This window comes from Vulpes lagopus, chromosome 2 (genome assembly GCF_018345385.1).
Source record: "Vulpes lagopus strain Blue_001 chromosome 2, ASM1834538v1, whole genome shotgun sequence".
Lineage (NCBI taxonomy): Eukaryota > Metazoa > Chordata > Mammalia > Carnivora > Canidae > Vulpes > Vulpes lagopus.
In genome coordinates, this window is record NC_054825.1 from 116147146 (window position 1) to 116291324 (window position 144179).

A 144179-nucleotide genomic window follows, 5' to 3' on the forward strand; every position below is an offset into this window, starting at 1 on the left:
TCTATTTTTGTGCCAGTACCATACTGTTTTAAATGCTACAGCTTTGGGACGCCTGGGTGGCTCAGCAGTTGGGCATCTGCCTTCAGCCCGGGGTGTGATCCTGGAGACCTGGGATCAAGTCCCACTTCGGGCTTCCCGCAATGGAGCCTGCTTCTCCCTCTGCCTGTGTCTCTGCCTCTCTCTGTGTCTCTCATGAGTAAATAAATAAAATCTTTAAAAAATAAATAAATGCTACAGCTTTGTAATGTAACTTGAAATCTGGAATTGTGATACCCCAGCTTTATTTTTTTGTTTTGTTTTTGTTTTCAAGATTGCTTTGGCTATTTGGGGCCTTTTGCAATTCTATACAAATTGTAGGATTGTTCTAATTCTGTTAAGAATGCTGTTGGTATTGTTGATAGAAATTGCATTAAATCTGTAGATTGTTTTGGCTAGTATGGACATTTTAACAATACTCTACCAATCCATGAACATGGAATATATTTTTCCATGTTTGTGGCCCTCCCACCTTTTTAAAATAAAAGCCATCCTACTGGGTAGGGAGTGTTACTTCCTTGTGGTTTTGACTTTTCTTTTTTCTTTTCTTTTTTTTTTTTTTTAAGATTTCATTTATTCATGAGAGAGAGAGAGAGAGAGAGAGAGGCAGAGACACAGGCAGAGGGAGAAGCAGGCTCCATGCAGGGAGCCTCATGTGGGACTTGATCCCTGGTCTCCAGGATCACGCCCTGGGCCAAAGGCAGGCACTAAACTGCTGAGCCACCCAAGGATCCCTGACTTGACTTTCCTTTTTTTTTTTTTTTTAATTTATTTATGATAGTCACACAAAGAGAGAGAGGGGCAGAGACATAGGCAGAGGGAGAAGCAGGCTTCATGCACCGGGAGCCCGACGTGGGATTCGATCCCGGGTCTCCAGGATCGCGCCCTGGGCCAAAGGCAGGCGCCAAACCACTGTGCCACCCAGGGATCCCTGACTTGACTTTCCTAATGACTAATGATGTTGAACATCTTTTCATGTGCTTATTGGCCATTTGTATATATTGTTTAGAGAAATGTCTAAATCTTTTGCCCATTTTTGAATTGGTTTCTTGTTGTCTTAGTAGTTATTTATATGTTCTAGCTATTAATACCTTATCACAAACATTCTTTGTGAAATTTGTTTATGTCTTTTGATGCACAAAGGCTTTTAATATTGATGAAGCCCAATTTTTCTATTTGTGCTTTTGTTACCTCTGCTTTTGGTGTCATAGCAGTGATGCAGGAAAAGACATTAGAGTTTGAAGCCGATGACCAAGAAAGAATTCTCGAGACATCTTTGGTGCAAAAAAAGGTGGTTTTATTAAAGCACAAGGACAGTATTCATGGGCAGAAAAAGTTGCAGCAAGGTCATGAGAGTGGCCCATTATATACTTTCAAGTTGTGAGGGGATTAGGGAGAGCGTTAAGTCTCTAAGGAATTTTGGAAGCAAGGTTTCCAGGACCTTGAGGGAGTAGCTATTGTTAGGAAGAGGTCATTGATTACTGTCTAATAAAACCTGAGTCATGAAACCCTTCAGATATATATCGTTGGGTCACATATTTGGGGGATGATTGCCAACATGTATCCTGGGGAGTAGAGATAAGGAAGTTTCCAAAGTAGAGACTTACAGGGTCCTGGGTTTCGGGCTAAGATTGCCTTTTGCCCTTACCAAAGTATTAACATGGAGTTTCCCACATCAGCCAAGAAATCGTTGCCATATCTAATGTCATGAAGGTTTACCCTGTGTATTCTTCTAAGAGTTGTAGTTTTAGCTCTTATAATTAGGTCTTTGATCCACTTATTGTTAGTTTTTGTATGTGGTGTAAGGTAAGTATCCATCTTTATTTTTCTTGTTGGTGTCTGGTTTTCCTAGTGCCATTTGTTGAAAACACTGTCCTTTCTCCACTGAATAATCTTGGCACCCTTGTCAAAAAGTCATCTGACCATATGTGTGAAAGTTTATTTCTGGGCTGTTTTATTTCAAACAGTTTTTGACTACTAATAGAAGAAAAAGTGTATTGTTAAATATAACTACATTCAGAAAATTAGATATTACATTCCAGAGATAACCAGAAGTGGTTGATATGTAGTAATCTTCCAAACCAAAATTAATATAGTATAATCCATTGTCACAGTGGTATCACATAATAATGTTAGAAAGTTTATAAGAATGTGAAAGAAGTTATGCATATCATTATTTTCAAAGAATATGTCCATGGCAAAATATGCTGTTGATCTTGTTTTGTTAGGTAAAATATGTTCTCCATTTCATATATGAAAATAATACTTAAGAGACTTCTATGGATAATTTTTACTTGGGTCTAAAGCAAGATACTGCTCTCAATATTTTTATATGCTTTTATCTTAGTACATTTTTAGAATCTAGTTAACTCAGACACTTGTTTGTGATCTATCTCCAAATATCTATTTGTATTGTTTTTCTTACAAAGTTTTGCATATAGTTCCTGTGAACATAAATAAAGCCTTTCCAACCATGTTACATTATAAATTTTTCTTTCTTCATTCCCTCATCTTATATATGTTCTTTGTGATTCTCCCCTTAGGGCCTGTCTTTTCACTTCATATTTAAAATTAGAGTGTTAGTGAAAAACTAAGAGCTAGAAGCTTACTGTTTGATGATGAAAAGCTTTAAGTACATATGTGAAGATACAGTGTTAGGGACAAGAACACGAGTTTCAATCATACCTACATACACATTGGTTATGAAGGTGGTGACTGAATGAGATAAAAACTAAATATCTAAACCAATATGTAAAAATCAGCTTGACATTTTCCAGAGTAAGGGTGATACTGTGATTTATAATAAGAACTACGTATTGATCTTTGTCTTATTCCTGGCAGAGAGCTCCTACAACCATTGGAATTTACTCAGTGAGGAGAGTGCTAAAGGCATCTTTTGTTCTGTTAATCAGGTGATTTTCGGACCCCACCTAAGGATGGGTGCTCTGCCAAGGAGGGCCAACCCTGTGATTAGAGGGTTGGAACCCTAGGCCTCCAGGGAGGAAAGTGGGGCTAGAGATTGAGGTCAGGCGCTAATGGCCAATGAATTTAATCAATCATGCCTGTGTAATGATGCCTCCATAAAAATGCAAAAGAACAGGGTTAAGGGGTTGGGGAATCCGAACACTTCCATGTGCCACTGTGCCAGGCTCCCAACTCCAGAAGGATAGATGCTCCTTTGTTTGGGATCCTGCTCTGTGTCTTTTCATCTGGATGTTCATCTGTAGCCAGCAGTCTAAGATTTTCTGAGTTCGGTGAATGGCTCCAGCAGATTAGTTGAACCCAAGGAGAGGATTTCGGTAACTTCTGATTTATAGCCAGTTGGTCAGAAGCACAGTTAACAACCTAGGCTTGGAATTGGGGTGTAAAGTGGAGAACATTCTTGTAGAGTTTTGTACGTAGTCCATGGGATCTGATGCCATCTCCAGGTAGCGTCAGAATTGAGTTGAATTGTAGGACACACAGCTGGTGTTGGAAAACTGGTAGGATATGTGGGACAACCCTGCCCTCATCCCTGACACACCTTGGAAGCTGGTGATTAGAACCATGAGTAAGGTAATTGGTAGTATATGTCCACTATGGTTTTACTTCTATAATTCTAGCATAAAAATTGTAACTGTGTTAAAGATGATAAATAGCATTTTATCATTCTCATGTCTTGCCAACACTCAGTCCTCTGACTTCCATCCTTCTGTTGTGCTTACCTAACAAAATCCTAAACCTGGTGAAGTAGAACTACCTATTGATACAAACCTGCATCCAAGTAACTGAAGATGGTCAAAGAGCACAGTCACGCTGATAGGTTTCAATATAAAGATTTAGCCTCTTATCTCAATCACTGCCTGATAATTCTTTTATTCTTCTCTAGTGTATTTACTCTTCTACTTTCCATGACAACTATTTACTCACCTATAGTAATTTATATTTTTCCCAAACTATTTCATATTATCTGTGAAGGAAGGTAGGGTAGACGGTACCATTTTATTACACAGACTTGGAAATTCACAAGAGGTCGATATCTGTTTGTGTTAGAGCCAGTACTAGGGAGCCTCAGGAAGTGAGCTTCCTGTCACCGGAGTATCCAAGTTCAGTCAGGGATGTTACAGGGGAGATGCAAACATTCTGTGGGAGTTTAGAAGAGATGGCTTTTAAGGATTCTTCTAATGCCCAAGCTTCCTGGATTCCATGTTGCTTTTTCTATCAAAATAAATGTTTTGCTGAAGCTATTTTTCTTCAATTACAGTGTTAACCACTTATATATGACTACTTTGGTCATCTGTGGGTGTGGGAGAGAGACAGAGATTGAGAGAGATCAGGAGAGGAAGGTACAAAGGCTTTGGTCTCATCCTAGGATCCTGTCATCTGAGGCCCCAGAAAGGGAGGGCAAATCCAAACTGTGTAGGAGCTTTTTGGCAGAGCATCATGGTAGCATAGATGAAGGCTCCAGGTGTCCGGTCAGCAAGGACAACAGTCTCACTGCAGGAATCTCAGGCAGTTCAGCTGAGGTTTCCTAGAGCTGCCATCCTTTGAGATGCAGTTCTTTTTACTTTTTATTTTTATTGTTTTCCTTGGAAAGTATTTTCTATTTTTTGATGTATAGTTGACAGTGTTACATTAGTTTCAGGTGTCCAACATAGTGATTTGACAAATATTTCTGCTATGCTCACTACAAGCATAGCTGCCATCTGCCACCATACACTATTACAATACCATGGACTACATTCCCTATGCTGTGCCTTTCATCTCCATGACTTACTCTTTCTACAACCAGAAACCTTTACCATTTTTTGTCCATCCCACCCCCACTGCCCATATCTCCCCTCTGGCAGCAACCAGTACTCCGTATTTATGGGTCTGTTTGCCTTATGTTTGTTTACTCATTTTGTTAGATTCCACATATAAATGAAATCATGTATTTGTCTGACTTATTTCACTTGTACAATACCCTCTAGATCCATCCATGTTGTCGCAAATGGCAAGATCTCATTCTTTTTTATGGCTGAGGAGTATTCCATTATATATCCTGTGTATGTGTGTGTGTGTGTGTGTGTCACATCTACTTTATTCATCTATCCATGGACACTTGGGTTGCTCTCATATCTTGGCCATTGTAAACAATGCTGCATTAAACATAGGAGTGCACAAGTCTTTTTGAATTAGTGATTAGTGTTTTTGTTGTCTTTGGGTAAATACCCAATAGTGGAATTCCTGGATCACATAGTAGTTTGGGGTTTTTTTGTTTTTTGTTTTTGAGAATACTGTTTCCATTCCTATTTCCACCAGCAGTGCACAAGGGGGTCCCTTTTCCTCCACACTCTCACCAACACTTGTTTTGATACTAGCCATTCTGACTTGTGGGAGCTCCTTATGGTTTTGAGTTGCATGCTCTTGATGATTAGTGATATTGAGCATCTTTTTATATGTCTATTAGCCATCTGTGTGTCTTCTTTGGGAAACTGTCTACTCAGATTCTTTACTCATTTTTATTTTATTTTATTTTTTAAAGATTCTATTTATTTATTCATGAGAGGCAGAGAAAGAGGCAGAGACATAGGCAGAGGGAGAAGCAGGCTCCTTGCAGGGAGCCCGATGTGGGACTCGATCCCAGAACTCTGGGATCGCGACCTGAGCCGAAGGTAGACGCTCAACCACTGAGCCACTCAAGTGCCCTTTTTAACCCATTTTTAATCAGATTATTTGTGGGGATTTTGGTGTTAAGTTGTATAAGTTCTTTATATATTTTGGATGTTAACCTCTTATTGGATATGTCATTTGGAAATATCGTCTCCCATTTCAGTAGGTTGCCTCTTTGTTTCCTTTGCTGTGCAAAAGCTTTTTTTGTTTAATCCCAGTAGTTATGCTTTTCCTCTGTGCCTGAGGAGACCTATCTAGAAAAATGTTGCTATCCTTTGCTGTGTTAACGTCAAAGAAATTACCGTGTTTTCTTCTAGGAAATTTATGGCTTCAAGTCTTACATTAGGTTTTAAATGGATTTTGAGTTTTTGTATATGGTGTAAGAAAGTGGTCCAGTTTTTCTTTTGTATATATGTAGCTATCCAGTTCCCCAGCACCATTTATTGAAGAAGCTACCTTTAGCCATTGTATATTCTTGCCTCATTTGTCATAGATTAATTGACCATAGAGCATAGATTTATTTCTGAACCCTATTCTGTTCCATTGACCTCCATGTCTGGTTTTGTACTAGTACTGTACTGTTTTGATTACCACAGCTTTGTGATATATCTTGAATTCTGGGACTGTGATACCGCTACTTTTCTTGTTCAAGATTGCTTTGGCTATTTGAGGTCTTTTGTGATTGCATACAAATTTTTGTATTGTATGTTCTAGGTCTATGAAAAATGCTGTTGCTATTTTGATACGGTTTGCATTAAATCTGCAATTGCTTCTGGTAGTATGAACATTTAAACAATACTCTTCTAATTATCATGGAATATCTTTCCATTTCTTTGTGTTGTCTTCAATTTCTTTCATCAGTTACAGTTTTCAGAGTTCTTACACCTCTTTGGTTAAGTTTATTCCTAGGTATTCTGTTCTAAAGATTTAATTTAAGTAATCTCTACACCAAACATGGGGCTCCAACCCACAACCGAGATCAATAGTCACACACTCTACCAACTGAGCCAGCCAGCCACTCCTATTTTATTCTTTTTTGGTGTTATTATGAATGGGATTTGATTAAATTCTGTTTCTGCTACTTATAAGTGTGTGAAACACAACTAATTTCTTTGTATTGATTTTGTATCCTACAAGTTTGCTGAAGTCAATTATTCTAAAATTTTTGGTGGTCTTTAGGGTTTTTTATGTATAGCATCATGTCAGGTACAAATAGTGAATTTCATTTGTTAGGAATTTAGATGCCTTTTATTACTCGTTTGTTGTGGCTGTGATTTCCAATACTGCATTGAATAAAAGTGGACATCCTTGTCTTATATGATGAATATGATGTTAACTATGGGTTTTTCCTTATATGACCTTTTATGTTGAGGTATGTTCCCTCTAAACATACTTGTTGAGAGATTTTTGTCATGAATGGATGTTGTACTTTGTCAAATGCTTTTTCTGCATCTATTGATATGATAGGATCTTTATCCTTTGCTTTGTGTATCATGTTAATTGATTTGCTAATATTGAACTACTCTTGCATTCCTGGAATAAATCTCAATCATGGTGTATGATTTTTTAAAATGTATTGTTGAATTTGGTTTGCTCAAATTTTGTTGATGATTTTTGTGTCTATGTTCTTCAGAGATATTGGCCTGTAGTTTCATTTTTTTGTAGTGTCTTTGTCTAGTTTGGTATTAGGGTAATGTTGGCTTTGTAGGATGTATTTGGAAGCTTTTCTTACTTTTGTACTTTTTTGGAGTAGTTTGAGAAGAATAGGTGTTAAATCTTCTCTAAACATTTAGTTGAATTCACTTGTGAAGCTGTTTGATCCTGGACTTCTGTTTGTTGGGAGTTTTTTTATTACGGAGTCAATTTTGTTACTAGTAATAGGTCTGTTCAGATATACTGTTTATTCCTGGTTCAGTTTTGAAAGATATGTGTCTGGAAATTAATGCATTTCTTCTTAGTTGTCCAGTTTGTTGGTGTAGAATTTTTTTACATTATTTTCTTCCAACTCTTTGTATTTCTGTGGTGTCAATTCTTTCTCCTTTTTTTCTCTTAATGGATTTGTGTCCTCTTTATCTTGATTAATCTGGGTGAAGGTTTATCAATTTTGTTTTTTCGAGGAACCAGCTTTTGGTTTCACTGATCTTTTCTGTTTTGGGTGTGGGGGGGGGCTTGCATGTCTATTTCATTTATTTATGCTGTGGTTTTTATTTCCTTCCCTCTACCAACCTTGGACTTTTTCTTCTTTTTCTAGTTCTTTTAGGTACAAGGTTAGATTGTTTGAATTTTTTTCCCCCGTTTAAGCCTGTATTGCTCTAAATTTCCCTCTTAGAACTGCTTTTGCTACGTCCCAAAGATTTTGGATCATTGTATCTTTGTCTCTATGTTTGATTTCCTCTTTGGTTTCTTTGTTGATCCATTGGTGGATGCATGTTATTGCATTGGTAGTTGCATTATTGGTAGTTGCATGTTATTTAGCATCCATGTGTTTGTGGGAGGTTTTTTAGTGTTTTTTTTTTTTTCTTGTGATTTATAGTTCCATCCTGTTGTAGCCAGAAAAAATGCCTGATAGGATTCTGTTAAGCTTAGGTGATTTGTTTTTTGGCCTAATATGTGATCTGTCCTGGAGAATGTTGCATGTGCACTTGAAAAGAATGTATATTTGATGTTTTTAAATGGAATATTCTGTATGTATTTGTTAAGTCTATCTGATCTAATGTGTCATTCAAAGGGGCTGTTCTCTTATTGATTTTTCTGCCTAGATGATCTATCCATTGATGTAAGTGGGGTGCTAAATTCCCCTCTTATAATTGTATTACTGTCAATTTTTCCCTCTATGTCTGTTAATATTTGCTTTATGGTTTAGAGGCTCCAAAGTTGGATGCATAGATATTTACAAGTATTTATATTATGTTGGACAGATTATCATTAGGTAATGTCCCTTTTTATTATCTCTTGTCATAGTCTTTGTTTTAAAGTTTATTTTCTGATATATGTATTGCTACCCTGGTCTGTTTGTTGTTTTTGTTATTTCCATTAGTATGGAATATTTTTTTCCATCCTTTCATTTTCAATGTCTGTATGAGTCTTTAAATCTAAAGTGAGTCTCTTGTAGGCAGCATACATAAGTTTTTTTTTTTTTGCAGTCAGTATGGTGACTTAAAAAATTTAAATCTAATCATGCTTTAGGGTGTCTGGGTGGCTTAGTTGATTAAGTGTCAGCCTTTGGCTCAGGTCATGATTCTGGGACCCTGGGATTGAGCCCCACATAGGGCTCCCTGCTCAGCAGAGTCTGCTTCTCCCTCTGCCCCTCACTCACATATGCTCTCTCAGTTTTTTAAAAAAAATCTAATTCTGCCTCTGCAGAATCAAGTTGAATTCCTTACTAGGCATTTCAGGTCCTTTGAGCATAATGTAAAGAGTACAGCTTTTAACTTTTACTAGTTGTATGTTTAAAAGGCTAGGTGGTCAAGGAATGATTGTTCTCTTATGCCATGCATGTTCTCTAGCCCTACACATTGATCCCACAGGACTGCACTTACTTAATTCTCTGGAAGTAGTTGGCCTTCTTGATACTTGTTCCAGTTTGTGCCTGAAAGAGCCCTGTCCTGGGTAATTCCCACTCATCGTTCAAAATTATAATTGGGTACCATTTCCATGTCAAGCTCACCCTGCCACTACGTAGGTAGAATTAATCACTTCCTCCTGTCTTCCCTGTACACTCCATAAATCTTTTTTTTTTTTTTTCATTCATGAAAGACACGGGGCGGGGGGGAGGCAGAGACACAGGCAGAGGGAGAAGCAGGCTCCACGCAGGGAGCCTGACGTGGGACTCGATCTCGGGTCTCCAGGATCACGCCCTGGGCTGCAGGCGGCGCTAACCCGCTGAGCCACCTGGGCTGCCCTACACTCCATGAATCTTATATCCCTTCTGACATTGCTCTGATCTTGAAAAAGTTTAGTCCTTGACTATTTCAGCAAGTATGTGGTTAGCTCTTGAGGACAGGTGTTCATCATCTGTATGTCTGTGTCTAGGCATGTGTATTAATCATCAAATCCTTGGTAAATAATCTCCAAATTATTAGGTAAACTATAAATTAGGGATAAGAATATATGCTTATAACTAGATTTGTTTTCTAAAATAAGAATAACCACTTAGAAAGTTCAGTCTCAGCTGAAGAAAAATTCAGAGCGAGGATTTTATATAAAACTTTTTTTTTTCCAGGATAACTTAAAAGAATAGGTCAACCGTAAAAACTCATATGCAATGGTTTGCTTCTTGAAGATTTTGTGAGGATTAAATAATCTTTCTAGTGCCCCTGAGCACAGTGTCTGACACATAATAACCATTAGAAAACTTGGTCTTTATTGTTGTTACAATCATTCATAGATAAGGTATTTGTATTTATCTTGTTTACCCAAGATTCTTCTAAAATCTACATTGCTTTATCAATTCAATTTGGCACTCTCGTTGAATGTATCAGTAACAAACTTTAAAAAAAAAATTAACATTATAGCGTATTAGTTTCAGAGGTAGAGTTTAGTGATTCATCAATTGCATGTAACACCCAGTGCATTCCTGAATGCCTATCACCCACTAACTTTTAAGACAAATTACGATAGAACTGACTGTCTCTTTACCAAATAACTTTTGGCCATAACTCATCTTAATCATAGATACTAACTATATTAGACATTCCAGATCCTTAGAATATTAAAATATAAATAAGTCAGCAGTATTTTATGTAGTTGAAAGTCTATAATATCTATAAGTGTTTTCATAATAGTCTTGTACATTTAGAGGACACAGTTTATAGTCATATATAATAAATTAGTAGGTTATAATATATTTATAATATATTTATATTTATTCATGTTTACCTAGCCCGATTTAGTTATGATTATTGAGGTCAAATAATTTGATATTTTATGCATATTTTATTATTATGCAGTAAAACTTTTTTTTAGCAAATACCTTTTTTGTAAATCTTATCTAAAATTAAAAAATTTAAAGTCTAATAAGCTTACTAGAAAAAGATGAAAAGCACTGTTTGTTCTAACAAAATTTATTATGCAGTAATTATAAAGGTTAAAGACTCTTCCATCTCAAATAAAAATAACTGTTATAATTACACACATAATATAGTAGAGTGATTCCAATAAATAGCACAGGAAATAGTGTATTTTCAAATTAGACAAATACTTTCTCATTCACAGTGTCTGACATAGGAAAGCCTGTTCACATAATGGTTTGTATAAGGTCATGCTCTTAGTAATAGTCCACACAGAGCTGTTGCCAACACAGTTCTTTCAGAACGTGAAGTACCGGGCAAACCACTCCTGGCGCTGGGGATCTGGAGAAGCCACCGGGGAAGCTTCACTCTGAGGAGGACTGAATTCATAAAAAAGAGAGACATGTAACCCAGCATTAAGCTGTTTTGCAAAATGAAGGGAAAAACACAAAAAGCATCAGTATAGATGACCAGCACTGCTTCCCTGGGTTAGATGCGTTTTGTAGATCCCTCTACACTAGACTGGGTTCTCCACTCCATGAGAGCATGAGAGTGCATCAGCAGCTCAGATGAAGTCAGTGAAGGAGGAGCCACATCAAAATAATTACAAAAACAAAAACAAAAAAAACAAAAAAACAAAAAACAAAACCCAAAACCAGACAGCTGATAAAAATAACGTCACCTTCTTAGAATAAAAAAAAATCAGGAGGAACTGTCAGGAATAAGAACAAGATAACATTCCTCTTTTTCAGCACTTTTTCTCTTCTACCTAATTAAATTTCAGGATCTGACACAAGCATTTGATTCTGACAGATGTGTCCTCAAATATAACTTAGATAACTAAGCCATGGTATGGTATTTCTACTACATGTATATTTACATTAAACTTTCATAATTCCATAAGCAAATACTCCAGGGGGAAAGGAGTATGGTAAGCCACTTTCCCCTCCATCTTCATAGTTATATCATTTAAACTTAATTCTAACTAAATATTCTTTGGGCTAGTTGAGAAAATAAAAGAATCCCTACCGTCTTTGGGGGAAATTACAAGGCACGCAACAATGTGTAATGGAAATTCCAGTAGTCAAGTTCCTTGAGCTCATGCACATGCATCTTACTGATACCTGAACATACCCATGCACAAAGGAAATAAGCAACACAAAATATTTAGCAGGAGACACATTCAAAAGTATATTTGACTATTTTTATTCTTGCTATTTTTCTACTTAAAATGATTAGTCATTAACTATGTCATCACTTACCCTAGAAAAAGATAGTCTACCTGTAAGACTATTGTGACACTGCTGAAATTTAGTAGGAATAAGTTAAAAAAATTAAAGTAGCATAGAATCAGTAATAGTAAGGTAAACTTAAAACAACAATACTTTCTGATGTTATTTAATGGATAAACAATTTGGTTTCATTTAAATTCTTGTAAATACATTTAATCAAATCTGAGGTTTATTTAAAATTGGAATATCAATTGTAAAAATTTTTATATGTATATCATTAAATTCCCAGAGCTTACATATTTTTTATTTTGGCAGTTATCTATATATTTGTAAATAAGCCTGGTAAACAAGAAAGTGAAAAAAAATGTATGAAAAAATTCTGTAATAAAGGTGATTAGTGAAAAATTTGCTACAATATTCAAATGAAGCAACTATCCATAAATATTAAAATTCTAAGCATACGAATTACATCAGCACCTCTTTCAGCATCTAGAAAAACTGACAAGAAACTAGAAAAAAAATCTTAAGAGCCAAAAAGGAGTTCTCTAGAGAAGTGATAAATATATTTGGAAAATCTTTCACAGTAATAATTTTTCTAGGTTGTTCTTAAAGCAGTGAATTTCTGCAACGTAAGAAGGTAAATTTCTCAAGAAAGAAAAAAGATTGCTGGTGAGACGGCGCTCACCTCAAAAATGTCTTGGGCTCTTTGGGTGGCACTGGCTGTGGAAGTGGTTTGCTGCTGTTGAACTCAATAGCGTGGACTGGAGAATTAGGAATGGGGTCCAGGCGGTTAGGATGTCCATTGCCCACTCCACCAGATTCCAGAGCACTTAGATTGGGAACACTCACAAACCTGTTTGTTGGTGACTTATCATTCTTCTTCTTTTGCTGCATTAAAAATAACACATGTGAGGACAGTCCCTGTGTTATGACAAGTAAGAAAATAGGAATAGTAGAAGATATAAATTTGGCATGGAAAAATTTTGGAGGCTTTCTGTTAAATTGGGATGTTAATATGAACCAGTGTTACCCAAAGTGTGATCTGGGGATCCTTGGAGGTGTTCTTTATCTACATGGAATCCTCACGGACAGACATGCTGCTGGGCCAGAAAGAATGAGGAAGAAATACTTAGGAAGGGTGTTCGTGGGGAGGGGAGGAGATGGACAGAATGTCAAAGGGTAAGGAATACTGGGAGGAAATGGGGAAGGAGCAGGTCTTGCAGATACCACGACATTAAGTAGATTTGGGCTAAAATTAGGAGTAGAAGGTAATAAAGTTAAACAGTTTTAAAAAGGAAGTCCATGAACTTTTAACCTTCTGTCAAAGAGAGGCAGTCCTTGCCTGGAAAAAAAGGGAATGGAAAAATGCTTGGCAAAGTAGTTTGAAATATATCCCACATTCCTACTTAAGACCTAAAGTTGACTTAAATAGCTGGTTTTAAATTCACTGTACCATCTTTCTGAGGAGAGAAAATTAAATTTGCATAATTGTTTCATCTCCCAATTGGTGGTATCACTAATTGGCTCATAATCTTTTAGAAACATTTAAAGGTTATAAAACAAAAGTGATCCATATTAAAAAAATTTTTTTAGTTTGTCTTCAAAACTAACAGTAGCAAGAGGAATACAATCAGATTATCAAAACCTATCAGCTTACAAATCAAGTATTTTATTCAGACCTCTGGAATCAATGAGCATCATCTTGCTGTGCAGAATAAAATTTAACATGCTGCAAGATATCTTTAATACTGTCTTTTACTAGTTAAATGTGTGCTAATTAAACTTATATTTTCCTGCAAAATTATTCTTGAAAAATTGTTTAAAAAAACAGTACCCTAATCTAATTGGCTTTTTCCCTTTATTTACAAAGAAATGATCTCAGTACCTAGACATTGCCCTCTTTTTCTAGGTCATATTCTGTGAATCACAGTCTCTGACAAAGAGTCTATTTTACCATAACTGTAAAAAGAAAGAATAACGTTTTCTAGAATCACAACTATTAAAGCTGAGGTCATTCAAAAGTGAACAAAGATCATCTTTTGCATTATCTCGTTCTAGTCACCAGAGGGCATAAATAAACCTACTTTAGGTTTCTCTTTGGAGAAATCTACAATAATGGTTTTGTTGCTAAAAATGTTAATTCCAAAAAAATATATTAGAAATAGTTTCCTTTTATTATTTGTTTCAACAAGTCTTGTAATCTTGCTTTGTAATTAAAAGCTTATTTCAGGGACACCTGGGTGGTTCAGTGGTTAAGCGTTGGCCTTTGGCTCAGGTCATGATCCCAGGGTCCTGGGACCCAGTCCCACATCAGGCTCTCTGTAGGGAGCCTGCTTCTCCCTCTGCCTGTCTCTCATGAATAAATTAAATATGTACGTACATACATACATACTTATTTCACCCTAAGTTATGAACTCAAAAACTGTAACTATATTAATTCATTCACCAATTATGAGAGCCTTTGATGTGCCAGGCAGTATTTTAGGCTCCATGTCCCTACTTTAAGTCATTCTGTTTCATAAAATATTTAACTTGTGAAGTAAGGATAGAGTCCATGTTCTTAACAGGGAAGTTTTTAGGAGCACTGAAAGCAAAAATTTCTGGCTTAATGGCCTAATAGAAATTAGGCATGATGAGCAAATTAATTAAATTTGAATTAAAAAAATAGCTTTAGCAGTAGTACTTTAGTTTATTTCTACTACTGATTACTGCCCAAAAGAAATGTAATCCCTATGAAGCCAGTAATTATTTATTCTTCATTATTTGCTTTATTCACTTATTTGTGGTTGCTTATAGAAAATGTGATTTAAACGTGCAGCTGAATAACTCCTACACCCAAAGCACTATGAGGGGAGCCATGGGAAGCTGGAGTACAAGGCTGTATAAGACTTAGCCACGTCCGTTTTACTTGTCGACAAAGCTCTTCTATCTGTCCTAAGAGTAACAAAATATCAGGATAGGCCATCTTCAGTTTTAATTGTCAAGAAAGGTTCAAAGAAAGGTCCTAAGACTGAAAGAAGTAAAGCCCTTCTCCAAAGACTGGTGGGCAACAAGGTCCAGTAAGATGGCAGACCTTAGACTCTAAGTTAGGGAGACCTGTTGGGTATACAGGGCTGGAGTACCTTTCAGGACCCCATAGAGGGCAGTGAACACCAAGAAAATGATGTTAGTTTTCTTTGGAGATAGGAAAAACAAAATGATAGAAACTAAGGTTTTATATTAACGTCTTAAGGAGTTTTAATTCTTAACAAAAATATTAGTCTTATTCTTTGAAAATGTATATATAAAGATTTCACAGATTTTAAATCTACATATTAAATTTGAGAAAACACTGTTTGGAAGGTTTATCTAATGCTGCTCTATTAAAAATTTTAAGCAAGTTTTAAACTACATCCCTATTTTACAGTGTTTACAGCACATACCTTAGTCAATGGATTAATAACACCAACAGTAGGGCTTGAGTTAAACACTTTGTTGAAGTTAGTTTCTCGATTGACTAATTCCAGCTGATAAAATTTATTATCCTCCTATGCAAAAGAATTATAAACATCACTTAGACATTTTCTATTGAAAATTTAAAACTGTTTAACTGCCATTTCATTCAAAATTTAATATAAAAACTTTAGTGAAGATTTATCTACCTCGTTCATCAAAGATTTCTAGATCTGACTGCCAGTGTCGTAATGACTGTGGGTGGGAAGGTTTTCAAAACTTTTCAAAACCATATGCTTTGGGGCTCTTCTCCACCCTTTAATAACTTTTTCCTCTAAGACTGGATCTAAATGTTTTAATTGGTCTCATCTCTGTTCCAAAGGGGTAACTGTGCAGTTTGAGTAGCTTAACTTACATTTGTGGAGCTGAGCTGTGTGCATGTTTTTTTGTTGTTTCTATAAAGGTGACACTGACTCATCATTATTCTTCAGTACTGGAAATACATTTGATCTTCCCTTATCCCCTCTCTGAGACCTCAATGTTCAGTTGACTTCTGAACAACACAGGCTTGAACTGCACGGGTCCACTTAAATGCTGTTGTTTTTTTTTTTTTTTTTTTTTTTATAAATACAGTACAATATTATAAATGTATTTTCTAATACGATTCTTAGCATTTTTTCTCTAGCTTTATTATAAGAAAACATCATATAATACATATAATATACAAAATATGTGCTACTTGAGCTTGTTATCAGTAAGGCTTCTTCCAGTTAACAGCAGTTTATTAGTAATCCAGTTTTAGGGGAGTCAAATTATATGTGGATTTTCGACTACACAGGGAGTTGGTGCCCCATAACCCCTGCATTGTCCAAGGGTCCTCTGTATTATAGCAATAGTAATCACTAACCAGAGAAAAAGTGACCTACATATAGATAAATCCTTTGCCTTTCACTTCACCAACAACTTATGTTAATTGGACAACCAAACTGTAAGCACATGAGTGTGAAGTGTAGGATTAGTGCCCTAGAACTAGATTCTTCATCCCCTTCTTAGTTACTAGTATCATTTGCATCATCAATCTCAGCCCATGTGCGTCACAGTCCATAGAATTGGGGTGTAGTGAAAAGAGCATAGAACAGCCCTTAGCTGGATTCCTAGCCTGTCACCAGCTAACTGTGTTGCTTTGTGTTTGCTTTATTCTTTGATGTCTAATACTCATCCTATTGTCCAGGATAGAATACAACTATATCTGTGACATCTGTTCACTAAGAACTGGAAAAGCAATTTCTACCATAGACGAAATAAATATACTTAATACCTTTGCTAACTTCATGTGTGGACTACAAGGTAATCAGATGAATCTATGAGGTCTGTTTTCATGTTCACAATGCCTGGAAAATCTTCCCAATGTCTGCTCCTCGGTTCCATAATGAACCCCAATCTATAACCTGCTGTTTTTACCAGGACCTTGTAGTCCCAGCCAACAGGATGGCTTTCCTAAATGCCAATTAAGATAAATGAAAGAAAATGGACTTCAGAAATAAATGCTTCTAGGCTCTCTTTCTATGCTAACATCCATAGTTTTCAGTTGCAGAGCTCAATGAACCAACAGAGCGATTAGCATTCAACTTTAGTTTTACTCTGAAAGATTTTTCTATTTTTTTTTGGGACAATGAAAAACAGTATCTTAATTATTGATCAGGATACATAATTTTAGAAGACTCTAAAAATGTCTTATGAATTATAAGACATTTGTGTATTTCTTATTCTTGAAGAATAATATCTTTAATAAAGGCAGCTTATTTATTGTTAAATCTGTACTTCCTTTCCTGATGGACTGACTGCTCAGACACCTCAGTTTAGACCCAGACTCTCAAGAGAGTATGTACTTTTCTTAGTTAGAACCCTAAGAAAACAGAACCCTTTTCCCATGGAGTATATCTTTGGATCAGGGTAAATTAACAGGACTAACTGTAAGTACACGGTGCAGGCTAATGCATGCACGTGTTGACTCTTCTTTCCTATGCACTAATTCTATATGAACAATACACAGCTTCAAGAGCGTATTAACTAAACGTTGGCAAGGACATTATGAAACGTAAAATATGTACTAAAGACTCTTAAAAAAATACTGAAAAGAGGCACTATCTCCTTACCCTAATACCAAATTTAAAATTACTTTGTATTTCTTATCCTTATTCATGAACATTTTTAATAAATTTTCAATCATAACATACATATTTTATACCTTCAGTTTCCATTTAGCATTACTTAATACTTAACCAATGGACTGTTGATTGGCAAAACATAGTAAATACATGGTTACACCGGCCCACCCCAAATCTTACAATTAGTTTCTTTATGACTTGGTCTCTTTCGGTAAGCATGGCTTTTAATTCTGTAATCATCTGTATATCTTCTGGTTTTGATTCTCTCATTAGGTATTTTTCTTCCATTTCTTCTAGTCTGAAAACAAGAAATCTTTAGTTCATCGATAGGACTCACATTCTTCTGTAATACCTACATTTTCCAATTACTCCAGTTGAACACATACAAAATTTAAAACCTAACCTTTTTCCTTAAAACTTTTCAGTCTAATAACATGAGGCTGTTTCAATAGCTATAGTGTTATTAAAGGCTCGAATGGGGTAGATGATGTTATTAAAGACTTTACGGGTTACTTTCAGAAGAATTAACTCATTGTAAGTCATTCAACAGTGTGTGGGGATGAGGTGAGGTAAGCCCTGTAGAAGAAATGATATACTGAATAATACTAATCTTTAAATATCGATTTGATGCTGCAATGATTGTCTCATTATCAGGAGAATTTACCAAAATATACTCCTGTGTGATGACATAAGGCTTGATAACATACAAAAAAGGGACAAGATACAGAGGAAAGGGAAACAAAGGACACATACATGACATCAGTCTTCCCTGGTTTATGGGAAACACAATTTAAAAATTCTGTATTATCAGCTAATACACATACACTGTAAGAAATAAAAGGTTCATCAGATAAGATGGCAGGGCAGAATGAAGAGGCAAATGGAAACTGCTGGCTCAGGGGTGTAGGGGAGAAACAGTTTCCGTTTTAGAAAATTTAAATAATTATAGCCATTAAAAAACTTACTGTTTTCAAAGTCAAAGGACAGAACTTAAGCTCAGTAAAATCATGGGAATGAAGATGCACAGAAAAATTTATTCATCCAACAAACAGTAACTTCTGGACAATGTATCTTGTAGGAATCAGTGCACCCCCCAATTCTAGAGGAGTAGAAAAATCTCTGTGTATTTTAGGAATTTTAGTAAACTCCTCCACTAACTCAAGCCCAAGCTAAAGTTCTAGTCTGGAGGGTTTGGGGGAGATACGTGGGTAAAGAGAAGTGGTGGGGTTAGGAACTGACTGATTTAGGATTAGTGGGAACTTTGTCAATGTAGTCTGAGGCTAGTTTTACTATTCTTTATTCTTTTGTGACAATGCATATTGAATGAAAAATGTGCTTTACTAGGCTCACATAAAGGGACCTTGGATTTTATGATATGTCGTTTTATGGGGAAAAATTTTAAGAAGCTTGAGAAACAATGATCTAGTCAAGGAAAAAGGCATGGGTTTAATACCAGAGTAACCACAAGATGTCACTGTGGTACTTTATTGTTAAAAACAAAATACAAGATTTTTTAACTGCTTTCTGTAGCTGAACAAGAATACCTGGCAGTAAATGGTCACTAAAAGCCTAAATTTAATGCCTTATTTAAAACTATTATCAAGAAAAAAAAAACAATAAAAAAGAGAACTATAATGTCTGTCGTTTTGTTCTAGTAAAATGGGAAGTTAAGGTAACCACCTTAACTTTTTGCTCTGAGCCTCAAGTCCAGTGTATGTTTTCATTTGGTTTAAACATGCTTTACCTAAAAAATTATTATAAATTAATATCATAAAAAAACCTTAAAGAGATACCTTGATTTTAAAGGGAAAAAATAATTGATTAAATTGAAGAAACAATTTATATTAACACAAATGGGAAAGCATTAAAGGAGAGAACAAGTAATATGATCTGCAAATATATTTCCAAAATTATTAAGTCTTTCAAAATTCTAACAGGAAGGGATCCCTGGGTGGCGCAGTGGTTTGGCGCTTGCCTTTGGCCCAGGGCGCGATCCTGGAGACCCGGGATCGAATCCCACATCAGGCTCCCCGGTGCATGGAGCCTGCTTCTCCCTCTGCCTATGTCTCTGCCTCTCTCTCTCTCTCTCTCTCTCTCTGTGACTATCATAAATAAATAAAAATTAAAAAAAAAAATTCTAACAGGAAGAACATTGGTATTACTTTGATCCATTTCAAACCAACACTGCTCAACAATCTCCCTTTCTTCAGCTGTCCCAGTCAGCTCTCTAGGCCAGCACTGTTTCTCAAAGACTAGGTCTCAACAACTGGTGGTATAGGAAATTATCTTACTTTGTTCTCCTTTAATCTTTCTGGTCACAAGAAGGAAACAATCTTAGTGTAGAAACAATCTTTACAACTATGCCTGTTACTCTGTTTCACACAACTCAGGCTGCTCTGCAGCAGCAATAGTGAGCTAGAATGTAATAATACTGTTTATTTTCACAGAATTTACATTTATATAATTATAAATATAGCTTCTATTTAGAAAAATGGATACAATTTTTCAGTAGTGATAATAGTTTTATGTGGAAATAATCAAGTTTTCCTGTTAAGTTTTTAAGTTACAATGAGTCAATTAAAAATATGAAAACAGTATCAAAGGTAGCCAGAAATGACCAAATTCTGAAAGGCTAAAGCCTGGGAAATACTGCCATTAGAGAAACAAGTTTATATCATCTTTTACTCAAAATGTAGATTTCCATTAAAAGTAATACAGAAAGAAAACAAGTAAAACATAAACATATATTATTACTAACTAGGTCACTGCTGGATTCTCCCCAGGCATGAATGCTCTGATTTTTTTTTTTTTGGGGGGGGGAGGGTTCTGTCAATGTCTAGGGTTCATGGACAACACAAACCAAAAATATGAATACGTAAAAAAGTTGTATAAAATATATAAAAAATTTTTCAAGGTGGCAGTTCTCTTGTGTTTTAAAAAAATAATTGACAAAGTCAGTAAATTGAGATCTCAGGCCAAACAACAGTACGGCACACATCTATTTTAGAATCTCAATTGTATAAGGATAAACTCTATTATACCATCCACTCTATAGTTTAAGGAAAGAAATATATATATAATCGAAGAAGTTTAATGTTGAGCCTTTCTTTCCCCATCATTTATGGGCATGGACTCTGATGCACGACAATAGCAATACTTTTTCCTTACCTCACAAAGCTTATGAACCCAACCCAAATGGTAATTTAAAAATCAAACAACAACAAAAATGATTAGGGTATTCTAGATAAAGGAGCTCAAATAACTTTTAAAGGTCTGATATGGTGGAGTGCTTCTTTTCAATTAGGAACTGCAGACCTACTTAAAAGCCCCGTACAGAAACTCCATGCTTCCCCAAAGAAGAAACTATCTTTTTGTTTCAGTACAGTGAGAAGTTAATGTAAACTTGGACAATCAATAATAATCTCTTAACCCCTTTTTACATAATAAAGATCTGTCATGATCCCAAGTTCTACATGTTTAAAGTTCTCTCTCTCTCTCTCTCTCTCTCTCTCTCTTTCTTCCTAAGATTTTATTTATTTATGAGAGAGAGAGAGAGGCAGAGACACAGGCAGAGGGAGAAGCAGGCTCTATGCAGGGAGCCCGACGTGGGACTCGATCATGCCCTGAGACACCACGCTCAACTGCTGAGCCACTCAGGCATCCCTTAAAGTTCTTCAAAACAGCCCATTCTTTCATTTGTTTCTACAACAAAAACTGTGACATATTAGACACAAGGTTTTTACTACTATACCTCTCAGAAAAATAAGACAATTTCTATAGAATGTCCAAAACGCTAAGACTTTAGTATCCAGCACTAGAAAAGGGGTTTTCTACTAATCATTCCATAAGCTACAGAACGCATTACCATTTCTACAACGTTTAGACGGTACCTTCTGTTTTTTAAAATGTTATTCCCCTCTTCCCTGGAGTCCAAGCAGGATTTGGTGTGGGAACAGAAGCAAGAAGCTTCCCTTCCAGATGCTCCAGAGGCCCCTCCACTCCAGGATTCAGTCTGATCCCTGTTCCTCCAGGCCTTCCACTATCATCCACTTCTACGAACCCACAGGGCTTTTTTTAATGTCAAAGATTTAAAGCCACTGCATCTGTATCTTTGGGGTAAATCCCCAGCAGTGCAATTGCTGGGTTGTAGGGCAGATCTGTTTTTAACTCTTTGAGTAACCTCCACACAGTTTTCCAGAGTGGCTGCACCAGTTCACATTCCCACCAACAGTGCAAGAGCGTTCCCCTTTCTCCACATCCTCTCCAACATTTGTTGTTTTCTGTCTTGTTAATTTTCCTCATTCACCCCGATATTTATAGCAGCAGTATCCAAACTGTGGAAGGAGCCTCGGTGTCCATCGAAAGATGAATGTATAAAGAAGCTGTGGTCTATGTATACAATGGAATATTCCTCAGCCATTAGAAACGACAAATACCCACCATTTGCTTCGAAGTGGATGGATCTGGAGGGTATTATGCTGAGTGAAATAAGTCAATTGGAGAACGACAAACATTATATGGTCTGATTCACTTGGGGGAATATAAAAAATAGTGAAAGGGAATAAAGGGGTAAGGAGAAAAAAATGAGTGGGAAATATCAGAAAGGGAGACAGAACATGAGAGACTCCTAACTCTGGGAAATGAACTAGGGGTGGTAGAAAGGGAGGTGGGGGGGGGGGTGATTGGGTGACAGGCACTGAGGGGGGTACTTGATGGGATGAGCACTGGGTGTTATTCTATATGTTGGCAAATTGAACACCAATTAAAAATAAATAAATAACAAATAGATTTAAAGTCAGCAATGCAGTTTGCTAGGAACTTCAGTTCCTACCCTGAGGCTGCGAATATTCAAATATGGTTGTGATCCCTCCCTCACCCCCACCTCATTGCCCTGCAGCTCCTTAAGCAGGAGTGCACTCTCCCTGCACCACTTCTGACAAAATCTTAGCCATTTGACAGATCCAAGCAGGCTGCATTTAAGGATATGGGAAAAATCCAGGTGTCTAAAACTGTGCTTTCCAATACGGTAGCCACTAGTCCATACTTGGCTATTTACATTTGAGTTAATTAAAATTATATGAAAAATACAAGTCCTTGATTGCACTAGCCACAATTCAAATGCTCAACTGCTGTGTGTGGCTAGTAACAACTGTACTGGACAGGGCACATATAGGACATTTTCATTAGCACAGAAAATCTACTGGACAGCACTGGTCTAAATACATTTGTGTGTATGTTTGGTTTAACTAGAAGAATAAATACCTTAGCTAGAGACTAATTTTATGTTAGTGGTAGTTTTCTGGTGAAAAAAGAAATAGAGCTGGTTACCATGGACCTAGCTGAGGTATAAAACAAATGGTATATCTAGAAAAGCAGATAAAATATTTGACTCATAAGTAATACTAATTCTTTGATTGTTAAAAATTATCATGGGATGCCAGGGTGGCTCAGGAACCTGCCTTTGGGCTCAGGGTGTGATCTGGGTCTGGTGATCAAGTCCCACCCACACCGGGTTCCCTACATGGAGCCTGCTTCTCCCTTTGCCTAGGTCTCTGCCTCTCTCGTGAATAAATAAATAAAGTCTTAAAAAAATTATCATAACATAGAAAAACTAAGTTATTTACTATCTACTGAAAGTTCATAATGTGTAAAATCACATAAGAGAATAAAGTAGAAACAAACCTTTAATCTTTGTAAATTAACATGCCTAAGGAGATAGGACACACGGACAGACAGAGGTCATTCTTTTTGTGAACAGGTTTTTGCAGACAGTGAAGAGGGGGTGCCAGGATTTCAGCCTCTGTCCAATGAGTAACACAGCCCAGGAGAAGGGAAAAAGTAGGGTTTACTGTAACTAATTTTTGCAAAATGTCTAAGGTTATGAGCTCTTACTGTGGCTCAAAAGGATTTAAAAATTACCTCCCAAACAGCAAATACTTAAAATCACTGTGACTGGGAAAACGATCTCGTGATTTCAAGTGTAACTTCATGAAGTGGTAAATGTTATAGGGAAGCCTCAAAAAAATTCACTCAAGGAAACATTCGAGTGCCTACTAATGTGAAAATTCTGTGTGTATCCATTAGAGGGTACTTCACCTCAGGAGCCATTGAAGTAACTGCCAATCACTGGGGGGTCTGTTTTTTGTTTCAGCGTAAGTGAATGTGAGTATATATGTTACCCATATGTAACAGTATTTACTACAAAGCTTACTTAGTCTAATGGATAAGATGTGAGAAGATGATTTTTAGATTGGGGCAAGGTAATCCAGGTAGTTTAACATAGAAGAACCTTAGAAGGAAACTGAGGTCAGTGTGGCTGACATGGGAGGAAAAGGCACAGTGTCACAAGGAGTTTTAAATTTCACTTTGAGACTAGAGTTGATGTGATTAGTCACTATTTTGACTTTACTGAAGTATGTGGAGATATTTATATATTTTTATGCAGCTTTTAAAATGGATTAGAAGAAGAGAGACTAGAGGTGAATAAATAAACCATTTGGAGCAGCAGCTTAGAATAGATTAATTCTGAGAGCATTTAAGTTGGACCAGAGTTTACGCCTCACAGACAGGAGTGAATGCTATTTGCATATTCTGTAACAGTTTTTAAGTATGTGGGAAAGAGAAGGGCTATTAAATACTTTCTTAAAATAATAATTAGAAATCTTGGTTTTAACAATATTGGAGTTACTATATATGAATAGTAACTATTTCTGATGTTTTACTTTCATTAATTTTTTAAATTAAATGCTTGCTTGTAGGAATTCTAACAACATCTATATAGAGTATAAAACATAAAAAGGAAGATTTTGCTTTTCCCCACCTCCAATACCCTCTAATCCACTCCCTAGAGGGAAGTACTGTCATTAAAATTTTGTATTCGTTTTTTAAGATCTTTGGATATTTGTATATAAAATATGTATTATTAGTGTATGTATAGGATCATAATATTCCTTTAGGCCACAATATACTCTTTTTCCTTAACATTATATAATGGACATCTTTAGGGTTTTCACATGGCATTATATAGTTCATGATTCTGAGGGACAGGTCTTAGGCAGATTGTCCTAGTGGGACTGTGGCAGCAGCAGCTGAAAATCACTCAACTGTCTTATCCTTGTTAACGAAAATATCACACTGCAGTTACAATTGGTAATATAGCATTTACATTTTCTTTTTTAAGGATCAATTAGATTTAAAAGAGTAATCTGAGGTTAGACACAGTCTCCTCAGTTTATTTCCCATATATGAATTTTCTTTAATATAATATGACTTACGACACTTGTAAAGCTGCATTTATTTCCTTGAGTAGCTCGTTAGTCTTATTAAAATCTGCCCGCATGATATTTTTCTCTCTGAGGTGGTCTGCTGTCATGACATCCAGCTCTTTTTCAAGTCTCTTGTTTAAATCTTGTTCATGCAACCTGTTTAATTTATTTTTAGTTAAGAAAATGTTATTCTGAGGTCAAGCTTTCAAAACTTTCTATTTTCTACCAGATTTGAAATGATTTTAGGTATAATATATAGAAAATTAATGGAAACAGCCTAAAGTAAGTTACTTACTTTGCTCTAATCTTCTGGCTTGCTGAAGTTGTCTCCTTTAATGCTTTTTAAATTATATTTTATAAAGATTTTAGTTAATTATATAATTTCCAAAGTTAATGAATGCATACATATTACTCAAAATACAAACACTTCATCTATGTTCTAAATTATAGCAGTCAGCAAGTAAAGAAGCGGTCTTCAGTATCTACTAGAAGGCAGCCTAGCCAGAAAAATAGGCATGTACTGCTAACTACTATACAGCAGTCTTTCAGATAACACTGTATATTTCTTCCGTTGTAATTAATGACATACCTCATCTGTTGGTTAGATTCACTTCGTATTCTGAGAATTTCTTTCCCCTTAAATTCCAATTCTTTGGTTAGGGCACTTATATTTTCATGAAGGTGCTGTACCTCCTTATCCAAGTCTGAGATGTGATGTTCTCTGTGCCTTAATTCCTCTTGTAGATCTGTTATCCTACACATATGTTCCTTACTCTGCAAAACACAATTTTTTTTAAGTAAGCTTTGTGCAGGGCTTGAACTCATGGCCTTGAGATCAAGAGCCACATGCCTACTGATGGAGCAAGCCAGATGCCCCTACAAATAATTCTTAAAAGATTTTCTAATATTTGCTTTCTGCTTTTATCTAAGGGAAAGGAAATTACATACTAGCATGTCAAATGTAATGACATTGCTTCAAAAGCAAACCACTGAAATAAAACCTAAAGGCCTCTTCTTATCCCATATATAAGAAGTGTTTATACGGATACAGTTTATATGGATAATATCATGGTGTCAAGAGGTCCAAAAGACCATAAAAGCACATTTCCCTCACGTTTTACAGATGAGAAAACCAATGCCCAAGAGAGATCTGTCTAAGGATGATTTATAATGAATAGCAGAGCTGAGATTAGAATGCAGGGCTCCTACAATAAAATGCTGGCACCACTGTCCTTTCATTTAAAAAGGCCCTGTGTCGGGATCCCTGGGTGGTGCAGCGGTTTGGCACCTGCCTTTGGCCCAGGGCGCGATCCTGGAGACCCGGGATCGAATCCCACGTCGGGCTCCTGGTGCGTGGAGCCTGCTTCTCCCTCTGCCTGTGTCTCTGCCTCTCTCTCTCTCTCTCTCTCTTTCTCTGTGTGACTATCATAAATAAATAAAAATTCATAAAAAAAATAAATAAAAAGGCCCTGTGTCTAGTGGGGCCATCCCAACACACACACACACACACACACACACACACACACACACACACACACACACACTGTGGCTCAGAGAGCAGTCTGCTTAATACTGATGTAACAGTTATCCTGTCTGAAATATGATAAGCTCTCTTCCAATTTCCTAGAAGTTAGTTTCCTACAATGTCTAGCTAGACATTGTCAATTTCAGTGTCAGCCTAGTTAAAAGAAAATATAACTTCCCTCCATGATTATAAAGTGGCTTTTTTAAAACTTCATAGCAATGAAGAGAAAATTTGAGCTGATCATTTAACATAGCTAAAGACTAACAAAGTGAAAGTTTTAAGCCTAATGAATGATGGCCTTCATTGCACTATGCCTAAAAATCCATCCATCCATCCATCCATCCATCCATCCATCCATTTAAGATCATAAACTCTCTGATTCAAGTAAGTACACTTGGCCAAAGAGTAAAGTCTAAAAAGCATATGTAGTACCTGTGCTAGAGTGATACAGAAATATCAGTTATTCTTTTTCTTGAGGACCTGCTGCTCCCATAGTTATGCTATCCAGTACGACTATTAAAATTCAAGTTTAAATTTTTTAAAATTAAACAAAACCAGACACATAGTCACACTAGACATATTTGGCCCATGTGGCCAGTGACGACCATAGTGGATAGCACAGATATAACACAGGTCCACCATCTCAGTAAGTTCTATAGACAGTACTGTTTCATAGTATTCTGTTTTCACTTTGTATTATTTATATTTCATTGTTCTCAAGATGCAAGTAGAATTCAAAATGTGTAATTAAAAAGTCATAAAATAAAATGTAATTTTATGACCAATATACCAAAATCAAATTACCCATTTCCCTTTAAAAATAAGACTCTTCAGCATAGATGGTAAATTAATAACTAATGAAAATACTAGTTATTACAAAGTAATTTTCAAAAAATTTTGAACAATCTATCCACATTTAAGGAATCATCACATAGCAGAATGTTCTTCTTTACCTGTCTTCTGCTGATGTCTACACTTCGCTCTAATTCCATTTTAGCAGCTGCCAATTCTTGATGATGACTATGCCGTAACAAATCAATTGCAGCTGCATGTTGATGGTTTAGTTCTGAGCGTAAGGAGGCTGGGAAAAAAAAAAAGCTTTCGTGTATTTTAGAAATACTGATACTTTACATAAAAATTATAAAAATCACAGATATATTATTTTTTAAAATTAGGACACTTATATATGCCCATTAAAATATCCCAGACTGTCACAGAAATACCATGGATTTAGAGGCCATCTACCTTTGGTAAGGACAAGAAAATTTTCAACTGCTCAAATGGATCCATTTAAGCTTTTAGTTTGACAGTAAGGTGCTAATGGAAATGAATTGTTTTTAACTTTTCTCATTTGCTACTGGAATAACATTTTAGAACTGAACAGTACCATAACATATATTCACTTAGGAAGCAACTTCCCACTCAGGCAAAAATTCTTCCACAATAGTGCTGAAAGATGTTAAACACTAGCTGGTGAATGCTTTGATTTGTAAGGCATCATTTTTATTTGAATTTGAGATTATTTCATATGATCCACATTTACTGAAGGCCGGGTACTATACCAAGGAGGAACAAAATATCACCCTGTTCTAATAACTGCACAGGCTAGAGGGAATTACATGGGATAGTAGAGATCACTGAAGTTACAGCAATAACCAAGGTGAAAAATTATATGACCGTGAACTGAGTATGACAAAAGGACTAAAGAAGAGGGAACAGACATAGGGAATATTTAAGTGAAGGAACTAACAGGATGTGAAAGCAAAAGAAAAAAGTTAAATGCATCTTCTAGCTTCCTGGCTTGGGCAACTGGGTAAACAGTAATACTATAAAACAGTAATACAATAAAAACTATTAAGAGAATTTTGGGGAAAAAAAACAAACAGAAGGAAAATGAGATGGTAGGAATAAAAAGTTAATGAACAACACCAAAAAAAACCCTCCAAAAACTCTTTACATACACAGTTTTTCTTCAAATCTCAACGGATCTCCTTATAAAAAGGTCAGTGATTTGAATACTTCAAAGATTAAAATCCCATAAAAAAATACCTGAAAAATACCTTAACAAAAGTCAGACCTAAACATGAGTTTTCTCCTAAAAACAAAATCCTGATGTGCAAAAAACCCAAATGCCTATCAAGTATAAGGACATGTGGTCCCATGTCTATGTACTCCTTTTAGTCACTTGAGAGTGGAAAGTCTCAAGGTCCTGACTCTGTTTAGTTCCTTAATGGTAGGTGGAAGCACCAGTGACTGTTGCTTACATAGCCAGAATATGGAGAAAGGTGAGGGGACCTCACCCCACTGTTGCTATTCCATTCATACTTGGATATTCATTTTCAAAGTTAAAATTTGTGTTTCAAAAATTAAAAATAAAACTGTTGATTTCATGTTGAATTTTAAAGTAGAACATATAAATAAATATGACAAGATTATAATCCTTTCAAAATACCAAGCATAGGCCAGCCCAGGTAGTCCAGCGGTTTGGCACCAGGGTATGATCCTGGATCAAGTCCCACATCGGGCTCCCTGCATGGAGCCTGCTTCTCTCTCTGCCTGTGTCTCTGCCTCTCTCTCTGTCTGTCATGAATAAATAAATAAAAGCTTAAAAAAAAATACCAAGCATAGCCTTTCCTTCATCTTCTAATTCAAACCGAAGAGTCTGAAGTTCCTGTTCCATTTCTATCCGGAAGCCCTCCATTGACTCTCTGTGTGCATCTTTTAATGACTGAAGCTCTGCAGAATGTTTTTGTTGTAAATGATTTTCAAGAGCCTAAAATAGGAGAAACATACTCAAATTATTATTCTAGAATACAGGAAGGAAAATACAAACAAAATAAAAATTACTAAAACTCGTTTAAGAAAAACAAGGCATTTGTAATTCATTTTCAAGAAAATTAGATATAAGATAATGAACTTTAGAAAATAAATTAGTAGGGTCACTTCAGTAAAACAATCCTTATGAAACCAGTTTGATTCAATCTAGTGTGTTTGAAGTGGGATATGGGTGGGCCTTTTTCCTAAGGTGGTTTGCAAATAAAGTCATTGTCTGAAGTTGCAGACAGGGGTAAGCCACCAAAATTAATGCATAATTCCTCTGTGTGCACAAACTTAAGAGAGGAAAGAAAGGAGGGGGCATTAACAAGAAAAGATCTCCTTCTGATCAGAAAGAGATCTTTACGACTCCAACCTTATTAAATATTTTGTAGCAACTTTCTATAGGCATTTGCACACAGAAGCAAAGCTGTGAGAGTAGGTTAAAAAAAAAGAAGGTAAAACAAACATCTCATGTTAGTTCTAGAAGTCTAACCAGAGAAAATGGACATGTGGCTAAGATTAAGAGAAGATATATGGCCATAGGAAAAAAGATAGAGCTCAGGGTACTTCAAATTTAGAGACTGAACTGTGCCAGGAAGGGGTTTTCTTACCACAACCTGCAACATGAAAGGTTTTTGGGAAAGAAACCATGTTGAAATTAGGGTTATATTTCTTTAACCATTACTCTAAAATACCATTTTTATAAATTAATATTTGGCTACTTATACTGTTTCTTAAGTGTTTTATTTCTGAAAAGTAAAGCATAGGTTTCTTTAAATATAGTAAAATAAAAGACTTTTAGTTTAGACATTAGTTACATAGGTAGCTTGACTACCTAATGACAACAATAAAATTATAGGTTCTGATTTCTTTTGAAAAGAGACTAAATGCGTAAAATTAAAGTACTTATACGAGAGCTTACGTGTTCTAATTCACAAATGATATCAATGAATAGGTTATATACCAATCAAGCCTAGTTGTGTGTATGTGCTGTATTAAAGTACAGTTGACATACAGTATTAGGTTCAGATATATAACAAAACGATTCAACATTTATAAACTCCATGAAATCATTACCATGACTGTCTAGTTTCATCTGTCACCATACAAAGTTATTACAATAGTACTGACTACATTCCCTGTGCTGTACATCCCCATGTCTGGTTTTATAACTGGAAATTTGTACCTCTTAATCCCTGTCAACCTATTTTGCCCATCCTCCCACCACCTCCCCTCTGGCAACCACCAGTTTGTTCTCTGTATTTATTAAGTCTATTTAGTCTTTGTTCATTTGTTTTGCTTTTAAAAATTTCTGCATATAAGTGAAATACAGTATTTGCCTTTCTCTAACTTACTTCACTTTGTATAATTCCCCCTAAGTCATCCATGTTGTTACAAATGGCAAAATTTCAATTCTTTTTAATGGCTGAGTAATATTCCATTGTAGGTGTAGATACTGCATCTTCATTATCTAATTCATCTATTGATGGATACTTAGCCTGCTACCATATCTTGGCTATTTTAAATAATACTGCTGTAAACATGGGGGTGAATGTATCCTTCTGAATTAGTTTTTGTATTCTTTGGGTAAATACCTAATAGTGCAATTATCAGATTATAGGGTAGTTCTATTTTTAACTTTCTGGGGAAACTCCATACTGGGTTTCCACAGTGGCTGCACTAGGTTGCATTTCTACCACCAGAGCAAGAGAGTTCCTTTTTCTCCACATCCTTGCTAACACCAGTTGTTTCCTGTGTCACTGATTTTAGCCCTCCTGGCAGGCATGAGGTGATACCTCATTCTAATTTTGGTTGGCATTTCCCTGATAAGGGACATTGAGCATCTTTCCATGGGTCTATTGGCCATCTGGATGTCTTTTTGGAGAAATGTCTGTTCATGTCTTCTGCCCATTTTTAATTAGATTATTTGTTTCTTGGGTGTTGAGTTACATAAGTTCTTTATATATTTTACGTATATTAATCCTTTATCAGATATGTCACTTGTAAATATCTTCTCCCATTCAGTGTTTCCTTCATTGTGCAGAAGCTTCCTTTTTTGATGTAGTCTTAAGAGTTTATTTTTGCTTTTGTATCTTTTGCCTCAGGGAACCTATTTAGAAAAAAATTGCCACGGCTCTTTTGGGATTGTTATGGTTTCAGGTGTCACATTTAGGTCTTTAATTCATTTTTAATTTATTTTTATGTATGGTGTAATAAAGTGGTCCAGTTTTTCCCAACACCATTTGCTGAAAAGACATTTTCCCATTGGATATTCTTACCTGCTTTGTCAAAGCTTAAATGACCATTTTTGGGTTTATTTCTGGAATTCTGTTCTGTTCCATTTATCTGTGTGTCTATTTTTATGCCAGTACCAAAATGTTTTGATTACCACAGTTTTGTAATATAACTTGATATCTGGAATTGTGATGCCTCCACATTTGCTTTGTTTTTTTCAAGACTGCTATGGCTATCTGGGATCTTTTGTGATTCCATACAAATTTTAGGAATGTTTATTCTAGTTCTGGGAAAAATGCTGTTGGTATTTTGATAGGAATTGCATTAGATGTGCAGATTGCTTTGGGCAGTATAGATATTTTAACATTTGTTCTTACAATCCAGGAGCATTTGGAATGTCTTTCCATTTCTCTGTGTCATCTTCAGTTTCTTTCATCAGTGTTTTAAAGTTTTCAGAGAATAGGTCTCTCATGTCTTCAGCTAGGTTTATTCCTATCTTATTACTTTTGGTAAATTATAAATAGTATTGTTTTCTTACTTCCATTTTCTGCTATTTCATTATTAGTGTATAGAAATGCAACGGATTTCTCCACATTAATTTTGTATCCTATGATTTTACTAAATTCATTTATCAATTCTAGCAGTTTTTTGGTGGTCATTCAGGTTTTCACTATACAGTATCTCATATATACACCATATCATATCATCTGCAAATAGTAAAAGTTTTACTTCTTCCTTCCCAATTTGGATCCCTATTATTTCTTGTTGTTGTCTGACTCCTGTGGCTAGGACTTCCAGTACTATACTATAAAAGTGGTGAGAACAGATATCCTTGTCTTGTTCCTGGCCTTAGAGTAAAGGCTTTATTTTTCCCCATTTTGGGTGTTAGCTGTGGGATTTTCATATGTAGCCTTTATTATGTTGAGGTGCGTTTCCTCTAAACCAACTTTGTTGAAGGTTTTTATTGTGAATCAGTTTTATATTTTGTCAAATGCTTTTCCTACATCTCTTGATATGATCATATGGTTCTTATCTTTTCTCCTATTGATGTGATGGGTTTTCTGTATAAGGTATCATGTCATCTGCAAATAGTGATAGCTTTACTTCTTCCTTATCAATTTGGATGCCATTTCTTTATTTTTCTTGTCTGATTGCTGTGGCTATGTTGAATAAAGGTGGCAAGAATGGGCTTCCTTGTCTTGGTCTTAGAGGAAAAGCTTTTAGCTTTTCATTGTTAAGTATGATGTTAGCTGTGGGTTTGTCATGTGTGGGTTTTAATACATTGAAGCAGATTCTTTTTATACCCACTCTTTTGAGACTTTCTATCATGAATGTTGAATTTTGTCAAATGCTTTTCCTATATCTATTGAGATGATCATGTGATTTTTTTTTTTACCCTTCATTTATTAACGTAGTAACTACACTGACTTGCAGGTCTTGAACCATCCTTGTATCCCTGGAATAAATCCCATGTGATCATGGTGTACAGATTTTTTTCAATGTATTATTAAGTTTGGTTTGTTAATATTTTAACAGTTTTGCATTTATAATAATCAGGGATAGTGGAAATAAGGCCTAATTTTTAACCAAAGAAACTTCTTTATCTTTCTAGACAAGATCAAAAGATCACAACTTATTGTATAGGCAGTTATTTTTAAAGGAATATGACTTTTTTGTTTTAATAATTTTTTATAGCATACCACTTCTTAAAATAGTTGTCTGCACCCAAATAAAGGATTAAAAGCAACCTATATCGGTAATAACTATGTATAGTGAAAAGTATTGTTAGTAAAACTTTGTTTTTCTATTGAATCTTTACCTTAATTATAAGGTCCTTAGAAGAAGCTGAAAAATACAGTGTAAAGAAATAAACTGAACCAAAATTAATCACACTAAGACTATGTCAAACTAGTGTTTTCACAGAGAAAAAAGTAAGGGATATGGGAAGATTCTGGCATACAATTTGATTAACCCAATAAGGTATCTATTTGATTTAAATCTCTCCTGAATGACTTGTCTGTTTCACTACTTTTCACATAGCCTTTGGGGCTGTATATAGGGAAAGATACTATTTTTAAAATGTTTCTAAATTTCATTTCATTGTAAATTTTATATATAAGGGGGGAAAAGTGGGGCACCTGGGTGGCTCAGTGGTTAAGCATCTGCCTTTGGCTCAGGTCGTGATCCCAGGGTCCTGGGATCGAGTCCTGTACTAGGTTCCCTATGGGTTGCCTGTTGTCTCTGACTCTCTCTGTGTCTTTCATGAATAAATAAAATATTAAAAAAAATTAAGAGGAAAAATGTAAGGAAAAAAATGTGGGATAAAAAAATATAAATTCCTTGGATAAATATGTCTTTTGTAGATCCAGCCTGAAAGAGAAAAATTAAAAATCTGATGAGAGATTATTAATAAAAGTCCAGAATAGTACTAAGTGATTATAGTGGTTACAGCTCAGTAGGACTATGCTAAATTTATTTAACCACTGTTAACCATATGATAAACCAGATGGTGTATTAGTCTCATAATGAACTTGGAATTATGTTGGGAAACAAATAAAATGTCAGCCATATTCAGCGTAACTGGTGTGTACGTTTAATCACTCTGACCCTCAGAAGTCAAGTTCTAGAAAACACAATGAAATAAAGCAATACATAGCTTGGAGGCAAAAAATGAATTCTTAAGAATTTGAAGCCTAATAATTATTAGGCTGTTGGATTACCTTTGAACATGTATCACATTAAACTTACTCTTTGTTCCTTTTCCTTTTCTTCTTCCATAGTTTGAAATGCAAGGACGTGTGCTTCTTTTAAAGATTTATGTCTCTGTTGATGTTGCTCCTCTAATTCTTCAAGCTCTTGTGTAAGTCGTTGTCGTTCTTGTGTAAATTGGGCTTGCAGTTGCTGCAAAGAAGTCTGAGACTGGGAAAGCTGCATCTCCAGATTCTGTTTCAGCAAGGAAATCTATGCCACAGAATGGTACACAATGAAGAATAAATACAAGGCATATTTCACAAATTGCCATCTAAGGAAAAAAGCATTTCAAAGATATTAACTATAGTAAAATAATTGCCTTCACTAAGTATCCACTTAAAATGTTTTACAGCATATCATAGATATTTAATAATTACATATCACTTTTAATTCTATTTTTAGTAATTATCCTAAAATAGACTCTTTTAAGGGTGTTATGAATTCGCTAAAGAACACTGTTAGCCCACACTTGGAAATACAGTGAACACCTATGTTACACTGCAATAAAAATTCAGAATATGAAATAAAAACACAACTAATGTTAATACACTTACTAGGTTATGGTGACTTCAAGGAGACAAAATGTCAAACTGCTTATTTGTGAGGTGGTAAGGTTTAGTAGTTAAGAATGTGGGCTCTGAGTTAAAATCCTAGCTCTGCCACTTTAGCTGTGTGAGTTGAAGAGTGTTACTACAAATGGTTCACTTACAACAGCCCTGGCATGTAGTAAGTGCTCAATAAATGTTAACTTAAGGTTATTTGAGAATTTAAAAATTACTCTTTAAGATTTATCCATTTATAATTTAGAATGCTTATGTAAATAAAAAGGATTTTCACTTTGGAATCTTGACTTAATTCAAAGGATTTGCAAACCTTCAAGCTTTTTTAAAAGCCACAAACATCCCACAGCTTATATCCTCACAATGACAGGTACTCTTCTTTAAATATGCAGAACTGATTTATTACTCTTCTTGCACACAGACATCACCATTAATATGTCTGCATTGCTTCTGGGTGTTTTAAAATACTTAAAATGAAGTCCCTTTTAAAGAATAAAAGCACAAAACACATGTGTAGGTATATATATGTTAACATATACATTTCATATAACCATTTAATCTCTGTTTTCTCATAAACAGGAAACTAACTTGGAACTAAACAACCATATTCTAATAGAAGTCTGAAGCTAAGAGGAACATAGGAGAATCAGATAAAAGTTGTCAAATGTGTTCCATAATTAGATAATAAGATGCTATATGTCTTTATATACAAGTAAAAACCATCTCTGTGGCCAAGAAGGCTGAGGGAGAGAGGAAACTGTAAGGTGAGTTTTTTGCAAATGGAAAAGATTTTCTTTTGATTGATGGAAGGATATAGGATGCCTCAGATGTTTCACAAATGAGAAGGGGCTTGGGAAAGAAAATGGATGGAGAATCCCCAGAGATGCAGAAAATAAGAGAAAATAAGGGAAATGCTGCAACAACAGCTTAGGCCATACTTATAGAGTAGGAAGACTAAGACAAATTATACTGTGTGACTTCTCAACATTTTATGCAAAGAAAATCAGGATGAAATGAATATTGAAGATAACCTAAAAGAAAATCATAAAAGGGTAAAAGGCAACAAAAATGTGTTTGTGAACACTAATGTGTAATTGGTAGGGTCATTTTCTTCCCAGTTAGTTGTCCTTGAAATAGAAAAGGTACCTGCCTACCCGCTCTCTTCCCAAGTTCAACCGTTGATGGGGACCCAGTGTGGGGACCCACGTGACTGCCTTGTCTCTAGTGACAACTTGTTAGAGTATATATACAGGAATGTTAGGAAAAGACTATGCTACATATAGAATATGACTGGTATTATAATGATTGATATTGTTAAAACTATCAATTGGCCTCTGGCCAAGTAAGGACTAAAATCCATTCAGTGAACAAACTGCTCACTAAAGTGTCTACCTTGATAGGCACCTGCATCAACTCAAAGAAAAGGCCCACGTTTTTCCAATTTGCACACAGGTACCACATGCGCTAATAGTAGCCCTGGGTCCAGTCCTCCCAGTTAAGCGTGCACTTAGTAAGTAGCCAACCAGTTTATAGCAGTGTAGCTCATTTTCTGCAATACCCACTTCAAAAACTGACTGCATCAGAAAGAGCTCTTTTACATGTTAATTTGACTACAACTGACTCACACTTTAACTATTTAAGGATGAAATTTACATAGAAATATAATATTGAAAATGAGGTACCATAGTAATATAATAGATATTTAAAATCTAAGCACACTTTCAAACCTCTCTAGCTTAAATAAAATGCACTTAAGTTAAATATTTAACTTAATATTTTACACTTAATATACTTTACCTTGAAAGAATTCCAAAGTATTATTTTTCTTTTTAGGATATAAGATTAATCTTTTTAACTATACTGGATAAAATATAAAGTATATGCAAAAAGACATTATCATGCAATGTAGTGTTCACATATACTTAGTTTAGATATTCTGTATTAGTAACTTTGAAAGCACACCAAATTAGTATTAAAGCTATCTAAAATATCTGGATTCATGCTCAAGGACATAACATGAACTATATGCAGAAAGCCTTTATCATGCAATGCAACATCAAAACTTATTTTGTTCATTTTATAAATAAATTAGTAGCACTGCATCATTCAACATGAAAATTACATGACACTTTAAAACAAATAAGGAGCAAAGCAATGTAAAATGAACTAATGTTTTATAGCTATAATTTAAACAGCTGACTTTAGTATACTTTATGGATATGGAAATACATATTAATATAAAATTTCACTAATTCAAAATAAAAGAGAAGAAAGACTGTCAAATAGTTTGGGCAATCTTGATCAGTACTTTTATTACAGAATTATAGAAAGGTATTTGAATAAATGAGTGAAAATGGTTGTTCAAATTATATGTTCAAAGTATGTAGTATATTAGTTTCTATATATTTGTTTTAATTTAAAATTTTTTTAAAGATTTTACTTATTTATTAATGAGAGACACAGAGAGAGGCAGAGACAGAGGCAGAGGGAGAAGCAGGCTCCATGCAGGGAGCCTGATGTGGGACTCAATCCTGAGACCGTGGGATCATGACCTGAGCCAAAGAAGATGCTCAACCACTGAGCCACCCAGGCGTCCTATAATTTTAAATTTTAATGCTTTTTATTTTGTTGGTTTCAAATAATAAGTCAGATGAATCCTTATTTCAAAAACAAATTTATCTTCATTTAAAAAAAATCTTATCAAATGTGTTGGATATGAGTCATATAGTCTAGGTACAAGATACTTTGTAAACAATTTTAAAGGGCAATAGTAAATGCCACCTCTGATCTCTACCACTTAAAACACTGATGTCTTTTTGAAAATATAGTGTAAAAATTTCAGAAAGACAAAAATTAAAATTAAAAACATATGGATACATTTTTCTGGAGAAAGGAAAGCTTCACCAATTTTCTACGGGGCAGTTTCACAAAGATTCTGTGCCATCACAGTGGTGCATGAAAAAACACCCTCAAAATAGAAAATGAGTCAAATTTGAGGTACTGGATACAATAGGATGTTACCATGGGACATGGAGTTACGTTAAGCCAAAATACTTATCAATTTTGATAGGAAAGGTCAACACAAATTCTTAGAAAGTCTAAACCATATGATATTCAGTTCAATACTTTCAAATATATAAAGCAACATTAAAAACAGCTAACACAGGCTTAGAGGACAGTAAGGATAATTTATTACTATGTCAACAACTTATACAAATGTTCATATAAAATGTTTGAAGGTCCTTGAATATTTTAATCCCCCCCCCCCCCTTTAACCACTAATTTGCTTTTTTGAAGAGTCGAGCTAAGAACGTCAATTTAAGCTTAGGGAAATTATGACCATTCTGAGAAAATTCTGAATTGTTCATAATTTCTTGGTATTTTTCTAAGAAAACCTCTAAACTGAATTTATTAAGAATCACCAACAATACCTACTTAATGTTCTTAAGATATTTCTGTAATATATTTTCAATCACCCTCTCATTCTTCGTTGAAAAAAAATTAGAAAGCTTTTATAAAGGGCAAAGCTATCAATAACCACTTGTATTTTAGAACAAAGCAATATATAGCTGAAAATTTCTTGCATGGAAGGCTGGGAAAGAATGTGTGGAGGGAGTGGGTAGATGTTCACTCTGCTCAACACCACTGACAGGGTTATATTTTGTTTGTTATTCTGATGACAGAATGGAAGAGCTGATCTTCATGACTATGATGTTACAAAAGGAAATTAATTAATGAGGATTTTATCGTGTCACCAACCCCTTTTAGTTTTTTCATAAGAGAGGAATCAAGGCATTCCCATTTTAGTTATTAATGATTTAACTTCAATTTAAAGTTGTTTTTTTAATTTATAATTATTTAAGAAAAGGTGACTATGCTGTCACAAGTATTCTGAAGTACAATTAATTCTGATAATAATCTTACCTTATTTGGGTTCTTACTCCTATCGCAATTAGTACATAGGTCAAAAAGTCTGGTTTAATACAGTGATCATGCCCAAATTCTTACTATATGTGAATTTCTAAATGTAGCCTTATTTCACCAACATTGGAATATCTTTGTTGCTTATTCTTAAATATATTTTTAAATGGTGTTAAATGTATTCATGTTTTTAAGTAATCTCTCTACCTAATGTGGGGCTCAAACTCACAACCTCAAGAGTTGCATGCTCTACTTACTGAACCAGCCAGGCATCTCTTTATTCATGTATTTCTAATTATTTTTTATATAGAAAGCAAATTTTAATATTTAAAATAGATAAAATGTTCTTTTCTTGCATAGTAAAAAGAATTTAGAGAGGTATGAGGAAATAGTTTTACTCCAGAAGTATCAAAATTTCACAGAACATCTCAAACTTTGATTCTCCTAAGACAGGAGTTGGCAAACTGCAGCCTGTTGTTGTAAAATAATTTTTATTGGAACATAACTACACAAATTCATTCACATATTGTCTATGGCACTTTCATTATACAACAGCAAAGTCCAACAATTGCCAGAGAAACTGCACGGCTCACAAGGCCAAAAGTATTTATTACCATCTGGCCTTTTACAGAAAATGTCTGCAGACCTCTGCCCTAGGATATCAAGAAAAATATTCAAAGATGTTCAGTTCTGTTATTTTAAAGAACAATGTTGGGTATGGTAAAAAAAAAAACAACTCATTTTTTAATATTCATATTACATATGAAAAATTTTTAAATGAGTGTTTACATTGGAATATTACTTTGAAGCTTAATTTCTGCATATTTTAGTAAGAACAATAGCTTTGCCAGTTCTTAGAAAAGGGATTTACTTAATTTCACTGGTCTTTTAATAATTACAACATCAAAATGTAAGATATGTTCTGAATCTCATGAACCTTCACATGAAGGTTGTTTATTACTACTGTCTCACAAAATAAACAAGTTTAACCAAAGAAAACATATTTACATTTATCCATTGTTACGACAAATAGTTAATAGTTTTCAAAAATATTTTTCAAAGTAAACATTTAAATAATGAATTTTATGTTTGAGAGGTAAAATCTTGCTTGACTTTATATAACAAAAATATGCCCATTAATACAATGTGATAGATGTATGCACATACACAAATGAATGGCTGAAAGTTAGAAGCTTTTGTTACCCATATACAAAAACATAAGTTAGTGAATGCTGAAGTGTATTTTTTATATCATAAGTTAAAACTTTAAAGCAGTGATATTTATGCAAAATCAAAAGTGCAACATGCCCCTGTGTACAAACTGTAAGTGCCGCTCACTTACATTGTTGATAGATTTATGCAAAGCTTCACCCAGAGAGTGCCGCTAGGAAGAAAAGATCAAAGGAATAAAGGGAAACATTCAGAAATCAACTAAGTGAAAGAAAGAGGGATCTAAAAGGGAGAGTAAAACACAGGACATTAATTATAATATGCTCAAGAAAAAATAAATTGAAAACAGTTCTGAGAAAGGAATTAGACAAAAAAAATTTAAGACACAATCTAAATTTTCTGTAGTCCCTTAAAACAGTATCTGATGCCTGTGGGATGGCAGACTTACCTATGAAAAATATTGAAGGCCATTACATATAAATCAGAGTTCATTTGAAAATAATGGTTATTGAAGGACCTAAAAGAAATATTACTGTTCTAAGTTCCTCTTAGAAATCTAAAATATAATGTGTAAAAGCATTATACTCACTACTGGTATGGTATGCTCATGACAGATTTCTCAAGAGAAATGAGCAGATGAGAACTGAAACACTAACTGCATAATTTGGGGGCCAAAAATAAATATGAGTTAATCATTAAAATATGAACATTTAATAATAATCTGATTTTATACTTGGGGGAAAGAAGAAAGAAATGACTTTATATCTTTTCGATTCTTTTTTCTAGGATATATTTAGCAAATTATTTATGGTCTGGGTTTATTTTTCAGAAGTTCATTGCAATTTTCAGAGTGATATAAAACAATTGGAAAAACCTATATATACCCTCTCTTTCCCCAAATATGGGGGAAAATGTGAATTTATTTTCAATTGCCTCATTTTTTTCTGCTTTCCAAAAATATAAAAGGGTATTTAAATTTATATTAGAAATTTAAGTAGAAAAGTTCTTGTGAAATAGTTTTCACTTGGACATTTATCACATTTTCGGACAAAAAAGAATTCTTTTTTTCATAATATTATTCCTTGGTATGTCATAAATTAAAACTTGTTTTTCATCTGGTAAATCATTTTTTTTCTAATAATATAATTTAGAATATAGTATACTAGTGTTATGAAAGAAAGTTGAGAAAAAAGATTAATTTCTATTTGGTTCTTCCATAACTACTCAATTTAAAGTTTCTCATAAATATATAATACATAGAATTATATATATATAATACATAATATACAATTTGTATAGACATACACTTTTATATATATTAGTTATATTAATTTTACTTACTTTTTCTTTATGCTTTCTCATACTTAATATTCTTTATATACTAATAAGATACTTCTCCAGACTTCACAAAATTTATGAAAACCTGAGGAATTTTCAGTTGTGTTTTTTTTTTTTCAGTTGTGTTTTTTTGTATTTCTCAGAACTGTTGTCCTAGTACTAGACGTTAATTTAAAATTTATGGCATTTACTTATGAAATAGATTTTATTTTCACTCTTTAAGTATTACCTGACATAAATATGTATGTTATTGAGGATTCTGGAGCTAACTGATAAAGTAGGCTAATATGATAGATTGTAAAGTGGCATGTCAGGTATCCCTTAGGAATTCTAGATTTTAGATTTTATACAACAGAAGTATCCTAGAACACTTGGAATCTAAACTCACAGGGGCACTGTGTCTGGCAACACACTGGTACAAGCCATGTATAAATAGCTAAACCAAAGGCATGGTCCTTGAGCTGAGCCTTGGGGCGACTCATATCATAGACCTGGCTGTGGCAATTGGGACATGCACTAATGCTATTGGGTCACAATACCCTTATTGGTTAATACATAAATAAAGATTTATTTTTTCATTAAATTCTTTATTGGAGTACTATTAAATTCCAGGAATATCTTAAGTATAGAGTGAATAGAGAGTTGAATATGACAATAAAAAAAATATACAAAAAAAATCAAAGAAATAGTTGATGATAAACTATGATTAAAAAAAAACCCGCTGTGATAGCAAATGACTGGAAGTGATACTGGGTTGACTGTTAGGAAAGATCTTTTGAAAGAAGTGATGCTTTAACTTGGAAAATCAATGAAAAAGCCAGCCACTAAATGGGGGAAAGGGTGTCCAGGCACATGAATTAGCTAGCACAAAGAACTTGAGGTGGAAGTGAGCTGGGAGCGACTAGGTGTGCATGTGTGTATATGTGGTGGGGGAAAGTAAGTTTGTGATGATGACATGAGATGCGTGATTTTTGCAGGGGCCAGATGGCTTAAGGCCTAGGACAATAAAAACAAAGAGTCTTAATTCAATGAAATACCTTGAAAGAATCTTTGGGAGGGGAATGGCAAGATCAGTTACATCATAAAAGGTTACTTTGAGTGCTATGAAGAAAAGTGAAATTGGGGAGACTGGATAGGAGGCTATTACAGTGGTGGCTTGGCCTAGTGTTTACTAAGGGAGATGGAAACACTTGGAGCTGGGGTGTTTTGGAGGTGGAATAAATAGGATTGACAGGTTACAGGAGATAAGGGAAAAAAGAAATCAAAGATGACCTTTAGTTTTTGTTTTGAGCAACAAGCAGTGCCAAGAAGTGAAGATGATGGGTTAGGGGATGGTGATAGGCAATCAATATTTCTGAATCAAACATGTGAAATTTGAGATGCCTATTAGCCAACCAAGTGATTTTGAGTTCAGGTGAAGATGTCAAGGCTAGAGATTTAACTTTGGAAGTCACTGACATAGAGATGGTGTTTATGCCACAATACTAGTGAGATCCCTCAAGTTAAGTGTCTGTGTGAAAGAATACTGAATGAACTAAAAATCCATATGCAAAAATATTATTTGGTTAAACTTTCTATATAAGCAAGATCCATGTTAATAAAAACTGATGCCCTCTATAATAATCAATTTGTTTTAAAACATCTTAAGCTTCTTATTAATTTTTGAGATAAGTGAAAAGGGCTTCAGGACATCCTCTTCAATTGATAGCACTTCAACATAGAAGACTTACTGAATGTGTTTCAGGATTTCTTTTCTTGAAGGATGAATATAATCAGACATTGACATAAGTGAGAAAGAAAACTGAAAATAATTTAAAAAGTTGCTGCATGCAATTAGAAATCGAGAACTTTGTAAGAAAATATGCTCTTAGGAGTCATCCCATTGTTCTAAATATCAGTTTACATTTAGAAAATAGCACAAGGTTTTACACGTTTGCAATTTGCAAACATATTAATATATAAACATTGAAATCCACTGAACTACCAGCTTTTGGAGGACAAAGACCAGGTCTTATTCATAGTTGTATCCAAAGTGCCTAACAGTATGTGGCAAAAAGTAAATAGGTCAATATATGCTTATTTAAGACTAAATGAATGATATGAACTCTTATTTAGTTTTTGCTACTCCCTACCTTTTCCTCTCCCCCCATAAAAAGAGCAGTAAAGAGAAATTTCAGTTAAAAAGAATAAAGTTATTTAGAAAAAACTACATCTACTAGTATCATGCAAAAATCCTGTTGACAAGGTCAACAGATTCTAAGATTTAAAAATATATCCTCTAAGAGAAATGAACTAATGAGTATACTAAATATTTGTCCAGAAAATATTAATCAGAACAAAGAAAAACTGCCAAGAGGGAAAAATATTCATTGAATGGCACCTAACTTGTCCCACTGTAGTCTATTCTCCATACTGCAGCCAGAGTTTTGAAGTTAAGAGTATGAATATTTCACACTCCTGATTAAAATCTCTCAACAGTTCCTCATTGTTCTTTAGACAAAGTCTCAACAAAACCCCAAGTGATCCAATGCTGCCTCCTCCCCAGCCTTCTGATTCTCTTTTCTCCAGAGCAAAGGTATTTGGGGGCTGCCTGAGGGCCTTTGCACATACATCCCCATTCTGCTCAGAATGCTGTTTTCCTTCTCCTCTTGGCCTGACTACTGCTTCTCTCTCAGATCCTAAGTAAAGGATCCCACAGTTCAAGAAACCTTCCCCAAGTTCCCAGACTATGTTAGGTCCCCAGGGTATACATGCTGTGTACCTCAGTTGTAAGGAGTTAATGTGTTAAACTGTTATTTCTATTTGCCTTCCTTTCTAGATGATAAGCACTAGGAAAGCAGAGATCATTATGATTCCATTATGAGTCTAGCACACTACATGGTGTATCAAAAGCACTAAATTTTTGACAAATAACAAAAGACAGAATAAAATTCTCTTTACTAACACAAGAAATGTCATTTATCAAATTTTTAACTTCCTTGAAATAACATGTACACTAATCTTACACTGAAATTCAAGTGAAATATGTTAAAGCCTAATAAAATGTTCTAAAATTCAATATTTAGTATACAATATGGTAATTTCTTAAAGCAAATTATGTACTTTCCCTAATATTAATTTCAAGTTTTACTATATCTACAGAAAAGTGACTGAGAGAAACCTAAGTTTTAGAAAGTAAAAATCACAGCTTTAATAATTCTCCTGAAGCAAAAGCAGAAGAAAAATTCATGAATAATTGTTCAACATTTAAACTAAAGTGTAATAACAGGCATATAATAAATGAAATTAAGATGAAGACAAGCTATCACTTTAAATAATTCTTACACTTTTCTCAGAGATTATCTAAAATAACTTTATAATCATATACCCAATGACCTTAAGATCCAAAATGCTTTTTTAGTATTTGTCATATGAAATAGGAATATATTAAGTTGATTTGTTACTACAATGCTGCCTAAATGTTTTTAAGTAGTTGTTCAGGTGTGTTCTGGTCCTGCTACCTCTGAAGGCACAAACTGCATTTCGTCACAGGTCTTACTATAGTATTTTGCAGAATAGATACATGCTTAGTACACATTAAGAACGCCCCAGTATTTTAGCATCTCTTTTTAAAGCCAGCTGTAGATATCATTGTTCCATCTCTTCACTCTTTTCTCCTAAAGCTACCAATTTAACAACTGGATAAACTTATTCTAAAGAAGGAGGTTTGGGTAGGGAAAAGAAAATTAAACACTTTTAGATTTGCAAATTAATTGAAAAAACAATTTAGAATCAATCTTGGAAGAAAAAAATCTCAAGAGGAAGAACACTAACAACACTAAGTCTGATAAAAGAGGACATACTACAGTTAAAGTACAATAAGATCATTAATTTTTTTGACTGAAGAGAGTTTAAAAACAAGCTTCATATTTCCTAAGGAAAATACTGCATATTAACTTTGAATCCAGGAACTGAAGTATAAGGAATAATGGATGTTGACTGATTTTTGGTAGACTTTAATTCCATTCCACATTTTCTAGCGTCGTAACCTGCTATTCCCACTCTTTGTTCTAGCTGGCTTCTCTTTCTCCATATTTTTTTTTCCCCTTCACTCTTTCCACTGCTCTTCCCTTTGACTTCCTTTTTCTTTATTCCAGTCATCTCTTTTTCAAGGGCTCAGGCTGGATCTATGATGTTTGTTCTACATGGTTTCCTGCTCTCCTAATTTCTACAGAGACAATTAAGAAAACTCAAGGTCAGCTTCACTGATCTATCACTGCTCAGGGCTCGGTCAACGTCTTTGTGTTAGCTGGGAAGAGATGATTCCAGCTCCCTTTCTAATCTCTACCTCAGAACCCATTTGTATCTATTCTTCCATTAAAAGGTATTATTGTTATTCTTTTAAAATCAACATTAAAAATGATGAAAATACCATCTTTTTCCAGTAGGCAGAAATGCAGTTTCTAAAGAGAATTCCTTCCTTCCTAGCATGAAACTTTAGAGTTAAGAAATGCAGCTAGCAGAATCAGCACTGAGCCAAACTTACTCAAAATTTTTGTGATCTAAATAGTGTAGACCAGGAGATCCCTGGAGGGCTCAGCAGTTTAGCACTTGCCTTTGGCCCAAGGCATGATCCTGGAGACCGGGAATCAAGTCCCACATCAGGCTCCCTGCATGGAGCCTGCTTCTCCCTCTGCCTGGGTCTCTGCCTCTCTCTGTCTCTCTCATGAATAAATAAATAAAATCTAAAATAAATAAATAAATAGTGCAGACCAGTGCTATCTAATAGAATTGTCACTGAGAGCCATGTGTATAATCTAAAAAGGTTTTAATAGCCATATTTTTAAAAAAGATTTTTAGTCATATATTTAACCCAATCTATCCAAAACATTATCATCTCAACATGTGATTACAGCATACAAAAATATTAGTGAGACAGACATTCCATCTACTTTTTGTACTAAATATTTGAAACCCAGCATACTCTTTACAATGACATGTCAGTTTGGATGAATTCCATTTCAAGTGCTCAACAGTCATTTGTGGCTAGCAGCTACCATCTTGGACAGCACTGGTCGAGAAATCAGAACACAGTGTGCAACACCTCCAGAAGCTGGCTTCTCAGTTGGTCTTAATCAACAGCAATGTTCTATTTCTTATTCATGTCATTGCCCTTTCTAGATGAGTGTGAAAAATTCTAAAATTTCCTGTGATGGTAGAATCAATATGTCTAAAACTAAACTCACCATCCCCTCAGTTAAGTAGTTCATGACCTCCCTGTCTCAGATGTTTATTCTGGCTTTAAATCCTGAGTCAACTTTAACATTTCTTTCTCCTTTACCAAAGTATTCCATCAAATTTCATGATTTGTTCCCTTGTAATTTCTCTTGTATTTTCAGTACAATTCAGTTTTTTTTGAAAAAAACTCAATTCAGGTTCTAAATGGACAGAATCATTTGTACTTCATGTATCTGACAACTTCCTCTTCTGTGCTCTGCCTCGGTTTTTCTTCACCATTCAACTATTGAGTGCTTACTATATGGCAGGCAGTTTAGGGAACTGAGTATGCAATAGTGAACAGTACAGATAAAGATCCAGCTCTCATGAAACTACATTCTAACAGGGAAAAGAATCAACATGATGCTATGTAGTAACAAATGTTTTGAAGACATACAAAGCAGAATAAGAGGACACAGAAAGATGGAGGGTGCTATTTTAGAGGAAGTGGTTAAGGAAGATCTTTTTGAAGAGTTAAGATTGAGCAGAAAGTAAAAGAATAAGCCATAAGATCTGGGGAAAATGAGTTCCATGTGGAGGGACTGGTAGGAGCAAAGGCCCTGAGATGGATTAACCTTGGGATGTGTGTGTATGTGTGTGTGTGTGTGTGTGTGTGTGTGTGTGTGTGTTCCAGGAACTGCCAAGTCTTCCAGTAGAACTCCAGAAAAAGAAGGGAAGGAGTGGCAGGAAACAAATCATAAGGCTGCTGGTATAGGCCACAGAAGTATGGATTGTAATCTAAACATGGAAGGTTTGAAGCAGGGGAATAACGTGATCCGATTTAATATTTTAAGAGCATCACTCCAGCTGGTTGAGAAACAATATGTAGGTGGGCAAGAGAAGACACAGGAAGACCAAATACAGGTTCCATTTACAGTGTAGGGAGAACTGCAATAATTTGGACTAGGGTGGTAGCAGAGCAAGTACTGGGAAATGGGCAGACCCTGTGTGAAGGCAGAATAGCAGGAAATGCAGATGGACTGGCTGTACAGGGTGACAGAGAGGAGTTAGAGATGGCTGAGCAATAAATGGATGGCAGTGTCTAGGAGGAATATCTGGCGTAGGTTGAGGGGTGATGATTGGGTGCATGTGTATTCAAGAGTTCTGTTTCAGATGTTTTGGATTATTTATATTGAGATCTCTCCATTTCACCCTCACTTCAGTATCACAGCCACATAAAGCTCCCTAGAATAAAACTTTCAAAATGTTATTCTCCTATCCATAAATCTTTGACAATCCCATACCTTACTGAGTGAACTATGAACTCCTATGCTCGGAAGTCAAAATTTTTCACACTGACCTTTCACCCCAACTGTCCCCACCTCATTTTTCTGTATTCCGCAGAGTGCCTGGGAAATAAGAGTATATTCAATCAAATGTTAAATGGATTGAAATATTTGTGTTTATCCTTTACCCTATTTGAAAGTCACCCTAGAGCTGACCTCTCTAATGACATTTTCCCCAATCACATTGGCCATGTCACTCTATACTCCCACCCAGTGGTAAATTGCTAAGTATGTAATAGCTTTCTGAAAAATCAGAGATGTGCAGATGTGCAGTACGTGCTGGTTGTCTGTGGTGTGAATACCCTCACTGTGGATATCTGTTAGCCACCAACATGTCCCAGAATATGGGGCTGTGAAGGCCTCCACACAATCAGAGCTGTGTGACCTGGTAGGAACCAGATCCAACACATCATTGTTCCTATAGTACAAACTGTCCAGACCATTTCTGTAGGTATCTGTAACTAAATCTTCTCCTGTTAGATTATAGATAGGCTAAAAACTGTGTCATATACACAGTGGCTATAACCAGCTACATAAGGGCCTCAAAGTTCAAAATGGAGATTCAGACCCAAACTACAAAGTCCCGCAGTTCTATGTCTGAATGATTGTGTGTCTCCCAAATTTCTCAGTCCACTGATCTGAATGAAGGAATTAAAATAGTAATTCACTGGACTGGAAACAAAATAAAATTTGCCCTGAAAAAGGTGAAATGAAGGAATATATGATGACATTTTAGGATCACAAGTAGAAAGTATGATCAAAGAGGACTCTGTATACTCACTTTTCTTTTAGACAAAGTTGAAGGATAAAAATGTAGTTCTTTTGCTTTAAAGAAATTCAAATGTACGCTAATTAGCCCAGAAACTATACCTAGTTTTGAACTAAAGTGTAATTATTGGACAGAAAAAAAAGAACATAGTGAAACATTAAAACTAAAAATATGAAATTGGATTCTGATCAGAGCACAGAATAAAAATAATAGCTTTGGGTAATTTTGATAAGGTAAAGAACATCTGACTGAAGAAAAGTGAAAATCTTGTCTTTCTTTGCTCATTTCTTGATAGGTAAAATTATTTATTTTAAAAGATTTTATTTATTTATTCATGAGAGACACAGAGAGAGGCATAGACACAGGCAGAGGGAGAAGCAGGCTCCATGCAGGGAGCCCGACATGGGACTCGATCCTGGGTCTCCAGGATCACACCCTGGGCTGAAGGCAGCACTAAACCTCTGAGCCACCTGGCTGCCCTTGATAGGTAAATTTAAATCAGAATTAAATCTCAAGAGATTAAGTTCACATGAAAGATACACTATTTCTTCTTTGCTCTAAGCAGAGTAAGTAAAGAACAAGCAAACCAAGACACAAAAACAGACTTGTGTTCACTTCATAGTTAAAATATGTGAAAACACAGATCCTCCAATACTTTTCACCTGGCTGTTCCAATTCTGCTCCCCACTCTTACTCTTTAAATGTCACAAAGCCCATGCCAGATCTGTTTTCCCTAAGTGCAGAGGGGTGCTGGTGTGCTAGGGACAAGGGGATGAGTGAGGCCAGTAGTAGTAAGCAGAGTGAAACGGTGGTAGGGCTCAGCACTGGGGCATGGAAGGTATGAGGAACAGGGCTTAGTAGGAGTCAGGCAAGTGGAAAGTGATAGAGCAGGTATATATAACACACTGGCTCTAGGAATCCATCTAAAATGATCAAGCGAACAAGATCCAAAGGGCCAAGAAAAGACTGCTGGTCCTGCTAGAAGTTTGTCCTCTCAACACGCCTGGAAAGAGTGCAACTTTGATGACACAATAACTACTTTCACTTCAATGTGGAATCCTTTGTTCACTTGTTTTAACTTTCTTCAAGTACAGAGGATCCCAAGGTGCAACAGCTATTTGCAGGCTTATCTGTGGGAAGGTGTATGCCCTATAGATTTTAGAAGTGGGGAGAAGGGAAGATATTATAATTTTGGAAATGGGACTGACGGCACAGAACAGCACAGAAAGTTTCATCTTTGGAGGCAATTAATTTCTGGTTATACTGATATTTATGGTTAATCTGTTCTGAAAACTGATCAGAATATTATTTCTATAAAGCTGGCAAAAATTGGAGTCATTATGTAATAAATTACTTTATGACACACAGAATTAAAATAACATGGAAAACATTATGTCCTCTCAGGAATAAACAATGCAGAAGAGACACTGGGGGAAAAAAAAGAAAAAGTATCAGAGAAGAAGCATGGATGAAATTTGACAATTTATTATAAGAGAGATTACATGAGTAATGAAATAATTTAATAGAAAACAGATGGGAGAAGTGGTAGGTCCTCTTTACAGTGCCAGGTCCAGCCAAAAAATGTCTATATCAATAGTTTGTTTTTGAAAAACAAGGCAGGCTTTCAGGGGTGATTTTCATTTTTATTATATAATTGAACAAATCTTTTAAAGTATAGAACATCATAGAAGAGTAGTACCAGTCTACCCAGGAAAATCCATCCTTTTAGGTCTCTAAATAGGAATGTAAAATAAGTGTACAGAAGGTAACCAATAAGCAATGAAAGACCAGACACAAAGTGGCAGGCCCCAATTACTCCTGAAAGATACTGCATGTATGTACTTACTATGTAGTAAGTTATCCTATAGAAAGCCTATCCTGTTTATTTTGAAATTCATCATGATCACAAATAGAAAGATAATAGTAGATTTCTAGCACTAAATTACAAAGCTGCTTCTTGTCCAAGTTCTGCACTTGCTTATCAACTAGTGACTCATGCAGTCAGTCTTATTTAATAGCTGGCTTTGCAGGAGAGTGCTAAGAATTCATAAATTTAGAAGTTGTGTAAATGAGTGAAAATTCTTTTAATTATAGTTATAAATGGAAATAGGTTACCTGACAGAAGAAGATAGATTTAGGACATAAGATAGATTTATATAGATATATTTATAAGATAAATATAACACTACCTCTTATTGATAACATTTTGAAGTGTAACAGGCAACCTTCTTTTGGTGAGAAAGAAACTGCTCACCTCTGATACAACTATAGGCATTCAGGATGTATTTAATAAATTTTACCTCCCAGGACCCAAATGATATCTAGTGGCTTGAAAAAAAGATTTTATACTTTCAAAATATGGGTAATTTCTCCATTTAAAAATCTCGAAAGATGAATGGATAAAGAAGATGTGGTTTATGTATACAATGGAATATTACTCAGTCATTAGAAACAACAAATACCCACCATTTGCTTCAACGTGGATGGGACTGGAGGGTATTATGCTGAGTGAAGTAAGTCAATTGGAGAAGGACAAACAGTGTATGTTCTCATTTATTTGGGGAATATAAATAATAGTGAAAGGGAATATAAGGGAAGGGAGAAGAAATGTGTAGGAAATATCAGAAAGGGAGACAGAACATAAAGACTCCTAACTATGGGAAACGAACTAGGGATGGTGGAAGGGGAGGAGGGCGGGGGTGGGGGTGAGTGGGTGATGGGCACTGAGGGGGACACTTGGGATGAGCACTGGGTGTTATTCTGTATGTTGGTAAATTGAACACCAATAAAAAATTAATTTATTAAAAATAAAAAAAAGAAAAAATCTCTAATGTGTTCAGTTCAAATATTAAACCAAAACCTGTAAATTTCTTTATAGAATTTAGGACTGCATATGTAACATTATTTAGTACAATGTTTCACAAGTTATTAAATATGTCTCCTTTGATTTTATTCATTTTTAAAATTTAAAATTTGCCCTATGAAAAATAACAAAATATAGTGAATTAATGCACAATGTTTTATAATATTTCCCTGGCTAGAGAATGTCAAGGAAAATGAACTTTCAGAATGTTAGAGACTATTAATTACCTGGTTTAAGAGATCTTCTACTTTCTTCTGCCATGAATCCCTGGCTGCATTTTTCTCTCGTTCCTTTAACTGCAAAAGTTGAGACATTGCTGACTTCTTATCTTCTTCATGTTGAAGTCTTAGCTCTTCACGAAGTTTAGAACACTCCTGTCTAAAATAAAACAAATGCCTTATTTTTTTTTAGTATTACAAAAGTTTAACAAAAAAGTTCAATATAAAAATGCACATGACCTGGTATTCGTATTGCAATAAAAGAGGTGCTATGGAGAGCAGACATGTGAAAGCTACTGATTTCTTCTGATGAACATACCCATTGTTTATACTTATTGCAAGGCTTCTAATATACCATTTCCTCATATTACCACCATTCCAATATTGTTCTGTTTCGCACTAGTTACCATCTTCACACATTCATCCATCACAAGATTCATAAACAGATCGAACCCCTGCAATATTCCTTGGACATGCCTGCCACCTTTTAACTGTCAATGATAATTTCTTGTTCACAATTTTTTTAACTTAAGAGGGTGAGCTTTGCTCATGTGTCGACTCAGCAAGCTCAAAGTTGCCTCCAAATGGAATTTGTAGCATCCCTCATGCTCCCATGGTAGGCCCCAAATGCCTTTACTTTTTAAAGATAATTATTCCTCTCAGCAGTTACAGTGTAGTTGTTCACAGGTTTTCTAAGTATTTAATTAATCTTCCTCAAAAGTCAACTCAGAATAAGAGTTGATTATTTTTTTAATCAGGCTTATAGAACTTAGGTAAGTTAATAATTTACCTAAGATCATTGATTTATCAATTTTTAACGGCAGAACAGGTACTAAAACAAGTCTTCTGACTTGAGGTTAGTATTTTATATAAAGAAAATAAGATCAGAAAAAGTATTCAAGCAGAAAAAAAGAATTCCAATTTCTCTGCATCTAATCATGAAAAAATTCATTAAAAATGCTATCAACTATGATTTTAATGCTAACACAACATAAGCTATATAGTGGGAAAACATTTTGGCACGTCTGTATTAAGATTACATTACAGAACCCTCCTACACTGTTGGTGGGAATGTGAACTGGTGCAGCCACTCTGGAAAACTGTGTGGAGGTTCCTCAAAGAGTTAAAAATAGACCTGCCCTATGACCCAGCAATTGCACTGCTGGGGATTTACCCCAAAGATTCAGATGCAATGAAACGCCGAAACACCTGCACCCCGATGTTTATAGCAGCAATGTCCACAATAGCCAAACTGTGGAAGGAGCCTCGGTGTCCATCGAAAGATGAATGGATAAAGAAGATGTGGTTTATGTATACAATGGAATATTACTCAGCCATTAGAAATGACAAATACCCACCATTTGCTTCGACGTGGATGGAACTGGAGGGTATTATGCTGAGTGAAGTAAGTTAATTGGAGAAGGACAAACATTATATGTTCTCATTTATTTGGGGAATATAAATAATAGTGAAAGGGAATATAAGGGAAGGGAGAAGAAATGTGTGGGAAATATCAAAAAGGGAGACAGAACATGAAGACTCCTAACTCTGGGAAACGAACTAGGGGTGATGGAAGGGGAGGAGGGCGGGGGGTGGGGGTGAATGGGTGACAGGCACTGAGAAGGGCACTTGACGGGATGAGCACTGGGTGTTATTCTGTATGTTGGCAAATTGAACACCAATAAAAAATAAATTTATTATAAAAAAAAAAGAATGAAAAAAAAGATTACATTACAAAGTAAAAAACATACCTAAGGTTTTCAGTCCATTTTATTTCTAAGTCATGGGCCATTCTGTCCACTCTGAGCTTCTCTTCCTCTTTCATGGCAGCAAGTGTTTCTTCATGCTGGTGCCTTTCTTGTTCTAGCTCACCCTGAAGAATAAAAACATGTCAATGAAAACAAGTCTTTAAAGGCAAAGTCATTGTTGGTTATTTCAAATAAGTAGAGTGCTTGCATTATAATTTAAATTCTTATAGCACAATGACTAATAAAGCTATCTATAATAATTACTCAAGATTTCTGAGTAAAATATGTGGCACATACTTTATATTTTAAATGTCCTTGTGCAAACTATGTTTCATTAAGGCTTCTAATTTTACAAATCATTTTAAACAGTTTAAAGCTAGCATAACTGATAATCTTAACTTTCCATGTCGTGGATAGTATCTTCAAATATATACACATTACAGATACATTATTCAAATTCATTCATATTTATATTCAAAAGTTTGCTATTTATTCAGAGCTGATGCATTGTAGCTATACCTTACTAACATGATTAAAATAATTATAAGATTTGGCTACTGATTGTTTTTACTATAGAACTTTAAACCAGGGATTGTGTTTAATGTTATGGAAACCTAATATATATATATGTGTGTGTGTGTATATATATATATATAATTCATATATATATGTGAAATGCCTGTAGATTAGCATTAAGTGGCTCTCAGGAGCCTATGGCTAGAGGTGACCTGCTTGGACAACATAGCAACCATGGGTCCCTGCCAGCAGTGGGGCAGCTCTTCAGCTATAACAGGAAAGGAACAGATGATGGTGCTTCCTTCTGCTTTCTCAATGACCCTTTCTGGATCACCCACTTACTAACAGCATGTGTTGTAGTGCTGCTGAGGGGCATATCCACATTAATCGGAGAGAAGAAAGTCCATGTTGAAACCTACCATGCTACACTGCTGACCTGGCTACAAGCAGTAAATTCTGAAAACTGGATACAGCCATTTTAATCAACTGTCCTTTTCACTAAGTATTCTGCCTCTAGGAACTATTTTTTTCACCACGGGCAGGATTAAACAGGGCAGAATTACTTAAAAAGTATTTCTTTTACTGAATGCAAAGTACTTTATTAGACATTAATAGGGAAAGAAAAGAGGTAAAGAAAATACTTGCTCTTTTTTTTTTTTTCCAAGTGTTTCCATATCCATCGCCTCCTGGGATCCTCATAACAACACGAGGAGGTTATAGTGAGGAAACAGAGGTTCAGCAAGGTTGAGTATTGCCAGAATACAATATTGTCATCATTGTCATCAGCATCTTACTCCTTATTTACCAACCGTGGCCTAAGATGTCTTAAGGGCAGAGTCTTGCTTACCTGTGTCTGGATTCGCCCACAGGTGCCAACGAACAGGTTGACAGTCAGGAATCAATATCCATTTGATGACGGGTAATAAACTTTAAGGAGACTACCTAATTATATTTTTACCTTGCTGATGTTTAGATTATAGCAGGTATTATAAAATTACCTCAACATTTAATAGAGCATCTTTGGTCTCCTTCAGCCGGCCTTTAGTCAAGTCGAGCTCATTCTGAAGTCTCTCCTGGGAGTCCTGAAGACTAGCAATGAGGCCTTCTGCAGAGCCAAGACCCTGTTCACTTTTCCTCACTAGATCTTGGAGGCGGCCAATCTGCAAGTACATGTAGTACTTATAATATATCTCAATCAACCAGCAAAACAGCCATGTTTGTTTTCTTAAAGTCTTTTTTCTTTAGTGGTAATTTTACTGAATGGATTTCTTTGATGAATTTGGAAGAGGCACTCAATAATCATGATAGCTTTCATCTGTTGTTTTTTTGGATTTTTTTTTTACAAGGACCTCCATATTTACAATTTCCCTTTTTTGTGACAACCATGTGAATAAGTGGATAACTCAAGTCTCTATTTTAACAAAGAGAATTCCCGTTTCTATCAAATAATCAAATACCTATCAAAAGGAATGGAAACAAGATGAAGATTATATCAAAGACAGAGGAAAAAAAGTATTTTTTTAGATACAAATATTTTTAAAACTGCTCTTTAAAATGGAATCACTTATACTTCATTTGAGCCCAGTTCTGCTGGTTTATAAAGGTGACTGACTTAGGTCAACATTGATGAGCTGATAAATGCATATTAGAATAAGTTGTGATTTCTTTGTTTCCGTACAAAATTTCCTCAGGAAATTGTTAAGAGTTGAATTTATACACTCTTGAAATTAGGAGTTAATAAGGCAATCTATTGATCAGACAGATTCATATCCTCAAGTTATGAGAACTAAGATCAATAAAAGAAATACTTTAACTAGGAAAGTGCTATGAAGAAAAAAAATCTTTTTATAAAACAGCCAAGCTATCAAAACTCTACAGAAATGAAAACTGCTAATTTTATTTTATTTTATTTTGAAAACTGCTAATTTTAAAATAACACCTGTATATTTCTCATTGTAAATACAGGGATCACAAGGAAAGCTGCAAACGTTTTCCTTCAACATTCTCTCAATTCACCACCCCTCTTCCTGTCCCCTTTCCACCCAGATATTTATATACTGAATAATTCTAGTGATGGTAACATTTTATATTTGTTAGTATTTTTAAAGGGATGCCAACCTAATAAAATGAGCTGGAAACCTTCCATTTTTTATCTGGCTTGTGATAAATGTGTTACAGGGGTGAATGAATACTATAAGGAGTTAAAGAGTTAAAGAGTATTGAACCTGGGGCATCTGGCTAGCTCAGCTGGGGTCATGAGTTTGGGCCCCACTTTGGGGGTACAGTTTAGTTAAAAAAAAAAAAAAGAGGGAGGGGACTTACTTTTACTGAACTTAGTAAAAAATCCAGTTTCAAGTTCTTGGTCTGCCACTATAAAATAGGAATAATGATGCTGCCCTCATAGTTATAATATTTAAATTCAAGGATATATGGGAAAAGATTCTTTAACTAGAAAGCAACATACAAATATCAGGTACCAATCAATAAGGAGAGGACAATCAAATTTATCAACATGTAGAAAAATTTTGTTCTACAATCCAGATAATTTTCAAATGAGTAAAAGTTACATGTACAAATGGAATACATGAAAAAACTGATAGACAACAGTATTCTAGTTATTATACAAAAACTTTAAAATGCTGCACAATTAAACATAATAAGCAAAATAATAAGTAATGAACACAACTAAACCTTGTTTTCTAAAATATAATAAAAGTGGATATGTGAGGAACACATCTGTTGTCTTCCAAGATCAAAATCTCCTTTGGTCATGTGAGCTATCTACCTTTCTTCCCATGTGGGTCCACATCAACCCAAACCCAGGAATGCACCCAGCGCTTCTTCGAAGCATAAACCAGTTAGGTCATCTCATTCTGTTGGCCATGGGGACTGGTTCAGGGGCAGGCGCATGGTTTAAGTTCATCTACTCACAGTGATCTGAGGACTTTAAAAGGAGTTCCTAAAAAAGGTCTTTTTCCAGTTGCACATATGGCCTAAGAGAATGCATGGCTGAAACAGGAAGTCAACACAAAGAAAAAAAATCCAACTAGAGCAAAAGAGAAGCTGAGTTCCAGTGTAAACAATTTCAATTCAGAATCTAGTCATGCCTGATGTTAACATACCCCTGGGCTTTTTAGTTAATTGACTGAATAAATTTCCTTAAGCTGGTTTGAGCTGAGATTTCTGTCACTTGCACTAGAGATCAATACCCTTGATTCCTCTTAAACACTGAGGGAATATCGTAAGTAGAAACCTCTTCCCTGGAATATCCACTCATGCATGCTCTTCTGTGATCCAATCCCCTTGCAATGCCTGGGTCAGTTTTTTTATAATTACAAATATTATGGATAAATGAGTATCAGCCCTGAGACCAAGCAAGCATCCACCTATTTGTACTCCACATCTTCCAAATGACGTTTCTCCTATGATAACCTCCAAAATCAAGGGGTTACAAGGCCTTCAAACCATAGCCCTTGCCTCTCCAGCTTTGGGTTAGCAACTCCCCTCCTCGGTCTTTATGCATCTTGGGAAAAGCAGCACTGCAGTTCAGAATCAAGTTCTGAAATCACACTGACAGGATTGGAATTATAGTTTTACTCACTTACTACATGACTTGCACAAGTTCCAAAACTTTTTTTGTGACTTGGTAACCATTATTTACAGCATGGGGTTATTTAGAGAATTAAAGGAACAAACAAGTAGAAAGACTACATAAAACAATGCCTGGGGTAGATAGTAAGAACTAAATAAATATGACTTATTATAGTTGCTATTCAGTCACACCCACACTGGCATCCTTCAACTTCTACAAAATCCTTGTGCCTCGGGGCAGTTGCAAAACCTTTTCTCAGTTAATTCTTGTGGCAAACCCCCGTTAAATCACCACCATTTTGCAGTATTTGTCAGACTTGTTCTTGTTTCCAGGTATCTTCTATAAATACTGCTGAAATTTTGTCAATGATCTTTAATTATTTGTTCATGTTAAATATACTGAAATGCAGGAGTCAAAAGGCATGCCCATATTTAGGGCTTTTGATAGTGCTAAATTTCTTCCAGAAAGATTATATGATTTTATATTCCCATCAGCAGCTTGGGTGCTTATTTCTTTAGCCTTGTCAACACTTGGTGGTTTCAACTTTTTTTCCATTAATTTTATGGTAATGGGAATGGTATCTCATTAATTTCATTTCTAGTTTTAAATTACAGTGATTTTAAAATTTTTTTTTTATGTTCTCCTTTAGTTCATTAAAAAAATAGGGTATCTGTATTTTTTTAGTGTTCTGTATATACTTTTGAGGTGTTAAAGACATGAATTTTGTTACTAGTACAATTTGCCAATTATTTATTCCACCCCTCCCAAATTTTTCCTCTCATAATTTTAACTATGGTATATCTCAATACACAAAAATTAAAGGTGATTTTTTTTTTTAAATCAAAGCTTTAACTGTACAGGTATTATGTGTTTTTAATTCATGACATTGCCATCATGTGTCCAAAGGCCTTCCTCATCTTAATGTCTGTCACTTGCATTTTTTATTTTATTTATATTTATAATCATGATTTGATATTACATTTCAACCTTAGCCCATCTTAGCACATCTCTGGTATTAGGCTGAAGAACTTCACTGTTCTCTCTTCTTCCATTTATATGTAGTCTTAAAAGAGCTGTTTCAGATTAAACCTATTAAATCTAACTTCCGTCCTACTTTTCCACTGACATTGTAGGAAGGTCTTCAGAGAACCCTTGATTGCATGATCTTCCCAGGTCTCATACTTTGACTTCTAGTCATTGTGTGACAGTGTGAGGCACTTGCACCTATTGGAAGTATCTGCTTTCATGTTGTTCTCATATCCATTAATTCTCATTTTCATGCCTCTGATTTCTCCTCAATCTCTTTCCCTGGCTCTGTTAATACTGGTGCTCCTCTTTGTTACTAGCAATCTTCTCATCTGCTACCTCTGATGAGCTCTTCTATGTTAATGGCTTCAGTGACTGCCTAATCTTTAGCTCTAAACCTGAACTCTACTTAGTTCCAGCCTGGATGTTTTACAGTCCCCTCAACTCGATGTCTTGCCACTCCTATGTATCTTTCCTCCTATAATATCCATCTTCTCAAAGTGGCATAATTACCTGTCCAAACATCTGAGCTAGATACCTAAATCACTTTCTACCACTTACCACATCAAGTCCTGTAAATTTTATTTTTGAATGATCTCCACTCTCAGGTTTTGTTTTCCTAGTCAGGAAGCTAATCAACTCTTGCCCATACTAATATAATGGATAGCATCTTAAGTCATCTCTCCAACTCTAATTACCAGTCCCCTCCCCATACAACTTATCCTCTTACTGCCACCAAAGCTCTTTTCCTGAGATCATCTAACAGTGTAACAGTTGCTAATCTGCTGCTATCACTCTATCATCAGGATAAATTCTAAAGTCTTTGCGTCACGGCACAAGAGTCACTCACAATTTAGCTTCAACTTCCCTTTCTACCACATTTCTTGACAAGTGCCATACTGTCAAGTAGACTAATTCTCAACCAGCATCAATTCTGCCCCCAAGGACAGTGCCTAGAGACATTTTTGGTTGTTACAACTGAAGGAGAAAGTTGTAGCACAGGCTACTAGTATCTAGTATGTACTGACCAGGGATACTACTAAACATCCTAAAGAATTATCTGCCCAAAACTGTCAGTAGTGCTGGGGTTGAGAGACTGTGGTGTAATGATACTAAATTTCCTATAGTTCACCAAGGCATTATAACTTGGGTACTAACTGACTATACTTACACTATTCCTTGTGCCTGTATTGTCTCTAATCATTCCTACATCTGCAAATTTATATTTACCTTTCAAAGAGCACCACCCATACCACATTTAAAAATTCTCCAATATCATATTCTCCAGAGCTGTTATGAATGCTTATAGCAGAGAATCACTCCCTCCTCTGGAATTTAAAAACACACGGTATTTGTCACCAAATCATAAAGCCATTTTAAACTAGGAGTTCCTTGACATTTTGTCAAAGTATCCCTATCACCTAGAGGATACTATGCAGTCAATAAATGTTTCCTGGGCAGCCCGGGTGGCTCAGCGGTTTAGCGCCGCCTTCAGTCCAGGGCATGATCCTGGAGACCTGGGATTGAGTCCCACGTTCAGGCTCCCTGCATGGAGCCTGCTTCTCCCTCTGCCTGTGTCTCTGCCTCTCTCTCTGTTTCTCATGAATAAATAAATAAAATATTTTTAAAAATAAATGTTTCCTAAATCATAAAAGATATGCAAAGATTACTGATATTACTGGGACTCTAGTTTCAACTTTTCTAGAGACCAATTTAGTAATAAGACGAGACCCATAACATCATTCCTTTTCTTTGGCCCAGTAAGTTTATTTTGGGCAAGAACTAGACAAAAAGGAAATAATTTTTTAAAATGAACAAAAGTATTAATAGAAGTGATCATATATCAACTTACTAATAAAAATAATAGTCTGATAAACAGCGCTGAGAGAAGTCCTAATACTCCACACTCCTCCGGGTGTCAGGGCTCACGGCTGAAATATGCCTTGGTTGGTTAATGATAAGGACACAGAACTAGCCTTAGGAAAACCCAATCTTGCTATTCTGGCCATGACTTTTGCATGACAATCCTTCCTCCTCAAGTAAGAGTGGGCAACTCCTTAAAATTATTACTATTCATAATAAAATATTTAAAATATTAAATGCTCAACAAAGAAAACACTTAAGCAACTATGATAAAGATATACACTGGAACACGGGATCCCTGGGTGGCGCAGCAGTTTGGTGCCTGCCTTTGGCCCAGGGCGCGATCCTGGAGATCCAGGATCGAATCCCACGTCGGGCTCCCGGTGCATGGAGCCTGCTTCTCCCTCTGCCTATGTCTCTGCCTCTCTCTCTCTATCATAAATAAATAAAAATTAAAAAAAAAAGATATATACTGGAACACTATATGAATATTTTAAATAGCTAAAACGTAGACAAAATTAAATGGAAATACTTATATGGAATAAACTTTTATAAATCAAGTACACAAAGCATATGTAAATAAAGATTGTAACAATATTGAAATGTATACATACATATTAAATACCATTAGAAAATCTGGAATTCTGAAAACATTCCTCAGGTTCTTACTTTTTTTTTTTTTGTAAAATTGCTTAAGTTCATAAAGAGCAATACTCAAAGTTTTAGTACCTACCAGTCAATGTCTCTGAATGGTATATATTATAGATATTCCAGAAGAGTTTAGAATTTCAATTGTTGGGGTCCCTGGGTAGCTCAGTTGGTTAAGCATCCTACTCTTGATTTCAGCTCAGGTCATGATTTCAGGGTGGAGATGGAGCCCTGTGTCAGGCTGTGTACCTGCTTAAGATTTTCTCTCTCCCCCGCCCTCTGTCCCTCCCCTCCCTGATCTTTAAAAAAAAGAAACAAACAAACTAGCTAAACTAACTCAATCCTTGTTCTCTAAATCGTGGCAATAAATATCCTATTTGTCTTCTATTACCTAAATGCTGTGTACCCACTACAGGAGCCAGAGAAACAAGTTATTTGTGTGTTTCAGTAGGCTGAACTCTAACATGATCCCTCTCCCACCCTCACTTCCCCAAAACCTATGCATATGATGGGATATTACTCCCATACTATATTGCGTTATTTAGCAAAAAAGTATCTTGTAGATGTAATTAGGATGAGGGAGACTATTCTTTTTTTTTTTTTTCTTATTTTATTTATTTATGATAGGCACACAGTGAGAGAGAGAGAGAGAGAGAGAGGCAGAGACACAGGCAGAGGGAGAAGCAGGCTCCATGAACCGGGAGCCCGACGTGGGATTCGATCCCGGGTCTCCAGGATCGCGCCCTGGGCCAAAGGCAGGCGCTAAACCACTGCGCCACCCAGGGATCCCGAGGGAGACTATTCTAAGTGGGCCTGACATAATTGGGTGAGTCTTTAGAAGAAGTCAGAGTAATCTGAAGCCATAGAGGTTTTCCTGCTAGCCTTGAAAGAGTAAACTGCGATGTTACGCAAAGAAGGAGCCAGGCAGCAAGTGCTTGAGGGGCCTTTTAAAAGTTGAGAGCGGGACGCCTGGGTTGCTCAGTGGTTGAGCTTCTGCCTTCGGCTCAGGTCGTGATCCCAGGGTCCCGGGATCAAGTCCCACACATCAGCCTCCCTGCATGGAGCCTGCTTCTCCCTCTGCCTGTGTCTCTGCTTCTCTCTTTCTCTGTCTCATAATAAATAAATAAAATATTTTTAAAAAATAAAATAAAAGAAGAGAGCAATTTCTGGCCAATAGTTCGCAAGAGAATGGGGACCTCGGTCATACAAATAAATGAATTCTGAAAACAGCCAATAACCTTGAAAACAGACCTGTGCCTCACGTGAGACTGCAGTGTAGCTGTCACTTTGATTTCAAAGAGGGCCTAGCTAACCTGTACTCAGGTTATAGGTTATAACCTATAGGTTATGGGATTATAACTTGACCCATAACACTGAGATAATAAACATGTGCTGTGTTAAACTACTAAATTTTGTGATAATCTGTTACACAGCAATAGAAAACTAATACTCTTATTTACAAAAGTTAACTTAGTTTTCAATGATGAGTTTTACTTATTCAACATATATATCATTCACAAATAATGATCTCCTATGTGTCATGTCAGGCAGTATATCAACTGTGATATGACATTTTACAATAAATAAGTCCAAATGATTTTTAACAAAATACTGACATATATATATATAAATATATATATAAAAAATTTTTAAAAACTTAAGTCCACAAGAAAATCTACAACTCAAATGTTATAAGAACATTTAAAAAGATGTAATAGATTTATCAACTATTCAGTCTATTATTTTGTCCTCAAAGGTGGTCCCAGATAACATTTGGTGGAACAACAGGATTATTCTCCACCTAAGATTTTAGACTCATTAGCTTTCCTAATATCCTAATATGATTCTGGGATTCATGAGTTAATCAATGAAATCCACAGCTGACCTATTTATGTGTTTGGTTTTATCATCTGTAAGAGTATCAACATCTATCTTATGAAGATAATATATTCTTTAATCTTTTCTAAAACAATAATTTTCAGTCTTTATGAAGTACCCCAAATTCTTTCCTCTTGTCTTTTCAGAGACATACCTACTTTCCATCCAATAAATATAAATGGAATAAATTCTCTATTTAGAAAAGATAAAAGCTTCAAGGGTGCCTGAGTGGTTCACAGTTGGTTAGGTGTTAGAGTCTACCAAAGATTCTCTCCTTATTTTTCTCCTCTCCCTCTGCACTCTTTCTCACTCTCTAAAAAGAATGAATGAAGTAAAAAAAAAAAAAAAAAGAATGAATGAAGTCTAAAACCTTCAGTCTAGAGAAAATGCAGCTATATGTGTTTGGCAAGAGGCACATGTAAACATAAGGATGCAGAAAAATGTAAGATCATTAGATGGAAAAAGATATACCAGCCACATAAAACTAAAAGCAAGCTGGGTATACAGTATCAAACAACACAGACTAACCCAAAAGGTATGATTCATTAAGTAGCTAAAACAGTTTTATATTTGAATGCACATACAAAGCTTCTAAATATTCAAAGCAAAAATTGACAGAATGTAAGAAGAATGTAAGAAGAAAAAATCTACCATCTTTTTAGTAAATGATGGATCAAAAAGATAAAAGTAAAAACGAATACATAGCATTTGAAGAAAATAATTTAAAATCTTGATTTAATGGACTGGTATACAAGACTACACTGAAACACTGGACACAGAGCGTTAAGTTTCTTTCATGTGTAGCACTAGTCTTAACAAGTTTCAAAAATTGTTTTCATACAAACCACAATGTATTTAACCATGATGCAGTTAAGGTTAAAAAAGCATGTCAATCTCACATAACTCTCCCAGAGAACAGAAAAAGAAATAATAAGTCATCTGTCATTGTATGAGGCTAGTAGGACCTTGATTCCAAAACTAGAAAAGGATGATATAAAAAGGGAAAAGTACAAAGCAATCTTACTTGAACCCGGGCTCAAAAATCCCAAGATGAGTATTAGGAAACGGGATCTAGTTATTACATTTAAAAGATGTATATTATCTATCATGACTGACTAACTAGGACCTTCTTTAGAAATCCAAAGTTGATTTACTATTAGAAGATTAATATAAGGTACCACATTAACAAGTTAAAGAAAAGTAAGTATGATCTCAATACATGCAGAAAAATCAACATCAGTTTGTGATTTTTTTTTTAGCTTAGGAAACTAGAATTATAAGAGAATTTCCTAGACTTGTTAACAAAGCATTTACAAAATAAAACTTTGGAGAAGCATGATAATTAACTGTAAAATGTTGCCATCCTTTACTTTAAGAGCAGGAAATAAAATAAGAAAGATTATCTCTAGAGATTCTACCCAGCAAAGTAGGGCAAGAAAAAAGATGTCCAGGCTGAAGGAAAGGGCAGGTACATGTGGAGGGATGAGCCAGATATATTCTTGGGCAGCAATTCTAATATGGCACCAAAACATTACCAGGGTGCTAAAGCATAATTGAGAATGTATCCAAAAGAAAAATCAATTACATGTTTATTAGAACTCTTCTCAGTGAGATTACAGTGTGTAGATTGGAGAAATACTTACACCACTTAGAACTGAGAGTAGACCCTGGGGAACCTCCATGAGAAAAAAAGATGGTCACTAAACTGCCTTCTAATGAGACTGGGACACCATAACTACAAGATTACATTCTGCTGAGAGAGATATGCAAATGTAGGGCCAACAGTGAATTATCTTGGACAAGAGAGGTGAGCTAATACAAATAATATTAAGTATATCCTCTGCTTTTTTGAAAGTTGATGCTATGCCACTTCACTTTCATAGAAGACCTTTTTGCTAACTAAAAGTAATCTGGAGAGATTTTCACTTTTACAAAAAAAAGGGCAAAGAGTAAATTAGCGTTCAGCATTTGCTTTGCAGCAAGCCTTTATATAGGCAGTGCGTATCCCAGGCAGTGCAAGTGGTCCTGCCAAGGTTCTGCCCTGGGAACCACACTCAGTATCTCAGCATCATGCCACCATGGTTTTTCACAGCGTCTGTGAGCATCTGTGCATCTGTTAGCAAAATGGGGCCTAAGGTATCAGAAAAGCCTAAGAGAGGTTGGTTTTGGGGTCCTGGAATGCTCAAACGTTTTTTTTCTGTATAAGTTAACAGTAACTACTTATTTGCTTCACACCATTTCAGCTTGTCGAAAGGTTTCACGGGATGCTCTACTTACAGATAAGCAGGGAAAAGCTGCAACAATCTTAATTCTATTATTCCCAAACATGGTTTACTGGTGCCTCCTCTGGATAAATGTGTAAAGGTAATGAAAGAACATTGAGAAGAAACTATTAGCACACCCAGGGGCACTCCCGTTTTGATGTGGTCTCTGTGAGCAGAGCAGAGTGATAAGAAAGTAGGACTTAAAGACTTTCGGGAGAGATGGTGCTAGTGAGTGAGGCAGGAACAGCCCTCAAGATGAGAAATGTCAAGACATGGACTTGTTTCCGGAAGAGCACTCTACAATACAACATGGTCGAGATGATCAACTGGAATGGGAGGATAAGAACAGGGAGGCTGTTCTAAGGCATAGGTAAACCTGGGCAATAGAGAAAGGAACAGAACAAATGATATTATAGTTTTTAAATTGTCTTTCCAGAGGCAGCCCGGGTGGCTCAGCAGTTTAGCGCTGCCTTTAGCCCAGGGCCTGATCCTGGAGACCCAGGATCAAGTCCCACATCGGGCTCCCTGCATGGAGCCTGCTTCTCCCTCTGCCTGTGTCTCTCTCTCATGAATAAATAAAATCTTTAAAAAAAATAAAAAATAAAAAAATAAATTGTCTTTACATTTATTTTATTCACAACTTCTTGATTTGTAACATTTTATTATTATACTCTATGGTTAGTCTTTGCTAGGCTAAACAATACTACTTTCTTACAGCATTTAAAAATTATCTTAGATGTCTCTCTCTAGAACTTATAAAATCTCTCTTCTTAAAATGGAAATACAGTATAGAGAATTCTAAGTCAGTGTTTTACAAAAGGTAAATAAATCTCTTGTTTTCTTTCTTATATGGTGACATTATCCTTTTTTTGCTTTCCCCACAAAGGCACCTCGGTCTGATGTTTTGGGTAGTAAGTTTTTACCTGGTGAGATATAACCAATGTATTAGGAAAACTCCACATCTGTGAAAGCGTTTGATTATTTTTACTCTAGATATTTTACCATCAGTGAGGCTCACCTACATATACGATGTTACCAAATTAGATGTTACTGATAAGATTTAACACAGGTGATAAGCCTAAAGAATTCTTGCCTCTTGATTGGCTGTATTTAGTTTGTCTTCCAGCTCTTCCTTCAGGTTTTCCAGTTCCTGTTGAAGTTGACTTTTATCCTCTTCCAGGTTCAGTTTCTCTTTTTTATACTGTTCCTCCAATTCCTAAGGAAAAGACATTTTTAAAAATTAACAAAATTGCAATTAACTGTATACTTCAAAACTCCAAGAAAAAGGCCATTCTGTTTTATATTTTGACACTTTGCTTTTCAAATTAGCCTTATCCTTAATTAATAATATTGGGAGTTATTAGTCTCATTAATCCTAAGGGCTTAGGCTCTATCATTCTAAATCACTTTGATGTGACTAAATAATTATTTTAAATGGTAAGAATATTTGGTCTAGATCAAGCTGGGTCAACAGATATGTATGATGTAAGTGATAATTTGAGGAGATAAAGAAAAAATTCTAAATATCTCTTGAATGTAGAATTCTTTTATTTTTACATAAAAAACAAAATCCAGTAGCAGTTCTGGAATACTGGAACACAGTCAAGAATTACCAAGTACAAAATTAAGGCACCTAAAGAAGCAATACCAATAAAATTGATACTTACTAAAGAACACCCACTATTTGGCATCCTACTTAATATTTTGATACACAGAAGTAAGACATGGCGCCTGCCCTTAATAAGCTGAATATGTGATGAAAGTTAAATGACCATAGGGACTATAGGGTTATATGGATGGAGAACTGACAAGTTCTAGCTTGGTAAGAAAACCTGCACAGAGAACGCAATTCCTAAGTACAGCCTGAAGGAGTCAGTAAGAAAAGGTGAAGAAGCAAGAGCGAAATAGAACACGTGAAGCAGAAGAAACCTGTGCAAAAACCATGGAGGTGCAAATGAACCTGGTATGTTATAAGTAGTTCAGCATTTCTATAGCATAAGGTGAGAAGAGTAATAAACAGGGTTCTGTGCAGCTCCCAAAGCAAAGTCCAGGTTTGATGATTTGCTGGGACAACTCACAGGACTCTGCTAGTCGTACTCACAGCTGTAATTTATTATGCAGCCGAAGGATACTAAGCACAATCAGCAGAGGGAAAAAGGCATATGGGAAACTAGGCACAAGTTTCTAAGAGTCCTGTCTCACAGGACTCTCCACAAAGTTGTGACAATGATGTGAAATGCTGTGAGTGACTCAGTGCCCAGGTTTTCATTGGGGGCTAAAGACATAGGTACCCCCTGACTAGCATGTGCCAAACTTCTAGACTTCAAGAAGGAAAGCAGATGTTCACCATAAACCATGTTATTTGCATAAACCCTTTAGGTACATGAGTCATTCTTATCAGGGAATGGTGGAAACTTTTCCAAAATGCAAGTTCCCAAATACTAGTAAGGGCCACCCTTGTACCCTGCCTTTCTAAGGACAGTAGCTTCAGGTGTGCTATGTTAACTCTTTCTGCATGGATTCTCTATATATTCACTTTCAAATGGGGAAGGTAAACTAGAGTTATGAAAGAAGATATAATCCTTTTTAATAACTAAATAATAAGGAATGGAGAAGTCACTTTTTGGTAAATGTTCTTTAAAAGATAACCTGATATTGGAGAGAGACTATTCTAAAAGGAAGCTCAGGCTCAGACATGAGCTAGCTAGGCAAGAGAGGAATGAAGCAGCAAGTGATAAGTTATTTTGAGAAAAGATAAAGATATAGGTAAAGTTATCACTGAGTTTTGACTATGTTTATACACAGGAAATTCAAGTCATCTGCTTTATAGCAACATTTTAAAGAAAGATTGCAAGAAATATAAGTAGCATAAAGCAGATTTTTAGGTGGCTCAGAAATTGAAATTTAATGGGCAAGGGGATAATTAGGAGAGAAGTAATGAGGCAAAAATGATATTGATGAAAGATGCCTTGATTCTAGTACTTAGCACTTAAAGAGGAATAAAGAGAGACAAAAGGCAGAACACCTGCAAGTTAAATACTACAAAAATAGAGGAAAGGGTAAGGTGAATGAGGGATGTAGAAATAATAACAAAAAATAGCTATGGATGGGATCCCTGGGTGGCGCAGCGGTTTGGCGCCTGCCTTTGGCCCAGGGCGCGATCCTGGAGACCCGGGATCGAATCCCACATCAGGCTCCCGGTGCATGGAGCCTACTTCTCCCTCTGCCTATGTCTCTGCCTCTCTCTCTCTCTCTCTGTGACTATCATAAAAAAAAAATAAAAATAAAAAATATATATTTAAAAAAAAATAGCCATGGAAGAGCTAAGCCGCAGTTACCACTAAATCCTTCACTATAAACCTCTGAGCACATACATATAGTCAGTAAGCATGCACATGCACCATGTAATTAAAGCTGGACAAATTTGTTCTGGAATAGTGAGCTGGCACAGAGAAAACAACAACCACAATTTTGAGAAATAACAAGTCATTAAGTTTTGTCTCCAGCTACATAAACATATAATAGTAAGTTTAGTTAGAAATCACACTCTAACATCTAACAGGAAGTTTTATTTGAATTTTTAATTAAGTTCAGGTGTTGAATATTTTTCCAACTAGTTGTATCACAAAAGGAAGAGACATATAGGTAAAGGTCTCAATTCATATCCAACCTCTCGTATTTACTAGGTTAGTGGTACTGAATACATCATTTAGGTTTACTAAACCTATTCTGTATAATAAAAATGACATTAATCTCTAAGTCTTAAGTAATAAGGAAAACATAAGAAAGCTTAGTAAACTATAAAATGCTATTACATAAAACATATAACAACCATCATGAATACATGCCTATATGTGGTGGTTAAATGTCTTAGGGTTTGGTATCCGAGACCTGAGTGTAAGACCTGGCTGATTCTTACTAACTGCATGTGTCTGAGCAAGTGTTTAACTACTCTGTCCTCCATTTCCTCTTCAGGAAAATGGGTATAGCAATTAAACCTATGCGAGTGTTGTGAGGATTAAATAAAACAGATGGAAAACAGTGCCTGGCACACAGTAAGAAATACTAATAATTAACATTTATTTATTACTCTACGCTAGGACATTTCTGAGTTCTCAACATTTTATCTCACTTAACCCTTACAAGAACATTACAAAATGGATTATTTTTTTGGTTTGTCAGATGAGGAGCCTGGGGCGTGGCTTTTGAGGCCCAAGATTAGGGAGCTAGTAAGCAAAGAGCTCAGTGTAAGGCCTGTATCCATCAGATACCTTGCTCTTTCAACTGTGTAATAGGAAGGAAACATCTACAGGAGAGTAAGTGCTGCAACTAGTTAAGACTTCCTGAGGAGCACACCTAAGATGCTGTCTCATGAAGAGACAGCTCAAGATCAAGGGAGTGCTTCTACTACGGCTTATACAAAGTAGGAATGCTTTGTATCAATTTAAGAAACTACATCCCATGTCAAGAATTTTTAAGTATGTTACTCTTTGAATAATGATTTACAGAGTGATTATAAGAGAGCAGCCATCAGAGTGAAGCAACTCATTTACTCCACAATGAGTCACACCAGATCATTACAGAAACCCTTCTACTTTAACAAAGCAAGGCTATGTTGAATTTGTACTCACCACTTGTAGTTTTTTCTTATCCCTAACTGCATTACTGTGGACAGCCTCAATTGCCATATGGTGCTTCCAAGCTAATTCTTCCAAAGTCTTAGAATGAGCCTCATTTAATTGAGCTACCTCCCCTTCCAATCTATTCTGCAGGTTTTTTAGCTCCATCTCATAATATTCTTGCTGAGTTTTCTTTGCTTCATTTACTTTCTAAAATCAAAGCAAACAAAGATCAAAAATTGCACCTGCTTTCTTCATTACTTCTATTAGTATTCTGAATACTAAATAAATACATGAACTTGAATGAATTGAGCACTATGGGATTTAGACTTTGGACATGAGATTATATCATTGGTGTTCTCAGAAGATGACAGGGTAGCACAGGTAAAATGAATAACTTTAACACAAGAGATAAAATAGACTATTATTAGGTTAGAGCCAAGTGCAAGTTAGCACATCTGTGAGCTTAAGAGAAAGGCTCCCTGTATGTCAAAGCTGTACACAAAATGGCTTGCCAATTTACCCACTTGGATGATATTATTCAATACAATTTTATTGAGTGTCAATTACAGGCCTTTTAAGCAGTCACAGTGTAATGATGGAGAAAAGGCAAAAGACAGCAGCAGTATAATTTTGTAAATTCTATGAAAGGAGTGTACATCTTGTGCTGTAAGAGTATACAGTAAAGGAGCCTAGCCTAGAACAGGCGGGAAAGGAAGTACATGCATGTGTATGTGTTTGTGTGAGACAGAACTTGGATGGGGTAGGAAAGGGTGTGTGTGTGTGTGTGTGTGTGTGTGTGTGTGTGTGAGAGAGAGAGAGAGAGAGAGAGAGAGAGAGAGACTCCCACACAAACACCCATACATCAGGGAAAGCTTTCCAGAAGAGAAAACATCTGAGCTGCTGCTGATGCATTCTCTCATTTAATTCTCACAAGCCCATCAGGAAATGAGAGATGAGAAAATTTTAAACCTAGATCTGATGTCAAGAGCCTGAATTCACAAGCCCTTCCAGCATTCTGAAAGCTGAGTGATGGTCTCCCAGGTGGAGAAGTTCAGGTAGGATAGGAAGACCAGCCCCTAAGCAGTATGGACAGAACACAAGACAGGAGGCTGGCAGTGGTGAGGAATGAGGCTCAGCAGGAGGTAGGAGTCAAAGGGAGAAAGGGTCTTTTATACTAAGGACTCTGGATTTCATTATGACAATGAGAAATCACTGTAATTGACATAACTGATATATTTTTAAAACAATCAGGTTGGCAATAGACTAGTAAGTTGATAGAGGCAGGGAGAGTGGTTATGAAGTTTTAACTGAAATCCAGGCCACCATGGTCTAAACCTAAACCTAGAATCTGACAAAGGGTATGAAGGAAGGTGATGGAATAAAATACATATTAAGGGAGTAGAAAACCAATACGACTTGGTGACAGACAAAAGGGTCAAGGAAACAGTAATCAATAATGACTGATTTGCCAAACTAGACAGACTACAGTGCTAATGGTTGAAAAAAGGAGTTAAAAAAATACAGTACTCTGAGGGGAGAAAGTTCTAAGCGATTTGAAACGTTTGTGAGAAACCACAGTATCTTGTGGGAGTGGGAGACACAGGTCTCAAGTTTAGGGAAAAGATTGGCCCTACACCAACAGATTTGGGAGTGATCACTGAATAAATTTTATGCTACCAGAACGGATGAACATGTAAAATGAGGTGAAAATGCAGGGGAGCATCAATGGTAAGGGAACAGATGGAGGAGGGAAGTTCACAAGCAAGACTTCAAGGCTGGGGAGATAGGAGGAACATGTGCAAGAATGTGAAACACTAAAACACAGATGCTGTAAACCAGAGAGGAGTGAGTACCACAGTTGGACAAGATTCACCAAGTCCAGCAGCCTGGATGTCACTGGAGGCTGGCACAAACACAGATTCCATGGAGTGTTGTAAGACAAACCACATGACACTTGGGTAAGGAGTGAATGGGAGGTGAGCAAAGGGCAAGGTTGTAATATGCCTGGTTGCTAAGGGAAGAAAAAGAAAGGCCCCAAACCCCCACTTGGTATTGTAAATATCTGAAAAATTGCCAGAAGTATTTAGCAATTACTCTACAAATGATGTGTCTTATTTGTTTAATCTAGAAAGTCAATATGTTGGTTTATAAATTTTCAGAGCATAATGCTTGTCATTCTTTTTAGTTTTATAGACATTTCCTAGGTGTATATGCAACAACATATTTCATCAATACAAAAACATATACAATTAACCACAAATATAACATTTCATGGAAATAAGAGTTTATTCAGTTCCTGGTTGAAATAGGCTGAAATGTCTTAAGTTTTTACATTTTAAAATTATCAGTAATATTCTGAACATACATATAATATGGGATAGTCCAGGTGTATACCAGTTTTCCTCAAAATAAAAATAAAAACGAATTAAGAGATGGACTGTTACTGTGAAGTAGAAGTAAACACTTCACATCAAATTTGAAAAAGATTAAAGCTGAACGTTTTTTCTTTTCTCTTCTTTGTGGGGGAAAGGGGAGAAGTACTCCACTGCTTTTTACCTTCTCCAGTTCCAAAATCTGCTGCTTCTGCTCTTCATCGAGACTCTGAGTTTTGCTTTGCAAAAAAGCTCTTTCTGCTTCAAGCTGAGATAATCTCTCATTGGCCCTTGATTTTTCTGATTCTAAATCCTTAATTGTAACCTCCTGGGTCATCTGAGTTGCTTGAAGCATTCCAATATGACCTATGCCCCCAAAAGAAAAATCTTCATTTTAAAATCTGTTGCATTGTGTTATAAAAGTTTATATTTAATGACACAATTGTACTTATAACCTGAGTGAAATAGTCTGCATGTACAAACAGTACTTTGATTTCTTCACTGTATAAAACAGAAATGCTACTTATCCAAGTAGCACAGTTTAAACTAGAAAGGAGTCCATTTTCACATTGCTGATGTTGCTCCCCATACCCAGGACCCCTTTTTTGTTTTTGTTTTTTTTAAATATTGCCAACTAAACAAGTTGAAGTAGAAGCAACTCCTCAGGGATATATATAAAAGCTTTGGGAGTAAAAGTTAAGAGAGGATGTACTGACTAATACCATGGCACCAAAAATGAGTAATCTCTTCTTTTCTAATCTCTTCTTTTTTCAAATTCTCATAAAAGAAAAAGAAATTTGTATGCAGGCAGTATAAATGGCAGACAGCAATTTGGTTGAAACTGAATTTGTGACAAGAGGCATGATAAAGAACTAAAGATAGATAAGGACAGAGAGGTTATCAAAGAAAAAATAAAGGACAACAAAAAAAGGGGAAAAGAGGATGAGAGAGACTAAGAGATAAAATATGAGTATGAGAAAAAGGGTCTCAGAAAGCATGTGCTAGGGCAGTGGTTCTCAATGCGCTCTGGACCAGCAGACCTGGAACTCTAGCTGGCAATGAAGATCATCCCAGACCTACTTATCAGAAGCTCTTGAAGCTGGATCCCAGCGTCTGTGGTTGCACACACCCTTTGGGATGATTTTCGTACACACTATACAGTTGAAAAACTCCTACTTGGGGGAAAGGTCATCTGGGATTCGCTGATGAGCCAATCAAATCAGATGACATCCTCAGAGAACTAGTTCAACTGGCTTTACCTGGCACAACAAACACTTGGGCATAATGCATGGATCACTACCTCCTCTAGTAAAGGGCTATGAAATGAGCATATTAGCCATAGGATGGGCAACTCAGCTTTATCATGTAAAATGATCCCTATTAAACCAGATGAAATGAGGCACTCTAATCCACATATAGTTCCACTAAATACTTTAAAAAACGTGGCTTTTTTATCTTTTTTATCTTTTAAAAACATATGTTTTTAATGAACAAAAAACCTCTTAGAAAGAATGCTTCATTGTTCTTTTAGTGAATGATTTACTGATGCTAAAATACCTGCTAACTCTTAATTTTTCTATAAATACATGTTCTAAAAACAAGTTATCATTTACTAATCTTATGATTAAGAAGAAATTAGAGTCCTTTAACATGTTTAGAGTCTAAATAATTTTAAAGGATGAGAAGAAAAGGCAAATTTTATCTTGAATTAAGTTTTAGTGTTGGTTTCAGCTGAGGAATATATATACCAAGAACTGTGGTCACACATACTAGCTTTGAGGACAAGGTCTGAAGCCTGTTGCTGTAAACGTTCTCTGGCTGCTGCTAGCTCACTTTCCACTTCTTTGTGCTTGCTTAGCAAGGCCATCTCTCCCTCCTTGGCATCATCAAGCTGTTTTTGAAGAACCTAAGAATGATCAAATAGCCATTATTAATATGCAAGAATGGTGCTAAGCTAATTAGCTAATGATGCTACTAAACTCAAATTACAAGCATCAACTTTCTCTTTTTCAATTCAAACTTAGTAATACCTACTTTTAAGTCTGTTTTGATAACACTTATAACTAATCTTCATAAGTCATATGACCCAATCATGAAAGGCAATTCTGCTCTAAGCTACTCAGATATTAAAAACAGCTGTGAAATTTTCTCTGCCAATAAAACAGAATTTGTAGGGACTTCTTGGCTTTTTTTTCAAACATGTGCTATATGCCTACTTAATTCAGGTTTATAAAACAATTTTTTGTTCATTGAGCAGATCTTATTAATGAAGGCAAAGGAGAAAGCCCAATATTTTAGCTCTCCCAAGCCACTTGTGAAAAATATTAACATGTTATTTCATAAAATCCTTTCATAATCATTAAGATTTTAAGTTATCTCTAGGAGTCTTTAATATCCGAAGTTCTAATAGGAAAATAATAACTAGAGCAGTAAAAATTACCTTTGTTGATTTTCTCACAAAGGAAAAGTAGAAGAAAGCAAAATGGAAAAAAAAAAAAAGTAGTCTAATTGTAAAGAGAAAGCCAAAATTGGGGGGAAAAATCTGTATGCTGAATGTGATATTCTTTACTTACCTGAACACTGTTCTCTGCTGTAACAAGTGCTATCTGAAGCTTTTGGCATTTGTCACGAAGACTTCCAGCTTCATCCTGTACCATCTGTAACTCTGTCTTTAGTTTTCCTATGGTTTTTCGTAAAATTGCTTCTTGTCCCTGAAATTCTTTTCTAAGATCAGCTTCCTTTTCTTTGCTAGCCTGTAGGCTTTCCGCTGTAAAAAGCTGTGACCTTTTCAAAGTATCAAGCTCATGCTCATAAAAGGACTGAGCTTTATTCAACTTGCCTTCATAATCCTCAATTAGCTTTTTCCGTTCAAGTCTGAGTTCTTCCAGTGTTTTGTTTAAGGACTCCACCTCCACCCTGTGCAGCTCCTCCGCTTTCTCCTGCCCTTTACTGACTGAGGCACTGTGACCCTGCTGTGACTTCAACAGCTCTTGGATCTCCCGTCTGTGAGCAGTTCGCAAATCTTCCAATGCCAAACGTTTGTCTTTTTCAAACTGTACCTGGAGTTGTCCAAAACTCCGTAATCTTTCCTCAAATTTCCTTCTAATTTCTTCAACCTCTCTAGACATCGTTACTATGCGTTGGACATGCTGGGCTTCCGCACAAAGTTGCATGTCCTCAACTCTCTGCTTATAAGCTTCAAATTCTGTCAAAGCCTGCTGCTTCATTTTTATGTGATCTTCTAATGATGCTTCTAAAACCTGAATCTTTCTCTTAAGGTCTAACTCCTCTGTTACTTTGCTTTTATATTGCAGTATTTTTTCTCTTGTTTCTGCAAGAATCTGTTGGATTTCTTCCTCATGAGCATCTTTGAGGGCTTGAATTGCAGATTCATGCTCATCATTTTTAGTGTTTAAAGCATATATTACCTGCATGATTTTGAAAAAGGGAGAACAATTCAGCAAACCATGTTCTTTTCATACTGGAAGTTAATTCTTTCATTTGAAAAGATGATATTGTTCAACATGCCTAATATTGGCAATGGTTAAGGACAAAATACTGAAGCTTCATTAATCTTTTGGATTCATAGATTGATTTACTTGGCTAGTTCTATCTGAGCACAACCTTAAAAGTTGCATCTGAAGACTTGACTACAAATGAAACACTGAGGAGTCAAGAGACAAAGGAGGCCATGTGACATAAAAGAAAGGAGTTTTCCATATGATCCAGTCTAGCTTAGAGGTGAGAATCAAGAGAAAAGCTTCAGAGTAAATATCTGCCCTACACAAGTGTCCCAGGGGAAGAGAGGTTTTGCATAAGTGGAAGCTCTAGGCGCTAAGTCTTCCTAAAGGTCTCTTTTATCTGTTTAATGTCTGGTATATTCTAAATCTAAAAATTTCCTTTTCTATTTCCCCTGTCTGTTCCTAAAGCTGATCCTCTTCTCTCAAAGTTCCTAGTAGTGGTCTCCTTACAATATCCAATTTGTACATTTTTCTGCTAAACACTATAGTTTTAACTAACTATAGTTTTACTAATTTTTCCTGTCTCCAGGCAAGCCAGGTCCCTAGAGCCAGTAGTCTTTATTTTCATTTTATTCCTTGGATTTTAATGATTCCATTAAGCTTTCCCCAACCTTAATTGCAAATGACAACATAGTCCCCTTATAGTAATGCTCCCATTCTTGCATGCTCTTTGATACCCTCCATCACACCACTGTGGTCAAATAGAATTTTCACGACTACTACTTAAAGCTTGGGGATGCTTTCTTCTGAAGTAAAAAGAAATGAACACTATACAATCCAACAATCCAGAAGCTTTGCTCATTTTAATGTGATCTTAATCTGGCTTTAGAAATTAATTTCAGCACCAAAAGCCAGAAACTGCAATTAAGAGGCAAAAATGTTGCCATTTTTATAGAGAACTTGTTTTATGCAGCCTGAGGCAATGGAAACAGACCACCTGGCTCTTCACATACCCTGGTAAGGCCAGATCCTATTGCTAAATCTAAGCGGTGGCCCAGCTGGCGTTGCTGTACTTGCTCAAGGAGGACACACTGGGGGTTTACCCCCACTGCAGAGGCTTCCCTCCATCCACACAGGGCCCTGTCTTCCAGAATCAATCCTCTATCCATAAACTCATGTGGTCTGCTCTATTTTGTTTTTTTGTTTTGTTTTGTTTTGTTTTTTTGGTCTGCTCTATTTTGTGAGATGTAATCACCCCAAAGGCAAAAGGGTTGAGAAATGGCAAGATCCCATTTATCTTTCCAGCTACTTTTCCTGCTAGCTACCTCAAAAGGAAAATATATGCAATAGAAGGAAATAAATGCTTATTTATAGCTTTTCTTTTTAATAACTCTAATTCCAAAAACCAGGCTATACCCTTAATGAGCTAGTAAAGATCCCCATGGAAGACTCCTTTCATTTACACATTTATGCTTAAAGGTAGCTTATAACACAAGAAAGTTAGTGGTCTCCTACAACCATCCCCCAGGGTCATACCAGCCTATCAGGTTGATGCCCAGGAAAAGGTAAAAGAGGCACGAAGGAAAAACACAGCAACCAGCTAAAGAGAAGTCCATTTGCTAGAGTAGCGTAGGCCAGAGTCTCAGACCTTCCCAGGGTAGTCTGTGTGCATCCCTTACCTATTTTACTAAGCACGTGGAAGGAAAAGAGATAATATAAAGAGAGGGAATCCCTAGAGAAAACCAAGTCACACTTTTCATCATTTTATCCCAGGAAATGATCTTGAAAAGGACCTCTTTGTGGTGGGATTCCATATAACTCGTGATGAAACAGTATGGATGATGGGAACGTCCCCCTGTCAATAATTCACTGAAATACTCTTCTCTTTTTTCTAATAATTTCCCTGCAGTCTTTGAAGGGTCAGCTCAAGTCTGGCATCCTTTAATAAGTCTTCCAAGACTACTCAAATCCATGGGAGTCTGTCTTTTCTTTATAACCAGTATCTCCATTTCCTTACCACCACTCATTTCTGAAGCTCAGTAAATATTCAACTGATTAAATTTAGGGGTCTTGAAAACAACGTTGGAAAGCTGTGTGAGGATGTTAGAGAGCCTAGAAAAGTAGCTGACAATATAAAAGTACAGTAGCATATAAAAGTGTGGATAAAAAGGCGAAAATAAAGGGGACAGAGGTAGGAATGAAAGCTTTGTTAAAAAGAATAGAATTAAGTAAATAAAACATCTGACAAATAATAGGGAAATATTATAGTAAGGAGCTCTATTTCACTTAATATTCTATTCCAGGGGTCAGCAAATGGGCCTGCAGGCCCAATTTGGCTGCTGTTTATCTTTGTAAATAGTTTTATTGGAGCACAGCTATGCCCCTTTGCATATGGATAGTTTATAGCTGCTTTCTCACTGTAACAGCAAAGTTGAGTAGTTGTGAAAGAGACCTTACTACTAACTTCTCTTCTGATAGACACATGTCAAATCATCTTATCAGCCAAAATTGGCAGCCAAAAATTAAAAATATCTGAATTTGTAGTAGCTTTGTTTAGTCTCAAATAGTCCAGGGTTTCAACCACAACAACTTACACGTTGAGAAAACCAATTATTTTATTCTGAAACTGTATTATATAATAGAAACACAATATCATACTGGCCATATAATAGTATCTTCCAGGACAACCATGTTAAAATAAAGTTTCTAAAAACTTGAAAAAAAAAAAAAAGGGCAGCCCAGGTGGCTCAGCAGTTTAGTGCTGCCTTCAGCCCAGGGCCTGATTCTGGAGACCCAGGATCGAGTCCCACGTCAGGCTCCCTGCATGGAGCCTACTTCTCCCTCTGCCTGTGTCTCTGCCCACCCCCCCTCTCCTACCTCCCCCCCCACCCCCATGTCCCTCATGAATAAATAAAAATAAAAATTAAAAAAAAAAACTTGAAAAAAGGAAGATAAAAGGATGCCAAGCATAACAAATTAATAGTGCTTTTAAATAATCATTTAAAATATATCACTACTTAATGATATCATTTTTATTTTTTATGATATTTTTAAATGAGAATGTTATATATTAATTTTCGAGTTGACATTAACATGATGTGGTATCCTCCAACTGTTCACTTTTCTACATAACTTTTCTACATAATAGTTACAAAGGTAATTATTCTAAAGTATCTTTCGCTGATTAATTACTATTTCTCAGACCAAAGAAATCTACATTCTTTGAACACACAGAAGATATGACTTGAAGTAACAGAACTGATCCAAATCAGATTTTTGATCCTAGGTAAGATAATTTCTCCAAGCTTCAAGTTTCTCTATTAAATAGAGATCATATTTGTTCTATCCTAGTCACATTGTTGTTTATAAGATCAATCTATCATTGACACTTTTAAAAAGATTTTATTTACTTATGAGAGAGAGAGACACCACACACAAGCAAGAGGAGGGCTGCAGAGGGAGAGGGAAAAGCACACAACCTGCTGAACAGAGAACCCCTGGGATCATGACCTAGGCCAAAGACAGACATTTAAAAAGTGATGTCATACAAAGATTTTCCAAAAAATATAAAGTACTATAAGATGGTAAGGTTTTTTATTAGTTCTATCACTTATGGAGAGAATGAGGCTAATTTTAAAAGAAAATTCAGTAAGTGATCATAATCACCCATAAAATTGGCTATTATTTTCCACACAGGAAAAGGGAACTCTCTTATGTCTCTTTTCATAAACTATTTTAAAAGACATTAAGAGCCATTTACAGTTTTTCTAGAACTATGAACATTCAGAGAATGGGACAGTACAATCATTTCAGCAATTTCATGTAATTTCACAGTTCCATTTTATGCCAATAATGCATAATTTAACTATAAATTCCATGATGAATAAGGAACTGTTAGCGATTTTTACTTTTTATATGAATATTTTCAGATAATCTTATCCATGGATAAAATGAGAACAATTCTAGGTCCTAGTTTTTAAAATGCTACTTAGGGAACAAATAGTTTCTGAAATAGTTCTCCTTGTTGGCTGCTATGGACTGAATTGTGGCCCTCTCTCTCCCCCTACAAAATTCATCTAACTGAAGCCATAGCCAGATGGTATTTGGAGATGGGGCCTTTGGGACATAATTAAGGTTAGACAAGATGAGGGTGGTGCCCTCACAATGGGATTAGTGCCTTTGAAAGAGACACCAGAGAGCCTGCTTCCTCTCTTTAGCCATGTGACGATACAGTAGGAAGGTCTATGGTACTTTGTCATGGCAGACTGAACTAATACATTGGCAATATATAAATATGTTCCCACTAAAATCTAACTCACTAGTAATAAAAAACTTTCATTGAAAAGTATGCATGTATTAACTTAAAATATGTTAAGATAAATTACTGCATATTATACCAACTGTTTTAACACTGTTAAAGTAAGGGAATCATTGAAGAAATAGTGGTAAATTCATATAATGTAATATCATGAAGCCATTAAAATGCACATCTCACTTAGGAGAGTGTTTCATAATATAAGAAAAAGCCTATAAGAGATGACAAATACACAATGCTGTATCAATAAGATCCAATCTTCTAGAGCAAAAAATGTGAGTGTGTATATGTGTGTGGATACATATTAAAGGTATGTAAAGAAATAAACCAAATTTTAACTGGGGATATTCAGCATTTCTAAACCTTCAATAATGAATGTATATCACTATTACAGTCAAAAAACATTAAACACTTTTAAAAGATTAACATAATGCTAAAATAAGAATACTTAAAATACTTTAATTTTAGTAAAATATATCAAAATGGAAAGAAAATTAAAGGAACATTCATTAAATACCAACAGATACCCTGAAAATTTCCTTAAAAATTGCTGAAATAAAACATTTATAAAAATCATAAATTGTTTAAAGAATACTGAATATTCATCATTTTACTTATGAAAAAGAACTTATAAAAAGTTCATTTCATTTTACTTATGAAAAGAAAGAAAAGATGTATTTTAAGAAAAAATTAAAAAATCCAATTACCTTGTTAAAGTTTGATAGCTTACTGGCAAATCTTTGGTGGTCAATTCATTTATTCTTCCCTTCAGCAAAAATATATGGCACCTGCTATGTGCCAAAATCTATAATTGGCACAGTAAACACAACTGTGACCTGGATGCATATACATGGTATTTGTTCTCATGCAGCTTGGTGAAGAGACCAACCTTAAAGAAATATTTACTCCATTAGTCAAAATAAAATTTCAATAAGTTATACAAAGGAGAAGAAATACAAAATTAATCTTTGCAAGGGGTGAGAGTGACAGTGGTAAGGTAGGTTTCCCCTTATTCTGAATGAAAGGCTTATTACTTTATCTAAACCAGAATCTCTTCATTTAGTCAAAATGTTAAGGGGGAAAACTATATAGAGAGAATCCTGAGCCAAATGCTCAATCAGAACAGAAGGCACAGAGATGGATAAGCACAGGAATCTGTGAGGGGAAAAATGGGTTCCAGAGCAGAAAAGGTAGACATGCCTCACACTGCAGACGTACTTAGAACTGTTGGGTCGATGGGATTCAGAGGAGAGAATCTACTGAGAAAGAGTGAAAAGGACTGAGGACCATGCCTGGGAGGGTTCAGGGGCGGCAGAGGATGAAGACCCTACACACAGAGGCAACATCCTGGAGAGATGAATCAGAGCAGACTATAGGCAGAGGACCAAGATCTAAGATGTGAGGGACGGACAGCAGATCGTGTTGAAGGCTGCACAAAAATCAAGAAAAACGAAGACTCAAAGCCCCTGCATTCAGAATCGAAATCTCAGAAGTAGGTTTGTGAGAGAGGTTTGGTAGAGTGGTGAAGGATGAGCTGGAAGACAAGTGGCAAAAGTGGGTGGGTGGGTGGGTGGGTGGTAAGTGAATGGAGGTAGTCCATTGGTAGAGAAAAACACCAAGAAACTGTGGGTAAGAGAAACAACTAGGGACAGCTAGGATGATGGCTTAAGGAGGCAGCAGAGTCCACAGGGAGTGCTTTTTTTTTTTTTAAAAAAAAAAAAAAGAGGGATTGAAAATGTGAACCAGGAAGGGTCAACTGTGGAACCAAAGTCATGGAGAAAGTCTCAGGTCAGGCTTCCCTGGCACAGGTGGAAAGACTAGTGTTGGCTGAGAGTAGGAAAAAGTCCTCCCAAGAGAGCAAGGCTGAAGACTGAGATTTTAGGCAGAGAGAGAAGATGGACAACTCCTATCAGATGGCTTCATACTTCTCCATAACAGGGAGATGAAATCATCTTCATAGAGCATAGGAGCCATCAGCACCTTCCCTCCGTTGGCCATAAACAATGCTACTGATGTTAGCTGGGCCAGGCCCAGCCTTCCCAGTATGTCTCACTGAAGACAGACTAAGACACACAGCACCATGAGCAGACCCTTCTCATCACTGCTCTTCCAGTTGTTTTCCTGCCAGTCTCAATCTTTAGTTTTTATTTTAAAATACTGGAAACGTGTTCACTTTCCCTTTCTTATCAATGTCAGAGATAGAAGACATACCAATGGGGGGTGGGGGGGGTGGAGAAGGAGGAGGATGAGGGGGGAATGGAGGATTCACCTCAAGTACGGGAGCACTATATGAGGCACAAAGGAACTTAAAAAGTAATACAGGAGCAATCTCAGATTCGTTTTTTTTTTTTTTTTTAAGATCCTATGCATTTTAAACAAAGGAAGAATATGTTTTTATTATTCTGTTTTTATTATGAAACACTCAGTTCTTCCAGTTGAGTTACCCACCAAAAAGTTACTTTGGGCCTTAAGGCACCAAAGTTAAAGAATACTGAAAAGAAACTCTCAAACTTCTCAAAAATAGTGGGTCACTGAACTCTGCCATGTAGGTTCCATTCTATCTGTTCTGGAATAGGTAACACAGACTATTGCTTTATACCACAATTTATATTCAAAACCAGCCTTCTAAATAAAATTTCCACAAATCATCAAACCTGATGAGTTGTAGGTAGCTTACTTAGGGAATCTTTTTTTTAAAGATTGTATTTATTTGTTTATTCATGAGAGACAGAGAGAGGCAGAGACATAGGCAGAGGGAGAAGCAGTATCCCTGGGGGGAGCCTGATGCAGGACTTAATCCCAGGATCATGCCCTGAACTGAGGGCAGACGCTCAACCACTGAGATACCCAGGCATCCCTCCTTAGGGAATCTAATGTTCCTATGAAATGGCTCACCTTTTGGAGCTGGTATATTGTTAGAATACTTACTATATAAGGGCATGTTAATAAAATGTTTTTAAAACTTTTTCTCAGGATCTTGAGCTCACCTCCTCCCATGGACACTCTGATGTAACAACTGCATATATGCAACTAACTTTGAAAATGACCTGAAGACTGGTAGAACAGACCTTCCACAACTAATCGTAGAGAGAGGGCACATGGAAAAGGGTAGGAGGGGCAAAGACATTGTTGGGAAGCAAACGCCTTTGTGAAACTAACTACAAACAGGAGGGACAACCACAAGCACAAAGAAACAAGAGGATCAGACCCCATCCTAGGCACTCTAGGCATTAGGGACACGCAGTAGGAATAGGAGTCCCCATAACACCTGGCTTTGAAAACTGAGCCTCAGCTTTGGGAGTTTTGAAATTTAGTGAGGTAAGAGTGCCTGGGTAGTTCAGTCAGTTGAGTGCTAACTCTTGGTTTTGACTTAGATCATGATCTCTTGGTTGTGGGATCAAGCCCCACATCAGGCTTTGTGCTTAGCCTGGAGTCTGCTGCAAATTCTCTCTCCTTCACCCTCCTGTTCACTCTCTCTCTCTCAAATAAATAAATTTTTTTAAAAATCAGCAGGCTTAACTCCAGGAGAGCTGAAGGGCAATAGGAAACTGAGTCCTTACCCTTAAGGAGCCGGCATAATAACTAACTCGACCAAAGATACAGCACCTCTGGTATTCATGAAGATTTATTTACTAATCTCAGAACGTGCATTGGAGGGGCAGGGATGTTCAGATTTCTCCAGGAATAATAGTGCTGACAGGCACCATTTCTCTTCCCCTCGCCCAGCAAAGATAGTTGGACACTTGCAGGACCCAGAGCTAACACTCTCCATCTATGTTGCTAGCACTGCATTCCCTGTGAATCCACCTCAGCAGGAATCCTCCAAAGCAGCTTCTGCACCATTATTCCCCACAAGCAGCCCCGGCAGGGACATGTGCCACTCCAAAGTCACTCCTACTCAAGGAGTGGGGGGAGATGGAACCACACACACCAGAATGTCCGCAGCTCCAGCAGCTGAGCCTCTCAACTGGCCACACAGGGAAGAAGCCCGGTTATTATATATGCCTGTAGTTATGGCATAGAGGCTAAGCGTAGATAAATAGCCTGACTCCTTTAAATAAATAAATAGCCACCTTTCCCACCAATGAGCTCTAGGCAACCTCAGAGAGGCCACCTTCCAACTGTGCAGGGGCCAAATCCTGCCCAGTATGCCCACAGTAGGAAAAGCAGGTCAGTGCACCCACTTGGGTAGTAGGCAAACATGGCTCAGTCACAACAGTAGGGGGCACACAGCCCACACAGGAGATACTCAGTGGAACACCTGGTTCTGGTGACCAGGGGGTATGGCCTTACAGGATACCACAAGACCTCTTTTACACAAAGCCACTACTTTCAAGACCAGAAGAAATAGCTAACCACCTTTATAGACAGAAACAAACAGAAAGTTAGACAAAATGAGAAGAGGAATACTTCCCAAATAAAAGAATGAGACAAAATCACAGTAAAAGAGCTAAGTGAAATGGAGATAAAGCAATATTCCTGATAAATAACTCAAAGTAGTGGTCATAAAAGATACTCAGTGGACTTGAGAAAAGAGTAGAGGGTCTCCGTGAGAATTTCCACAGAGACAGAAAATACAAAAAAATAACCAGAGAGGAAGAATTCAGTAACTAAAAAAAATACACTGTAGGAAATCAACAGCAGATTAGAGGAAGCACAAGAACAGATCCACACTCTGGAAGACAGGGTATGGGAACCAACAAAGCTGAACGGCAAAAACAAAAAAGAATAATACAGAGTAAAAACAGGTTAAAGCAACTCAGTGACAGTATCAAGCATAATAACATTCACTTTAAGGGATCCCAAAAGGTGAAGAGAGAAAGAAGAGGGCAAAAAAAACTTACCTGAAGAAACAATAGCTGAAAATTTCCCTATCTGGGAAAGGAAATAGATATCCTCCAGTCCAGGAAGTACAGACAGCCTCTAACAAGATGAACCCAAAGAGGTCCACTCAAAGACCTATAATATGGGACGCCTGGGGGGCTCAGAGGTTTGGCACATGCCTTCGGCCCAGGATGTAATCCTGGAGTCCCAAGCCTGCTTCTCCCTCTGCCGTGTCTCTGCCTCTGTGTGTGTGTGTGTGTGTGTGTGTGTGTCTCATGAATAAATAAATAAAATCTTAAAAAGACCTATAATAATTACACTGGCAAATGGTAACAATAAAGAGGGATTTTAAAACAACAAAAGAAAACAATTACATATAAGAGAAACCCCTTAAGGCTATTAGTTTATTTTTCAGCAGAAACTTTGCAGGCCAGAAAAGAACAGCATATTCAAGTACTGAAAGGAAAAAACCTGCAACCAAGAATACTCCACTCAGCAAGATTAAATGTACATAGATGAAATGCTCCAATCCAAAACACAGGGTGACTGATGGATTACAAAAAGAGAAAAAGAAAACAAAAATGACCCATCTATATGCTGCCTACAAAAGACTTACTTCAGACCTAAAGAAACAGACTACAAGTGAGGGGATGGAAAAACATATACCATGCAAATGGAAGCAAAACAACAATAACAACAAAACCGCACACACACAAACACAAAAATCAGGGGGGCAATACTTATATAAGACAAAATAGACTTTAAGACAAAGACGGTAAGCAAGAGACAAAGAGAGGCACTACATAATGATAAAGGGATCAATCCAACAAGAGAATATGACAACTGTAAATGTCTATGGACCGAAGACAGGAACACTTAAATACAAAGCAATTAATAATAGACATACAAGGAGAAATTGACAGCAATAAAATAATAGTAGAGATGGTCCATTTACATCAATGGATAGATCACCTAGACAGAAAATCAATAAGGAAGCAGTGTCTTTGAATGACACATTACACCAGATGTGCCTAACAGATACATACAGAACTTTCTATCCCCAAAGAGCAGAATACATTCTTTTTAAGTGTGCATGGAATATTCTCCAGGATAGATCACATGTTAGGCAACAAAACAAGCTGCAATAAATCTAAGAAGACTGAAATTGTATCAAGCATCTTTTCCAACCACAAAGATATGAAACTAGAAATCAATTACAAAAAAGAAGAAACTGGAAAGAACATAAACATATGAAGGCTAAACAACAGGCTACTAAACAGCCAATGGGTCAACCAACAAATCAAAGAGGAGACCAAAAAATAATGGAAACACATGAAAATGAAAGCACAACAGTCCAAAATCTTTGGGATGCAGCAAAAAGCAGTTCTAAGAGGAAGGTTTATAAAATTACAGGCCTACCTCAAGAAACAAATCTCAAATAAATAGCCTAACCTTAATCCTGAAGTAGCTAGAAAAAAGGACAAAGCCCAGAGTTAGTAGAAGGAAGGAAATAATAAAGATTAGAGCAGAAATAAATGAAATAGAGACTAAAAAAATCAATTGAAAAGATCAATGAAACCAAGTCAGTTCTTCAAAATGATCAACAAAACTGATAAAATTATGGCCAGCCTCATCAAGAAAAAAAGATAAATGAATCAGATACAGCAGAGGAAACGGACACCACAGAAATACAAAGGATTGTAAAGGAATGTTATAAAAAAGTACGTGCCAATAAACTGGACAATCTAGAAAAAATGGATAAATACCTAGAAACATACAATCTTCCAAAATTGAACCAGGAAAAAATAGAAAATCTGAACATACCAATTACTAGTAACGAAACAAACTTAGTAACTAAAAAATTTCCAACATACAAAAGTCCAGGACCAGATGGCTTCATAGGTAAATTCTGCCAAGCATTTACAGAAGAGTTAATACCTATTCTTCTCAAACTATTCCAAAAAATGGAGAACAGAGAAGGTCCAATTTTATCCCAAGATCGCATTATTCTCATAGCATCACCAGATACAGACACTACAAAAGAAGAGAACTACAGCCTAGTATCTCTGATGAACACAGGTGCAAATATCCTCAAGAAAATATTAGTAAACCAAATTCAATAACACACTAAAAAAATTATACACCACTGAAAACTGAGAACTTTTTTCCAAGGTCAGTAACAAGATAAGGATGTCCACTCTTACCGCTTTTATTTAACATAGTACTAGAAAGTCCTAGTCACAGCAATCAGATGAGAAAAAGAAGTAAAAGGCTCCAGATTGATAAGGAAGAAATAAAACTGTCACTCTTTGCAGATGACATGGTACCATATATACAAAGCCCTAGAAGCTCCACCAGAAACCTACTAGGACTAATATATGCATTCAGTAAAGTTGTAGGCTACAAAATAAATACACAGAAATCTGTTGCATTTCTACATACTAATAATGAAGTAACTGAAAGAGAAATTAAGAACTTCATTTACAACTGTACCAACAAGAATAAAATAGCTAGGAGTAAATTTAACTAAGGAGGTAAATGACCTATACTCTGAAAATTGTAAGACACTGATAAATGAAAATGAAGATAATGCGAACAAATGGGAAGGTAGACTATGCTCACAGACCGGATGAATATCATTAAAATGTCCATGGTACCCAAAGCAATCCACAGATCCAGTGCAACCCCTATCAAAATACCAAAAGTATTTCATAGAATCAGAACAAATAATACTAAATTTGCATAGAACAATAAAAAAATCCCATATAGCCAGGGCAAACTTGAGAATGAAGAACAAAGTCAGAGGTATCAAAATCCCAGATTTCATGATACACTCACTGCTACAATAATGAAACCAGTATGGTACTGGCACAAAAACAGACACACAGAATAATGCAACAGGATAGACAGCCCAGGAATAAACCCATACCTATATGGTCAACTAGTATAGGACAAAGGGGTCAAAAATATACAATATGGAAAAGACAATCTCTTCAATAAATGGTGCTGGGAAAACTGGACAGCCATATGTAAAAGAATGAAACTAGACCACTTTCTTACACCATTTACTCAATCATTTACTTTAAAAAAAAAAACCTCAAAATGGATTAAAGGCCTAAATGTAACACTGAAACCATGACACTCCTAAAATAAAACAGGAAATAATTTCTTGGACATCAACTTTAGAAAGGTATTTATAGATATGTCTCCTTAGGCAAGGGAAACAAAAGCAAAAAAAACCTATTCGGATTACACCAAAATTAACAACTTTTGCACAGCAAAGGAAACCACTAACAAAAAGAAAAAAGGCAATCCATGACTGGGAGATGATATTTGCAAATGACATATCTAATAAGGGGTTAATAACCAAAATATATAAAGAACCCATAGAGAGGTGCCTGGGTAGCTCAATCAGTTAAGTGTCTTCTGCCTTTGGCTCAGGTCACGATGTCAGGTGATGATCAAGCCCTGCATGGGGCTCTCTGTTGAGCAGTGAGTTGGCTTCTCCCTCTCATCTCTCTGGTTCTTGCGGTCTCTCAAATAAATAAATAAAATCTTTAAAAAAATTAAAGAAACAATCCAATTAAAAAATAAGCAAAGGACCCGAATTGACATTTCAGGTCTATAAAACAACAGAAAACAACAACAAACAAACAACAAAAAAGAAAATAATCCAATTAAAAAATAAGCAGAGGACCTGAATAGATATTTCTCCAAATAAGCCATACAGATGGCCAACAGACACAGGAAAAGATCCACAACATCACTAATCATCAGGGATATGCAATTAAAAACCACAATGAGATATCACCTTATACCAGTCAGAATGACTAGTATTAAAAAGACAAGAAATAAGTGTTGATGAGGATGTGGAGAAGAAGGAATCTTTGTGCACTCTTGGTGGGAATGTAAATTGGTGCAGCCACTGTGGAAAACAGTACAGAGGTTCCCCCAAAAAATTAAAAATAGAGGGAGGTGGATGGGGGGGCGGGAAATAGGGTGACCGGATAATGGGCATTTAAGGAGGGCACTTGTTAGGATGAACAGAATGTTGTTATATGTAAGTGATGAATCACTAAATTCTACTTCTGAAACTAATAATACACTATATGTTAACTAAATTGAATTTAAATTTTAAAAATCTTTAAAATATAAATATCATATGATCTTTTATTTCCACTACTGGAATTAAAAGAGTATTTACCTGAAGAACACAAAAACATGAATTCAAAAAGATATATGTACTCCTCCTACGTTTACTGCAACATTATTTACAATAGCCAACATATAGAAGCAACCTGAGCATCCATGATAGATGAATGGATAAACAAGATGTGATATATACATACAATGGAATACTACTCAGCCATAAAAACAAAGGAGATCTTGCCATTTGTAGCATAAATGGACCTAGTGAGTATTATCTGACAGAAAAAGACAAATACTGTATGATTTCACTCATTTAAGTGAATGTGCAATCTAAAAAACAAAACAGGGGCACCTGGGTGACTCAGTCCATTAAGCGTCTGCCTTTGGCTCAGGTCATGATCCCAGGGTCCTGGGATTGAGCCCTGCGTCAGGCTCCCTGCTCAACAGAGAGCTTACTTCTCCCTCTCCCTCTGCTGCTCTCCTTCTCTCTCTGTCAAATAAAGAAAATCTTTAAAAAATAAATAAAAAACAAAACAAATGGGGGCATCCGGCTGGTTCAATTGGTAAAGCATGTGACTCATCATGTCGGGATTGCGGATTCAAGTCACAAGTTGGGTGTAAGATTACTTAAAAAATAAAATCTTATTAATAAAAATTAATATTAAAAAAATAAACAAATAAATGAATGAACAAACACAAAAAAAACAGACTCTTGGGGTGCCTGGGTGGCTCAGGCAGAGGAGTATCTGACCCTTGATTTCGGATCAGGTCATGATCATAGGATTGTGAGATTGAGCCCTACACTGGGCTCTGTGCTGAGTGTGAGGTCGGCTTGAGATTCTCCCCCTCCCCCCATCCACACATGTGCTCTCATGCTCGCTCTCTAAAATAAATCAGTAAAATCTTAAAAAAAAAAAAAAACACACACACACAAAACACCACCAGACTTCTAATACAGAGAACAAGTTGGTGGCTGCCAGAGGGTAGAGTGTTAGGTGGATAGGCAAAATAAAGGGGATTAAGAGGTACAAACTTAGTTATAAAATAAGCCATGGATTTGTAAAGTACAGCCTAGGACATATAGTCAGTAATATTACAAAATTATTATATGGTAACAGGTGGTAACTATACTTGTGGTGAGCGCCAAGTAATGTACAGAATTGTGGAATCAATATATTGTACACCTGTAACTAATATGACATGTTAATTATACTTCAATTAAAAAAAAACCTTTTTCTTTTAGGGACACCCGGGTGGCTCAGTCAGTTAAGCATCTGCCTTTGGCTCAGGTCATGATCCCCAGATCCTGGGACTGAGCCCCACATTGGGATCCCTGTTCAGCAGGGAGTCTGTTTCTTCCTGTCTCCTTACCCTTCCCACTCTCTCTTTCTCTTTCTCTATCTCAAATAAATAAATAAGTAAAATCTTTATTTTTTTTTCTTTTAGAGGTGATGAAATTGTACAAATCCATCCATATTTTCTTACTTATTCTATTGGGAAATCAATAATAGCATGTATTTTCACTGCCTACATTACAGGCTTAATCATTGCAATGTAAGAACAGCTTAAAAAAAACTCAATAATAAACCACAGCTTTATAGAACTCAATTCAAGAACTAGTCCCAAGTAGCTCCATGTAGCAGAATGGATAAAAGGAAAAAAATAAAACCAGGAAGTCACAAATGAGTATGCCTCCCAAAGAAAAAAAACAGCAAGAAGCAAAACACACAGAACATCACATAGTGTAAAATAAATATTTGAAAGAGAAAATCCCTAACTCATCACCAAGCATGTGCACTTGCTTGTGTGTACAGAAGCATGGTGTGCACATGCACACACACACCCCACACAGGTTTTTTTTCTTTAAACTGTCTCAAAATAGGCTGCTAATATCAGGACTAATCACCTTTAAATGTTTAGTATATATTTTCCAAGATCAAAGGCAACTCTACTATCACACCCAAGAAATTTAACCTAGTGGAAAATTATCTAATATACAGCCTGAATTCAAGCTTACAAATTATTCCAATAGTGAAATTTATAGCAGCGTTTCTATACTCATGCAGATTCAATCAAGGATTTCATATTATACCAAGCTGTCATATTACCTCAGTCTTGTTTAATGTAGAGAAGACAAAAAGCAAAACTAAGCCTTTTCCCCCCCAAGACATTAACATTTAACAGATCAGTCTAAGGTTGTCTTGTAGAATACATATGATAAAGATTTTTATAGAATTATGTCAAGTTCCTCTCTTTGTGGAAATTTTATGTTGTGTTTTCTCAACCCATCCCATTAGTTTTATGGGTAACTAATACCACAATACGAGGGCACATTTATCAGTCTGCTTTTCTAATATAATTCTTCCCCTCCCCCTGCTCTTTTCCAACGCACTGTCCCCCCTTTATGATGCCCTAGTAAGTTTAAAGCCATTCAGAAATGAGTAAATTACAAAATGAATTTAATTTTCTTTACAAAATGTTTAGTGCCTACGAAAAACCATTCTATGTGTGGCAAGCCTCTCAAGGGGGATTGTCTGAAGAGTAACTGTTCCTGTGGGCTACTTGTCCTTTCTTTTCCTGAGTGGAGTTTGTAAGCCAAAGGCCAGGCTTGAACTGCTCATAACTATGGAGGGGATTCTTCTAAGAGTCTGTGAGAGTGGTGAAGAGACAAGCAGGCTGCGGCGTATTTAGAAAGGATCCTAACAAGCCTTTATAATATGTGAGATGTAAACCCTCTTAACCCATATTCTCACAAAATATTCAGCCACATAGCATTTGCCACTTAATGCTGTAGAACTGGGGAGATAAACTGAAGATCTGGAGTTGAAGGTGAATAGAAAGGGAACAATGTGACCTATCCATAAAGTAATTTAGTCCTGGCAATGAATCACTTCCGTGTTTTTTTCTCTCCTTGGTCTGGGTTCTTTTAAGTTAGATAGAAAAATAAAGGCTGTTCTTTATACATTATGTAATCAAATTAATTCCATCAATAGACTTATGTCAAAAATGAAACATTTACAAGGCAGTTAACAAAAAAAGCTCATTTGGGTTTATTTAAGCCAAGGGCACTATAAAACCCTAATTTAAAAGAAGCTTTAAAGCCCAATTGCTTTGAGAAAGAATTACATTTAGAGATTGGTTTGTTCTCTATGATATCTATAATTGTTGGTAAAGTCTTTAAAATTATTCATAAAGTCTAGAAACATTGGACATATTTTCCTCTATAGCAATGTAGAATACATCTGTTTCCCCAGAAGATTTAACTTGACTCTGAAATAGCAAACAAAAATCCTATTATAGGTTTATTATTTAGGGTTTGAGCAACTGGCTCTGTGGTACTGAATTTTAACCAAAAAAAAAAAAAAAAAAAAACCTTAAAAATCAACAAACAGTATGGAGGTTCCTCAAGAAGTTAAAAATAGAGCTACCTTACCACCCAGTAATTGCACGGTTGGGTATATACCCCAAAGATATAGATGCAATGAAGGGCACCTGCACCCTAATGTTCATAGCAGCAATGTCCATAATAGCCAAACTGTGGAAGAAGCCAAGATGTCCTTCAACAGATGAATGGATAAAGAAGATGTGGTCTGTGTATACAATGGAATATTACTCAGCCATTAGAAATGACAAATACCCACCATTTGGTTCAACGGGGATGGAACTGGAGGGTATGATGCTGAGTGAAGTAAGTCAATCGGAAAAGGACAAACACTATATGGTTTCACTCATATGGGGAATACAAAAAATAGTGCAGAGAACCATAAGGGAAGGGAGAGAAAACTGAATGGGGAAAAAAATCAGACAGACAAACCGCGAGAGACTCTTAATCCTGGGAAACAAACTGAGGGTTGCAGAAGGGGAGGTAGCTGGGGGGATGGGGTAACTGGGTGATGGGCATTAAGGAGGGCACGTGATAAGATAAGCACTGGATATTATACACAACTGATGAATTATTGAAAACTACTTCTGAAACTAATGATGTACTATATGTTGGCTAACTGAATTAAATTTTTAAAAATCAACAGACTTTCACTGAATACCTTCTTATGTGCGCAATACATTTTTATATGCATTCTGGCAAAGAAAACATGTTCCTACTTAATCTTACTTAAATAGAACCACTCAAAATAAAACATACATAAAATAACGGCAGACAATTTTAGATAATATATACTCAGTGTCAAACTACAGAGCACAAAATACCACATACAGCATCAAGCAGACAAAGAGTTAAGTCTTCCCTACACTGGTAAAATACTGAAGGGAAGCAAACTGGGAAAAGTGAGTTGGAACAGTTCTAGGCTGGGGAACACTGGGCACAAAGGGGGCAGGGATGAGGCCTGGGATTAAAAGCAGATGATTCAGTGAAAAATCTAACAAGCTATGAACTGGGAGACAATATTTTAAAAAATGTACCTGGTAAAGGGTGGCTATCAAAGAACTCATAAGAAACAATAAGAAAATGAATAACAGGATTTAAAAATGGGCAAAAGATCTGGACAGATACCTCACCAAAGAAGATATGCGGGAAGTAAATAAACATAGGAAAAGATGCTCAACATCACATGACATTTGGCAGTTGCAAATTAAATAAGGAGATTTCACAACACACACATGTTAAAATGGCCAAAATCCACAACACCAATAACATCAAATGCTGGTGAGGATGCAGATCAATAGGAACTCTCATTCATTGCTGGTAGGAATGAAGTATGGAATAGCTACTTTAAAGGCAATACAGACTTAGTACACACTTAGTATAAACTTGATATAGTTTAGTATAAACTGAGTTAAACTAAAATTTAGCACAGACTTGTGGAATCACTATGGTGCACACTTGAATATAATAACATGGTGTGTCAACTATATTAAAAAAAAAAGTTTAGCAGTTTCTTTCAAAACTAAAGGTCCTCTTACCATATGATCCAGCAACTTGTTCTTCAGTATTTACCCAAAAGAATTGAAGATACGGCCACACAAAAACATGCATATGTTACGTATATAGCAGCTTTATTTATAACTGCCAAGATTTGGAAGCAACCAAGTTATACTGCAGTAGGTGAATGGATAAACTGCAATACGCCTAGACAGTGGAATATTACTGTGTTAAAAGGAAATGAGCTACACCTACAAAATCATGTTTTCTTGAACCTTTCACAGAGTTGAAGTCACTCTAACAATGCTCTAATAATTTTCCATCACACAAATACAGAAAAAGAATCTTTTTTGTGACCTTCAAAGTTGTACCTGATCTGGTACCCATTCCTGACCTAAGTCATTTTCCTCAAATGAATCAACAAACATACTACCAGGGACAAAAGAGGAAGCAGCACTAGCTGAAAAAGACCAGTAGTGCACAGGCTGTGTTGAGAGGCAATGCGTGCAAAACTCATGGGGAACCTGAATTTCTATATATTGAGTTTCTTAAAGAACCCCAATATAATTAATCAATCAAAAGTCAAGGTACTAGTATCTTTGAAGAAATTCAATAAATATGCCTTTCTTTGTAAGTAACGGGAGATTCAGTGTAGGATTTTAAGCAGAAAAATAACTTGCATTTTAGAAAATAAAATTCTGACCACTGTGGAGGATACATTAGATGGGGGTAAGACTAAAAAACAGTCAAAATGCATCAAAATAACTCAGGAAACCACCTGAAGTTCTTAACACAAACCTTGGCAAGGAGAGAGGATATCGGATTGTTCAGAGCTATTTAGGAAGTCATACACAGCCAGGGAATCTGGTGGTTGATTCAAAGTGGGAGGAGAGAGAGCCCCTCCCAGGTGTTCCATCTGTTAGGGAGGTTAGGTACCTCTACAGATTACAGATTTCATTCTATCTTCTTTTTTTAAAGATTTTATTTATTCATGAGAGACAGAGAGAGAGACAGAGACACAGGCAGAGGGAGAAGCAGTGCGGGGAGCCTGATGCAAGACTCGATCCCAGGACTCCAGGATCATGACCTGACCCAAAGGCAGATACTCAACTGTTGAGCCACCCAGAGGTCCCTTCATTCATCTTCAAGCAGGGCTCAGACCTGCTGAAGTTACAGGGGACCTGACAGCACCTACTAAGGGAGATTACTCACATGCCCCGCCCCTCTGCCATCCAACCTCATCCCCTCTTTGTTCAGCAGACTGGGCTGGAATGGCAACAGAATCTAGGAGCCTCTGACTCCCAGTCCACAGTTGTCCTTAGCTTCTACTTTCCCAGCAGAGCAGAAAACACACCATTCCAAATTTCTCTAGCCTTTTCTAAGGCTATTTTTCCCTAACCATTTTTCTGCCCAACAACCAAGGGGATATTACATTCACATTAATAACTTTTGATCACTGCGGCACACATTCTTACTTTGATTTAGGAAGTAGGTTGCAGTGTAAGAATCACCAAGTGGCCTTTTAAAACTCTATGCTCATTCCCCACTACCTTTCTGATGGCTACCAACACACCCATCAAGGGGAGGGATTAAGTGGAAAAAAGAGGAGTACCACCTGCCACCAAATACACATAGTATAATGAGACGAATATGATGATGCTCACCCTACTGAGAAAATCTCAGTGCCATTCTAAAAGGATCTGAAATTAAGAAAGGTAATGAAATTCTAGGAAAGAGCTTTATAGTTGTCAATATTCAAATTCTTTACAGAAAAAAAAATTCATATTTAATTTAGTGACCAAAAACAAACAAAACACATATTCCTTTACAAACACATCTCCACTTTTTTAAACAGAATGTTTTTTAAAGAAAATACTGTATGTAACCCTGAAAGGGAAGCCAAAGTAAATGAGTGAATTACAATGGAATAAAGCATGCTAGCTCGGCAACTGCATGCAATGATCCAGATTTACCCAAAGTGTGGCATAAGAGATGACTAAGGAATCAATACGTTTACTTAACAGTCACTGGAATAATGCAAGTAGCTCATCATATCTGTGAAGTCATATATTATTGCTTAGAAAAAAATTAAGGCAGGAGAAATTCACATAGATTTCTTATCTTATGGGTCCTATGCTCAAAAAATGCTCTTATTGAGCCTTAAGTAACTAAACATTGCAACTTAAAAAAATAACAGCTTTAAGATATAATTCACATACTATATAAAATTCATCCTTTTAAGGTATAAATCCAATTGTTTCGAGTAAGTTCACAAGGTTGTACAACCATTACCACTATCTAATTCCAGAACATCTTCATCACCTTAAAAGAAACTATATCCATCAGTAGTTACTCTTGCTCCCCCCCGACCCCTGGCAATAGCTAATCTACTTTCTATCTCTGGATTTGCCCATTCTGGACATTTCAGAGAAAGGAAATCATACAATAATATATAGCCTTTTGTGTTGGGCTTCTTTCACTTAAATGTTTTCAAGGTTCATCAGTGTTTTGGCATGGATCAGTACCTCATTCCTTTTTATGGCCAAATAATATTCCACTGTATGGGCATGTGGCATTTTGTTCACCCATTTCAACTGATAGACATTTGGGATGTTTATACTTTTTAGCTCTTATCATATCAGTAATATTGCTATGAGCATTCATGTACAAATTTCTGTGTGGACATATTTTCTATTTTCTTGGGTATATACCTAAGAATAGAATTGATGGGTCATGTGGTAACTCTACATTAACCTACTGAAAAACTATTTTCCAAAATGGTGCATCATTTTTCAATCCTATAAGCACTATGTAAGGCTCCAGTTTCTGCACATCTTTGCCCACACTTTACTTTCCATTTTAAAAAAATTATTATAACTGTCTTAGCAGGTGATCTCACTGTAGTTTTGATTTGCATTTCCCTAATGACTTGTGATGGCAACTAATTATTTGTATGTCTTGGTTATCACCCAAAAAGCCATGCTCTTTGTCTATTAGCCTACTCTCTTCTTCCTCCTACAAAGCCTACAGTCTCTACTTCATCTCTGAGGTCTGGTCCTTATCATGTTCCTGCTCCCACCTGGACAACACATACTGAGCGTTCCTTCACACAGCCTTTCCCTCATTCCAGCAGCCTCTGTCAGCTCCACCTCTGTAGACTTTAGCTTTTCCCTTTCTCTCAATTCCCTCTTCTGTTTCCTAGTCTCACGTTCCACATTTCCAAAATCCTTCTCAATTTTTCCATATTCTAAACCCCCTCTCCCTTTGACTCCAGGCTCCTCTCTCCCCCTCTAGTCCTCTCCACATCCTTCCTTCCTAATATGCATAGGCAACAAGCCCTGCAGACCTAGTCCTTCACCTACCCTTTGTCCTTGGCACTATTCAATGTTATTCCATTCTCTTTCTCTATTCCCCAGTTTCTCACTATAGTCTGCTGTCTGTCTGCCATTTGATTTGTGAGTAAAAGCAATGAGGGAAGAAAACCTTTCCAATTGAAGACTGTGATGGTGAGTTTTTTGTGTCAACTTGACTGGAACATGGTGTTCCCAGGTAAATGGTCAAACATTATTCTGGGTGTGTCAGTGACGATGTTTCTGCATGAGATTAACATCTGAATTGGTAGCCTGAGTAAAGCAGACTGCTTCATCAATCAAAATGAAAACCCAAATAGAATAAAAACGGCTAAGAGAGAACTTTAGTCCTGTTTGAGCTGGAACGTTGGTGTTCTCCTGCCCTGGGATTAGAACTACATCATTAGCTCCCCTGGGTCTCCAGCTTTTGGACTATACAGATCTTGGGACTTCTCAGCCTCCATAATCATGTGAGCCAATACTTCCTAATAAATCATACTGATATTTCCTAACATATATTGCTAAAAGATAAGCTGAGGCATATTTAAAATTTTAAGAGTTTATTTTAGCAAAACTTAAATCGGGCAGTACCAAACCAAAAGTGATTAGGAGCATTGCACCGGCAGGAGTTAGGGGAGAGACTTTTATAGAGAAGAGGTAGAAGCAAAGCAAAGCAATTACCTGATTGGTTACAACTTAAACCCTAGTTGGCTCTTCGTGATTGGGTGTCCTTAGGTTTAGATTGCATAACCTTGAGACTTTACAGGCTTAGATTCTGGTTTGCTTACATAGGGTATATACACATACACACACAGTCTATTGGCTCTGTTTCTCTGCAGAACCCCAGTAGAGATGCTTAAGCTGTAGAATCCCCTTACCCCACAAACAGAGAAGCAAAATTCATGCAGAAGAATTTAGATTTGGTCCAGTAAACAAAAGAGACAATAAGTACTTGTGTGTGGGTTAAGCTTGTTAATAGTAAAACAGCACTAAACAAGACAAATTGAAATGGGGAGATTACTAAAGTCAGGAGACTACAAAACAAGGCCTACATGGATTCCTGCCTGGGGCAAAGGCAAATGAAATGGAAAATCTAAAAAATATATCAGAGAAACAAAAATGCAAGAAAAAAGAAGAAAACTTAATTCCAAAGTTCCACTCTAAAAGAAGAGTAGGGTCAGACAGCATTGCGACAGTTGAGAAAGGAAACTAGGTTTTTTGGTTTATTTCTTTATTCTTTGGCATGTGGGAGAGGTCTGATGGAGAAGATGATTAATTCAATTTTGGACATGTGGCATTTGAGGTGATGGCAGACATCCAGGTACAAATGACAATCTTAAGAGATAAAATGGACAGAAGCTTCCTGAAATTAATTTAGGGTTCTACTGTCCACAGCAACATTTTATGCTTTCCAGAATATATCCCTGGTCTTACTCAAGGGCATCAGCTGGCATTGGGTTTCAAAGTTAAATGGCTACTGAACCACAGTTCTACTGTGCAGTTAATTTATAAGCTCCATCACAAAAATCTTCAAATATCTCCCAAACTGATGCTATTCATATGATCTACTAAGAACTTCCTTCCTTTCCAAAGTGATGAAACTTGGGCACTCACACATGCTGAGCGTTGACATTGTGATAAAAGGAAGCCAAGAGACAAAAAACTATCATAAATATTCCATATTCAAACCACAAGATCATTAACCCCCTTAAATCCTCCTAGATAGGACTATGTCCTACCTAAGTCTGGTCTGGGGGGGCACTAACCAATGTGCTAAAGATTTGGGTTTCTTCCTGACACAGCCACTACTTCTGTTACCATCTGCCCCCTTCTCAAAAGGGCTAAGAGGATAGAAAAAAGAGCTTAGCCAGATTGAGAACTTCATTCCAAAATATGGTTAAAAATTAATGTAGCATAACTTGAAACCAGTAAAGGCTGCTGCCCAATAAAATACACATGCACTATTACCACTGAGACAAAGATCCAAAATCTCAAAGATCTCAAGTCTAACCTCTCAAAAAGTCTTCAAATTATGGTCCTCTACCGTATTGTCCCAGTAGGCAGAAAACTGACAAGTAGTTAAGGAGTGACAATATCCAAAGTGCATGCCAACATATAGTGTAAGCTCTAACTAACTCTCTGCTATGCTTATAATAAAAAAGCCTTTCTTATTACCACATATTACCATAAATCTAATAATGCCTTTTTAAAATGCTACAGGTTAGTGTCTCTACTAATCTGAGGATTCTATATTTGTGTTCAAATGGCAAGAAGAGCTCTTTCCTAATAATTTATATTAGGTTACCATCTCTATTTTTTATTCTCTTAAAAGTCTGTAGATAATCTCTGAAAAAGCTATAAATGTGGGTTAATTTTTTCCATTCCCAGAAAGTATACATTTTAGCAGATTGTGTTTTCCCAAATTGGTCACAATATTTCCTACCTCACCTGCAATTCTGCAATATGACCTTGCCAATCCCCCAACAAGGAGTCCAAGTCTCTCAAAACTAGGCTGGCCATAATGATTCACTCATAGCCAACAGAATGTGGCAAAAGTGATAATGATTTCCAAGCCTAGATCAGTAGAAGCCTGGCAGCTTCTTTTTCAGTCTCTGGAAAGCTCGGTTTCCAGATGCTGCCATGCTGTGAAAAACTAAAGCTACATGGAGAGGGCATATAGGTCCTCTGGTCAACTGCCCCAGCTGCACCCAACTTCAAGTCACCAGAGGAAGAAGGATCATCTTGCAAATAGATTCTCCAACCCCAGTTGCTTCAACTCCCAGCTGAACAAATCACGCCCATCCATTCCAGGCTTCCCATGTAAAAACCCAGACATCGTGGAGCAGACAAACCAGCCCCGCTGTCTCTGAATTCTTGACCCAAGAATTTGTGAGAATAAAATGGTGGTTGTTTTTTTTGCAAGATTTTTGGGTGGTGTGAATGGCAGCAATGGAAAACCAAGGAAGCAACAGGTAACTGGAATGTGTATGCGGGTTAACAAGCCCATCCTCTCACCTTAGAGGCTGTATTTCACATTTTTCTTCCCTTTCACTTCACTGAAACTTTCATTCCCAATTTCTTTTTGCCAATTTTGTTAATTTCCCCATTTATTTTGACAGTTTAAGTTTAGAAACTATCATATCCAAAAAAAGTCATTTCCTAGGGTTTGATTTCCAGCTTGTTTTAAAAGCTTGTTTCTAACATTCTCTCCACTTATTGGAATTATTTCGGTCTTTTTCACCCTTTATTGCAACCTATGTTTGAATTGGGTCATGACTAAATATATAATTACTTGAAGCAAGATGTTGTGCACCCAACTATAACCATGATAAGTAAACATTCTGTCAGGCATAAGAATTATTCAGCACTTATCACAAAGCACTATACCAGTACTTCACATTTTACCATTATATATGCTTTATTAATGCATTAGCTATATCGAATTCTATATATCTACTCTCATCCAGGAGTCTTATTTTGCCAGAAAATTTTACTGTTTAATTAAAAGGCTATTCTTGCTTAATATATAATCTTAATATAAACTCTTCAAACCACTGAATTTAAAAAAACTTTTTTTTAAGATTTTATTTATTTATTCATGACAGAGCGAGAGAGAGGCAGAGACACAGACAGAGGGAAAAGCAGGCTCCATGCAGGGAGCCCGACGCGGGACTTGATCCCTTCAGCCCTAGGCTGAAGGCAGACGCTCAACCGCTGAGCCACCCAGGGATCCCAAACCATTGCATTTTTATAAAAACAGTTTATTTTATAACCTATTTAATAAGTACAGATTGGTCACTCACAAATCATAGCATAAAAAATCAATCTCTCTATTTTCCTGACAGAACTTCATTTTCTTTATGAATCTTTGTAACTATTTGGCAGAAAAAAACTTAGTCCTGTTGTTTCTAGGTGTTTAGTCACTTTTTTTTTTTTTTTTTTTTTTTATGATAGGAACACAGTGAGAGAGAGAGGCAGAGACACAGGCAGAGGGAGAAGCAGGCTCCATGCCAGGAGCCTGACGTGGGACTCGATCCCGGGTCTCCAGGATCGCACCCTGGGCCAAAGGCAGGCGCTAAACCACTGAGCCACCCAGGGATCCCCATATAAAATCTTTAAAAAACAAAACAGATATTATCATCCCAGTTACATCCCTCCCCTGGAACTCACTCACATGTAAGTATTCCCACCAGTGTCCACTCTAGAGGTGTCTGCAAGGACATTCTGCTTTCTTACTGACATATGTATGCTAGTGGGAACACGCTGCACATCTGGCCAATATTATCCTCTTGCTGGTCTGGAAAGTGTAGTGGAAAAACACTGGGCAAGACAGTGGCTGCAGTAATAGTGCAAGGAGTCTAGGACAGATAAAAAACGAAGTGAAGAAAGGAAGGGCTTATGATAGGAAGAAAATGAATAGATAAAAAAAACTTGAGAGGCTGAAGAATGGGTAAAATGTGAGAAAGGAAGGGAGATGAAAGGTTAAGAAGTTCACTGATTTAGTCAACAAATATTTAGAGTATCTTCCATATCATCATTCTGGAGTTTAACACTGAGGGGGAAACATGTATGAGTAGCTTGAATAAAGGTAAAGATCACAAAATCTGCAAGGTCAAGAACTGTGAGACTAGAATGTCAGACAGGCCACCCATGGACAGCGACTCTCTGTTGAGCATGGGAAGCAAGAGAGAGGCACAAGAGGAAGAAACAGTTGGCCTAAATCTCAAGATTAGTATTTCCTGAAAAGTCTAGGAGTAATGGTTTATAGATTGCAATGACAGCTAGAAGAAAGATGTTGTCTCTAGGACATCTGGTTGGTGCAGTGCGTGAAAATGAGTAGGGGTCACCTACGCAGGCAGTAAAAAAAAAAAGCAATATCCTGGGGAAGGAGCCAGGTTTTCAATTAAAATAAGCAGACAGTATTTGATGGAGATGTGGCTGCAGAGAAGTCTGTTCAGCAGGGATCAAGAGTTCTAGAGAGGAAGTATAAAAAACCTAAGCACACAAGGGAAGGAAGGAACCCTGAGGATAAGCTAGATGAGCCACAGACCTGCATTTGCAGCCGGACCCAGGTTGCATGTGCAACCTTACACAGAGATATGAGGTAAGACAGATAGAATGAGCTGGCGTGAAGTTTCCAGATGTGCTCTGGTCTTAACCATTTTGAACAAAGCAGGCTAGAGATTTTACACAGAATTCCAAGTATGTTAGAGACAGGTGACCAAGCTTAGCCTTCCTCATAACTGCCTATGAGAAAATTACTTTAAACATCTCTAAACTTTAGGGTTTTTTCCTATAAAGTGAGGAGAATACTATCTAGTTTGTGAAGTTATAATGGTGAAACAACATGATACATGTAAAGTGCTTAACACAGTGTCTGACACACAGTACTGCACAATACACTCTTTGGTTTGTTTTGCTTCTTGATATGGTCCTTCCAAGAAACTGTAACCAGATATGCATGAGATTAGCCTGCTATAAGCCCTCAGCCTTTGGGCATTACCTACAATCACACCAACGGTCCTCTCAGTTCCTCCCCCAGGTAGAAGCAGGTGTGCTCAGCAGAGGAAATGAAGAACTCAGAAGGCTCTTACTTATCTGGCCAGAGTTTCACTCAGGTAACATGAAACATCAAGAGGGTTGCCAAATGTTGCTTTGTGTCGGGTATGTTTTGTCATGTGTATCTGTGCAATTGAAAGCTCCTGAAGGATGAGTTCCAAGGCTTCTTTTGTTGCCCACAGTGTCTAGCATTTATTAGACACTCAAAATGGCTACTGCAGGACTATCCGTATAGGAATAAAGTACAATAGGCAAAGTTCCATACCTCAGACATGTTAATTCCTGAGGCTATATTTGGCACAATATCTCTTCTTTTGCTAAATAACTTCAATGTTAGTTTTCTAAAAGAGGCTTAGATTTTATAAAATGTGATTTTCAGATTTAAGTATCAACCAACAAAAAGGTAAAACCTAAAAATATACCCCTATACCTATTAAATAGAATATTGGTATTTTTATTCATCTTATTTTAAGGATGACAAACTATGCAGAAATTTTATATAAACAAATTAATAATGTTAGAAAAGACAGTTTGATTAAATAATTCACAAATACATGACGTTTTTCTTAAAAATTCTAGTTTCTTGTTTAATACTTATTAAAGACTTTTAATTTTCTAGTTGCTAATAAAAAAATTTTTAAATAAGATTCTGCATTCTTAGACAATATATTCCACCTTTTTGGCCATATGACTGCAGAATGGCTGCAAGCTAAATTCTAGTATCCATCTTCATCCCCTGGTTCCTCTACTACTGGCCTTCCACCCCCTAGCAATCTGAGTCAATATTTAAATATTAGATCAAACACCCATGACCCACCCCCACAAATAAAACCTACTCCTTACATTCTCAGAACTCCATGTCTGCCCCTCTCAGCCAAAGACACGGATTCTCTTCTACCAGAAGCCATAGTCTTATGCTGTACCTAACTCATGCTGGGGTCTGGAAGTGATCTGGGCATTCACCTAGTTACTTAATGCTGTCTTCTAAAAGGGCAACATGGCACAGTCAGACAAATTGTTCTATTATTTAGCTTTATTACTCCCCTCCCTCATTATATTAATAAACCAGCCTCAAAGTTACCACCCACATTCAGTGTAGATTTAGGCATGAGACTCACAAATTTCCCTCCTATCCCAACTGTCATTACCTCAGGTGGTTTCAAAAATACATGAATAATAAAAAGACCAGATCTGAGTGCCTAGGTAGTTTAGTCAGTTATGTGCCTTTGGCTCAGGTCATGATCCTGGGGTTCTGGGATGACACCCACATCAGGCTCCCCGTTCAGCAGGGAGTCTGCTACTTCCTCTCCCTCCACTCTAATAAGTAACTAAAACATTTAAAAATAAATAAATATATAATAAAAGATCACACTTATAAACTTCTTTGGGATTCCTGTTAGTCCCTGTCAACATTCTCAAGATTGTATCCTGCATCTTATTTTAACTTACTCCACCTCAGAAATAGCCCCCTCTCACATTTTAACTCTTTGCTGTAAACCCTCAACCTTGGGCATTATCTACATTCACACCAATGGTCCTCTCAATTCCTAAAATTTCCTTAATCTGTCAACTCTGTCCTAACCTCACTTCCCTCCCCATGTAGCATGCAGCCTAAGGGCAGATTAACACAACTACTGTCTATTGAAGTCCCTTAACTTTCTTAACTCCAGTCCTTCTGCTACATCCATCAGGCAAAATTCAGACTCTGAAATAACCTTTCATAACTGCTCTCTTCTCTCCTACACTTGAGCAATCATCCTCTCCATGGGACTTTCCAGAAAACTGTGAAGCATTTAAATTAAGACCAAACACCACATCTAATTTCCTCTTGGGACAACACATCTCCCTGGATCTTCTCACTTGTCTCTTGTCAGTGATTTTCTCCTCTTTCCCTCAGCAACTACAATAAATATTTTCTATTCTGTTTGAAGCCCCAACCGCTCATGATTTTAATTACCACTATATGCTAATAACTTTAATTTTTTTTTCTAATATTGATCTCTCCTTTTAGCTCAAAATGAATATCCAAATGTTTGCTATTTCTACTTGGATTTATGTGGCCATCTCAAACTCTGAATTCATTCTCACTACAATCAAGTCTCCTTCTGTCTTGGAAGAAGCTTCTAAAATGGCCTGCACTGATCTTTGCCTCCCGATATTCAAATCTTTGTGTAGTCACCACCTCTAGTATACTGTGGTTGGTTTGTGTAACCAACAGAATGGCAAATATGATGATATATCACTCTATGATTATATTATGAAAAGACTAAAGTTCAAGCATTAGTTTCCTCTTGTTGCTATAACAATTTGTCACAAAGCTAATGGCTTAAAGCAACACAGATTTATTATTCTTACAATCTGCAGGTCTCAAAAGAGTTTCATGGACTAAAATCTGGTGGCTCTTGGGGAGAATTCATTTCCTTGCTTTTTCCAGTTCCTGGAGGCCACCTACACCATGGCTCATGGTCATCTCTCATCTTCAAAGTAAGTAATGGCTGGTCAAGTCTTTCTCACATCCCATCACGCTGGCACTGACTGACTTTCCTCCCTCCCTCCTTCCCTCTGAGAAGGATTCTTGTGATTACATTGGCCCCATCCAAATAATCAAGGATAATCTCTCCCTCCATTTCAAGATCCCCCACATCTGCAAATGTAAGGTAACAAATTCAAAGACTCCAGGGATTGGGATATAGAGCCTTTTGGGGGTGAGGAAGTGAAGAGTGGCATTATTCTGCCAGAGACCAGTTCCATACTTTTCTCCAGCAATGTTCCACAGTCAAGAAACAGAGAAAACAAATAGCAGGAGTGACTCAGGATTGAAATTAAAGATACACAGAGTCTTAAAGAGAGCAATAGCAAAGGACAGGCTTGGCTGTAGATCGAAGTCGTACTTTCTCTAGGCCAGTTAATTTTATGAACTCCGTCAAGGCCACAGAGTGCTCTTATCCAGGTTCCTTTCCACCAGTATTTTCTGATAATCACCAGAGGATTGGGACCAAAAAGTACTGACAGATATGAACAACATTGAAAGTACACATTCTTCTAGGTCATGTAAAAAAGGCATAGGTCAAGTATAATTATCTGCCAAAATATTCTATATTTAAATAGTTTAAGTTTTCTCAATGTTGCATAAAGTTACTTCAGAAATTTCCAACCAAATGTGCTGAACCCCAAAGAATAAGATTTCTAGTTATCTTTAGATACCTAGACAAAGGCTTTTAACAAAAACAACTCCCACACTGACAGTTTCTGCTGGGAGGGAAGTAACTGCAAACATGTATTAAGCAAATGATGAATATAAAAAAAAGTCCTAATTTTAATTAAATTAAGTCAACATTATATTTTCAAAGGTTTCACTCCATGCCATTGAATAATTTATGTATTTTATTCCTTCTGACCCAGGGCAATGTGGTAGATTCAAGTTCAGATTATAAAGATCACAGTTTATATACAAGAGGAGAATCCTGTAATTTTGCCTCATGTTTATGATTGTAGGGTGGTGCTTGGTAACTGGCAACTCACACAAAAGATGAATATTCCTGCCCCCACTATCTTTTCCACTCCTTTTATCTGTGGGTGCTTAGCGAGATAATAAGAGTCAAAGTCACACTCATGTGAGGGTGTTCAGGGTATTATTAATAAGAGTCATAGTCACGGAGGCCCATAATAACAGCTGAAAAACCAGAGTAGGGGCTAAGTAAATAGCAGATTCAAAGGTCTGTATACATTTTTAGGTACAGTAGAGCCTCATTATGCAGATTCCATATTTCCAAGTTTGCCTACTTGCTAAAATTTATATGTAACCTCACAATCTAACACTCATAGCACGTTAGATATGCTTCATTCACGCATGAATTACAGTGTTGTTGCTTATGAGTTCACCCTTCATGATAGAGAATATGTATTAAATAGGTGCCATTAAACAGAAACACATAAAACAAGGTTAGGTATTGAATGGTTGATGAAAATGTGACCAGAGGGTGTCAGGAACATAACCCTGTATTTCCCCTAGAACATAACTTGATAGAACATAACCATCTCGGGGATCCCTGGGTGGAGCATCGGTTTGGCGCCTGCCTTTGGCCCAGGGCGCGATCCTGGAGACCCGGGATCGAATCCCACATCGGGCTCCCGGTGCATGGAGCCTGCTTCTCCCTCTGCCTGTGTCTCTGCCTCTCTCTCTGTGTGACTATCATAAATAAATAAATTAAAAAAAAAAAAAGAACATAACCATCTCAATGAGAATCAACTATATTTATTTGCTGTTAAACCTTTACTTTTGATAGCTGTGGTCCCTAATAATACAAACTATATCTCCATCAAAAAAGAAAATATATACAAAAACATACCTAAAAAAAAGATTTATTTATTTGAGAGAGAGAGAGAGAGAGAAAAAAAAAAACAAAAACAAAAACCAGTGTGTATGAGCAGGGGAAGGGGCAGAAGGAGAGACGGGGAAAACAGACACCACGCTGAGCACAGAGCCCAATACGGGGCTCAATCCCAGGACCCTGAGAGATCATGACCTGAGCCAAAGCCAAGAGCTGGATGTTCAACCAACTGAGCCACCGAGGAGCCCCAACATACTTGTTAAAGGCTGAACCAAGGGTTAGGGGCCTGGAAAATGGATAGAAATTGACATTTACTGAACTCCTCTCCTGTAAAAATTACCTCATTTAGTCTCTATAATAATCCTATGAGGTAGGCTCTGTTATTCTCATTCTACAGATGAGAAGATTGAAGCTCTCACAGGTTAAAATTTATTAAAGGTCAAACACTATTAAGCGGTGAACCTGAAATTCAGACTGGTGTCTAACCTACTGAACCCATACCTCTAATCTGTATGATGGACACAGCTGCCTCACTGGGCCATATGGCTCTGGGACTACGGCTCTCTGGCCTTCCCAAGAGAGACCTAAACCTAATACTGACCCATTAACTCCTGGGTTTTGGAAGACTGAAGTTTCCCCCTACCTTCTTTAAGCTGTGGACAAATATGTTACAGATTTATAACCAGAGAATGTGTCAATGTTATTCTTTAAATTATTTAAAAATCTTACTGAAGACCACACTGGAAAGCACTAGCCTAGTTTAAGAAAATTAGATACATAAGTTATACCCAAAACAAACAAATGTTGCCCATAATTAAGTTTTTAAAATTTGTCAGATTAATCTGATTAAAATGTTTACCTACTCTATCTGATCATATTTTCTCACAAGTCTATTGGAAAAAATGAAAACTATATGTAGTCCAGAAGTGGAATGATAAATTACTATTAATAAAAAATCAATAGTGCCTAGCACAGCATCTTTCATGGACTAGGCCTCCAACAGAAGTTTACCAACCATACGGATCTATACACTCTATTTTAGGCATATTTAGGTGTATCTTCTTTTGTTATTCTGGGTAGACCATTATATCAAACACACATGTATACATGCACACACACACAACTTCTCAAAATCACATGCACTTTGTTTTTAAAATGTTTCACTAGAGAAAACATCTAAGAGTAAGAATGGGATACTTTACTGTTTAAGTGTTTAGCATTTCATTTATGAAATGTTTTCCGAGAGACATGAAATTCTGTTACCAAGTACTTCAGGAGGAACAGAATTAAAAAATGCAAATAATGTGAGCACACAGATACACATTCAGCAGAATAAACTAAATATTCCCAACCAGAAAGTCAATGTCTAAAATTTGTTCATATTCCAACTTTGTGTTTCAAGAAAGGCAGGGCAAATAAAAAAAGGAGTAACAGAATTTGTCCAGAAATAAAATTTCAGGGGATCCCTGGGTGGCTCAGCAGTTTAGCGCCTACCTTGGGCCCATGGCATGATCCTGGAGACCGAGGATCGAGTCCCACATCGGGCTCCCTGCAGGGAGCCTGCTTCTCCCTCTGCCTGTGTCTCTGCCTCTCTCTCTCTCTTTCTGTGTCTCTCATGAATAAATAAATAAAAATATTAAAAAAAAAAGAAAGAAAATTTCAGACTCCATGTAGCTTATGAATGGTACAGTTTAAATGTAAGTGTATTATCTTGGAAGGCAGAAAATTATTAATACCTTTGGTAACTTCTTGTCAACTAAAATAACTCATTTTCCAATAATTCTGAATAGGGTTTATCCTAATAGTTTACTAAAATTATCAATTTTACAGATAACTTAAATATTAGCAATGTATTTTTGTAAAGCAAATTTTCATTTTCAAACCTTTTTAACCCTCAAAATAGAGATGGTATACATACAAACAAGGAAATACAGATTTGTAATTTTTAGAAGTCATTAAAATTAATTCCTATCTTCTCTATAATAAATTAGGTGGCATATCAGGACCTGAGTCCAAACTGTCCAAATCCCAAGTATTGTGGTTGATCACTAAGTCTTTTGCTTTTCCATCTACTATAGGTTCTTTGGTAGTTTTAACCTCCCTTAGTATCTCAAGATAAAGGTAAAAAATGTAGGACAAAAATTTACACATTCAGCTTCACTAATATGTTCCTGACAAAGCTTTAGTAGGAAAGATATAATCAATAATGAAGTTTGAGACCTACAAATGATAGCACTCACTGTCATAGTTTAATAGAAAGCTAAGAATATAAAATTTATCTTTTCGAAGATTTTATTTATTCACGAGACACACAGAGAGAGGCAGAGACGTAGGCAGAGGGAGAAGCAGGCTCCCCGCAGGGAGCTCGATGCAGGACTGGATCCCAGGAACCCAGGATCGCACCCTGAGCCAAAGGCAGACGCTCAACCACTGAGCCACCCAGGCCTTCTAAAATATTTGCTTTGGTCTCAAATGTTAAGTATACCAAAATACTGACAACAACTGGCAATCCCCAACCTGCAAAGACTGGTGTTCCCAAAATTAATTTTTTTTATATACTGATTGATTGGCAGTCAGAGGCTGTTTTCCAATAATACTTAAAGAACTGTTATGTTCCCAGGTCAATCTAAAAAAGTCTCTGTGGCTCAACTCACATTTGCAACATAAAATACTGTCTCCCACCTTTCCTCAGGTGTTTATCTCCAAAAAGGACTAGAGAGTAACAATTCAGATAGAATTATTTAATGTCCTTCTCACTCATAAGTGGTCTACAATATAAAAACTTCCTGTGATAAAAAAAAAATATGGCATTAACAAATCTCCATCATTCACATCAGTCCCATTTCATGGCATAAGATCCAAGTTTATGTGAATGTTCAAAGATTAGAAACTTTTTAGATCTTATAAGATAAATTGAAAAGACAGAATATCATTTAATTCTCCCTGCCCTCCCCCCACCCCCCATCACTTTCTACTGTCATTCAGAATTAAAGTGACCAGATTGTGAGGCACTTGGGTGGCTCAGTCAGTTGAGTGGTTGACTCAATTTCAGCTCAGATCATGATCTCAGGGTCCTAGGACTGAGCCCTGTGTCAGGTTCCTCACTCAGCAGGGAGTCTGCTCAAAAAGTCTCTCTTCCTCTCCCTCTGCCCCTCCTCATGCATGCTCACTTGCCCTTTCTCAAATAAATAAATCTTAAAAAGAAAATTACCAGATTGCTTCACTCACATTTTGCTGAAACTTTATCCTTCATACCACTTTTTAAGAAGCTGGCAACTAGAAGACTGTAAAGGATTTTCATAAACAAAAAACACAGAAAGAGGGATGGAGGAAGAAAAAAATCAGAAAACTTCCAAATTCCTGTCTTCAGGAATGAGATCTAAGCAATGATCCAATTAAGAAAGCAAGCAAAGGAAAAACATTTAAAATAATCACCCAGTAGTAACTTTGACACCAAGCATGACAGTCTCCAAATCAAAGTAATTAAAACATTTTCTAAGTCTGGAATGACTAAAGCTGTTAATAAAAACATAAAAATATTATGACATTTATCTGAAATTACATAAAAATAGCTCTGTTACAAGCATTCCAAAGCTACAATTACATACGATACAACCTATAAATCCAGAGGTTGTTTGGTGTATGGGAGAGGCGGCACATGGGTTCACTGTCACCAGAAGTCTGTGATTCAGATGGTAAACACATGGTTCCAGGATGAGGAAATGAAGAGTAATATTAGAAGGCAGACACAGGAAAAAGAGATCTCAGCACAGCTGCCCTTCTCTTCTACCAATCCAGACACCTAGGTCGTGTTCAGGTTTTGCCAGTGACAAGCTGTGCAATCTTCAAATGACTTTGGGCCCTCAACTTCCACATGCATAAAATGAGCGGGTTAGGCTGGTCAGAATCTGTGGTTTCTTCCAGCTCTAAACCTTTTAATTATAAAGGCAGTTCCTTTACAAGCATTTGGACAATTGATAAACAGTCTATCAAGTTTTTGTGCCCATTGGTAAAATACAAGATCTTAATTCAAACCACTCAACTACGACTAAAAGATTACATCCAAGGTACTGCATATGAGAATGGCAAAGCTGCAACGAAACAAAGGGGGAAAAGATATTCAGTATGTGCTAAACTGAAACAATCCAGGTCATAACCAAAACCAAACAGCATTATGGAACAGTATCTAGGTAATTCCAACTAGTGAAATATGGGTTGTATTTAATGCATAGAAAATACAGTTGTTTGAAAATCTCACTAGTATATTAACATAGTCTGGTTTGGGATATAGTAAAAGCAGTTAGTATTAAATGGTCATAAGACTATTTTTTTATTTGCTAAGAACCTGGTATCAATTACCTAACTTTTGCAATGACAAATATTTATATTTTAGACAAGGCACTTTATACTTTTATTTTTGCATGAAAAATATAAGTATATTATGAAATATAGCTTTTGAAGCAGTTTAAGAGGAAGCCAATAAAACATGTAAATATGTAAAAGTATTTAACTCAGGGGCACCTGGGTGGTTCAATAGTTAAAGCATCTGCCTTCAGCTCAGGTCATGATCCCATGGAACCCGGTCAGCAGGGAGTCTGCTTCCTCTCCCTCTGTACCTTCCACCCCATCATGCTCTAACGCTCTCTCTCAAATGAATAAAATCTTTAAAAAAAAAAAAGTAATTCAATTCAGCTGAAATGATCTAGCATTAACCCAGAAGAATAGCTTATACAGTCCTCAGGAATATTTATTAACTCTACTATATAACAAAATCACTTGGTACAGCATCATTAACATCACCACCACCACCATCAATAAATATTAAGCTTTTATACTATGCACAAAGTATTCATATTAAAGTTACATGAAAAATAGTCTCTACAGATGAGGAAATTACATTTAAATGAGAGAAACATATTTATAAACAAAATAAACATTATTTTACAAATCTGTATTATTAAGTATCAACAAGAAGTACAGACAATAAACGTTACAGTAATTCAGAGTAAGGGAAGCCTAACAAGGCCTAGGTTGTTCAGGGCAGTTTATTATTTGTTTCTTTGGGGAGGGGGGGCAGGACATAAACTGAGTACTAAAAGAAGACTTTTAAGAAGGACTTGATGCTGAGCATGGAGAACACACAGAAACTCCTGCTCTTTGTAACCTATAGCCTACCTTATATTAGTAATGTCAGTTAGTGATGGCTAGACTGAACTGTATCAAAAGTACAATCACCTAAGGAGGCACTGGATGAGCCGCTAATGTAACAAGATATTAAAAAGGAAGTTTCTACTGAGAACAAAAGACAACTGACATTTTAAAACAAGTGCCAGAATATTCTCAAAATTAAAAAAAAAAAAGGCAGTCTAAAGAGAGAAGTCTTGAAATGTGCTACCTCCTACACCCAGTATTAGTGAGAAAAGTCTCAAACAGGTTACAGAGCAGAGTTTTGGAGAATGTTTCCTTGGGGACAGTTATAGGAACAAGTATCTTGCCTTCAAGAGAAAGGACAGATGCTTGCCACTCACCTAAGGCCTGGAGGAAAAGGCTTTGATGGGACTACTTGAAGATCTTGATATGTGTCTCAAGCACTTAGAAGAGCACACTGAAGTGGCACCTGATTCATCCTTGAAAAATCTAAAGGATGAAAAGTTGGATGAAAAGGCATGTGAGAGAAAATGAGAGATGCTGAATTTGGACCAGTACCAGAGTCTGCCTGAACACAGAATGAATGCTCTCTCTGGACCAACATGGGCCCTGTGGGAAAGACACAGAGTAAGCCAGGGTGGGATCATCTGAGCCTATCCAAGAGGGTTACCTCACATGGAATAGGTCTCAGCAAAATAAACATGAGGGCCCTGGCAGATCAAAGAGGCTGAGGAAGAAGAAAGAACCAGCCAGAATACAGATGCAATCTCACTGTCAAGCAACCTGAGGAATCCTGAGCAATGAAGGTGGGAGGTGGAAGATGTAGGAGTGAAAGAATGAGCTTTAAATGTGGGTCAAATCCACAATAGCACTGAAGCTAAATCACCATGCACTATTCAAATAAAGTTTGCTGCCAGTCTTTTCCCTCTTCCCTTCTTCCTTGTTCTTCCTTGTCCAATGGGGGGAGGGGGGGTATTAAACTGTGATTGCCAAAACAAAGCAAGAAGAGTAGAAAAGCCTAGCCAGAAGAAAAAAGTCAATGATGCCCCCCCTTCCTCAATTATCTGCTTCCCCCTTACAATAAATAGGCAGAGCTGGGAATGGACATAGGGGACTAGCTTCATCCTTAATGTAGGTTTGGCTTGGGGGTTTTATTCCTTGGCACTGAATATTTTACTTTTATTTTTAAATTTTTAAGTAATCTCTACACTCAATGTGGGGCTCAAACTTACAACCTCAAGATCAAGAATACCATGCTCTTCTACAGAGCCAGCCAGGCATCCCAGCACTGGACATTCTAATAATCAAATTGAGACTTCTCCTATTTAATTACTGAAGGACAATTCGTATGATCTAAAAGCAACCAGAAAAGTCAAGTTTATCTATGGGCAGAGGATGAGCCAGTCTCACAGAGTAAACTGAAAGGGACAGTGAGTAGCACACAAAAAAAAGCTGTTTTATAATTACTTTCCACAAGTCTTGCTATTCACTCTAACGCACTAAAGAAGCAACACAGTGGAGTACTTCTCTAAGTACACAAATACGATCCCACTAAACATAACTCAACCCATCCAACTTCGTTGCCTATCCTGAGATGGTTCAGCCATTAACAATCCCAGAAACTTGCCATGACATGACTCAAGAATCTAACAGTAATTCTTAAAATTTAGTAAGAGTAGCCTAAATAGGGCAGCCCCATTGGCCCAGTGGTTTAGCGGCACCTTCCGCCTGGGGTGTGATCCTGGAGACCCGGGATTGAGTCCCACGTCCTTGGGCTCCCTGCATGGAGCCTGCTTCTCCCTCTGCCTGTGTCTCTGCCTCTGTCTCTCATGAATAAATAAATAAAATCTTAAAAAAAAAAAAAAGAAAGAAAGAGTAGCCTAAATACAACAGATTCACTTTAAAATGTGTCTTGCTCTCTGCTAGATCTCTAACACTTAGCAAAATGTCCCTTACATAAAAGGTGCTTTAAAAACCACTATTGGTCTCCTTTCTAGGAAACAGCTGCTATGTTAAGTTCTAAGGAAACAGAACCTGAACAAATATGTCTGCAGCTGAGATGGCTTTTTAGTTAAAAATATACTGAGTCTTACAAGGTACAAAATTGTAATACAGATTACTTTCATCCTTATCCTTTCATAGCTATCCAAATATCTGAAAAATGCATGTATTTTCAATACGGTACTACAACAATGTGGAATACATGGGAAAACTTTAAACTCTGCTACTCAAATAGAACAATTACTGTAAATATTTTTAAAGAGTTTCCCAGAAAACTCTCAAAAGAACTACAATATAACAATGCTATTAAATGCAGACTAGTTTAAAAAGAGAGGAGCATTTTAAAAATATATCATCCAGTATTTTACTAATACTTTGTTGCCACAGATTCTCTTTCAGTGACAGCCTGACTTAAGAGCCTTAGAAAGTTATAGTATAATCACTTCTCTTTTAAAGATTAGGAAACTGAGGCTCAGAATTTAGTGACCTGCCCTAGGTCATATTACTAGTAAGCAGCAGAACAGGAGTTTTAACTCAAGACAGATTCCCAAGCCATGTTAACTATAATGTTGAAGAGCTGAGTACTAATGACTCATTTCAAAAGATATAAAATCCTATTTTAATGTTTATGTCTAATTTTGAAATATAAGCTAAGCTTCCAATCTACCTCTACTGATGTGAATCTATTACCAAGCTCTTCATAAGTGAAAATTCTATGCAGTAGATACCATTAAGTTTGCAAGAGTTGACATATTATTACTCGTGAGATCATTCTTATAGTATAGTATTTACAAGAAGTGTACATGACTGTAAAATTTGACAGTCTCCAAAATAACACATAAGGGAAGCATGCCTTATTGTGTGCTTCAGAAACTAAAGGATGTTGGCTGCAACAGAGTCCTATTATCTGATGATCTCATTCTCATATCTTAGTAATAAATGCAAGAGACACGGGTAGGAGCAACCCTAGATATTCCAGTAGAAGTCAGTGCTTCTCAACATGGAATGAGCCCTCATTCCTCCCGGGGAACAAATGGCAATGTCTAGAGACATGTGTACTGTCAAGATGGTGTGTGCAGGTGTGGGGTGCTACTGGAATCTACAAGGTAGCACCAGGAATCCAGAAAGGCTGTTAAACTCCTATAATGCACAGGGTAGCCCTGCCTGCTCCAAACAAGGAATTAGACAATTCAAAATGTCAATAGTGCCAAGGCTGAGAAACTCTAGTACAAGGGATTAAATGTCTGAGGTATTTAGCAGAGGAGTGGCATGAGTTTTCAGAGAGTGTAACTATGAACACTAAGAGAGTCCAAGTAACACTTAGTAAAGATTAGGTATAGCACTCAAGCCTTGATGAGCACTGGTATGGCGGCAGCTTCCTGTCTCACTAGATTTAAGGTGGGTAAACAGAGAATATGATACCTTCTAACAGTACTCTCAAATTTAACAGTTGTGCTGAATTTTTTTTTCCGGTAAAAAAGAACAGAATATTGAAAAAGCATCAGTAAAAAGAAAACTAGTTTACTGGAGAGATGAGAAACCTCGTTACACTGCACACAGTTCCACTACCAACTTATTGAGTGTTTCTGTTACTTACAGTAGGAATCTAGAGGGTTACAATTTACAATCAGAACAATGAGTGTTATGTACACACCATGAGAAAGTCAGAATACATAAACATCCACGTATGCCATTCTGAACATCATTATTCTAAAGACTAAACATGATTTCAGGAAACCTGGTTTTGAGATCCCAAATGTATAGATGCCCTAATGGTATACTATTGTTTCTTCTTGGGCCTTCCTTTCTCTGAATATCGAGACCATCCGTCACAAGAGGAAACAGTAAAAACCGGGCACATAGCGAGCTCTGAGACAGCGTGGACCTAAAACAAAAATCAGAAAACAAAATTCCCCCCAGTGTTGCCTTGTTCGGGATGGCTGAGTTTTACCACTAGGTACTTGCTCCTAAACCTTTGCTCTTCTGGTGAAGCCCTCATTCCTCAGTTCAGGTTACCTTTCATTCTACCCTTGATCACATTTCTTCACAAAAATCTTATTTTTACCAACTCTTTCCAGCCTCATTTCACTTTTCTTTCTTTCTTTCTTTCTTTCTTTCTTTCTTTCTTTCTTTCCAACTCTGTTTTACTTTACCCTCTCAACAGCCTCAACTAGTACTGGAATTACAGAATGGGAATTTGGGAGTTGAAAAGAGACTTCGGGGCAGCCTGGGTGGCTCAGCAGTTTAGCGTCTGCCTTCAGCCCAGGGTGTGATCCTGGAGACCTGGGATTGAGTCCCAGGTCAGGCTCCCTGCATGGAGCCTGCTTCTCCCTCTGCTTGTGTCTCTCATGAATAAATAAAATCTTTAAAAAAAAAAAAAAGAAAGAAAGAAAAGAAAAAGAAAGAAAAGAGAAAAGAAAGAAAAGAAAAGAAAAGAAAGAAAAAAAGAAAAAGAAAAGAAAAGAAAAGAAAGAAAAGAAAAGAAAAGAAAAGAAAAGAAAAGAAAAGAAAAGAAAAGAAAAGAAAAGAAAAGAAGACTTCGGGGTTTACCTATTTAGTAAATGCCCAGGATGCTCACCTCTCATCATACCTAGGCCACTAACAAGTGGTTAGGCGACTCAGCTTAATTAAGCACATTAAGATCGCCTCTACTAACTTTCAGACACCAGGGATCACCTGTTCGCAGTTAATGGGGACTGAACGATTGCTCCTGAGATCTAAGCAGAGCAATAGAATCAATCAGTCGGTCTGAATCGCTCTTGCTTCGCCAGATACCAACTCCTCACCACCGCCAGCCAGTAAGTAGAAAGAGGCTCACCATTCTAAACTACCCTTGACCAAATCTGCTGGCTTATATGAGCTTTGAAAATTATCTTTTGACAGGTCCAAACATTTAACGGAGTGCAGACACATGATTCATCTAAGAAGCCTTGCTTGACGTTCTGTCAGAATAAGGAATGACTCATTAGAAATCCCCCCAAATGGCACGCAAGGTGGGTCTGACCCTCCTACGTGGCTCAGGTTTATTCTCCCCCTAAGCGCGTGACCGGGGGGTGGGTGGGGGGAGAAGGCAGATTTAACTGGGCAGGTCCTGGGTCACGTTGGGCCGAACACGGTTCTGTACTTCATCCGGCGGACTGAAGGCTCGTGGAGTCCGGGCAGGTGCAGGAGCCCGAAACTACAGTGACTTGTCGTCGTGCGATAAGGGGCGTGGGGAGATCCTCATCTGCAGGTCCCGCGAGCCCAGCCGAGCCGCCGGGGCGTCCGGATGGCCAGGGACGTCTCCGGGGCTCCCGCCCAGTCTGCCGGGGTCTTGGGGGCCTCGCGGCCGTGCCACCCCGCCGCCGCCTCCTTACCTTGGTGAGCTGCGCGATTTTCTTGCTCATTTTCAGGTGCAGGTCCTGGCTGTAGTCCAAGCAGTGTCCCGCCTGCGCCGCGGCGGCCGGCGAGGGCGCGAATTTGGCCGCCGCGCCGCCGTAATGCTGCGGCTGCCAGCTCGGGCCCGGGGTCGCCATCTTCCCGGCAGACCCCGGCCGGGGCGCCGCTCCTCGCGCTCCGGGGGCACGGCGGGGCGGCGGCGGCCGGGGGGCAAGGCCCGGGGCGGCCGCTGCGGGACCCGACCCCCGGCGCCTGTCGGCCGCGGCCGCCCTCCGGCCCGCGAAGCCCCCCCCGGGTCACCCCGGTCCGGGGACGGGGCAGCCCCGCCGGGCCGGGGCCGAGGCCGCGGACCACAGGGGCGCGGGGTGGGGGGGCGCGGTGCACGGCCCGGCCGCTCTCGCCCGCTCTTCAGCTGACGCCTGGCGGGGGCGTCGAGGGCCGCGCGGCCCCGCAGGTCCCGCTCCCACCTGGCACCACCGAGCCGGCGAGACGGGCGCCGCCGGGGTTGCGGAGGGAGGAGGAGGGAGGCGGGGACGTGGAGGAGGACGCGGGAGCCGCGGCGCCGCCGTTACCAGGGCGCGCGGGGGCGGGGCGCGCGGGGCGGCGACGTCATCCCTGCGCTGCCAAGCCCCGCCCCCGCGGCCAAGCCCGCCCCCCGCGGCCAAGCCCCGCCCCCCGCAGCCCCTCGGCGGGCGCTGAGCTCCGGGAGGCCCCGCCCACAGCAGGGCGGGGGGCGGGGGGGGGTCCTCGGGGGGCCCGCGGGCCCCAGCTCGGGCGGGGAGCCCCAAGTCCGCGAGCGAGGACGGGCTGCGGTCCCTCGGGTTTGCAGAGCGCGGGCCGGTTTGCTGAGGCTTTCCACGGGCAGCCTCGCGCGCGGGCGGGGGCCGAGAAGCTCCTGCCCCAGGCGGGCGGCGAGCTCCGCTCCGACCCCCTCCCTCCCAGGGCCGGCCTCAGCGCTTCGGACTCGGGCAGTGCAGTAGCCCGGGACGCAGTAATCCCTGCCTTGCACCTTTCGGACTCCTACAAATAGAATGGTTATTTGCAGTGTGCTTAGGCCGACCCCTGCCCTCTGCACATAGCGAGTGTCGGTGTAGGGAGACAGCACATGCCTCATCAGTTAGTATAGCGCTGCACCCCGACGTTTCCCCCGCAGCCTTAGCGGAGACGGAGGCAATTATATACGAAATTGACTTGGCTGGAAGTAAAAGGGAGAAACAGAAGATGGAACACGATGCCAGCTCCTTAAGGATTTGGGGCCGGGCCAAAGTGTGTCATTACTTGTGCATTTGCACCTCTCTAAATGTGTTATTTCCTAATGAGCTTCTCCTCACATCTCTACCACCCCCACCCCCCGTAAGTCAAATGATTTGTTTTATTTTAAGTGTATCCTTTGTTGAAGCAAATAAGTCGGGTTTTGGAGGGTTTTTTTAGATTTTTATTTATTTATTCATGAGACACAGAGGCAGAGGGAGAAGCAGGCTCCATGCAGGGAGCCCCACGTGGGACTCGATCTCGGGTCTCCAGAATCAGGCCCTGGGCCCAAGGCAGGCGCTAAACCGCGGCGCCACCCGGGCTGCCCAAATAAATCGTTTTAGGAAAATCTTAGCACAAACTTTAAAAATGTAGAATTGTACCTATTTTAAGACTCTTTCTCTCCAGGCAGTTTTGCAGAACTGAATTCCTCCATGTTATCATATGTGATTTCTCTTTAGCCTGCAACTAACTAAATCATGGTATAAATCTGAGATTATTAACAAATCCAGCTGGGACCCAAATTATCATTGTCTGCTACAAAATCTAAACCAATAAGGTGAAGATTGAATAGCATCATGAAGTACTTCCAGAATTCTTGGAATTCCAGAAAGGAAGAATGAAATTGGCCACATCTTATCCCAGATGCTAGGTACTCAGCCCTTCTATAACCCCCATCCTCCATAGGCCTTCTAGAAAATAAGTTGTCTAGTTCCAAGGTTCTGAATGGAGCAGATGGCCAGAAACAAATATGCAGATTTTGCTCTGTTCTTAAGCTCTAATAATTTAATGAAATTAAAGAGAATTAGGAGCTAGTGTTATTTCATCAAATTCCAGGCATAGAAGATTCACAATCATTTTAGAACTCTTATATCCTTTACATTCTAAGCAGAAATATATGCTCAAAAGATTCCTTGTTAAATTTTTATAGCTAAGTCTTGCTAGGGCAAAGAAGGTGTTTTTGGTTTTGTCTCTATGATATAGTGGAAAGAATATAATACTGGAAATAAGGAGACCATGTATAGCCTCAGCTGAGTCACTGAACCTGTTTGCCTCCTCTGAAACAAGACAGTATTTATCGGTCTCTTCCCTCTAACTTGACAATTAGAGCTTGAGGCCCTGGTTTACACTGAACCCTATCACATGAGGTCCTGCCATCAACTATACAGCATAGCCCAAGAAGAGCCTTTTCCTAAATACTATGCTCACAAGACACCCAGTGTCATTCCACGAATTTAATATTTTTGTCCTACCATAGAGGGATAACACAGGTCATCTGGTACAGAATGCTATTCAGTTATAAGTAATAAACATAAAGAATACTATTATACACCCTAGAATCTCACCTTTTAAAAATCCGGTAAAGGAGGTGTGCAATAGGAGAGAAAACAGGAAAAGCTAGTTAGGCAAGAAATCTTTATTTAGTACCTGTTTCCCTCATGAGATTGTTTATCCAGAAATATCTATTGAATGCCCTTTGTATGCTAGATTCTGCTGCGTTAGGTGCTGAGATTGCAGTGTTGTCAATAATAAGCATGACTAAGAATCTGACTCTGTCCTCAAAAAGTTAGCCATCTAGTGGAAAAGACAGACCAAGAATAAGGTGCAACGCAACATGGTGTTAAAGGAACTCACAAGAGGGGCACTTAACCTTGCCTGAGGTGTCAAGGAAGACTTCACACATACAAAGGCAATAATTGCACAGATTTCTGAGGGAGGAGTTTTTCAGCCAAAAACAGGTAGTAGATACACGGATTACAAGCTCTGAGGATAGCAAGGGCAAAGCCCTGAAGATGAGAGAGAACATAATCCACTTAGAGACAGCAAGTGGTACCCTATTGCTGGAGCAAAGAGTTTGATGGGAAGTCAAAATATGAGATAGAGTAGGTATCAAGATTATTCATAGGGGGTGTGTGTGTGTGCACGCGCGCACTTATTGGCCTTGATAAGGGTTGAGTTTTTACCCTGAAGGCAATAATGAGCCACAGAAGGGCTTTGTGCAGGAGAATGAAATAATCAGATTTGCACTTTAGTAACGTAATTCTTGTGACTATGGTAAATGGATTTCAGAGGCAACTCTATGGGCAGGGAGACTAGTTATGGGGCTATTGCACTTATTGAGGTGAGAGAGGATGAAACATTGACCTAAACTATGGCAGTAAAAAAAAACAAAAAAACAAATGGATATATCTGAAACATCCATAGGGTAGAACAGACAGGACTTTGAGGCTGAGGAAGAGAGAACGGTCAAGGGTGCCCCCTGAAACAGCCTAGAGGAGGGACAGGTGGGGAAAGTGATAAGTTCAGTGTAAAATATGTTACCTTTGAGGTACCTGTGGAAATCCAAATAAAGATGTTCAGCTGCAATGCGGTATAGAGTAGGAGAGGTAATATAGTAATCAAACCTGAATACAGCAGGGGAAGGTAAATATTGCTTACAAAAGGAGACTGGAAGCTATTGGTATATGAAAAAAAGCATCTGTCTAGGCAGGTTGTTATCTATGACATCCTAGAGCTTCTCTTTGAAGACGAGTCATAACCTGTGGGTGGAAGCATCAGGCCAAAGGGAACAATACGAGAGACATGGGCTCATAGTACTGCAGGGGTAAAGGCTGGTGCAGAGGAATAGTTACTTAAAGCACGTAGAAGAATAAGCTGGAAGTAAAAAGAATTATTGGAACAGAAGTTCAAATTCAAATCCATTATTTTATACATATCTGAATATATATAAAAGGTTGAGTTGTACAGATTTTCAAAGCCAATTACTAGTAGAGCTAGAATTATGACCTAGATATTTTAAGCCCCAGTTCTTTCCGGTTTACTAAACAATAGTTGAAAGCTATTTATAGGGGAATCTCTGTTCTGATATTCTTTGACTAGAAATTTCTTATTCTAAAGCACCCATGCACTGATATTTCAATCACAATTTATATTTGGAATGATGTCTCCGAGGCTCTCAAATTCCCTACACACTTTCTAAATTGTTAGAAATGTTTTGGGGAGGGAAGAAGAAAGCAGTTGTGGTGGCTATAAAGGCTGAGTTAATGAAACTTCCATGGCTCCTTCCAGGAGGGGCCCTAACTAGTGATAATATGGTTAGAAGATTTAGTAAAAATTTATGAAAATAGCTTTTGTGTATTTTTCTCTCAAGTTTCCCAAATTATATATACTTCAGACTCCAGAAAACCTAGATTATCCCAAGCAGCAGTATATAAAGAATTAATACTGGGATTAAAATGTGAGTTTAAAACTTATTAGGCCAAAAGCACAGGCAATAAAAGAAAAAAATGACAACATTGGGCTTTGCCAAAAGTAAAAACTTTTGTTCATCAAAGGGCATTATCGACAGAGTAGAAAATCATCCCACAGAATGGAAGAATATATTTGCAATTACATATTACATAAGGGAATAATATTCAGAATTTATTTAAAAACTCTTTTAACTCAATAACAACAGCAAAATGATCAGATTAAAAACTAGGCACAGGCACCTGGCTGGCTCAGTCAATGAAGCATGCAACTCTTAATCTGGGGGTGTGAGTTCAAGCCCCATGTTGGGCATGGAGATTACTTTTTAAAAATGAGCAAAGGACTTAAATACACACTTATCCAAAAAACATGTACAAATGGCCAATAAACACATGAAAAGATGCTCACAACCACTAATAATTACAGAAATGCAAACCAAAACCGCAATGAAATACTACACACCCATTAGAATGGTGGTTATAAAAACTCAACAAAACAGAAAATAACGAGTTTTATGTGGAGAAATCGGGCCCCTTGTACATTCCTGGTGGGAATAAAAAATGGTACAGGTGCTGTGTTAAACACTATGGCAATTCCTCAAAAAATTACACATAGCATTACCATATGATCTAGCAATTCCTCTTCTGGGTATGTACCCAAAAGAATTAAAAGCAAAGATTCAAAGAGATATTAGTACACCAATGTTCGTCAGATAATTAGTACACATTATTAACATAGCCAAAATGTGGAAGCCCAAGGGTCCATCGGCAAACGAATGGATAAACAATATGTGGTATATATTATTCAGCCCCAAAAAGGAGGAAAATTCTGACATATGCTACAATATGAACAAACCTTGAAGACATCATGCTAAATGGAATAAACCAGTCACTGAAGGACAAATAATGTATTTTTCCACTTATAGGAGGCACCTAGAGTAGTCAAATTCAGAGACTTAGAAAATAGAAGGTTGGTTGCCAGGGGTTGAAGGGAGGTGGGAATGGGAAGTTATTATTTAATGGGCACAGAGTTTCAGTTTGGGAAAATAAAAAAGTTCTGGAAGTCGATGGTGGTTATAGTGGCACAGCAATGTAAATATACTTAATGCACTGAACTGTACTTTTAAAAATGGCTAAAATGGTATATTTTATGTTGTGTATATTTTACCACAATAAAAAAAAGGACACTGATTTCTTCAATGAGAGTTTCCCTCACTACCTTTGGGAAATTCATTCCAGAGAACAGATAATCAGAAAATACTGTTCCATCAACCAAGGATCCATTGAATGCTTTCTTTATAGAGTGAAATTCATTTCCCATCCCAGGCCAGGGTTAGCTATAGAGGGCATCTAGATATGAAGTTTGAAAGATGGAAGAGGTCAAAAATGCTCTTCTTTCTGTTTTCCCTTTCCTATACTTCCCGTTTGACCCAGAAGAGTCCTAGAATTCAAATAGTCAATATAGAATGAGCAAAGGACTCAATATAGAATGAGCAAATATAGAATGGAACAACTGAATGAAACAACTGAATATAGAATGAAACAACTGAATATCTGCAAAAAAGCCATATAAGGTTGGGCTGGCAGGTGCTCTCCAAGGAACCTTCTAACTCTCTTCTGCATTGCATCGTTAAGCCTCTTAGGAACATTCAGTACTTGAATGAAATTTAATCTAAGGTCGTGCAACCAGGCTTAATAGCATAAAGGACTCATAATCAATAGAGACTGTGGACAAGCAACTGAACTCTTGGAATCAATAAACACACCAGATCTCTGTAAAACTTCACACAAGGAACCTTTTTTTGGTATTAAATATTTTCCAAGTGACAACCATTCCTTTGGTACCAGTCTCTAAGTATAATGGTGAGTATCAGGGGCACCTGGTGGCTCAGTGGTTGAGTGTCTGTCTTCAGCTCAGATCATGGTCCTGAGGGTCCTGGGACTGAGCCCCACTTTAGGCTCCCCACAGGGAGCCTGCTTCTCCCTCTGCCTGTCTCTACCTCTGGTATGTGTCTCTTATGAATAAATAAAAAAATCTTAAAAAAAAAAAAAACAAATGGTGAGTATCAGAATCCTTTTATTCCAGGACTAATTGTGCCACTAAGCCAAGTCTTTTTCTTCATCTGTGAAGTTAGGACATTGGACTGAATGATCTTAGGGTTTCCTATATTTCCCATATACTACATGCTGAATCATTTCATATTTTTAAAAACACATTATTTTATTATACTTATTTGGATATATTATAGTCATTTGTGTGCCAACTCTCACATTCACCTCCTAACACACCCAAAGCATGGTACACAATATAATCCCAAATAAGGTTGTAGATCTATCTAGGTAAGTGGTAGACATTACTGTAAAGGAGTTTGTCCTTCATTGATGTCTTGGCCTGTGTTCCTTTCACTTTCTCTCTTTGTCTCTTCCTTTCTCATGAGTTTAGAAAACTCATTCTGTCACATTAATTAATGGAAAGTGGTATAATACTGCTAAAATGTTTGATGCATAAAAAGTGTTCAATATATGTTTGCTTCCAAATTTTGGTTAATTTCACTTTCTCCACCAATACAATTATGAGCTTTTCCTTTATGAACAAAACCAACCCTTTTTTAATAAACATAATCAACCAGTAACTAACTGGCTTATTCATTGTTTGGGTTCCTCAGAAAGCAGACTGACTGAGGTAGTTTATTTGATAGGTAATCTTGGGAAGCAGAGAAACTGAGAGAGATAAGAAGGAAAAGCCAGGAATGCCTGGGTGGCTCAGCGGTTGAACACCTGGCTTTGGCTCAGGGTGTGATCCTGGTCTCAGGATTGAGTCCCACATCAGGCTCCCTTTGAGGAGCCTGCTTCTCCCTTTGTCTATGTCCCTGCCTCTGTATCTCTCTCTCTCTCTCTCTCTCTCTCTCTCTCTCTCTGTTTCTCATGAATAAATAAGATCTTTCTTTTAAAAAAAAAAAGAAGGAAAAGCCATTCAAGAACATATTATTGAGCTAGCTACTGCATTGATCAATTGGAACTCAATTTTACTAAGAACTCTACAAGAAACCATATAGAATGCATCTCAGAATTTTCCTGCCCAGGGACAAAAGGCTGATGCATTTATCAACTGATTCCCTTCACTTATTAATTGAGGGCAGCTTTCAGGGGAATCAGTCCATCATATGTCTGGTTACTCCGTGTAGGCTCAGTGAGCTTCTGTGGCTTTGGAGAGACTGTTGTGTCAGGGAGGCAAAAAGATGCCACCGGCACTTGGAGGGGAACTGTCCAACAGCTCTGCAGCTGAAATCAAAGAAAGTGTCACAGGACACAAAAAGAATCTGTTACCATCTATCATTTAAACTTTTCATTAAAAAAAAAAATTTTTTTTAAAATAAAAAAATAAAAATAAATAAAAAAATAAACTTTTCAGATCCATTTTTGCCCTATATGCAAATCCATTAAGTCATCAATTCTTTAAGGTCATGTCCAACTGCTAATTCTCTAAAGGACTTAAGGCAAGAGAGTTAGTGTAGCAAGCAGATGTCCCATGCTCCAACTGGTCCAAAGACTATACTTTGCATTCATTAGGTCCCTTCTCCACTACCCATTATAGATTTTCCTCACCCTTGGCAAGCACTTTAGCTGGTCTGAATTGTTTGGTGGGGGGACCCAGTTTTTCATCCTTGAGGCTAAGTTCTTGGATGGCTTGCTCATGTAAGATTGAAGTTGCTTCAGTTTTTCATTCAGTACTATGACCAGACATGAAAGAACAGGGGAATCTCAGTGAAACTTTTGAGATCTAGAAATACTCCTTGCCTCCGTTATTTAGCGGCAATCCCAGGGGATGATGATAATCAGGTTAATTAGGGGCAGCCTGGGTGACTCAGTGGTTTAGCGCTGCCTTCAGCCCAGGGCATGATCCTGGAGACCTGGGATCGAGTTCTGCGTCGGGTTCCCGGCATGGAGCCTGCTTCTCCCTCCCTCCCTCCCTCTCTCTCTTTCTCTCTCTCATAAATAAATAAAATCTTGAAAAAAGATAATCAGATTAATTAACCTGCCAGGATAAAAATGCCTTTCTTTATCTACTAGTACTCTGGCATAAAGAGCCAAAGTGAGCAGATGGTAGTTGTAGCTATAGGTTTTATAAAAGTCTTGTTGTATCCCCCAGTAGTGGACGGTTTCTTCTTTCTACCAATAATAACCCAGATCTATAATTTAACAGAGCCTAAGGATGTAGGAATAGGAAGCACAAATTCTGCAAGAGGTTCACTGGGTATGATGGTGAAAGGAGCCACTCCCACTCCCCACTTTGGTTTCCAGGCTCATGTATTCTAACTATTGAATATATAACACCACATATTGGTCAGGCTCAGTGCATATACCTCACCATGCAGAACAACTCCCAACCCTACAGAGTGTTGTCCCCAAACTAACTGAACCCTCACTAGTCCATCACTCCATCAAATCAAATTCATCTAGATAATATGGTGTATGGTAGGAAGGAACAGTGGATCCTATAGTCTTGTGTTCATTGTTGTCTTGTTGTATCTCCTTCACTGTGGTTCTTTCAGTCCTAAGTAATGTTATTTAGGCTACCATGTCAGTAAATAAATCATTCTCTAAGCTCTCAGATAATAATCCTGAAAGAAATGCTTTGGGCAAGCCAAGAACATAGCCAGAATAGGAGATGCTTCCTGTAAGGATGAATCACTTCTTCCTCCAGAGGGAGGTGAGGGGTCTGATGTAATCACCTTACCACTAAGTGCCTGGCTGGTGTCCTTCACTGGATGCTCCGTATTGGTCTTTGGTGCTGACAAGTCAGAAATTCTGCAGAAGCAGTAACTATTTCAGTTTGGTAAGCAGGAGCCAATACTATTGGGGCCAGACATGGCCTCCATACTTACTAACAAGGCTATTGTGTGCATGGGCCCATTGTACTAGCATTGGGATGTTAAGAACAGAGGCTGGCTGGCATTTGTCTGAGGACAATCTTGTCTACCTCCTGGTTAGGAATCATAGATATTCTCTGTGTCACTCAATAAATTGGGGCACAATCAGCTGCCTCTAAAATTAAAAAAGACCAAATCTTGTGTAGTACTTCTTGCTAAGTGTTAGGAATGCAAATTTTGATAACTAAATATATCTATCCGAGTCATACATTTGGGGCTTGGGAGAGAATGGCCTGCAAACCCAAGAAAAACGCCTTGTACCAGGACTCCACTTATCCTCTGGCTCTTTAAGCATCCACTTTATTGAGGGGGCATGATGGTATTTGGGTCCCCTGTTATGAGTGGCATCTTAGATTCTGTATCTAAAAGCCCTTGAAAACTCTACATAAATGGCTATAGATCCCTTTGTGGAAAGAATTGAAGAGTTAATGTATATATTTATGATGAGGCTGCATGGTCTTGAGGGGATTGGGCTTCCTTTTCGGTCATTGGGCTCTGGGTCTGGGAGCTACCTCAGATCTGGAAATGCAACAAAGCATTATGATTTTCTATTATGGGGATGATGGTGCTAACCTGCTGCTCACCTGCTTTTGATTTTTTAAATTATGAAAGTCAAGTAATACTTTCACAGGTTACCTGTTATCTCTAAGAATACAAAGGACTATTAGCCATTACCCCAAATCTTTGGGGTCCAGGAAACCTGGGTTAACCCTTTAGTTTTATTGCCTAATATTACAGTAACTATGCTTTTGATGTTTAAGTGCAGTTACCTGGCCTCTAATAAAATGGAAGTCTTTCATTCCTATTGACCCCTGGGAACCCAATTCTATGGCAGCATTTTCTTCCATGAACCCTGGTTCATAGAGTACACTGCCACTGACCTTTTTAAAAATGCCATCACATCTTATTACTCCAGTGAAGGAAATAGTCTAGGAAATGTTGTCAGGCAGTGGGTCTCACATAAAGACTGCTTTCTGATATATCTACCTCTTTGAGTCTTCTGATCTGTTCCTTAATACTCTGATAGTTCCAGCATCTCTATATCGTTGTCATGTTCCAACTTAAAAGCACCATCTCAGCAGTGTGTTGAGACAATCCAAGCGTCCTTGACAGGATGTTAAACCCTGAGTCATCTTATATGTTTGAACAAGCTCTCCCCTATTCTGCTCTATATCCCACTCATCCTATTTTATTTAACACCTTCAAATCTATTCCCATCGATCTTTCCTTCGTTCCTGTCAGTACATATTAGCAAGATGCTCTAATTTTTCAGTAAGTTATTTCTCCTCATAGCAGAGATTGTACCTTCCCTCATATGGTACTCTGGAACTCGATTTTCATTATTAATCTGCAGAGCAATTGGAAGAGTCAGTAGAGAAGATCCCAAGGAGGATAAGCATCATGTTGCAAGACACTCACCTCAGGGAGGTGCCCATCCTCTCCAGGCAAGAGAAGAATGCTGTTTTTTAGTAAGAGGGAAAAACTGGCTTCTATAGCTCCCATTATTCAAGAGTATCCAAAATTTAAGGCCCTCATACATATCCTCACAGGTGCCTTCATCCCAAGTCTCAGGGTCCTAGACTTTATCTGTCAAAGCCATGATGTGAGCATAGATCTTTAACATAGGAGACCTGCATGTTCAATCTCCTTTGCCATTCTGCTACTCCTAAGATTAAATTCTGAACCTGATTTTTAGTACAGTCTGCCCTTTTGCTATAGGGTCTGTTTACTTTCTGTCATGGAGGACGTCTGACTTTCACAGAATTCCTTGAATTGATAAGTGGCTAAAATGAATTTGTCTCTCTTTCTTTAAAGCATTCTTTAAGGCGTCTAAGGCAGTTTACAAAAGCTAGGCAATATACTACTTGTATAATAATCATAGGCTCTTTTCATTCCAGTATTAGATATATTGAATAAGCAAAGCTTCCTTTTCTAGCACTTCCTATCCATTGCACTTAAAAGTTTGGTACTTGGGCAGCCCTGGTGGCTCAGCGGTTTAGTGCCGCCTTCAGCCTAGGGTGTGATACTGGAGACCCAGGATCGAGTCCCACATCAGGCTCCCTGCATGGAGCCTGCTTCTCCCTCTGCCTGTGTGTGTGTGTGTGTGTGTGTGTGTGTGTGTGTGTGTCTCATGATTAAATAAATAAAATCTTTAAAAAAAAAAAGTTTGGTACTTATGCCAGAGGTATGGACATCACCCTCCAGCAATGGAAATTTTGTTTCCACCTGTCTGGTGAGTAAACCATTTCCAGAATACTATCTGGAGGGTCTATTTCTTAGGGTTATATCTAGTATTACCATCTTAGTTTGGGTCTTCTCAAGAGCAGAGCCTAAAGTAAGGACTTGAGGGTCTATTTCTTAGGGTTATATCTAGTATTACCATCTTAGTTTGGGTCTTCTCAAAAGCAGAGCCTAAAGTAAGGACTTGAGTTTAGGTAATTTATTTGAGAGATGAATCCAGAAGATTGGAGGAAGGAGGTGAGCCTATCAAGAGAAGGAAGATGGAAAAGCCAACCAAAGGTATGTCATTGAACTAACTACCATGGAGGACAATGGGGCTCGAGTCTTCTGAGGACCCTCTGAGGAGCCATGTAGGATATACCTCAGAATTGCCCCTCCAAAGAATGGGAGGCTAAACATTAATTCCCCAGCTTCCACACTCCATTGTTTGAGGCATGCCTAGAGGTATTTCTTCCCTACACTTTGGCTTGCCCTGCACACCGCTATTTAAGTTCCCATTTCTTAAGAGAGAGACTTGGGAAAGAAAGTCAGAGAGATGAGATGATGCGATTCTGTGATCATGCATGGGGAAGCACACTGTGGCTGTAGTGGAAAACAAAGGTAAGCTAAGTGGATGTAACACAGGTTACCAAGACCATCTGCTTCATCACCAAAGCCAACCCCATACACCAAGAAACAGGCACCTAGTCTTATTTAATTAAATGTTCCCATCTCTTCTCTGAAACTTTACTTATAGTCCCTAACCATTCTTATCAGAATAAACTTTATTTCCTCATAGACACTGAGTGAGAGAAGAAACAGTCTACTTTATAAAGTTAGTGCTAAAGTTAGAAAGATCCTACAGTAAGAGTTGTATGGCTGTGATTTCCTGCCAGGTGTGTGTGTGTGTGTGTGTGTGTGTGTGTGTGTGTGTATTTTACCTGTGTCAAGTTATTGTGGGAAGAGCTCTAAGCAAATTAGCAGTTGTTCAATCTCTTACTCCTGGCTCCAAAATCTAGTGCCCAGGAGACAGAACTTTTTCTTTATTTTTCACTGCACTCTCTGGGAGGGCTTCTCCAAGAGAAGATATTAAAACATCTAAATGAGTAATAATAAGGCTCTTCTATTATTTTGTGAATTTCTGGTCCATCCTTCCAGATAATGAGAAGACCAAGAAGAAAGAAAGGGTGCTGTTTAAGAGTCTTACTAGTACTATTATACTTTGCTTGGCTGAAATTTAGTGTGGGAGGGATAGCACTTTGGGTCAATGTTTGGGTGCATGTCTACCTCTTCCCTTCCCTCTTCAGTCTCCTTCATCCCCTCCAACTTGCTCCTCTCAGATCCTGGCATGTCCTTGGCATTGGTTGATATGGGCTGGTCTCCAGGCAGCCTGTCCAACTCTAGAACTTTAGAAACAAGGCAGTGCATTTTGGCAGCATTCTGCATGAGGCTCCCTCTCCTTTTTCATTTGAAGATTTTATTGTGTCACCCTGGGGAAAGAGAAATGGTGTTAAGAAGGAGGAATTCAGGGAGAACAAAGAGTGGGGACCAGAAGAGGCAATAATGAGAAGAGTTCAGATTTAGAGAAATGATATCTGAAGGAATATTGGGGTCAGAACAATGACGACATTATTTTCTATCCTTTCCATCTAGTGGTTCACACTGTTTTCTCTCACTTCTGCCTCATGATTGGTTTTATTCACAACTTGAAAGCTGCTACTTCCTTTTCCAAAAATGTTTATTCACTCAAGTAAATGAGCTTAACTTTCAATTCCCCACCTCTTTTCCTCTTTTTTTTTTCTTCCTGTTCTATTCTCTAATTTCTCTATCTTTATAAGAGGAACAATGAAAAGCAAAAATGGAAACAAAATATGAGCTATCACATATACTTCTAAAACAAGTTTTCCATATCCATATAACTGACCTAAGGAAATGAAGAGCTGAGATGTCTTCTTTTGGGTTTCACCCAAAAGTTAATTCTGCCACAAGGATTTGTGTACAAGTGGTTTATTCAGGGAGTGATCACCAGAAGTGGAAGAGAGGGAAGTAGGACAGGAAATGGAGAGAGACACAGCGAAAGATGGTGCATTATTACTACCATGAGCAAGTAGAGTCACCACTACCGTAGACCCTCCGAGCGACTATGTAAAACACATCCAAAATGATCTGAACAAGGGTCAAGGAAGCAGGAGTATTTACCCATCAATATTCACCCATTACTGTAGCCCCCTTCTTATCCATAGGGGGTATATTCCAAGACCCCCAGTGGATGCCTAAAACCAAGGATAGCACCAAACCCTAGATATACTATACTTTTTCCTATATATACCTACCTGTAATAAAGTTCAATTTACAAGTTAGGCACAGTAAGAGATTAACAACAATAATTACTAATAAAATAGGAGAATTGTAACAATATACCATAATAAAAGTTACATGAATGTTGTCTTTATCTCTCTCAAAATATCTTATTGTACTATACTGACCCTTCTTGTTATGATAGGTTGTCTGCTTAATTGGGGTTGACTGCAGCTACCTGAAACCATAGAAAGTTAAACCGTGGATGAGGGGACTACTATACTGGTTGAAGTTTGCTACCAAGACATTAACTCCCCAGGAGCCCTCAGGCAGAGTAAGCCTTAAGATAGGAGTCATTGGAAGTAAACAAATTTTCTACCCAAATGCCACTGACCTCCAGAATTGGCTGAGGGGCTGTTAGCAGTGCATTGAGGTCAGAGTTGCATATTTTTGTCTGAAAAAGCCATTTGCTTTGAGTTTGTTTCTCCTCTATATTGACTAATTGTTTTTTTTAAAGATTTTATTTATTTATTCTTGAGAGACACAGAGAGAGAGAGAGAGAGAAGAGGCAGAGACACAGGCAGAGGGAGAAGCAGGCTCCATGCAGGGAGCCCGACGCGGGACTCGATCCCAGGTCTCCAGAATCACGCCCTGGGCTGAAGGCGGCACTAAACCACTGAGCCACCCGGGCTGCCCTATATTGACTAATTGTTTCAGTTTTCTTAAAACATTAAAAATACTTTTCTATATCCGTGTTATGTTTTTATAGGCTGTATGATAATAGCAATACCCTACAATGTCTCACATTTCTCACAACACACTTTTACTGATCTCTTTTAATCTCAAAATTGTCCTTGGAATGAACATTATTAGCTTCACTTCATTATAAAAGAACTGTGGCTAAGAGAAGTTACATATTCCCCCAAAAGGCCATAAAGTAAGTTGCTGATGCTCAAACTTGGCTCATTTTATTTTTACTTTGGTGCTTCTTCCACCAGAGCCACATTTGTTTCCTATAATAGCACAGAATTTCTTAAGCATGTGCACGGGATATAATATACTAATAATGCTTAACCATTAAGTAAAAATTATGTTAACATTCTTTATGTGACTCATACTCATATCCCTAGCTGGTGCACCTAGAATACATAATAGAAGACAAGAAACCACCATAAGATACAAATGAAGTTAAAGAATAAAGGGTAAGAATGGAAGCAACACGAGTGTCCAGAGATCGATAAATGGATAAAGAAGATGTGATGTACACACACACACACACACACACACACACAAAGGAATATTAGTCATAAAACAGAAGGAAATCTTGCTATTTACAACAACATGGATAGATCTAGAGGGTATCATGCTAAGTGAAGTAAGTCAAAGAAAGAAATACTATATGATTTTACTCATATGTGACATTTAAGAAATAAAATGAATGAACAAAGAAAAAAGAGTCAAACAAACAAAAAGACTTAAACATAGAGAATAGATTGGTAGTTGCCAGAGGGGAGGTGGATGGGGTGGGTGGGTGAAATAAGTAAAGGAGATTAAGAGTACTCTTATCATGATGAGCACTGAGTAATGTATGAAATTGTTAAATCACTAGATTGTACACCTGAGACTAGTATAATACTATATATAAATTATTCAAAACTAAAAAAATGCAAACTAAAAAAAGAAGAAGAAAGGATATGAATCCATTATTAATAGAAAAACACTAGGAAGAAATCGAACAAGATTCTAACATGGATTGGGTGTTAGGGCACAGGACAGAAGCTGTACATCATTTTCCTCCCCACGTCAGAAGATCAAGAGTATAATTTTCATGAAAAGAGTGAAGTTGATTATAAATATAAGGTATCAGTCACTTAGGATTTGCTATAGACCAACAGCTAGTGGAAATATTAATTCCCCCAAAGTATTACTGACAAGCTGGGTAGAGAATTTCTGGGGTAAGAATTGTTGAGGATGAATGGACTTAATAGATGACAGTGTCATATCTGTTCTCAAGATGACTGTGGCTTGACTACAGTGATCCAAAAGTATGTAACATAAAGGGTTTTATGTTTCACTGTTGAATATCTGAAACACCTCTCTCACCCCCAACTCCCTCCCCCTGGCCACCCCAGATCGGACATGCCCAATGCATCTTTATCTATTAATTCTGATTATAGTAGCAGACTTTGTGGAAGACAGCACAGAGGTGGTGGGTCTCATCTGTGAGAAGTTAAAGAGACCTGGCTCATAGGGTAATTTTTTTGAGCTGAGGTAAAGGGGGAAAAATACCCAAGAAATTATCAAAAACCTAGAAGGCATAAGAAAGAAATCCTGTGCCTAAAATAATCTCTATTAGGAGTGGTGGAAGGGGAGGAGGGCGGGGGGTGGGGGTGAATGGGTGACGGGCACTGAGGGGGGCACTTGACGGGATGAGCACTGGGTGTTATTCTGTATGTTGGCAAATTGAACACTAATAAAAAATAAATTTATTATATAAAAAAATAATCTCTATTTGGATGGAATCAGGCTTACAAAGTAAAAGGAATTATAGCAAAATTGAGCTTCAGTATGTATCAAGAAAGCAGAGAGCTATTACCCTGGAGAAAAACTTGATTTAACAAAAATAGAGAAAAACAATATGAGCTCTAAAAGTAGGCTTAAATCAACACCTGCCAGGAAATACCAGGAAGAGGGTATTGGTTTGCTACAAAAGATCCATTCCCTTTATTTTCTCTTGAGAGGACCCTAGTTTTGTTTCAATATGCATCTATGCTATATGTGATTCTGGAGTAATCCCAGCTCAGGGGTCAATGTGAATTGGTCTGAGTCAGTTATGATATCACTATATCCCATGCCAGGAACTGGTTTAGGAGCATGTGGTCCAGGGACCTGATTCTTACCCATGAAGAGATGTATGGGTGAGGGCTTCTGGGTGAGGCGCCCTATGCTAACACACAGCCCCCTTTCCGCCTCTGGACCTTACTGTGTCTGTATGTGATGCCTGGAACTGCTACACCCATCTAGTTACCAGCCTGAGCATGAAGCCAAGACACTGATCGCCATGGTGGAGGGAGAGATGAAAAGAAGCTGGGTCAGTGATGACACTGGTGAGTAGTTGCATCAATCTCCTGAAACCGGTTTACTGAATGTTTCAGGACTTTCTGATATATGAATTGATGAATTTCTATTATTTAAGTCGATTTGGGATTTTTATAACTTATAACCGAAGACGCCTTAGCTGATGTAAAAGTGAGAGCAGTGGTGGTATATCTTCTATCTCAGCACGCACACTTTGCCCTTTCAATTATAGAAGAGGAGCGGGACAAAACTAGGAAGAAGTGCAAATATTTTATGTCCAATTTATTTGTTATAAAAGATTCAAGGAAAGTCTACTTCCAAGGAATCATATCCATGTTTTCCTGAAGTAGGAAAAATATTTTTTTAATTTAAATTCTAGTTAGTTAACATATAGTGTATTATTGGTTTCAGGAGTAGAATTTAGGGATTCATCACTTACATAGAACACCCAGTGCTCATCCCATCAAGTGCCCTCCTTAATGCCCATCACCCATTTAGCCCATTCCCCCACTCAGGAAAAAAATTTTTTTAAAAGGGGAGTATGTTCATTCTTTTTCCCAGTAATAATGCATTGTGCCATATATTTGAAAATGAGGATTTTTTTCTCATCATATTATTGAGGTATCACTGACATATAACTTGGTATAAGTTTAAGATGTATAACATAGTGATTTTATATATGTATATATTGTTAAATGATTACTACAAAATGGTTCATTAACACAGCAATCCCCTATAGTTACAATTTTTTGTGTGTGGTGAGAACTTTAAAAATCTATTCTCTTAGCAATTTTCTTTTTTTTTATTTTTTAAAAAATTTTATTTATTTACGATAGTTACACACACAGAGAGAGAGAGAGAGAGAGAGAGAGGCAGAGACACAGGCAGAGAGAGAAGCAGGCTCCATGCACCAGGAGCCCGATGTGGGATTTGATCCTGGGTCTCCAGGATCGCACCCTGGGCCAAAGGCAGGCGCTAAACCACTGCGCCACCCAGGGATCCCCAGCAATTTTCAAATATACAATACAGTGATGTTAACCATAGTCACCATGCTATACACTACATCCCTAGGACTTATAGCTGGAAGTTTGTACACTTTGATCATCTTCACTCTTTCCCCCACCCCCAACTCCCTTTCCCTGGCAACCACCAATTGCACGTTTCTATGAGTTTGTTTGTTTTTTAGATTCCACATGTAAATAAGATCATTCAGTGTTTTGTCTTTCTCTTACTTATTTCACTTTGCATAATGCCTTCAAGATTCATCTATGTTGTCAAAAATGGCAGGATCTTATTAGTTTTTATGGCTGAATAATATTCCATTATGTTTGTTTTCTTTATCCATTCATCCATTAATGGACACTTGAGTTGTTTCCACATTCTTAGCTATTGTAAATAGTACTGCAAGGAACACAGGGATACATGTATCTCTTCAAGATAATGATTTCATTCCCTTGGGATATATACCCAGAATTGGAATCCTGGATCATATGGTGGATCTATTTTTAATTTTGGGAGGGGAACTCCATACTGTTTTCCACAGTGGCTGCACCAGTTTATCCTCCCACCATCAGTGTAGAAGGGTTCCTTTTCTTCACATCCTCATCAACACTTCTTATTTCTTGTCTTTTCATAATAGCCATTCTAACAGGTTTAAGGTAATATCTCATTGTGGTTTTGATTTGTATTTCCTTAATGATTGGTGATGCTGACCATCTTTTCAGGTATCTGTTGACCATCAAAAGTCTTTACTCATTTTTAATCAGATTATTTATTTATTATTTTTTTTTGTAATTGACTTGTATGAGGTCCTTGTATATTTTGAATATTAACCCTTATTGGATATGTGGTTTGTAAATATTTTTTATTTTCCACAGGTTACCCTTTCATTTTGTTGATAGTTTCTTTAGCTGGATAAGAACTTTTTAGTTTGATGTAGTAACACTTATTTTTGCTTTTGTTGCTTGTACTTTGGTGTCATATCTACATCCACCAAGAGCACCCATGTCAAGGAGGTTTTCCCCTATGTTTCTTTCTAGGAGGTTTATGGTTTTAGGTCTTTTATTTAATTAAGTCTTTAATCCATTTTGAGTTAATTTTTGTGAGTGGTATAAGATAGGGATTTAGTTTCATTCTTTTGTACATGAATACCCAGTTTTCCCAGGACCATTTATTGAAGAGAGTATCTTCTCCATTGAGTATTCTTGGCTCCCTTGTCAAATATTAGTTGGCAATATATAATGTGCTTATTTCTAAGCTTTTTATTCTGTTTCATTGGTCTATGCATCTGTTTTTTTTTTTACTAATATCATATTGTTTTAATTACTATAGCTTTGTTTTTTTTAAATTACTATAGCTTTGTAATATAGTTTGAAATCAATAAGTGTGATGCCTCCAGTTTTGTTCTACTTTCTCAGGATTGCTTTGGCTGGCTATTTGGTCTTTTCTGATTCCATGTGAATTTAAGATATTTTTTCTATTTCTGTAAAAAATATTATTGGAATCTTGATAAGGATTACGTGGAATTTTTTTTAAAGATTTTATTTATTCATGAGAGACACACACATAGAGAGAGGCAGAGACACAGGCAGAGGGAGAAGCAGGCTCCATGCAGGGAGCCCGACGTGGGACTTGATCCCGGTCTCCAGGATCACACCCCGGGCTGCAGGTGGCGCTAAACAGCTGTGCCACCGGGGCTGCCCGATTACATGGAATTTACAGATTACTTAGAGTAATATGCACATTTTAAGAATATTAGTTTTTCCAAATAACAAATATGGGATATTTTTCCATTTATTTCTGCCTTCTTCAATTTCTTTCATCAAGATATTATAGTTTTTGGTGTACAGATCTTTTACTTTCTTGGTTAAATTTATTCCTAAGTATTTTATTGGTTTTGATGCTATTGTAAATGGGATTTCTTTATTTCTTTTTAAAATAATCTGTTGTTAGTGTATAGAAACACAATCACTTTAAAAAAAAAAAAAGATTTTATTTATTTATTCATGAGAGACACAGAGAGAGGCAGAGACACAGGCAGAGGGAGAAGCAGGCTCCATGTAGGGAACCCAATGCGGGACTCAATCCTGGGACTCTGGGATCATGCCCTCTACCAAAGGCAGGCACTCAACCGCTGAGCCACCCAGGTGTCTCAATAGTGATGTTATTTTGATAACATGTACCTTTGATATGATATGATGAAGTTGTACTTTAGCTCTGGGTTCTTCCTTTTCCAAACTCATAAGCCCAGTCTAATTATGAGAAACAAGTAAGGCAAATCTCAGTTGAGGTGTGATATAAAATACTGACCAGTACTCTTCAAAATAGTTAAGGTCATCAAAAACAAGCAAAGTCTAAGAAGCTGTCACAGCCAAGAGGAACCTAAGGAGACTTGGCTATTAAACATAATCTCATATTCTGGATGGGATCTTGGAACAGAAAAAGGGCATTAAGTAAAAACTAAAGAAAATTGAGTAAGTACAGGCTTTAGTTGGTAATAATGTATCATATATAAATATAAAATGTTAATAATATGGGAACCTGGATGTGGAATATTGGGAACTCTCTGAACTATCTTCAAGTTCATGTAAATCTAAAATTGTCCAAAAAATAAAATTTATTTAAAAAAACATATGGGCTATAAATAGTTAAAACAAAGATATTAACTTTCTAGCTATGTTTCCTGGTTTTCCAATAATTTTCACTTAATACAAAACTTTTTTGCCCTTTCAATGATAGAAATATACATAAAAACATATTCACATCCTGGAAATTCATTATAATCTATACTCTCACAGCACATATCAAGAGCATTTATTGCCAACATGCATAATAAGGTAGTTGGCAAACATTAATTTTAATTAATTAACTATGTGTAACTAACCTAAAGACATCAATCATCAATAGCCGAGTGCCAATAAGTTACCAATTCTATTCTTGAACAAATTGCATCACTATCCAAGGTCAGAGAATTGTTGGCATGCTTTTTATAAACTCTCAATTTTGAATTGGCTATCACCAGGAAGAGAAATGCTATTAGAGATCAAACTGATTTATTTAAAAAGAGAACATATCAAACAGTAATTTGTATAGCTATTACTCAGAGTGAGACCTTTGTCTTCTCATCTGTTTTCGCAGTCTTATGATTTTGAAAAAAAAGTAAGCCAAGTACTGACTATGCCATTAGGTTCTTTTACTAATTTAACTTTTATAATTAGAGGTCATATGAATCATTCAGAGCAAACTCAGTATATCTATTTAATTGCTTGGCTCTCACCTTAGTTTTGAAACTAATTAACTGAATAGACTTTGGTAAATTACTTAACCTTTTTGTGTCTCAGTTTCCTGATCTCTAAAAATGACAAAGAACAATTATATGCTACAGAGTCGTCATAATGACAATAAGTAAAGTAATAAGTCATCAAAAGTACTTGATAGGTATATTTCAGAGGACTGAATGCTCTTTGTAAATACAAACATTCATTGAAAAAATCTCTGAGAAGTTATGGCAAATGGGGGAAGATTCTGTAAGAACAGAGATTTGTAACTGAGAGTTATGTTTTCCAGAAATGAGAAAAAAACCCATATACATTTTATACACTCATTTATCTAGGTTGCTTACTTTGTGGTATATTTCTATAGGCCATATCTCTCTCTTTCATAGCTCTCAAGGGAAGAAATATCAAAATTTGGGGGTAAATCTATTACCCTGATAAAAGTTAATTACTAGAAAATACCACTTAACATGTAGTAAACATTAAATGTAATAATTGCATATGCAAAATAATTTCTGCATCACTTTAGTCTGCCAAAGCCAGTAACCTCTCTCATATTTATGTTCATATTGTTTTCCTATGTTGTCATGAGATTGTAATGCTTTTAAAAGCTCATATTTATTAATATCACCGTGAATGTGAACTCAAGGTTTCTGAGGCAGAGCAGATTATTATTTGTTTACAGAAAATAACTGTCAGTTTCCTCCAACTGTCCCTATGGCAACATAATCAGAGGTAGATCCACATTCCATGCATCAGAGTTTGAAATGTAGATGAAGAATCTGCCAAATACAAATCTGGGTGTTTATATAAGAAGGAACAGTTGTCTCCCCTCCTGTCCTGAAAGGTGGAGACAAAAGCCTTTGTTCCTAGGTTCTTACTCTTACCCTTTGAAATAGAAATTAATCTCTCCAGTGGAAGATAAGACCCTCCAAAAAGGGTTTTTATAGCAATTTTATGGCTGGCCCAAAAGTGTTCGGCTAAAATGTGAAATGGTAAGCACTCCATTACTGTAGGCTACAGGGGGAAATTTGAAGGGCACATCTTTAAAAGGATGTCATAGATGGAATTTCTATATCAGGAAGGATGATGGAATAGAGAATCTCCAAACTTCTTTTGAGTTTGTGATATAAATAAAAAGGGCATTGATTTTTTTTTTTTTTTTTTTTTTGCTGCTATTAGTAGTCTGAGGAAATTTAAGACTTATTCATTAGGCAGCAAATTCTTTACAAATATCAACTGAACTGGAATGAAAGGTCAGTCAAGATTTCTGGGAGTAAGGTCCAGAATTTGTGTTTTAATGAGCTCTCCATATAATTCTTATATACTCTAAAGTCTGAGAAGCCCTGATGATGATGATGACCTTTGGTGTAGAGTTTTTGCATGATTGCCATGATTTTCCTTTTCTCCTTATTTATGGTTAATATAGGGACTCATCCAGACCTTTGATGCCTTGATGTAGGGTGGGTAAATTGCCCTTGACACCCTTACCAATAGTTACTTTTTTGTTGAATGAGTATGTGGAAGTGGGAGGAAATGGCGAGCTTGTAGGGTAGAGCAGAACCATCACCAGGGACCTAGGGTCTCTTTTCTCTTCTGAAATGCCCTTCACCCCATCCTGCCTGTATTGAACTCTTCTGGACTTTAGCTTATTTTCTCTAATCAGTGGCTCTAGAATGTGGCAAGCCTTCGTGGCTGTTTTTTGCCTCTAGCAGTATTGCATAGTGGTGTTCTGGGGCTAATACTCTTGTGAATAATTTTTTTTTAGGGTTCTCTACCTTTTCAAAATTTATAGTTCAAACTGCAGAAATCAGCTGGTATCCCAGCCCCTCTCCATAGATTGAAAGTGGCCATACGTCTAGACATTGGGTTGGCTACTTTGGAAGAAGTTACCTAGGTCTTGATGGACAGTTTGGTGGAGAGTGAAGAGAGCTGTTGGTCCATAAGCTGAGACCCCAGGACACTGCTAAGTTTTCTAATCATCAAGGGTCTAAGTGGAGTCGGGAATGCTGGAACTGATACTCTCTATTCTCCAGAAAATAGGGTCGACCTCTCCTAGTAAACTTTAAAACTTTTTTTCTAGTATTTGAGAGCATCCATTAGTTAACTCAGTACTATAGCTAAATGTGTCCTCCACTATTTTCCAAAATAGGCTTTCCTCTCCATCACACAAATAAGTCAGTTGTGTTCTTACCTCCTTGCCCTTCCTTCCTTTTTACTTGGAAAGTTGTTCTTTTTTTAACCTTCTCTCTTCATAAATTATCCTTCTTCCCATCTCTTTCACAAATGTTTCTCAACTATTCTTTGTCTTATATTCTCAATTTCTATAGCACTTATCATCTGAACCACGTAATTTAGCCATTAATTATATACTGTGCCATATTATTTGCCCTAGTGTTAATGCGTCTTAGTTTTTTATTCTCCAACTAAATTATAAGTATCATGAGACATTTCACATCTCTCACTTGGCAAATGCAAAAACCTGCCCTTAGCATAGAGAAGAAATTAGGGTCACAGATTTAGAACAGGCTTTAGCACTTGAGCCCCTGCCCCCGTGCTCCACTCTCTTCCAATTTAGTTCTATTCCATTGTGTGCTCTGATTCTGGAATATTTTCTTTAAATCTTCTCATTTTATTTTTTAAATGAATCTTTTTCTTTCTCTCTCTTGGATGTTAATAAATGGTCATTTCACAGGATGTGTATGTTAGCTATGTACGCAGACCACCAAATATGCTCAGAAAATATAATAGAATATGGATGGGAAGAGGATTATCTTGATGTTGTGGCATTTCACAAATGAGTTTTTATAGCATTGTGGTAAACTCTGACAAATTGAACTCTTTAATCAATGAGTATTCCCACATCCCTGGGGATTTTTATGAGAAGTTTTAGGAAACTCAGCTCTATTTTTATTATTTAAAAAGTCATTTCCTTCCAGTGTTTCCACCTCCAAATGCCAATCCTTTGTTTACCTAAAGGCCTATTAGTTTGTTATCTCAACTTTTGCACAATAGTAGCCTTGGTTAATTATTTTTAGATGGACATCTGATTCAAATGTAATTCTGCACTATAATCCAGGCACTTTTCTAAATTAAAAAAGTATATTTATTATCTCTATTTTTAAACATACTTTTAACTCATCTCTCCATCTCAGAGAGAGCCCATCCGTCTCAGTTAGGGATTGGGCTCTGCTTCACCTGACATAAACTTGACTATAGTGACTTAGCCAAATAGGGGAAAGTTTTCCTCATATAACAGGAAGTAGAAAGTCCTACTAGAAAGTAAGTAGTCTAAGCAGAGGTGAGTTGCCCAGGAATGGTTAGTACCTCACCAAGGTCATCTTTCCCAGGCTGCTTTTTCTATCTGAGTCTGATGGTTACAGTATAGCTACCCCTATATTTTGTTTCCCATCCAAGTTTTAGGTTAGGAAACAAATCGAACAAACGAAAAGAAAATGACAACAATAAAAATAAGGAAGGAGGATGAACCAATACCAGGAAAGTAAAATTTGATCTGAATCAGACTTGAGCTTACATTTCAAGGGCAGATCTGTGTGTCACATGGTCACCTCTGGCTGCTGTGGAGGTGAGGAAATACGCTTTTTTTGTTGTTGTTGGGTACACTGTGGGTCTAATAAAAATTGGAGTTTTTATTATTAGAGAAGAAAGTGAGAAGGATATTGGGCAAACAACTAGCAATATCTATCACAGAAAAGCCAGAGGCAAATTTAAACAATTAAAACCTATTTTCAAAGTTCCAAGATGTGGTGAAAAGATTATAACGTATGTGCAGTTGGCTGAGACATTTCAGTCAAGATTGTTGAAAACTCAGCAGAATTTCAAGCCCCCGGATACTGCTACCACTGATGAATTAGGCTTTTATATTTCACAAAAGAGTATTCTTTATTAGTTAAACTCAGATTAATACTTCATGGGTTCCTTACAATGAATGTAGGGGGCCTAGAGAAAAATGTTGACTCTACTTTGTTTGTAGGGACAAAATTTAATATCATACAAAACATCTGTGCTTTTGTTAAGCATTATGTCTAGTTTATGGATATTTGCTGCCACCTGCAGTTTAAATTTGATATTCACTCTGCTTGTCACCTGTAACTGGAGCATAATGACCCAGGAAGCAGAAAGGAAGAAAATTGCAATAAAGAGTATTCTTGCCACTGCTGGGGCTGTGTGTTCACTCAGAATTGAATTCCCTGTTTGCACACCCATTATCATCAGCAGCATTATATAACATAGTCAAAAGCTAGAAGCAACCCATGTGTCCATTGACAGGGGAATGGATGAACACAATGTGGTGTAGATAAATACAGTCAAGTATTATTCAGCCTTAAAAAGGAAATTTTGACACATGCTATACATAGATGAATGTCTTTGAAGACATTATGCAGAGTGAAATAAGCCAGTCACAAGAGGACAGATACTGTGTGAGTCCACTTATATGAGGTTCCTAGAGCAATCAACTTTATTGAGGCAGAAAGTAGCAGGGCAGTTGCCAGGCAGTGTGTGAAGGAGGGACTGGGGAATTAAGGCTTAATATGTAAGAACTTCAGTTGGGAGGAAGATCAGAAAGTTCTGGATATAAATGGTGGTGATGGCCGCACAACAATGTGCATGTACTTAATGCTACCGAACTGATAAAAATGGTTAAAATGGGGGATGCCTGGGTGGCTCAGTGATTGAGCTTCTGCCTTTGGTTCAGGGTGTGATCCCAGGGTCCAGGATTGAGTCCTAGGTCGGGCTCCCTGGGCCTGCTTCTCCCTCTGCCTGCCTCTCTCTGTGTGTCTCTCATGAATAAATAAATAAATAAAAGCTTTTAAAAAATGGTTAAAATGGTACATTTTATATTTATTTTACCATGATGATTTTTAATTTTTTTAAATTTCTTTTTTACCATGATGATTTTTTTAAAATATTGAATTTCCAGGGAAGTGAGTAAGCTGCTTCTGTGGAATACAGAAACCAGACATACTCCAATTTACATTACCATGTAGTAACAAATTGGCACTAAGTCTTTTGACTTGCTCTACTCCTGAAAAAATAGGTCCCTTGCCTGCTGATGAAGAGGCTGTCATGTTCTAATCAGTGTGCAAATTGTTTGGTAGTGTCAGGGATGCAGCAATTTCTTGTACTAATGTACTATGAAAAAGCATGTAGCAGATTCAGCTTCAGGTTAGAAGGCAAATAAGGGTAATTTGGGCAATTCATATTTCTCTAAAAAAGCAATTTCTTGGTATACACTACTGAATATTTTCATTACACAAAATAGTTTTTGGACTGTTTAACAGTCCTAGAGAAATCATTTCTATGGTCTTTCGGTAATTTTAGAATATAGCAAAATCACAAGACTATGTGTACGTATATATTAACAGTTAAAAACTGCAAAATCCCTGAATTTTATTTATTCTGTAAAGTAAGCAGGTAGGGACCTCCTAATATCCATGAAATCATTAAA

General features: G+C 37.1%; 1 protein-coding gene and 1 pseudogene across 9 annotated transcripts; both read right to left on the reverse strand.

The window, feature by feature from the left end:
• Nucleotides 1-10723: 10723 nt before the first annotated feature.
• On the reverse strand, nt 10724-117960 carry FAM184A (family with sequence similarity 184 member A). 9 transcript variants are annotated; one of them, XR_005986370.1, is made up of 19 exons: nt 117388-117960; nt 74588-75442; nt 73785-73920; nt 72199-72380; nt 69652-69849; nt 66114-66236; nt 54748-54909; nt 53237-53358; nt 51495-51645; nt 34102-34314; nt 28921-29074; nt 27255-27382; nt 25366-25550; nt 24786-24932; nt 17692-17809; nt 15334-15438; nt 12597-12799; nt 11709-11803; nt 10724-11059 (listed from the first exon to the last, which is right to left on the reverse strand). XR_005986370.1 is itself a non-coding variant. In XM_041746621.1 (18 exons), exons 1-18 carry the CDS (start codon nt 117544-117546, stop codon nt 10978-10980), a joined length of 3423 nt encoding a protein of 1140 aa, XP_041602555.1. In that variant the 5' UTR covers nt 117547-117960; the 3' UTR covers nt 10724-10977. The 9 variants fall into 9 exon arrangements, 8 of the variants coding, with proteins under 8 accessions (XP_041602555.1, XP_041602557.1, XP_041602559.1 ...); XM_041746621.1 differs by lacking the exon at nt 11709-11803; XM_041746623.1 differs by having other exon boundaries at nt 10724-11803.
• Nucleotides 51818-52036, reverse strand: LOC121485815 (annotated as a pseudogene).
• Nucleotides 117961-144179: the final 26219 nt, after the last annotated feature.

Coding starts and splice junctions, on each gene's coding strand:
- FAM184A (XM_041746621.1), bottom strand. CDS start 117,546: ATGGCGACCCCGGGCCCGAGCTGGCAGCCGCAGCATTACGGCGGCGCG. Junction 75,443..117,387: donor AAATCGCGCAGCTCACCAAG/GTAAGGAGGCGG, acceptor AAAATCATGCAG/GTAATATATGCTTTAAACAC. Junction 72,381..73,784: donor AGACCTTGTCCTCAAAGCTA/GTATGTGTGACC, acceptor TTGGGGGCATAG/GTCATATTGGAATGCTTCAA.